Source organism: Aedes albopictus, chromosome 1, assembly GCF_035046485.1.
Source record: "Aedes albopictus strain Foshan chromosome 1, AalbF5, whole genome shotgun sequence".
Classification (NCBI taxonomy): Eukaryota; Metazoa; Arthropoda; class Insecta; order Diptera; family Culicidae; genus Aedes; species Aedes albopictus.
This window is the reverse complement of record NC_085136.1, coordinates 77,255,075-77,371,431: the sequence shown is the minus strand read 5'-3', so window position 1 is coordinate 77,371,431 and position 116,357 is coordinate 77,255,075. Positions and strand designations below refer to the sequence as shown.

General features: G+C 42.9%; 1 protein-coding gene and 1 long non-coding RNA gene across 2 annotated transcripts; both read right to left on the bottom strand.

Moving 5' to 3' along the window:
* Window positions 1-6,174: 6,174 nt before the first annotated feature.
* LOC109422027 (DDB1- and CUL4-associated factor 10 homolog) lies at window positions 6,175-105,212 on the bottom strand. Its single transcript, XM_029855901.2, has 6 exons — window positions 104,680-105,212; window positions 52,313-52,426; window positions 36,396-36,765; window positions 35,856-36,011; window positions 16,013-16,072; window positions 6,175-7,363 (listed from the first exon to the last, which is right to left on the bottom strand). Exons 1-6 carry the CDS (start codon window positions 104,862-104,864, stop codon window positions 6,590-6,592), a joined length of 1,659 nt encoding a protein of 552 aa, XP_029711761.1. The 5' UTR covers window positions 104,865-105,212; the 3' UTR covers window positions 6,175-6,589.
* Window positions 105,213-110,752: 5,540 nt separating this feature from the next.
* LOC109404707 (uncharacterized) lies at window positions 110,753-111,425 on the bottom strand. Its single transcript, XR_003892828.2, has 2 exons — window positions 110,981-111,425; window positions 110,753-110,920 (listed from the first exon to the last, which is right to left on the bottom strand). It is a non-coding gene; the product is annotated as an uncharacterized LOC109404707 (long non-coding RNA).
* Window positions 111,426-116,357: the final 4,932 nt, after the last annotated feature.

The window sequence follows — 116,357 nt, the reverse complement described above, 5'->3', positions numbered from 1 at the left end:
CTTGGATCACGCAACCAATCAAGCAAGCAGTATCCTTGAAAAATCTCGCCTTTAAGCTCTACTCCCGTAATCCAAACAAGAGAAGAGGCGATAACAATTGGAACGACTACACTCGGAAGCGAGACCAGGCCAACTCGCTGATTTTTGCTGCCAAAAAGCGTTATGCAGAACTACACTTCGGGCATGATCTTCCAGCAAAGAAATTGTGGTGCAACCTTAGGACGAAGGCATCCACAACTCATCGAAGCGAAACTCAACAACAAACGAAGTCAACGCAGAAGAGCTGAATCATTTCTTTTGCGAAGGTCATTGTGAGCTGGGAACTGTGGGAGAGCTCAACTCGTCCAGCGAACCGAACCACAGATCAACCGTTGATCATGGTGCGGATGAATTCAACTTTCGCCCCACAAATGTTGATGAAGTCTGCCGAAAAATCTTTGAGGTCCATACAAATGCTACCGGTTCCGATGGCATCCCGATTTCTTTTATCAAATCACTGTGCCCCTTCATTCTGGAACCACTCTCCTATCTGTTCAACGCCATCATCGAATCTCGAACTTTTCCATCCCAATGGAAATCGGCCATCATCACACCGATTCCAAAAATAAGCAACCCTACTCTACCGAAAGACGATCGTCCCATCAGTGTTCTGCCTGCTGTCTCGAAGGTGTTAGAGAAGATCATGCTGAGTCAGATCACCGACCATCTAGATAATCCAAACTCTCGTCTCTTGGATCAATATCAATCGGGATATAGGAAGGGTTTCGGAACTACGACGGCCCTGGCAAAAGTGGTTCACGATGTCTATGGCAACTTTGACAGCAACCGCTGTACCGTCCTGGTGTTGGTGGATTTCTGGCTGGCATTCAATTGCGTAAACCATCGTCTACTGGAAAACAAGCTGAATGAGGAGTTTAAGTTCTCTGAATCTGCTTGTAGACTAGTATCATCGTTCCTCCGACAGAGATATCAAGCCGTTCGCCACGGAAACGAAACAACGATCGAGCGTGAAATCATGGACGGCACTCCCCAAGGTTCTTGTCTAAGTGCACTTTTATTCAGCCTGTACATCAACAGCCTACCTACTGCTCTAAAATGCTCTTATCAGTTGTACGCGGATGATCTACAGGTATATGTCTCAGGACCAATAGCTGAGATCGAAGAGCTGATCCACAACATCAATGATGACCTCGACTCAATAACGCGCTGGGCTGCCGGGAATAACTTACATCCGAACCCGAAGAAAACTATCATCACAAGCTATCATCTTCAGTAAAAGCGAAACATTTGCCCCACAAACCTACATCGTCTTCAACGGAGAAGTTGTGCCACTGTCAGAAAAAGTCACTAATCTCGGTCTAGAAATGGACGAACACATGACTTGGACTCACCAAATCAATAATGTGACACAAAAGGTATATAAGGCCGTTACAAATATTTATTTCACTTTTTGTCCCACCACTCTTTGAACGGTCGAGGGGGGGGGGTAAATATAAAAAAGCATTTAATTTGAAAAATATTAAAAACTCATCGGATTTGTTAAAGAATTTTAAGCAAGACCCGAAATTTTGATAAATATTTTTTTTATCTGCCCCCTCAAAATGCAAAATCCATCCAAAAATTTTTGAAGGGGGGGGGGAGACAAAAAGTCAAAATAAAATTTTTATCAGCCTAATATCTTAAGAACATTCCGCCGATTTGCTTCAGTTCTCTCTACGCGAACACGCCGGAAGCTCGTTTAGGCCGTGATTATGCCTTTATTCACATACTGTGATATAGTGTATTATCACGGTCTTTCTGGAGCGCTTAAGGAACAGCTTCATCGGTGTTTCAAATCGGCTGTACGGTTTGTCTACGGTCTGCGACGTCGGGATACTACAGCTGCCGTCCGAAACACCATTCTGGGCCACGACCTACCGACCAACTACCATCTACGTACCTGCAGCTTCATAAAATGGGGGTATGATGGCAGCCTGCCCGATTACCTCCAGAATCACCTAGCTCATGGGCAGCAGCAACGAACACGGTCGTTCATCATCCCCAGACATACGACAGCGAGTGGTAAGAGCTTGATGATTGCCGGCAGGGGCGTACAATTTCGTTTCAATGATACACTTTCATGCAACATTTGAATGAGTCACTTCAAGTGTTTCATACATTTTTCTAATGACTCGGTCGTTAAAAAAAACTTTTCCACTCATCGTAGCACTCGGTAGTCTCCCACCCGGTCGCATTGCTTGTGCTTCACCCGTCAGAGCATTAGTGTCTCACTGGTGCGCGCTAGTCTCTCAATGGTTACGGGTGCCGGTTAATTGGATTTAAGTGGTCGAATTTGTTATCCTCTTTAATAAAACATAATTATCATTCTATTGGCGTGCACCACTATTTAAAAATGTGGTTTAAATAGTGTTTTTAGCATGTTGAAGTATTTCAATGACTCATAAATGAAACGAAAATCCAAGTGTATCATCCCATGTTTCATACACACTTGTTTCTGTAGCAGCAACGAACGAGTGTGTTGCTGGGTGAGAGATGAAGCATCACAGCAGTCTGTTCGCATGGGAAACGATTTGCTACAGTCGTCGTACGTCATGTTTTCCTTTCGAAATTGCACGACCCTGATTCCCGGAGCTTCCTGCTGGAACGGTCTACCTCTGGAAGTGAAGCTGAAGCCAACTCTAGCTGCTTTCAAAGCGGCGATCGTAAGATTAAATTAGAAGCGTAAACTCATTTACAAAATCAGACTTTTAGATATGTGTATTAACTTATTGTTAGTCAATTTGTTAGGTTTGTTTCTGGATCCTATGTATATTTTCCCATATCTGTTTCCTTGACCTGATACATGGTTTGTAAAACTAATAGGCTAACGTACCCAATAAACAACAAATTACAAATTACAAATTACTGTTGTCTGAGCCAATAACCTGTTGAATCCAACAGGTGAGATTTGGATTCCTCGTTGAACAAGTTACGAAGTGATCTTTTCATTTGTGCAACTCGCTATGACAGATCGATGGTAAACACTAACATAATTGTATTGTCCACTGAACGAATTTATGCTGGCCTGCTTACTCTCACAGAAAATTTGACGTTTGAGCGGTGCCGTTTGAGCGGAGCTCTTGCCAGGATTCTTCTAGGAGGTTCTCCCGAGATTCTTCCAGAGATTTTTCTTGTGGGATTTCTCCACCAGGAATTCCATCCTAAATTCTCCTAACAGTTTCTTTTAGAATGTCTTCAGATTTTTTTTTTCGCTTCCAGAAGGTATTCCTGAGAATTCCAGCAATTTTACGTGGGATTTTTTTCGGGATTCCTCCAAGCGTTCTCTCGGGGATTGCTTCAGGAATTTGTTCCAAGAAAATTCTCCAGAAAATGCTTCCAGAATTCCGTCCGCGATTCCTTCCAGGAATTCTATGCGAGATTGCTCCCGGAGTTCCTTCTGGGATTTCATCAGGAACTCTTTCTGAGATCTTTCTAGCAATCCTACAAGAACTGAGATTGCTTAAAAAACTCCTTCGAGGATTTCATCGGGAAGTCCTTCCAGGATTTCTTTCGGAACTCTTTCTGGGATTCCTCTTGGAACTCATTCCGGGAAATTCTTCTGGAATTCATTCAGATCCACTACTTCCAGGATTTCTCCAGGAAATCTTTCCAGGATTTATCTAGAATGTCATTTCTAGATTCCTTCAAGAGCATCGTGGTGAATTCCTATTCCTTCTGGAATTCCTTTGGAAGTTGATTATGGAATTCTAACGGATGTTTCTAATGTAAAACTAAAAAAAGGGAATATTTTGAGAAATATATCCTGCATTTTTTGTTTATGGATTTCCTCATAAAGTTCCTGCAGGGTTTTCTTGGAGAAATACTCCAGCAAGTTCATTCTGTTTTTTTTTGTTTTGTTTTATTAACGTGTATTTTAACACTAAGCTAAATCTACACTAGGTTCCTTCTGGTTTTCAACAGAAGTTATTTGAAGAATCTCGGATGGAATTCATGGAGGATCTCCGGAAGCCCATGAGAAATCCCTTGAAGTCCCAGAAGGAATTTCAAAAGAAATTCTGGCAGGAGTTCCTGAGATGGAACCCGTTAGGAATCTCAGAAGATACTTCTGGAAGGGCCCCCAGAGGCGTGCCCAGAGGTAACTTCAGAAGGATCCCCCAAAAAGAATCTCAGATATAGTTCCCTGAGGAATCACAGAACGAAATTCTAGAGATATCCTGTGGTAATCTTGGAAGAAGTAATCCTAGAGGGATCTCGGAAGTGATTTCTAGAGAAATTTCGGAAGGAATTAAAAAAAAAATCCAGGAATTCCTGAAATCCTTTTGCCAGCACGTCCCACAACTGCAACTATCTCAGAAAGTATTCCTCAATAAAACTTACTTACTTTCAGTTCTGGGCACCCACGGTGATGCAGAGGGCGAATTGAAAGATTTCCATCCTGGGCGAATGCCAGCCATCGCCTTGACCTGTGGCCAGGTCAAATTGCTTGATTTCGTCGTTGAGGCTGCGCCTCCATGAACCTCTGGGTCTGCCTCTGCTGCGATGTCCTGCTGGGTTCCAATGTAACGCTTGCTTGCAGATTTCGTTTCCACCCCTGAGTAGAGTGTGGCCGACCCACCTCCACTTTCGCTCCCGAATTTCTGTCGCTATCGGCTTTTTATTACATCGACGATGGAGTTCCACGCTGGAGATCCAATTGTGAAGCCACCATGCACGAATTATATACCGCAGGCTGCAGGCATCTATTGATGAGGACCTGCAGTCGTTAAGTGTTCTCCACTGATGCACACCAGGTTTCACTGACGTATAGCAGCACAGATTTCACGTTCGAGTTGTGTAGCAGGCGATATAAGGACAACACGACTTATCTGTTTTAACGTTTATTACAGAATGATGTAAATGTTCCCTACGTCAATCTATAAAAGTCAATGACTACTGTGTTTAGTGTAATGTTGGGAGTGGCTTAGTGACATACTTAACATACTTAATTACTACAAGTTGAAAATTCGGATTTTATTGCGTCGACTAATCTGATTGTTTTTCCATACATTTCTTAAACTCGCAAAAGCAGCCCTCGCCTTCTTGATTAGCGCACCTATGTCGATCTTGGTGCTGCCATCGGCCGCCGGGGCTACCAAGATATTGGAAGCTTTCAACATTCTCCACTGGTTGCCCATGTTTAGCTGGTTGACCGTGTTTACATCCAACGATTTGGTCTTGTTGACGTTGATGGTAAGACCTGTCGCTGAGGAGCGATTGGCAAGATCATCGAGCTTGCTCTGCATATCAGAGCGCCGTTGAGCTAGGAAAGCAACGTCATCAGTCAGTTTGAAGTCATTTAGGTGCTCCATGGTAATGGGTTGCCACAGCAATCCACGATTTGGCTCACGGTTAATCGCACCAACCAGGATCTCTTCGATTACGATGAGGAACAGTAGCGGTGATGGTATACATCCTTGCCTCACCCCAGCAACGATCCGGATGGGAACGGACAAAATACCGTTGTGCAGTACTCTGCACGAGAATGCCCCTGTACTGTGCTTCAATGAGGTCGATGATTTTAACGAAAGCTTTTTCGTAATCAAGGAACACCAGGTAGAGAGACTCTTAGAATTCATTGATTTGCTCCAGAATAATACGAAGCGTGACAATATGGTCCACACAGGATCGTCCGGCACGGAATCCTGCTTGCTGCCGTCGGAGAGTTGCGTCAATCTTCTCCTGTATCCGGTTAAGGATCACTTTGCAGAGGACTTTGAGAACGATACACAGTAACATGATGCCCCGCCAATAATTATCGCATACAGTCAGTCAAGTCACCCTTTTTGGGTACCTTTTTACTAAGACGCCTTGCATCCAGTCGGCCGGAAATGTCGCGGTTTGGCTGTCTCTATCTCCTGCACTGATGGAGCTTCAGTGTTGACACGGCTTAGGCAGTAGCTGGTATTTTGGGCACCTTTTTCGCTATAACTAAGTGAATTTCAAACCAAAATAGAAGCCCTGTCGAGAAGGTTTTACTTCCCTGTTGAAATAAATAATAAATCTAAGCTGTTTTAAAACAGAAAATTGTAATCACTGCAACTAAAATCTCTTCCGGTGGAAATCAAATCCTGAGGTATCGTCGGGACAGACTATCAATGATGGAATTTCTTTCTAAAAGTAAACTGAACTGGGTACTCTACCTGAACATATTACGGTATGTAACTTATCGTGTTATCTTTAATTCAATCCATTCAATTTTTACAAAGTTCGAAGTTGTGATGGTTTAAGTTTTTCACTTGCTTCTATTCTAAATGCCTATAATATATGTACTGTGGTTTATCTCTATCAAAAGGTAGATGAGGAGTATCTTACCGCGAGAGAATCCATGTCGCGATTCTCTTCTGAGTGGTTCCTGCATACGTAGTAAATCTTCGTCTAATAAACATCAACTCGAGCCTTAAGTCACTTCCCCGTCGTTTGCATAAGTACATCCAGGGATGGTTCTCAATGAAAGAATCTGCACTCTGCACTCACATCCGATCACACACACCCAGTCTCATATACTCTCGGTCGGCGGAACACGTTTTCTCAGCCCCCTCCCACAGAAAATTTACAGCACCGGTTGGTGCCACACGATTTTGCCCCTCAGACAGCCGGATACCAGCAGAGGAAACTTGGGGCTAAACTTACTGCTAATTACCACGTCCGAGTGGCAGTGCTTGGTTTTGATCTCGTGGAACGGCTTCGGGACGCAACCTTCCCGATTTCCCGCTATGAATGGCAACTCGTTGCAGTGCTCGTTGAACGCCAACAGCCGGATGCCGTAGCCGTGGGGAGAACAAATGACTCGTCCATCGGCTGAGAAGCATGGTTCCTTGATGAAACCTTTGCCCTTGTTGGGTTCCTCGACGTAGTACAGCATGCGGTTCACGTTGACCGTTATGGTCTGTTCGAACTTGGCCTGATGCTCTGCCGGTGTCAGGGGAATCAATCCACTGGTGATGCCGTACACATTGGCCATGTTCAACGACCGGGTGTTCTCCACCCGAAGATTCCTGTTCCGGAGGGATACTTCCGCTGCCCAAATGTCCGAGCTTGGCGCGTGGAACTCCTGGTTGTTGTTGTTGATGTTGTGAGGACCGATCAGGCTCGGTTGAGCGGGTTCCCCAACGGCTGCGTTGACAATAGCTGCCGCAGCCACCGTAGCAGGTGATATATTATCTTCCGGGGCTTCCTCTTCGGGAGCTTCACCACCGCCGCCTTCGCCGGCAGTGGATGTGTCTTGATTTTGCTCGGCAGCTTCGGATTTCGAAATGTCATCCTCGCTGTCGCTGTCCAGGTCCCCGTCCAGCGAGATTTCCTGAATGTCGTGCACGCAGCTCCACTGGAATGATAAAAATATGACAACATTAAACGAAAAATACAAACATACTATGGATGATTCTATAACATTCCCCAGAAAAAAAAATATCACATGTTCACTTCTTGTTGAGCCTGTTAAGAATTAAGGTATTACGTCGCAGCGTGTCGGTATGTAAACTAATTTGCCTGAGCAATACTTGATAAGTACTTTCCAGCTTATCACGGTAGCTATCGGTACTCAGCGCCGTGCTCCAAGCCGGACCGCCATACCTTAGTATGGACGAGGCGACACTAACCAGAAGCTTGCCATTGTAGTGCATAAATTAGTTGAGTTGCATATTGCCAACAGATGTGGCACAGCAACAATAATTCCCATCATCAAGGTCTTGCAACGTGGGCAAGAACACCCAAGTGCAATAGCCCATGTTGCAACCGCCAACGATGCTCTTTTCCCAAGCTCAATACTCCCAGGCTAAATGATTCTCGAATTTCACTTATCGACGGGTTGTCAACTGCAATATAATTTTAACGCATATCGATGTTACCATGCGCCTCCTATTTACCGATTCTCTCATTCTCTCGATTTGTCTCTGTGAAACCAATTATGTAGCTTAGAATTAAGGCTCAATAGATTTCTAAGACTTGAATAAAATACATTCGTATCGCAACCACGGAGTTGAACACTTCGGATGACCTCCTCGATAACATAGTTAGTACACCATACATCGCAGCGTTATCGGTCATCATCCGGGATAGTGCCGCTGTAGCTGTTTAGGCTCTCTTGCAAGCACAATCAACATGGCTACCGAAAGGAAGGTTATCGTCGGTCATCACTCCTGTTTGACGGAGCGCTTTGAAGTGATCTATACTATCCTAGGTATACATACACACTACACTACTGATCAGTTTTGTGGTGAGCCAATTCCAGTGTCCTGGATCTCATCCACTCCTCCACAACCGCGTTCGAGTGGGCAAAAGTCAAATCTACATTTTCGATCGAATCACCGTAGAACTCAAGGACAATGCCGTCAGCGAAACCAACGATTGCCACTCCCACTGGAAACTTTAACCTCAACACCTCATTGTACATGACATTCCACAACATCAGACCCAGGATGGAACCTTGCGGAACTCCTAAGATCATGTGAACCAACTTCCGACTGACCTATGTATTCTAAATTAGTACTCTATTCTGAAAGTAACTTCCGAGAATCTTGTGTAGATATCCCAGTATCCCCAGACGCAGGAGTGCATCGGCAATAGCCGGCTAACTGGCGTTATTGAACGCGTTGTTCCTTACATCCAGAGTCATTACTACACAGCAGCGTATCCCCCTTCTCTTACGCTGGAGCGCTATCTCGGCGATCTTTGTAACCGAGTGCTCGAGAGACCACTTACACTCTCGGTGTGTTTTAACAGTCTGTTGAGGATGATCTTCTCCGGCTTCTTCCCCGCCCCGTCGATCAAGCATATTGGTCTATGCCGATGGATTCCGAACTCCCTCGTCCAGGCATTTCTACCTAGCAGATATGAACATCTCGGAAGCCTCTACAATAGCAATTTTTCGGAACTCCGTCAGGACCTAGGGTCTTACCTACCAACCTAAGGAACTTTGCTATCCCCGCAAGTTCCACATCGGTGACCCTCTCTTCATCGCCAGCTCCAGTCCCCGGCTGACCTAAGAAAGGAGGCCAAGGACTAGGATCATTACGCGGAAAAAGCTGCTCTGTAGGAGCTATTACACCTCTTGTTTGGTCATCACGATCCTGTGGGCATCACCTCTTGGATTCGCACTGGCACTATATAATATACCCTCAAAGCAGGCCTTTTTGCTTGTCCTTATCTCGGTCTTAAGCGGGACTATAGCAACGGCGAACATCACCCGCCGTTTGCTTGCTGTCCCTCAGTTTGTGCTCGCTGCATCCGGTGCCTAGCCTGCAGGCAGGCACGACGCCGGTCCGCAATCCCTGGAGATCCCTATAGATACTCTTGGTACCGACATGAGCCAAGTCGACATCTAAGATGGCCAGTGTTTCTAGCAGGATCTGACCACTGCTGCAGTCTTCACGAGCCTTTCGTGATCTTGATTGTCACCGTCCATCGACTTACGAAGTTGCAACAGGGCCGTTTTAAGGTCCTTCCTTATGTTGGACTTCGTGGACGCAAAGTCGATGATCTTGCCAAGCTGCTGCTCAGCCACCTCCATTACAGATAGCTCCATCCAATATCTTCACCGGTAGGCTAGCCGGGGATTCGATCGAAGCTCCCACGTTGGATTTGCGTGCGCAGCTTCCTGCTCCTGACTCTTTACGACCCCGTAACGGAGACGAAGCAAATCCACTTCTTGCAAAGGGGTTAGCCTCGCCACTACCACTTCCTCCTGTTTGATGTAGGTTTTTTTTTTTTGTATTGTTCTTCATGCATGAGTAGCACGGGATGGGAGGTCCACCACGCCAGAGTCCTGCAATAACGCGGTAATGGACGAAATAAAGTTGGCGGTGCCCAGGTACCCCACAGGCTCCGTTAACGATCGAGCATCTTTTTAGCCCCCTCGATCACTCATTCTTCGGCACGGGTCGCTTGACACCTTGAATTGGGGTTAGTAGCCCTATTCTGCCTGCTAGTTGATTGGATAGTCTCATTTGTCCTCTTTTCAAGAAAGGGCATCGACTGGAGTGCGCGCATTACAGAGGAATAACACTCCTCAATTCAGCGTACAAATTTTTGTCCGGAGTTCTGTTCCACAGGCTGAAGCCGATTGAGGAGTCCTTCGTCGGCGAATATCAGGCAGGATTTCGTAAGGGCCGATCAACGACGGACCAGATGTTCACCTTGCGGCAGATTCTCGATAAATTTTGGGCGTAACCTGTTTATTGATTTCAAGGCGGCGTACGATTCAGTGAAGAGAAACGAGTTATGGCAGATTATGATCGAACATGGATTTCCGGCGAAGCTGATTAGACTCATTCGTGCGACGCTTGACGGATCAAAATCAAGTGTACGGGTTGCGGATGAAATTTCGTCATCGTTCGTAACCTTTGACGGACTGAACCAGGGCGATGCTCTTTCGAACTTACTGTTCAACATAGCACTGGAAGGAGCGGTAAGGAGAGCTGGTGTGCACAGGAGTGGAACCATTGTCATGAAGTCGCATATGCTCCTGAGCTTCGCGGACGATATCGACATCATCGGAATCGACCGTCGAGCCGTGGAAGAGGCGTTCGTACCTTTTAAGAGGGAGACTGCACCACAAAGACTAATTACATGATTGCTGGTGTTCAACGTCGGTCCGGCCGTGGTAGTGGTGACAAAGTGGTGCTAGGTGGGGAAAAGTTTGAAGTTGTGGATGAATTTGTTTATCTTGGTACTCTAGTGACGTGCGATAATGATGTTACCCGCGAGATGAAAAGACGGATTGCGGCTGAAAATCGGGCCTTTTTCGATCTGCGAAACCAGCTGAGGTCCCGCAGGCTGCAAACGAATACAAAACTCGCGTTGTACAAGTCTCTGATTCTCCCAGTCGCTTTATACGGTCATGAACATGGACGTTGAAAGAAGTTGATCGGAGAGCCTTTGGAGTCTTCGAACGTAAAGAGCTGCGGACAATACTCGGTGGTAAACTGGAGGACGGCTTCTGGCGGCGTCGCATGAACTACGAATTGTACCAGGTATAAAAAGATATGGATATAGTGAAGCGAATACAACACCGCAGGCTGCGGTGGGCTGGACACGTAGCTCGTATGCCGGAGGAACGACAAGCTAAAATTATATTCAGCAGAGAATCAGGAAGGGGTCGTCGGCTTCGTGGAAGGCCACGCACACGTTGGCTTTTTGCAGCTGGTCCTAAGGACTCTAAACGTTCAGGGCGACTGGAAGCGAATGGCCCAGGACCGAGGCCAGTGGAGGCGGATACTTCATTCGGCGTAGACTCACCGCTACGAGTTGTAGCCCGTCAAGAAAAGAAGCTCTATTCTTAGCCGGCGACTACGCGGCTGACTCGCAAGCAGGGAGGTTCGTCAGGCCACGGGGCTATAATACCTGCTGCCCCAACAGGCAAGGATCTGCTTCCGTCGGTATGTATTCCAAACTCCGGAGCACTACTGTAATTTTCCGGTTCCATATCCGTCCTGCTTGCTTCAGTCCATATGAACTTTTCTGCAGCAGAAACACATCGCTCTTGGCACCGGTTTGGAATCCAGTCGGCTGCCTCATATAGATGTTTTCTTTCAACTCGCCGTATAGGTATGCCGATTTAATGTCCACGTGCGTCACTTGCAGCTTCCTTCTGGCGGCGATCGACAGCAGTATGCGGACAGTCATCTGCTTCGCAACGGGGGTAAACACTTCGTCGTAGTCCGTCCCGTTTCTCTGACTGAATCCATGGGCGACCAGCCTGGTCTTATATTCGATGACATTGTCATCACCGTCCATCTTCCTCTTGTACACCCACATGCAGCCTAGTACGGTTTTGCGGTCCTTGGGCAAGAGAACGACTTCCCAAGACGCATTCTCGAGGACTGAATCTCCTCCTTCATTGCGCGTTTCCAGAAGTCCCTGTCAGGGCACTTCATAGCTTCTCCGAACGAACGGGGCTCGCAGTACTTCTGGACAGTCTCATAAACCTCTGTGGTGCGATCTCTTTGGGCTGAATACGGTGTGTATTGTTTTGTACGTAGGCGCACGAACCAAATATCTTGAGGTGGCTGAGATCAGGCTTTTCTCCAGTCCAGATCTCGTACGGGGATGACGGTATAGGCTTTGTTGCCAAACGGTTTGAACGTATGTGGCCGTATCCACTCCTTCGGCCCAGTACTTGTTCGATACCTGTGTGCGTCCAGTATCATACAGCGGGCCATCTCCACTAGTGAGCGATTCTTACGCTCCGAAACTTCGTTCTGTGGCGGGGTGTACGCTGTGGTGAACTGCTGGGTGATTTCTTCTTGACGACAGTAACGATCTAGAGTTTCGTTCTACAAGACGGTTTACCGGGAATGGTCATCAATCATCGTTACGAAGTAACCCCCTAGTGTCGGCGTCTGCATCGGTCCACAAACTTCCGTGTGGATAATGGCCAGAGCAGAGGTTGCTTGGATTTCTTCCTCGATCTCTTTGAAAATGGTAGACTCACAACCTTAAACTCCAAGCAGCATTTGCAAGTTACGTAGTGCCCACAGTCTTAGATTCCAGTGGCTAGCGCTTTCCTCTTTAGAACCTGAATCGCATCCGGCTCACAATGTCCAAGGATACGATGCCAAATATGCAAGCAATCAGGATTGTGGTTTGTCTCACTCACCTGCAAAGCTGCTTGAGCTGTCCGCAATTTGTACAGCCCTCCCAACATGATCGAGTCAGCTATCATGTTGTCGTCCTTGAGGATACAGGACCCAACACGATCCTGGCACCCTTGCCTTGGTGGCGAGTCTCTTCACAGAAATAAGGTTGGATTTAAACTATGGAACGTACATCACATCTGACAGAAGAACATCACTACGTTCCCCCTTCTGGAGAATCCCAGACCATCATGCAGGAACCTACCTACTCCTTCTGTGGTGATCTTTTTGCCATCTGCAAGGAACAAGCTCGGCTTCACGCTTCTGTCCAACGTCACGATATACAGTCAACTTTCGCTCTTTGCACTAAGCTCTTAGCCCAGTTAGTGAAAGACTTTCACTAGGTGGGCTGAGTTTTCAGCTGTCAAATATTCTCTAACAATAGAAATTCAGGGTTACCAACCTAGACAAATCGTGTTTCACGTCAAAAAGTGACGTTTGATTTCGTTTTAACTGGGCTATGGCCCACCTAACGGGCGCCCAGTTAAAACGAAGCCCACCTAAACGTAGCCCAACGAACGAAAGTTGACTAGTCCAAACTGACATACATGTGGGACGTAGCGCCAGAGTCGATGCTTCTCTCGCAAACCTTCGGCAACGTTAAGAACGAAAATTCCTGTTCCTTGGAATCTTGATAGTCCGTCCTTTCTTCCGGAGTTTCTGCATAGTGGCTCCGAAGAGCATTCCATATCTGCTCTGCCGTTCTTGAGTTTTTAATGAGGTTCGATTGGTCGTGTTCCAAAAGCAGCCCGATAGTGGCACGGGCCTTCTGGTCACCATTGCATTGTCCCAAGCTTCCACCGTAGCGCTTGATCATGATTGATTTAGGCTTCAATCTTGATGTAGCTTGTACACTTTCAATGCCTTGGTAGAACTTCCGTATTTCTTGAGAACGGCACAGTAGTTCCATGTCCTCGCAACTGGGTTCTTCCAGGCGGCGTTTTTTCTCCAGAAAGAGTCTGGTCTACTGTTATTGCTTGTTTGTATCGTTTTACATTCTGCCGAGTTCCATGCTGCAGCGTTACCGCCCTCACTAACTTCTTCTCCTCCAAAATCGCTCTGTACTCCTCGTCGAACCATTCGTTCCGTCGATCCTGATCCATGTACCGTGGCCGCGCCTAATTCCAATCAGCTCCTAATTCCGTTCACATGTATCAAAACGAAGAGTATTAGCCGAAATTGTCGCAAATCTGTTGCAAATTATTTTTAAAGTTTTGTTCTGTCAGTTTTCGCCCAAGGAAGGTTTATGAGGCCAAAAACATGGGATAATTGAGAGTTTTTGGAAATCGGGGTTTCACACACGCGCTTGGCTAGGGACTTGAAACGTCAAAAAACAAAGTAGGCAAGACAAAGTTTGCCGGGGACAGCTAGTTGTTTTTAAAATTTTCAATAATTATGTTCACGCCAGACTATAATTAAAAACAGATTTTTCATATTTTTTGTAGTGAACAAATCAACCCTTACAAGATTGCGTATTAAATGTTTATGTGTTAGTGTTCCCTCAAAAAAGTTGGAAAATATTTCATCCAATATTCTTAGAAATATAGAGTATTGAAATTTTGTTTAATAAACCATCAAACTTTACTAAAAGTTCTATAATTTCCTGAAAATTTATTCAATCTCGCAGAAAATTGTACCAATGAAGCTTCAATATATGGTTGGTCAAAATTTCAGCGTTTTTGATTGACGTACAAAAAAATTATGAACATTTGAATAAAAATATAATTTGACGAAAAATTTACTGTACGGACAATTGTTTGATACACTGTATGTTCTTGTTCTTGTACAGGCTCATTCCAATGTGTAAACCTCAAGCTGTCCTCATAAGACCGATGCGAATATTATTTACCGTTTATGTCAAAGGGCGAATATTTATCGCAATGCATGTAATCCGAAGGACCTTAAAATGTTGAATTTTTGGTATAATTCGGTCCTAATCTCTCGTATGAATTGGATTGTCTAAAAACGGGATTATATTCTTTAGAGTTTTATCGTTGTATTAATTGACCAAAAATTAATAAAATTCGGAAAAGTCAAATGCGTTCCGAAAACTAGCTTTTCGGAAGCACTTGGTTTGGTGCTCAAAAGGTTTAATCGCGTCAGCCTTGATATTAATGACGAACATGATTGTTTGTTGACATCCGTGATAGGGGGAAGCCAAGGCAATTTACTAGTAATATGCGCTAATTCCCGTCATATCAGATGGAAAACAGCGAATAATTACAGATATTACAACTTACATTTGCCAATGACTTATTAGATGGAAGCAAAACGATGTAGACTATCAATCACCAGCATAACTACATCACTGTAAATAAAATAATTACGGAAAATTAACGTTTCAAATTCACTCCACTTACGACTTTACATTTTTTTTCTCGTTTTGCCTATGCCGAAGGCAACCGCACCAAAACAGCACCAAGCCGTTCTCCATCACCGTTCAATTTTCACTTCGCCAGATTCTGACCTTTAATTCACACCCCACGAAAGCTATGTGAAATAAATTGTTTTTTTCCGTCGGTAAATTGTAAACAAACAGTTGGCTTTCGGGCAAGATGCAGGCAAATGTGTGCGTGGATTTTCTGCATACGAAACATCGTGTTTCACAACCACAGAGAACGATTTCTTCGTTGCACTGTGATGGCGTTTTATGATCTGATGGGAAAAAATAATAACCGGAGTATTTTAGTCTTAGCTACATCTCAATTGAAAAGCTTTCTGTTTAATAGTACTTTGAAACATGAGTTGATTTGGATTGCGAAGAATTTGACCGACTTTTCGAATAGGGTGCCTGTACCAGTTATCGCACCACCTAAAAAAACTATTTCTACAAAAATAAGAAGAAGACCGGCGAATGTAAACAATAAGTCAAATGATTGATTAGTTTTCATACTTTACAGGAAAATATAAAAACGGAGCCAAAACAACTTTTAGTATTTATTAGGGAACGTCCATAAATTACGTCACGCAAAAATCGACCATTTGTTTTAAAACATTTCGAAATCAATATAAAGTCAATACAGCATTGTCCAGTCCACCAAAACAGTGAAAAAATATAAGCTACGACGTATATATTATGCAGCGAAACGATTTTGGATAAAAAATTTACATTTATTTCTCGTTTCGCTAAATTCACGGTTTCGTTTATATCACGGTAAAATTTTTTTTGACCGTGATAAAACCGAAAAACCACTGTATTAGTCTTTGAAACCAAACTGGCCATGAGACATTGGGCAAGAATAAGCCCGATCGTTATTGGTCGGTGCTTAGTATGGCGGGAATTAGTAAAAAAAACCCTACTTACAAAACTTAAAGTCAAGCCTAATATCCAGATTACTCACCTCAGAACTTTCATCGTAGCTGATGTTCCTGCTGAGTGCGCACCAGCCTTGGGGGTGAATCTGCAATAAGGAAGTTTCGAGTTAGTAACGTTCGTTTCAATGGTTCTCGTGACCGGTCTTCACAATCACTCTAATCATAAACTTCCACCCAACACCGCCACCAACCATTGCTGCTGCTGCTGTTGCTGCTGATTGACACATTCTAGGAAGAAGCAGAACCATCCAATTGCATATCTTACTACAACAACCGCTACGATCTGGCTGGCTGGCGGGTAGCCAGCAAGACTCCGCAACTCAATTAGTGGCTGTGCACCTATGACGACGCCGACGACGACACAGTAAACGGCGCAATTGCCAGCCAAACCCACAAACAGCGCAGCGACTAGGCAAGCGATGATCGATCACCACCATCGTGCGCGGCAGAATTATACCGAACCAGAAGTTGTAAATCCGTGACAAATTACGATTAAAGCCGAAAAATTCCGCCTTCCACCAGAAGCTTGGTGGGTTCATTACCGGTGATGTAGCTAGGAGGAGATGGGGTGGGTATAGTGCACACAATAATGGGAAAGGTCGATATTTGTTAGTATTCAAAACTATTTGCCTAGATTAATATTTTTGCCTCAGCATTCAATGGAATTCGGGCAAGTACGTATTGAGTTCAATGAAAGTATAAGGTCATCCACAAACTCACTGGTCTTTGAGTCTTCATATCTACAGAAGACAAAAGAATCTATCTTTAAAATTACACTGAGAAAACTGATCTTATGAAGGGCATAAGTTTGTCTTATGAAATTTCGACATAAGAAAATGTTTTGATTTCCATAAAAATTCTTATGATATCATTTCATAAGACATCTTATGAAATATTTTTGCGCAATATAAAACAAAATCGCTACCTGGAATCGAACCAGGGACGTCGAGATCGGAGAACGCGTGCTTTACTCACGCGCCCATCGACGCTTCGAAAGTCGAACGATTGGAGTGCAATAAAAAGTTTGGCTTTTCGGGATCAACGTTTCATAAGAACATTCTTATGAGATTTTTCATAAGACCGCTGCACACTGTTGCGGATGGCATAAAAACGTGATCGAAATTGTTTTGACCATGAAAACATGATTTTTGATCTTTGGTGTCTTCAGCAAAGTTTTTCTATAAAATAAGCCCTAATTTATAGAAATATCAGTTTTGTGATCAATCCCCCTAAGAGTGAGAAACGGTTTCTAACTTTTTTATTTGTAAACTAAAAAAATATGTTTGTTCAGAGAAGTTGTAGGCAATTTTACTAGAAACAACTTTGCCGAACATACAAAATTTCTATCTTTTGATTTGTATGCACATTTGAGGCGTTTTTTATGAAGCACCCCTAAAAATCAGTTTTTTGCTTATAACTTTTTCTATGAATTTTTCACGATTTCCAAATGTTCTAGCAAATGTTTTGCCTTATTAAAACGCGTAACTTTTGCGAAGAAAGTATATATCTATCTCTCATATTTATCATGTTATTGGAAATTTCACTTTAAAAAATGCTTATGTTTGACATACCCATTTGTTAAATTTCGCACGTTTTCGCAGACCAGGATTTTCACATTTGAAAATATGGAACGAGTTTTATCTATTGCAAATATAGCCAGTTTTAGCCTGATTTCGCCTGCATATTTAAATTCACATACTAGAAATGACTATCACTATAAAATGTGTTATTGTAAAATGATCAACATGTCAATAAATGTACTCAGTGCTTTTCTTATATTATTTTTCCACAAGAACACGCAAAAACGTTTTCACAGGATAACTTGGAACTGCATCAGATGACTTTCCCATAAAATTTAAGTTTTTTTTTTCAGATAAACAGTGACTCTCATAGTAGTACGATAAGTCTCTTCCACAAAATAAACGATATTGTTGAATGATCTTGCTAATGCTCATAAAATTTTTCGAGTTCATGTACACTTTGCAGATATGTAAATTTTCAGAATGTTTAAATAACAGCATCTAATGATTCGATTAAAATTGGTTTTCAATTTGTTTACTTGAAAATTATTACATATCTGTTATTATTAACGCAATGATATGCAGCAATGATTAACGTCATCACTTATTTCATTGCTTCCAGTTACTATCTCGTCATATGTTTAGAGCAAAAGGTTGTTCGCATGCTACGTTTATGGTGCTCTAGTTTTTTTTAGAAAATAGTCCAATATTCCTTATTATGGGATCAGATGTTTCAAGCAGACGATGTAGGAGATCTGTGTTAGTTTAGATTTTTGGAAACTTACGTCTATGATCCTCTCTGTAATTCCTGGTGTCTTTGTTGCGTGACTCTTGTGCTTCGTCGGACTGAAAAACATACATACAGTAACTGGAAGCAATGCATTTAATGATGAGAGTAATCAATGATATATATGTGTTAATATTAACAGATAAGTTTCATTTTTCAAGTAAACAAATTAAAAATCAATATTGATCGAAACATCAGTTGTTGTTATTTAAACCTTCTGCAAATTAACATTTTCGCAAAGTGTACATGAACACGAAAAATTTTATGAGCATTAGCAAGAGCATTTGAAAATATCGATTATTTTGTGGAAGAGACTACTATCGTACTACTATGAGAGCCACAGTTTATCTGAAAAAAAAACTTAAATTTTATGGGAAAGTCATCTGATGCAGTTCCAAGTTATTCTGTGAAAACGTTTTTGCGTGTTCATGTGGAAAAATAATGTAAGAAAAGCACGAAGTACATTTTTTTGATATCTTGATCATTTTACAATAACACATTTTATAATGATAGTCATTTCTAGTATGTAAATTTAAATATGCAGGCGAAATCAGGCTAAAACTGGCTATATTTGCAATAGATAAAACTCGTTCCATATTTTCAAATGTGAAAATCCTGGTCTGCGAAAACGTGCGAAAGTTAACAAATGGGTATGTCAAACATAAGCATTTTTTAAAGTGAAATTTCCAATAACATGATAGATATGAGAGATAGATATATACTTTCTTCGCAAAAGTTACGCGTTTTAATAAGGCAAAACATTTGCTAGAACATTTGGAAATCGTGAAAAATTCATAGAAAAAGTTATAAGCAAAAAACTGATTTTTAGGGGTGCTTCATAAAAAACGCCTCAAATGTACATACAAATCAAAAGATAGAAATTTTGTATGTTCGGCAAAGTTGTTTCTAGTAAAATTGCCTACAACTTCTCTGAACAAACATATTTTTTTAGTTTACAAATAAAAAAGTTAGAAACCGTTTCTCACTTTTAGGGGGATTGATCACAAAACTGGTATTTCCATAAATTAGGGCTTATTTTATAGAAAAACTTTGCCGAAGACACCAAAGATCAAAAATCATGTTTTCATGGTCAAAACAATTTCGATCACGTTTTTGGGCCTTCCGCAACAGTGTGCGCTGTAATGAATTTCTTAAGACATTTTTGCCTCAGTGTACATGAAAAATTCATAGAACATTTAAAATTCTATGAGTTTTTCATGTACTGACGAGGTTCATAAGGCCGAATACTATGAATAAGAACTGAGTGAAACGGACATTCAAAATCAACCCGGAACTCCTTTAAAAATAAGCTTTATATCTTCAGCCAGTGCAGTGGCACGGTAATAGCTGGGTATTGCATAATTCAGATTCCATCGCAATCAGTAGCCTCTGCCCAGCAACTCTTATCCCGACATCGGTGTCAGGCCAGAGTCTCCTATCTCCACGTAGTACCGGCCGTTGGCCAAACGCCATCTGCCTGAAAGGGTCGTGTGGCCGAATGCCGTTTGTGCGAAATGAATTCTGAGGTGAGGATGAATTCCGGGTAACATTCTAGCTGATCATCAGATACATTTCCTTCTTTTAATCATAGGCTATTCTTTCTAATTTCATCATTGAGGGATCAGTTGGTGTTGAGATTGCGGTTTTCTTTTGTCAAATTGTTTTGCGTCTCCGAGTTATAGGGGAGACTGAGGAGACTTGATCCCTGGGGAGACTTGTTCCCCCCATATTTTCTCGGAATCAAAAACAGTTTTCTTCTAGCATATTTTTTCCAAAACGACATCTGGACAGACGACAATGTTTTGGCTAAAATTGATTTTAATTGTGTATTGCATTATTTTTTAATGGCTGATGGTTTGTTTTCAGTCTTTCAGAAATCTTTTAGGCGATTCCGAAAAATCTCAATAACTTTGTGAAAATTGAACCAAATTGTGTCAAAATTTCACAGCACATAGTATAAATAAAGTACTATCAAACGTATTTATTCAAATAAGGCTGTTATATAAATATTTCAATTAATGTAGCTTAGTGTATACAACAGTAACATGGGGAGACTTGATCCCTCGAGGATTACACACACATTGTACGTGTGAAAAATAAAATTCAATTTGGAAGCCTCTATTTACTCGGAATTCTAGTATATTCAATGATAAAACGTTTCAGATAATTATTATTTTAGTACAAACCATGAAAAGGGGGATCAAGTCTCCCCAATTTCAAGATACGGCATATCCTTAACAATTTAAGGAAATCTTATAATTTCAAATACACCGTATGCATCAAAAATGCAAGAAAACTTGAAAAGAAAATGAATAGGAAGCTTCTGGAGTTATTTTCCCTTTAAATTAATCATGTGCTCAAAAGGGGATCAATTTTGACCCATTTTTGAAAAATACATCATAAGACATGCCTCCATAAAAACACAGTTTTGAAAACATTAACAATAATTTAAAGTCCTTCTGTTTTGTATAAACTTGCAATAGATGTTTATCTGCTATTCTGTACGAAAAATGGATCTAGTTTTGTGATTTTTCTTAAAGTTACAGGCAAATTAAGAAAAAGGGATCAAGTCTCCCCAGTCTCCCCTACTGATGTGGAGAACAGTGACAGGCTCCCTTGAATTCATCATGCATTTTCAGCCAAATAGCGTTCGCTCAAACGGCATTCGACCAAATGACTCGAGACACCTAGGATCGATCGGGTGAACAACCCCGTTGGAAACTGAGTTGTATGCTGACAAAGGCGTTACAAGGGGTTCCTAGGCATTTCAGAGTTTCAGAGGGTATCAGGAACGTTTTAAGGGCGTTCCTAGAGGATTTGGGAGCGTTGGATAGCATTTCAGATGCGTTTCAAGACGTATCAGGTGCGTTTCAAGGGGTTTCTGGAACCTTTCAAAGGCGTTCCAAGGGGTTTTAGAGGCATTTCAAATTGATTATGATGATAATGAGATTACGAAGATTTCAGGAGCGATTCGATGCATTTTAAGTCAGGGTCATTGTTGGATATCATATCCTCTTATCTCTGGCAATCATCGATCCACGACCATCGTGGTCACTCATCGCGTGACGATCAACCATCGATCGGTCAGTGCACACATTGACCGGCCAGACCTACGTGTGTAAGGCACCGTTTGCTGTGCGATATCATCCACATCTACTTCAACTTTGACCGACAGAGACGAGAGAGGGATTATTATGATCTATATCTACAGCGTTGACTACAGATAGAAACACTGGCCGAAGCAGTGTTTATCGAGCCATCACCGCGATCGGGCGCGTACCAATTTCTCCTCACGGCAACAATCTACGTCGCCGTCGTCAATCTGTGTAGTAAACGTCCTGCGTAATTAACTGTGTTGTGTATTAGTTAAGAATAAATTAAATAGAACTAAGTTAATTTAATAAAGTGCGAGGTCGAGTTTGTAGTGATTTGCTCCCGAAATTAGTTGTACAAGTGTAGTTCGCATTTGGGAAGCAACATAAAAGCCCCAGAACCGAAAAAGAACAATTTAGAACCAGAACAACCACTACGATTGAGGAAGGTTCCAAACAGTCATAATGGGGGGTTCCGGGGTATTTCAAATGGATACAAAAATCAGGGGTATTTCAATGGGATTATGAAGGTTTCAGGGGTGTTTCAAGGCATTACATTACGGATTTTAAGGGTTTTTTGCAAAAGGGTTTCTGAAAATCCTCTGAAACTTCCTGAAATGCCTCATAAATCTCACTAGCTCCCCCATGTAACGCACCTCAGACCCTATGAAACCGCTGAAAAAGTCCCCGTAACGCCTATGAAACCCACAAAAAAAACTCTAAGACTTCCTGAAATACTTCTGAAATCCTCCCAAAACCTCATGGGCCCCATGTAACACACCTGGGACTTTCCGAAACCCCGAAAACGCCATCGTAGCGCATGTGCAACCCACCGAAAATGCTCTTAAACTTTCTTTCCGAAATTCCCCTAAAATCTCCTCAGACCCCCTCAGTCCCCCTGAGACCCTCTGAAACCCTCGAAATGCGCTCAAATAATCATGGTCTCATTTGCTGTATTCAAGTCAAACAACATTTATGCATCGAATGAAGCATGAATGTAGTGTGTGACGACGGCAGTATGCAACATTACGTAAAAACATTACGACGACCTCTTGAAACCCCCAACTCGCCTACTGTTATAGGCTAGTTGCTAACGTGCTTGCTACACATATCCAACACTCCTCCTCAAGATCGGAAGCATACCACAGTTTATACATATCAAGCACTAAAACTATTCCGAATTCATGCAATATAGCTTTCCCTACTTTTTTTCTACTAGAACAACTTCTCCATTCTTCATGATATAACAATCGTTCGCTACAAAACCTTGATCAGTAATTACCGGAACTGAAACAAGATTTGCTGACAATCCTGGAACAACAATCACGTTTTTCAATGACACTGTTACATAACCATTTTGTCCAATATTTGCCAACCAGAGTTTGAAATTTTCATTTTCAATGAATGCAATTCAACATGAATTTTGAAAATTCTCAACTGAGGGATCAAAATAAAATTTATTTTGGCGAATGAAATTTTTCACCTATTCATTCATTTTTCTGTCACTGACAATTTTCACTGAGAAATAAAACTAAACCGTAAGTCTCGATTATACTTCCAATCACCTCAAAACTTGTGTATAGTAGTTAATTAAAATATTAATTATGCTCTCTATTTGTCCATTAAGCCGGATTGTGCGTCTGTTAACAGAAATTAGACATTTTACGACGTGCGAAAAAGTATTCGTGACAGAGAATTGAATGAAAAAAGAGAGGCATTCAGCTGACAATGAATGTGGCCGAACACGAATGAAAAAATGAGAATGTCAATCTTCACTTTTAATCGTCGAATTTTTTACTCTCTGGATGGTAGCATAACCCTTCGTGTCACAATGAATCATTTTTCCATTTGCCAGTAGAACATTTCGCTTCTTTATCTTCATTTCCAGCAAATCCACTCGATTGGTCATATGACTTGATGCTCTCCAGGAACCAAGCTTCGCTGATCTCCTCATCAAACGCTGCGAAACACACATTACCCCGGTACTCCTTCTCTTCCTCAATCATCACCGCTGAACGCACCTTCGGCATTACAAATTTGGATGACTGATTCCGAACTTTCTTCAAATATTCACAGTCGCGCATCAAAGGATGGGAACTGCCACAAGCATGACAAACACGTTTATCGTTCGACCGATTCATCTGCTTATTGGTCACCTTGGCGGCTAAAGGCTTTCCTATCCACAAATTATTCAGCTTTGTCATGTAGTCGTTTGATTTCTTCCAACAGCTTAGTTTTTACAAAAGTTATGGAAAATACATTCACTCTTCCTTGAATCGAAGACACGATACTGTCATACAATTGGGATAAGCTTCCCAAGATGAATGCTGCTTTCATGTCCTCGTCCATTTTACATCCAACGTTCTCCATTTTCTCGAATATTCCATCGAACTCGACCAGATGCTGTCGCATATCACCACTTTCCACCAGTTCTAGTTTGGATAGCTTCTTAACCAACGAAACTTTACATTTTCGTGGAATACTGGTGGAAGGTGGTGACGAGTCCTTCACGTAGTATTCCTTAAACAGCATCCATGCTTACCTTGCCGTTCCATCATCGCTAATGATTCTCAATTGCGTATCTTCCACCATAAAACCCTATCGTTTGAAGCACTAGCTCGTCCTTTGTAATCCATTCCTTCGTCCGATTATCTCCCGGAGCTTCAGTGGAAACATAACTCCACAAATTATCTCGTGTCAGCACATGACGAGTCCGGATCGTCCACGTCTCATAGTTGTAGTTCGACAACCGCCTGATCCCCAGCTTCGAGAAATCCATACGGTCTACTGAATCCGGCAATCCGAGATCCTACAAAACTCTGTCGCTGGGCCCATAACCTGTTGAACCGGAAGCAGTGAAACAGCAGGTTTACTGGAATCCCCTGGAATGACCTTGAGACCCGCTGAATCTGCCCTGGAGCTGGAACCCTCTGAGATCAACGGAAGCGCCCATGAGGCCTCCTGGGAACTCTTTGAGACCTCCTGAAACGCTCCTGTGACACCCTGAAGTGTATGCACCTACGAGTTATGCAATCAAGCGAACTGTGCCGCATTATATTCGCCTGGCATCCACGCACCAATGTGTGAACCCATTGTCAACCATATCCCACCAACACTCCGACATCCGCATGATTTTTTGCAGACGCTGAGGTATATTCGGTCTGCTGTGGATACAAACGATTGCAATCATCACTTCCTCCCCCTCACCTACATTGACCTGAAAACTGACGTGGCGGGCGCCATATTGTCTCCAAAAAATAGAAGATCACCAACACTCACACACTGAATATGCCTGCTAGTCCCCGCCAGATATCTCATTAACTCCTTGTGTGAGTGTAGCTGGTCTGGCGATAGGGAAGTGGAACCATCAATTTTGAACCAATAAGACACGTTCGGTATAGTACTAGATTTGTAATAATGAGCTGAATTTTTGTATGGTGAGAAGATCAATTCTCCGTTTCTGCAATGAAAAGGTACAAAAAGCGTAGGTATAATGCTTTTTCGGCTAATTTGATGCTGTTGTCGCTGACAAGCAAACACACAAATTAAAGCGACAACCGTTCGCTGCTGAGTGGCTTTCAATGTGGAAGAGTGCACCATCGGGTATGTGAAACGGAGTAAACGGAATAACTAGTTTGTTTATAAGTGTAGAGCAATTTTGGAGGAGAGTAATGCAGAACGGACGATAATGCTGCAGTATTGAACCCGGCAGAAAGTGAAATTATTCAAACAGCACAGACCTGCAACTTTCCGGAGAAAAAAACAGCACCTGGAATAAGAGGACTACGACGCAACTGCTGTGCCGTTCCAAAGAATATAGATCTATCAGAAGTTCAACGCATCCCGTAACGAAGTTGTGCCGTGAGCGGAAATCAGAAGGGATAAGGGTGGGAACCTCAGGACAAACGTACCTATGGCGATCGAAAGGTGGAAGAAGCACTTCCACGAGTACCTGAATTGTGGGGAGGATGTAGGCAAGGAGGACCACAGCAGCTGAGGAAACAACAGGAACGAAACAAATCTCGTGCTGAGTGAAGTTGAGGATGTCATCAACTAGCACAAATACAACAAAACATCTGGTATCTGGTATTGCAACAAAACTCATCAAGATATGTGCAGAAAAGTTACCACCTGTGTGTATCGGTTCGTTATCAAATCTGGGAAACCAAACAGATGTCGGAGGAGTGAAAGGAAGGGATAATCTGCCCCATCCACAAGTTAATGTGTGTGAACTTTCGTGGTCACCATTTTGACTGCCCCTTTCAAAGCGGTATACGGCAATATAGACCGCACAGAGCTATGGAAAATCATTGACGAAGACAGCTTTCCCGGGAAGCTTACCACACTGATAAAAGCAATGATGGACTGTGTAAGAATTTCGGGTAAACCATCCAGTTTATTCGAATCTTAACGAAGACTGCAGCAAGGTGATGAACTTCCAGGCCTGCTATTCAACATTGCCTTGGAAGGTGTAATGCGAATGCGACGAACCGGGCTCAACAGCCAAAGTACGATCTTCAAGAAATCCACCCAATTTGTCTGGTTAGCGGATGTCAAAGAAATTACTTGAACATTTGCAACGATAGCAAACCTGTACACTCGCCTGGAACGTGGAGCAGCAAAAGTCGGGTTAGTGGTGGATGCGGCTAAAACAAGGTACATGCTGGCAATTGGAACTGAGCGAGACAGAACAAGCCATGACAGCAATGTTACGATAAAGAGGCATTACTTTCAAGGTGGTAAAATAATTCGTCTAACTCGGTTCCTTGCTTACAGCTGCCAATAACGTGAGCCGTGAAATACGAAGACGCTTCATCAGCGGGAATCGGGCCTACTATGGGTTTCAGAAAAAAATACGATCCACAAAGATTCATCCGCACGAAATGTACCATGTACGGTCATGAGACTTAGACCATGCTCGAGAAGGATTTGCAAGCACATTGAACGTTCGACCGACGAGTGCTGATGATGAGCTTTGGCAATGTGCAAGAGAACGGTGTGTGGCGGCGAAAGAACTACGAGCTCTCTGCACTGTACGGCGACCCCAGCGTCCAGAAGATTGCCTAAGGCGGAAGAATACGGTGGGCAGGTCATGTGGCAAGGATGCCGGATAACAAACTGGCTGAAACGGATTCAGTCTAATCTACACTACCCATCATAAGTAAAGACTCACAAAAAGTATCGTAACAATAGTGCATCACCCTGACTTACCTACCTCAATATCTCGAAAATGAGAACACCTACGAAAGTCCCGCCTTCAGAAAAGTTGTTGCTTTTAGGCTTCTGAATAAATTTGCTGAAGACAGCATCTTTTTAAGTCCTCAGGTTTTGGGGATATCGAGGTGAATCAATGTGATGCAATGCTGTTGCAATACTTTTTTGTGAGTCTATACTTATGACGGATAGTGTATGTAAATATGTTGAACTGAATAAATGACATTAAATCAAGCATGAAATTAAAGAATGCCACAAATAATAACATGTGTCTTACGTTCCGTGTATGAGTGCCAAAGATCACTTCAAAAACCGACAAACCTGACTACCACACTGACTTAGCTAGAAGCACTGGATCACAATTCACAACCAACCAAGTTGAGGTTCTATCGGCGATGGTGGACGACGATTGGTTGGGTCATTATCCTAGAGCCTCCTCTAGCAATGTGATGGAAGCAAATTTAATTGGCCATATAAAAGCCGTTGCGAATGGTGAGCGAGCTTTTCACACACCTACTCATTATCCAGCAAACCGCCGCCGCCGTTTTTTTTTTCTTTTCAAAGGAGCTACAGCGGCCGGCGGCGATGGTTCCTAAATTCGAACCATCACCGGACCGACCGATTCATGCTTGTTTATTATGCAACGAAAAATCAACGAACCGTACAATCTGAACCCTCGCCGCGTCGTCGGTTTATGGTCGGACTTTTCGCGAAAAGCCACGGCGTCGTCATCGATCGGGTAGGCTAGAAGATGACGCCGTCAAGTGACCAAACGACGGCTCGATAGTCCAATTCAAAGTCAAGGACACCAACAGCAACGGTACGCGCGCGCACCGCACTTAAATACCGCCGTGCCACGATCACCGGGCGATGGATAAGCTCCACATGACGGCTTATGCGAGTTAAGTAGCAACAAGCGGTTTTTAGGCAGTAGTTAGGTACCTGCTGAGCGCAGGTGAACCGTAAAGAGTCAATACCCTTTTAGCCCAACAGTGGGCCTCAAATCATCATAGCAGTAGCACACCGAGCGATTAGAAGTCAATCGCAACTTCGTGATGATTTTTTTGTTATTTTTTTACTATACTACTATGAGCTTAGCGTGTGAATAACGGTGCCAGCCGTTCAAGCGTATTGTAAGCCACGGAGTGTGGGTTCGATTCCCACTCCAGTCGAAGGAATATTTTCATCTAGTGTAAGCAATGTTTAGGGACCATCTTCTACACCGGTATGACCTACGTAGCCGACTCCGAACCCTTGTATCACCTCTTTATAGCGTCTGAACTAGCCATTCTCCGAGTCCACGCGCCACCTCCTCTGTAGCTCCAAGACAATGAAACGAAATTCCAGCCAAACTCGTCATCACACATCCTCTGGACAAAATTGCCCGGAGTTGTGTCCCCAGAAGCAGGAGCGCACTGGCAATAGTCAACCAACTGGCGCTATTGAACGCTGTCCTGACAGCCAGAGTCACTACTGCAATGTAGCGAATCTACCATCTCTTACGTTGGAGCGCTATCCCGGCGGTCTTTGTAACCGACATGATAGCGTGTATAGTCGACCTCCACTCCCAGTAGTCAAACAGGCTACTAGAGAAACCATCTACACCCTCGGTGTACCTCAACAGTCTGTTGAGGATGATCCTTCTCCGCTATTCTCCACTTTTGGCAATAGAACCAGGCTCTGCCGCTTCAAACCCTTAGGAAAACTCCATTGTCTAGGCATTTCTGCATAGCAGACCTGAACATTCCGGGAGCCTCTGTAATAACTACTTTCAAGGCCAGATTCGGAGCTCCGTCTGCACCTGGGGCCTTACCCTATGCTTAGGAACTTTGCAATCCCAGCAAGTTCCTCATCGGTGATCCTCTGCTCATCGCTATCCTTAGTCCCCAGCTGACCCACGAAAGGAGGTCAAGGACTAGGATCATGACACGGAAGAAGCCCCTCGATAATCTCCTTCAACATTTCTTGAGGCTGCTCTGTATTACCGCCACTCGCATAACAGAACCATCCTTGCTGGGTTTCCTATTCATATGGGACTGTTTTGCGAGTGGGGGCAGTGTAGGAGCCATCACATCCATTGTCTCGGCCATCACGATCTGTAGGCATCGCCCCATTGATTCGCATTGCCGTTCTGACAGAGACCTAAAAGCAGGCCTTTTTGCTTCCCCCTATCTCGGTCTTCAGCGCGACTTTGGCAGCGGCGAGCACCACCCGTCTTTCATTTTGCTCTTCCTCAAACCGTGCTCGGTGCATCCGTCGCCTATCCCGTAGGCAGGCGCGGGCGCAGGTTCACAATCGCTTGAGACCACCCGTAAGCCAGTGGTCTCCCATTTCTAGGGCACCGCTACCAGCTCGTCATGGCTTAAACCGAGCAGGAGAGCGCCTCCCTAAATATTTTGTCGTTGAAGTATGATGTCTTCCACCTACGAGGGCTTGGCCTTGACATAGCCGCCTCTTCCTCTACCCGCTGCCTGCTTGTTCTAGTTGTCCATACTGTAGCGAACCGCCAGGTGTTCACTGTGAGTGTAGCTATCATCTACCTTCCAGTTCGAACTACTTGTTAGGCCAGGGCTACAAAAAGTAACGTTAATAATCGACTCCGCACCATTCCGACTAAATGTGCTTTTGGTACCGACATAAGCCAGGTCAACATCTAGCATGACCAGTGTCTCTAGCAGGATCTGACTCCGCTGGTTCATAAAACGGCTACCTCATTCCACGGCGCAGGCATTGAAGTCACCTGATATTATAACCACAATTCCCCCTGACGATTTGTAATATATCATGTCCAGTTAGTCTTCTGAAAGTTCAATAGACAGTATCAGAACAATCGGGATATCTTAGGTCATCCAAACTATTGTTGAGTACAGATACTTAAGTCTACGCATGTAACGCCTTCCAGGTAGCATTGTTCTTCCTCTACAAGTGGTTGGGGAAGCGGTGCCTGTACGATAGGCAGTTTCAAACAATAAACAAATCGCTTTCGCTCTTCGTACATATGTACAACAGAGATGGTTATATTTGCGGTTTAGGGGAAGATGATATAGATCGATGAGATTAGAATTGAACCTTATGACAAATAAGTTGCCGGGTCATTAATTGGCTCGGTAGCTTAGTTGCTAAAGCACTTGTCTAGCGAATAAGGGTCGTGAGTTCAAATCTCACCTGAGCTGTGGATTTTTTCCCAATTTAATCAATAATTTACCCATCTGTACATATGTACGTTGAGTTATTTGAAATTCATAACAAAAACAACCTAAATTGATTTACCGTATACGTTTTAACCAAAGAGAAAATCGATGAACAGAAATAGATCATTGTAGATACGCCTGTACAGGGTGCGGCAGGAAAAAATGCGAAAAGTTCAAGGCACTATTACACGCTAAATATGGGATATGTATGACAATTTTTTCATGACAGTATATCAGTCAATGTCTATATTCTAGCACTGAAAAAATAAAAATGAACACATTTGATGTTTAACATGTGATAATGTAGGCCTAATTAGCGGATATCAATAAGCTGCGCGCCCAATGGTCATTAAACAAAATGACTATAACAGTAACAAAATTAGCTCAAATTCGATGAACAACCAGACCACACTGATCCAGAGCCATGTAGTTTCACATAGCAGATGAAATAAGTACATATATTTGATGATATTGTAGAGAAAATCAAAAATTTTGTTTTATCAGATGCGAAATTTAGCGACCTGTGCAATTTTCTGCAGTTTGAAAATTCTGGTTGTCTTCATTTTCAGGCGCCGCCCTGTAAAGGTTAGTGACCAAAATGGGAAATCTTTTAATTAACTTTTCAGAAAACTAGCCTATTATAGATCATGGAACGTTGAAACATAGATTGGTTAATGTCAAATGGACGAAAATGAGGTTTGAAGTTGAAAAACACTTTCGCATTTTTTCCTGCCGCATACTGTATGCTACTAGGCGCGAGATTTCTTCAAGAAATTTATTTTACCAATTGTTGGCTATTGTTTCAATTGGGTTTGCCAGAATTACCACCAAAGGTTTCTACTGAAGTTTAAACAAGATATTTCTCATCACTTGATCTGAATAAAAACAAATGTCAGTAATCATTAGCCAAACCTTTGACAGAGAGGAATTCATGAACGAAATTATTCAAGAATCTCTGGAGGATTTCTTGAAGAAGTATACGGAGAACTACCTGATGAAAATCTGGGAGGTATTTCGGCAAAAATTTCCAGTGGAATTCATGGAGTAATTCTTGCAGGAGAACCACTAGAAGAAGTTTGAAAGAAGGTTTTTTGAAGGTGTAAGATCCTACTAATCCCACTCGCTTAACTGCTCCACAGCTCTTCCGGAATCTCCCGATAATACCCAGCCGTGAATCGTTCATACACTCAGTAGCAAAAAAAAAGCCGAGCTGATTTTTTCTCCTAAAATCCGTCATGTTCAATCTACTGCAACTTTGGCAATTACCAATATTTTTGGCTGAAAATTTTACCACTTCATCATCAATATATTGACAATGTATGGTCAAAATTTCAAATTGATAGAAATTATATATTTTGAGTTATAACTACTTCAATGAAAAAATCCATTCTTGGACATACTTTTTATAAAAATCCGTATTTCAGTGAAAAATTTAAGTAGCTTCATAAAAATTTCACTGCAGCGTCAGTAAATATAGGAAATGTTGTGGTCAAAATTTGAATTGTTTTCATCCAGCGGTTTGGGCCACAGACATCGTCAAAGTTGAAGTACCAGTGTGGGTGCCTACAGTTTTCGATCCATATTGACCGTGCTGAAACAGCGGAGCAGAAAAAAAGCCGAGGTCAAATCGTTCCATTAATGTTTAGATCTAAGTTTTAATATACAATCCATATTGTATGACACATTTTTTTATAAATTTTCGTGAGCTATGCTAGTTATTTTGGACATTCCACACGTAACACATAGTGCGTTACGTGGTACACGTAATGCATTACAAACATACATATGTTAGTGAATATGAAGTAGTTTGTATAATTTACAAATTTTGGCTGCTTTAAAATATTATTATAAGCAAACAAGTTGAGGAGTATAATTTAGAACCACAAAGTATGATATAGTAAGGCATGTAACATCACTTGTTTGCTTATGATAAGGTTTTTACAGTAGTAAAAATTTGTAAATTATACAAACTACTTGTATATTAACTAACATATGTATGTTTGTAACGCATAATGTGTAACGCGTAACGCATAATGTGTTACGTGTGGAATGTCCAAAATAACTAGCATAACACACGAAAACTTATAAAAAAAATGTGTCATACAATATGGATTGTTTATTAAAACTTAGATCTAAACGTTAATGGAACGAATTGACCTCGGCTTTTTAACTGCACCGCCGTTTCAGCACGGTCAATATGGAGTGAAAACTGTAGGCTCCCGCACTGGTACTTCAACTTTGACGATTTCTGTGGCCCAAACCGCTGGATGAAAACTGGATGAAAGCTGTACTGCAGGCCGCGCCCCACATTTGCCCTCAGATTTGTGCTCGAGATCTTCACCTTAGCTCGAAGTTCTTAGTTATAGGGAAGTTTAGTTATCCTGAAATACCTACTATTCTTTAGAATATTAGTGTAGCAGGCTAGCATTGCAAGTGTAGATATGTATAAAGTTTTAAAACAAAATCACCTCACATTACAGTGGTTGTTTTCATCAACTACGCTCCATAACAGTTAGGATAGCCCACAATATCCCAAAAATATATAGCAACGCTCATTGTTCCTTAAACTACTTTGGTAAATACAGTGGATATGACACTACTTAATGTACTGGCAAAAGCTATTGACACAAGTATATATCTGAAGCTATGGTATCCGAAGTAGTTTGGTTGTTCAGGATATTTTCAAAAATATCTTGGAATAACTCATGAAATGCCAGGGGTATTACAGATTACAGTTGGATGTGTAATGTTACAGGACATTGTGAGAGTAACTACTGTTACTGTTAGTTTGGACGACCCTTAATTTCCCAAAGATTTATAATAATATATAGTAGATTTCAGGTTGGTCCAGTAACCGCGATTGATTATGCAACGTTACTCAGTATAGCAGGTATGACTGCTGTTACGAATGTAGACCTAAAGTTCGAAACTCCAAGGTAGTTTGGCTGACAGCGCTTGAAAATTGAAGCGTTTTACCTCAGAAGAATCAAAATTTGCTCTTCTTTGACCGGCGCTTTTCAACCCAAAGCGGTAGCAATATGCCTTCATTGGCTAACATGCTTCAGAAGCAAGTGGGAGCGGGAGCAATAAAAAATATGAGTGAGAGTGAGGAACGACGATTCAGCGCCGTGCGGCTCTCTGAATCTCTCTCTTCGCCGGTGTATACGGCAATGAATATACTTGATTTTTATCTCGTTATTACAGTGCAAATGACATAAACTCGAATTAAATCGATTATAATAGTCACATCCATCATTCTCTTATGGATAAAATGATTATTTTTACAAGTTTTGAGCAAAAAATAAATCCACTGAATCATTTACGCATCTTCAGCCTCACCGCAGCAAGCGAGAAATAATGGTTTCCAGTCAGTATGCTTCACCAGCCAACCGACCGATGAGGAATAGTGGTCGCAGTTGGTTCGGTTTCTCTTTGCTCCATGTGCGTGTTCGTTCGTAGTGATGGATGGCGCTGATGACTGATCGTACCATTCATATTCACTCAATTTCAAGCACTGTTGGCTGACCTGGATTATACCAGAAGTGTCTCTAAATGATATTGGAGATTTCAGGAGCTTTACGGATTCAGCAGATTACGCAATGCTATTTTTATGGCGAAAATACATAAATTTATTCTTGTAGATTTGAAGAACTATAGGACAGTTTGGACGACCTTGAATGTCCCAAAGGTTTATAATAATATCAAGTAGACTTCAGATTGATCCAGTAACCGTGGTTGATTATGCAACGTTGCTCAGTATAACAGATATGGCTACGGCTACGAGTGTAGACCTGAAGTTCTGAACTCCAAGATAGTTTGGTAGACCTGGAATATCCCTATAGTGTACATAAATGACATTTTAGATTTCAAGAGCTGCATGGATCCCAGTAGATTATGTAATGCTATGGCGAAAACACACAAAATTATTCTTGTAGATTTGAAGGACTTTCCTACAGGACAGTTTGGAACACCTACAACATCCCAGAATATAAAACACCTTTTGATATTCTTGACGAAGGTTAAATGAATACATATGAACGTAACCCAAAGCCAAATTCAGAACAACTGGTATGTGAACTATTTTGCTTCTCAAAACTTTATGGTGTTCCGGATGTTCTAGGTTGTCAGTGAAGTCTCAAATACAAATATACCCATTTTTCCTTAATAGAGGACTAAATTTGCAACAACTTTACCGAACAGTATTCTGTTTTATTGAATGTGTGAATTTATACAGCCGTTTCTTGAGGTCATATATGACCCCTACGGCTCCAAAGGGTCAATGGGCTTATTCTCGTCCACCACAGGTAGCTGTACCATGGCTACCTGTGTCTCTGCTGGGCCCTTCCATAGCCGAACGGCCTTGGTGACCACCTGCAGGTCGTTGCCGCAGTGCCGTGACGATCTCTTCCGCTTCGGTGATCTTCGTCTTCACCGTCAGAGTCGCATCTGCTGTAAGAGCCCTCACCTCGGACCAAGGACCTCTTCCGCAAGACTTTTGTAGGCGGCGAGTGCAATTGTGGCACTTCCGCTTCACATTTGTCCAAGGGGGGGTCCTCTTTGTTGTTCTGAGGGCTTAACTATGGTCGCAACGTCCTGTTCCCTTCAATTCGGGATGAGCCAGCCTTTTCAGGCCCACCCTTCCCAACTTTTCGGGACGCCTGGCTTGGGTCCGACTTACCGGCATTACTGTCGGCCTTCGGGGTAAGTAACTGCCTAGCCTTGCGGGCACCGCCAGGCAGCTCAGCTCCTTACCTGACGGCTGCCACACCCGCTTCTGCGAGTGCTCATCAAAAGCAGTCGCATCCGCCGCACCATTTGGGCTACCTGCGAAAGTGAAGGCAAAGGCATCCGTCTGGGTAGACGTCGTAATCTTTGCTTTCACCGGTTCTGCCGCTGCTGTAGTTTCCACAAGTTTCTCGTGGTTTTGCTAGGCATCGTCCATGGACTGACGAAGTCGCAATAGGGCCGTTTTCATGTTCTTACTTATGTTGGACGCAAACTCGATGATCTTGCCAAGCTGCTGCTCAGCCACCTATATCGCAGACAGCCCGTATCAACCACGCTCCGTCCAATACCTCCCTCGGCAGGCTAGCCGGGGAATGAATCGGAGCACGTACGCTGGAGCTGCATGCGCAGCTTCCGGCTCCTGACTCCTCTCCTTAATGGAGACCTCGCCGACCCGCCCTTGGGGTTAACCTCGCCACTGCCACTATCTCCTGTTTGATTTGTTTGAATTTGTCTTCATAGCTAATCACACGAGCTGCACGGAGAGGTCCACCATGCCAGAGCCTTGCAATGACGTGGTAAGGAGCGAAATACTGTGGGGGAGGAGGGGGAAGGGGGTTGTAAAGGTGTCCAGGTACCCCACAAGCTCCGTTGACGATCGAGCATCTTTTTCACCCAATCGATCATCCATTCCTCGGCACGGGTCCCTTGACACCTTGAATTGGGGTTAGTAGTCCTATTCCGCGACAAGATCGAATATCCATGGGGAGGGAAACCTGTTGAACTCAAAGTTGGCTTCGAATTTTTCCACCCACTGAATTATACGACCAAGTTTCAGGCAATTTGGCCGACACAAACCCCTCATGGCGAAGAGAACAAACCTGCCGATAATACCCACTCCTGATCCCCCGCCCTCTTAAATCACCCTTAAAACCCCCTGAAACGTCCCTGAAACCCCTATGATACTAAAACCGTTTTTTTTGCAATTTGTGATAGGTATTAGGGGTAAAATACTATGCTGAAAGTGACGAGGATGAAGACGTTTGAGAAGCACTGCGCTCTTTAAACTTAAGTCAAAACAACGCTACAATTCGTTGCTGCTGCTGGGCATTTACAATGGTGATTGTCCATTCATGTCGGGTAATAAATTCGCGTTGTGGCACGCAGCATGAGTAAACGGTATTTTTCTGTTTAGATTTGCATACTCTTGGTCAGTGGCATCACCACCACCATCAACCAAGTGGAGATGGGTGATGGAGTGTGTTGATCGTACAAGTGGCTCGCCTGAAAACCTGCCTACTACCTACCCCACACCATACCACACCAACACCGGAACTTACCTGTAGGGAACTGATGACTTCCGCGTCGTTACCTTCCGGGAAGTCGCTGACCAGCTCGACTCGGTTGTACTTTTGCTTGCGGGAGAAAGCCTGATCGTAGCGGGCCGCATTCGGGATGAACTGGTGGCGCAGCTGCATCAGGCGGTACAAGTTGGGCTGTGAAAAAAGGGCAAAATGTTATTAGTTACTAATATGAATAGAATTTTCAATGGATTCCCTGCTAGGCAAAATCAAGCAAAAATTTAATCGAAAGCTTTATGAGAAACTTTTCCAGTAATTTGTCTACAGATTTTCAAAAAGGTGATCAAAATAACAACAATCCTCTGAAGGATTGACCAGCAATTACTAAAAACGTCTTCTAGAATTGAGATTCTGATATGATCCCTTTCTGGCTACGTCAAGGATCATACGCGTGCACTCAAAAAATAAATGTGTCTGCAATCTTTGAATTCTGTAGTAAGCTTACTCTTAAGTATAAATTCCAAATTTGTACCACTCTAGCGAGATCTATGTCACCCTCCTCCAAACCCAAAAACTTACCCGGAACCCGCGCAGGTCCTTCGCCAGCGAGGCCAAATTGAGATTGTGAATGATGATCAGGTAGCCGCCAGTGGTGCAAATGACCAACCGGTTCTCGTCCGGCGCCAGCCGACACCGCATCAAACCGGGCGTGTGGAAAACCTTCTGGTAGACGAAACCCTGCTCGGTGTAGCTGTTGATGTCCCAGGTGAAAATCGACCCGTCGAAACCGGACGTTACCAGCAGGCAGTCTTTCTTGCAGTACTCTATGTTCTTCACCCAATTGGAGTGACCTTGGAGGCTGCGGATTTTCGATTTGAGATTTCGGGTATCCCACAGGGCAACGGTGCTGTCGTCCGAGCAGGTGGCGAACATGCGATTGTCGAGGAACCTGAAGCGAGAACAGAACAGATGTGTGCGTGTTCTTAATGTGAGAACTTTGACGGGAGCAAGAATAAATATGTAGACAGATGAATGGGTGGTAATATCATGAAGGATCGCGAATAAAAACCGGTTTGCGAGATTTACTTTTCTTAACTTGAATCAGGCTGTCGGCTTTGACACATATCACGAATGCAAAAAGCAGACCAGCTGAATTCTCATTATGTCGTCTATAATGAAGCGGACGCAGGCATTCGATACTGAACATCTGGGCAGCTATATACAGTTGAGTCTCCTATAACACATCACCACTCACTTTACATCCACTTCAAATTCTCGGCTATCCACGGCATCCTCTAAAGCTGATTTTTAGATGTGGTCATGGTGTAATGATAGTAATTATGGTAGGTGTAAAGTGGGTGACAGCGCGTCACAAAAGACTGAACTGTACAAGTTGACAATTTTGCGGTTTGAGATCGAATTCCTTGTGCCGTTGCGTGTTGCACTTTTTGCATCATATGATCTATCCAGAACTCGGTGACCATGATCAGTGTGTGCATGTGGGTTGTTTTTGCCAAGAAGAAAATGCTAATCTGCTTAATGCAAAACATTGTTCCGGGTGCTACGAATCTAGAATAAAGAATCCATTACGTATCATAAGAAGTTGTCATGTTGCGGTTGGGAAACTGTTTGGCATTTTGAGTAAAGAGAAATATCTCTGGATTTGGCTAATTTCGGGTTTACCGTGTCCTGGGATATTGTTTTGGAGACCCCTAAAATCGAAGAATTCCCCAGAAAAATGCAATTTATAGCTCACATTTTAAATCATCAAAGCACAGTTTTAACTGATCATTAAAAAATTTCAGGACAGGCCCCGTAACGTGGGTAGATCACCTTAGAATGGTGCGTTGCGGCGTAAGATCTACCACCAGATCAAATTTCGATCTTGTTAATGTTTTCATGCCTAAAGTGGCCGGTCAGTGGTGAGCAGACATTCCAGGATCGAGATTTGGTGTGCTTTTTTAATGTTTTGTTGCTAATCCACATTTTATTTCAGGAGTAATCAGGTAAATGTCTTGTTCATAAATGCTTATTAACAAGGGTGCGACCATTCATTTGCAAAGATTTACATTCATTTGCTATTATCTCAGTTCAGAAGCATGGTATCGAAAAACAATGTATGGATGAATCGTATACCAAAATCGTGAGCGAGCTGTGAAGGCAACTCTCCACGCGGTGAATGTAAATTACATTCACGCTGTGGAAAGTTGCCTTCACAGCTCGCTCACGACTTTGGTATGCGTGTGCGACCTCAATGTTATTCGGAAAACTTTCAGATAAAACTACAAGGTTAAATTCATCCATACATTGTTTTTCGATAGCATGCTTCTGAACTGAGATAATAGCAAATGAATGTAAATCTTTGCAAATGAATGGTCGCAACCTTGCTTATTAATCATGATTATGATCGTTTTTCAAACAAAACATACACAACACACACTGACATACATTACATATACATATCTCATCATATATTGGGAAAGGGAGGGACCATCAGGGCACCCGATTGAAACGATTTGGACAGGAGCTTGGAACTGCCTCCTCCTTGTTGTTAACATTTCGTGGATTGAGGCCGGGCTCTTCGACCCCATCTATTGGGAGTATTCTGTCAATCGAGGGCTTGATTTTGCAGTTGTTCGTGAGAACTTTCTTCTGGAAGGGGATTCTTTTCCCCTGACGCGGATTTCGCGCAAGTGTCTCTGCTTGCGGGTCCGCACAACCCTTTTTGGCCCTTCATACAGGAGAATGACTGACCACTAACAACAGCACAATCTTGATCAAATCGCTTTTCAGATTATTCCAGTGCTATAGGCAGCTGCCTTGCTACAATAGATGGTAGAACAATATCATCATCATCATCATTAAAAAATTTCAGGACAGTTACAAATTTTCCAAAATTACATCCGGGATCACTAGTAAGCCTAGTGGTTGAGGCTATGGATCGCCAATCCGGAGACGGCGAGTTCGATTCCCGTTCCGGTCGGGAAAATTTTCTCGACTCCCTGGGCATAGTGTATCATTGTACTTGCCTCACAATATACTGATTCATGCAATGGCAGGCAAAGAAAGCCATTCAATTAATAATTGTGGAAGTGCACAGAGAACACTAAGTTGAAGCGAGGCAGGCCAAGTCCCAGTGGGGACGTCGAGCCATAAAGAAGAAGAAGATATAATTGTGTACCACTCTAATCTATAAGCATTAAGTAATTATGTGAAGCACTGCGAACAAAGTTCATGCTTACCCAGGTTAAGTTGATAGGTCAATGATTATAAAGGGTCTTCAAGAGCTTTCTTGAGTATGGGCCAGTCTTGTTAGAGATCACAGTCAATTGAACCTTTTCGTCGATATTTGACCTCCTTTGTCTCCGACATTCGCCACACAAGCTATCAAACTACTATACGCAACAAAAATGTCAAACGAATGCACTTCACCACGATAGCGTCTTCAGGAGACGGTTCGGCTTTTGTTGTTCCTGTCTTCTCCCATAATGAGAGCTGTGTTGGCCAAGTGTGTGTCGCATCCAATGCAACATGCAAGAATAAACTAATACTAACATTCATAATCGGAATTGGCTGAAAATGTATGCGAAAAGCTAGAATAAGACAAATATCATCGTGTTAGACGACACGATTCTTGTGTTTATTGAACTTTGTTATACCGCTCGTGTTGTGTGTAAGAAGTAACGGTAGCGCACGAATGTAACAAATCAAGCTGCGCCCGACTGCGGCAACGAAATGAAGGTAGTGAAAACTGTCGAATGTTTACAAAACTGGTATGGGCCATAGAATTTAAAGCGAAGCTAGTAATCTCTCGCTGTATTACGAATAAAGCTTGCACCCACATGGGCTCATACATATATGTTATATCTATTTCCCAATGAAACCCCCTGAAACTCCCCCGAAACGTCTCAAAACCCCTTGAAACGCTCTAATACATATCGAAAGCCCCCCGAGATCCCCGTACACGTTTCTTAAACAATCATGAAGCTCGCTGAATCCCTTTGACACCCATGAGACTACCCGACTTCCCTATAGAACCCCATTATATCTCAACAAACTTCTTTAAAACCTTCAAAAATACTCCTGCAATTCCCAGGAAGCCCACTAAAGTCTTATAAAACCTTTTGAATCAAACTGGACCATCTTGAAACGCCTTAAACCCATTTGAAATCATTCTGGAATTTTCCTACAGCCTCGGAATTTGTTTTTTTAATTCTTCTGAGCCCGCTGAAACCGGAAACCTTACACAGCGTAACAAAAAATAACTTTTTGTCTGTCTCAAGAGCAAACTTATGTTTCTCCGAAGGATTTTGGGCCGCTGAATCCGAATCCGGGCTCAGATTTGTTCTAACACGTCACAATTTTGAGCTATACCTCAATTCATAGTGCAAAATATGCAATTTTGGGCTTTTTTGACTGCAAGCCATTAAGCAAGGAAATATTTTTTTTAAGCAATCAAAAGGTTAATTGGTCAATTAACATCTTAATTAACGACTCATGCAAAATATTTCGTTTTACCAAATCGAATTTGATAGTTTTAAGCGATTTATGTGAGGTACGATATTTCCCATACAAGTCACCCTCCAAAAGTTGCATGCAAGTTTTCATACTAACATAAAATGCTTAAATCTATCAAATTTGATTAGGTAAAACGAAATATTTTGCATGAGTCATTAACTTAGATGTTAATTGACCAATTAACCTTTTGATTGCTTAAAAAAAATATTCCCTTGCTTAATGGCTTGCAGTCAAAAAAGCCCAAAATCGCATATTTTGCCCTATAAATTGGGGTATAGCTCAAAATTGTGACGTGTTAGAACAAATCTGAGCCCGGATTCGGATTCAGCGGCCCAAAGTCCTTCGGAGACACATAAGTTTGCTCTTGAGACAAAAAAATGTTGCGCTGTGTTATGAATCTCTAGCTTAAAACTACTTTTAAGTTCTTTTAAACCCAATGCCTCTTGAATGCATTGAAACTTATTCAAAACTCCGGTAACTTCTCTTTAACCCTCGGGAACCAGTCCCAAGAACATAGTACGCTCATTTTTCGCTCCCCTAAAGTTAGCTTCAAGCAAACATCGCTTGGTATTCGATTCCAACAGCACGATAATTGAAAAGGAACTATTTACTGTATGGGTTAACAGTATCTCTATCGTTATATTTTTTTTAATCTTTACAAAGCATGTAGTCTTACTGACTAATTTTACAACATAAAATGTATATATTGCATTAAAATATAGTTTCGATTAAGTGCAAGATTAAAATTGGTTCAAATCATGATTACGATAGTCTAAATTAAGATTAAAATCATTCTTCAGAAATATTCGAACTTGTCAAAGGAATTTAGTGCAAATACAAACTTTTTGCCACTTTACAATAATTTAATACCCTTTGGCTTTCATGTACCGTAAAACGGGGTCAAATTGATCTCCGGGTCGAAATTGATCAGACGATTTTCCGTTAGATAAATCATACTTCAAATAGTTTCCAAGCAAATATCGTTTAGTATCGGTTCCCAACTGCACGATAGTTGAAAGGAAATTATTTGAAATATGCTAAACCTAACCGAAAAACGCGTGATCAATTTCGACCCGAAGATCAATTTGACCCCGGTTTACGGTACATGAGATTTTACCCTAGTAAATTATTTTCATGTGGAGGAAAATATCGGTCAAATTTTCCGCAGCTTCAGAAAGCCGCAATTTGGTTCAATTCATGATTACCTACCCTGCCTATACTGGCCTACGATGCGAACAGGCTCCTAAACACCGTGGATATGTTTTCCTGCTCACCAGCGCTCACGCCTACGCTGCGCTTATGAAGAGGCAAACTATGAATGGGAGGATAATTGTTGCCAGATTCAGAACATGGGTTCGAACCCTTACCATGATCCAACGCCAACCAATGTTGCCGAATTGCAAGACGAGGAGAACTTTTACAATCAACTGAATCCTGTCGTGCAATGCACAAGATTTCAATAGGTAATTAAGATCCTCATGGGCGACTTCAACGCGAAGCTTGGTTCCGACAACTCGAACTATGAGCACGTCATGGGACGCCGTGGTTTCGGAGAAATGAGCGAAAACGGAGAGCTGTTTGCAGAGTTTTGTGGCAACAATGATATGATGATTGGGGGATCGCTCTTTCCTCATTGACCAGTGCACAAAGTGACATGGGTTTCCCGTGATGACGTCACGGAAAGACGCTGCCTGCGGTGAAAAAACACTTCGTCGAGCAGTTAGAGAACCGTGCTGCGGATATTCCAGAAGGTGGAAGCGTAGAAGATCAATAGAGCGCCATCGAGACCGCCTTCATAGCCACAGGCGAGAATAATTTGGGTGAGCTACGCACCCGAAGACAGCATGATCCGCCAAGGGTTCGACGCATTACCCGTGTCAACATCGAAGCTCCATCAGTGCAGGAGATAGAAACAGCCATCCGTAGCATGAAATCGAACAGGGCCCCAGGGGTCGATCGCATATCAGCTGAGATGCTCAAAGCTACAACTACGTACAACTACTGCATCAATTATTCTGCCGACCTGACTGTATGCGATAATGGATCATTGTAACCAACTTTTTCGCTACTCACCGCATCAAAACAAAAGCGCCACCGTATATGGACTGTAACACAGTGACAGCAGTCGAGTTACGTCAAACACACAAAGCTACGGTGGCGCTATCTGTTCTTTTCATAGCGGCCGTTTTATTTATTTTAATGATCCATTGGGGGGGGGGGGGGCACCATGTTACTGTGTATCGTTCTCGAAGTCCTCTGCAAAGTGATCCTTAACCGGATACAGGAGAAGATTGACGCAACTCTCCGACGGCTGCAAGCAGGATTCGGTGCCGGAACGATCCTGTGTGGACCATATTGTCACGCTCCGTATCATTCAGGAGCAAATCAATTCATTCCATCTGGTGTTCGTTGATTATGAAAAAGCTTTCGACAGTCTCAATCACGAAAATATGTGGGAAGCTCTTAGGCGTAAGGCTGTCGCTGAGAAAATCGTCGGCCTCATTGAAGCACAGAGTGAGTCAAGGATGTATACTATCACCGCTACTATTCCTCATCGTAATCGACTAGATTCTGGTAGTTGCGATTGACCGTGAAGCAAATCGTGAATTGCTGTGGCAACCCATGGAGCACCTTCGAGCTGGCTGATGACGTTGCTCTCCTAACTCAACGGCGCTCTGATATGCAGAGCAAGCTCAATGATTTTGCCAATCGCTCCTCAGTGGCAGGTCTTACCATCAACGTCAATAAGACCAAATCGTTGGATGTAAACACGGTCAACACTTCCTGCTTAACGGTAGCTGGGCAATTAGTGGAGAATATTGATAGCTTCCAATATCTTGGTAGCCAAATGGCTGGCGGCCGATGGCGGCACCAAGATCGACATGAACGGTCTATACTCAGTTTGTGCTACACTCGCGAATGTAGCAGTTCGTGAAGCAATGTGCTCGGGAACGCTTCCTGAAATACTACTCATTCTCTTTCCCAGTTCGATACGAGAGCGCAATCAAGAGAGAGGAAACTCGGCCACGTTAATGAAAGCGAAGCATTCGGCAACAATGTTTTTTGTCAGAATAGTGTCCTAACTCTTTATTTTCATGGCAACTCAACCTGCAACATCCTTAATAAAGTTAAATTAAATGGTATGTTACGTTTTGAGAGCTCAAATGCGATAATTAATGATAAAAATAACGAATGTTCACAGTTGTTCCAAGCCAACGATGAGAGAGCTTCAGTAAGTGTTACACTTATGCCGTTATTCTTTTTTAACCTGGGTTGGAACTGGATTGACGGAAAATTTGTAAAAAAAAAACAACGTCAAACAAACTTTAGTACAAGCGAAACCGAAGTCGGGTTGGGGTTGAAACTGGATCACAAAGAAAAACGGCATTAGTGATGACCGTTCCTCGAAGCAGCTTTTGTATATCGGAGCATCTTCTTTGTATTCCTTCGTGAACCATAGAACTCGACGAGAGAACAAATTCGCGCGTGGCAATTGAAGCAGAACCAACAGAAGGGAAGAAAAACTGCCGAGTGGTTCATTTATCTCTTCGGCGTCCAAACACTGGGTGCACGGATCAAGAAGGCGAGGGCTGCTTTTGCGAGTTTAAGAAATGTATGGAAAAACAGACGGATTAGTCGACGCACCAAAATCCGTCAGCTCGAACGTGAAATCTGTGCTGCTATACGCCGGTGAAACCTGGTGTGTTTCAGTGGAGAACACGCAACGGCTGCAGGTCTTCATCAATAGATGCCTGCGGTATATAATTCGTGCATGGTGGCCTCACAATTGGATCTCCAACGTGGAACACCATCGTCGATGTCATCAAAAGCCGATAGTGACAGAAATTCGGGAGCGAAAGTGGAGGTGGGTCGGCCACACTCTACGCAGAGGCTCATGGATGGAGATCTTTTAATTCGGCCCTCTGCAATACCGTGGGTGCCCAGAACTGAAAGTAAGTAGTAGTAGAACAAAAAGGACTTGCCATTGGAAACCCGGTACGTGGAACTGCCGTAGGACAGGCGCATGGTCGGTTGGTGACCGATCGACGAAATAATGTGCAGGTTGAGGATCTATGGTCGACAGTCGACATCAGCATAATAACGTGCACAGCCTTTATTCCGTTTCCGTAAGCACTGATGATTACAAGGATGCATTCCACGCGCAGATCGAATGCGAAAACGAAAGCTGCACAAGCCACGACGTCTAGGCGACCAAGTGGAAGAATTCAAACTGATGGTTAGAAGAAAGGAGTAGACAAAACGAATGGTTCGACGAGGAGTGTAGAGTGATTTTGGAAGAGAAGAACGCTGCGAAGGCGGTCATGCTGCAGCACGGGACTCGGCAGAGCCAAGAACGTGGAACGATATAAAATAACGCAAAAATAGCAGACTCACCTCTTCCGGGAGAAACAGTGTCGCATAGAAGAAGTGGAATGCAAACTGGAACTGCTGTGCCACTCACAAGAAACACGGAAGTTCTACCAGTAGCTCTACGCAAAGGCTTCGTGCCGCGAGTCGAAATGTGCAGGGATAAGAACGGGAGCATCTTGACAGACGGATGTGAGGTAATCGAAAGATGGAAGCCGCACTATGACGAACACCACAATGGTGCGGGGAACGTAGTCATGGATGCTCAAGGCAGCGGAAGAATTGACTACGTCAGTATAACAGGGAGCAATAACGAGCCAAATCCCACGTTGAGGGAAGCTAAAAATGCTATCCAGCAGCTCAAGCACAATAATTAAGCTTGTAAGGATGGTATCGAGGCGGAACTCGGCTACCTGCCTGCAGGGATGGCATGTCACGCAGAAACTGTGCCCATTTACGCTCATCTTTCACTGAACTTCTCACTTTCATTTTTCTTACATAAGAGAAAGAGAAAAAACGCACAATAAAATGTACATAATTTCTCTCACGCAGAGTTTTTGTGCGGGTGATTAGAGTGCTGCGCGAGAGCAATGAGAGCCCGCAGATCATAATCCCAGTGCGCAATTTCTGCGCGCACGCAGAAAAAACAGAACTCAGTGCACACGCAGTGTGTTCAAAGGGGTCAGTGTTGATTGAGCATTTGGTGAACCGAAAGCATGCCAGTGAGTCCAAAACCAGGGGTATCAAATCTTGTGATATCAGAGACAAGCATACGTCTTAAGCTGGTCAAGAACTTACAGTTGATGGATATTTTGGTTCCAAATTCCACCAAAAGGCTGTGCTAGTGAGCTAACAAATTTTGTTTTTCAAATATATCAGGAAAATTTGCAAAAAAATTGCAACGAAATTTCAATCTCATATATCTCATGATCCTGATTACTTAGAGAGTTGGTGTCTTCGGCAAAGTTGTTTGGCTGGTCAAGGACTGGCCGATAATAAAACTTAAGATTCAAAATTCCACCGCTAGGCGGTGCTAGTGAGTTAGCAAATTTTGTTTTTCATATATATCAGGAAAATTTGCAAAAAAATGCAACTAGCGCCGCCTAGCTGCAAAAACTTGAACCAAACGGTAATTATTCTGAAAGCCCTTGATATACCAAACAATTTTGCCGAAGACACCATCATTCTAAAGAATCAGAGTACTGAGATATGTGAAATGTAAAATTTGTACGCTCTCTTGCGCCGCCTAGCGGTGAAATCACGAATCATACGGCCCATATTGTGAAAGCCCATGACCAGCTGAACTACTTTGCCGAAGAAACCAACTCTCTAAGTAATCAGGATCCTGAGATATATTGGATGGGAATTTTGTCAGTGTTGCATCTGCTTGTCTAAGATATGACATAAATCACAGACAAATGGATATGTGACACTAACGAAATTTCAATCTCATATATCTCATGATCCTGATTACTTAGAGAGTTGGTGTCTTCGGCAAAGTTGTTTGGCTGGTCAAGGACTAACCGATAATAAGGCTTGAGATTCAAAATTCTACCGCTAGGCGGCGCTAGAGAGCAAACAAATTTTAAATTTCGCATATCTCAGCATCCTGATTTTGTAGAAAGCTGGTGTCTTCGGCAATATTGTTTAGTAGATCATGGGCTTTCAGAATAATTACCGTTTGGTTCAAGTTTCTGCAACTAGGCGGCGCTAGTTGCAGTTTTTTGCAAATTTTCCTGATATATATGAAAAATAAAATTTGTTAACTCACTAGCACCGCCTAGCGGTGGAATTTTGAATCTTAAGTTTTATTATCGGTTAGTCCTTGACCAGCCAAACAACTATGCCGAAGACACCAACTCTCTAAGTAATCAGGATCATGAGATATATGAGATTGAAATTTCGTTAGTGTCACATATCTATTTGTCTGTGATTTATGTGATATCTTAGACAAGCAGATGCATTTGCTACTAGACGGCGTAATAGTACTTTCATACTCCCTGTGGTACACACAGTATTGCACTGGAAGCACGACTGAGTGCGCACTCAACGAATTTTTGTGTGCACATTTTCTGTGCGCACAAAATGTGCACGCAGAAACTGAAAAACATACTTGTTCTATCATTTGTTTGAGCACTCATTTTGAGTGTGCCGCTGATGGATGCCAGAGAGTGAGCGGCTGGTTTGTGTGTGAAAAAAGTTGCGTAGTTCACCCTCGCTCTCGTTGAAAGTCGTGTGTAGAGTGTATGTTTTCTCTTCTCACGTTTCGCACTGAGGAGCATGCCATCTCTGCCTGCCTGCACCGGCTAATAGTCCGAATCTGGGAGACTAAACAGCTACCACAGGAGTGGAAGGAAGGGGTCATATGCCCCATCTACAAGAAAGGTGACAAGTTGGAGTGTGATAACTTCGGAGTGATCACAATTTTGAATGTCGCTTAAGTTCTATCCCAGATCATTTTCCGCCCTCTTTTACATAAAGTGAATGAGTTTGTGGGAAGTTATCAAGCCGACTTCGCTAAACTATTCTTGAGGGTCGATAAAGCGCGGTGGCTTAAGCGCCACTCTCAGAGAGAGACCACCGGTCGTGTTGAAGTATGCCCGACTATGCTAGAGACTATTCCTTTCAGGGATGGTTTTCGAACGGTTCATCGAAAAACGGCAGAATTGCTTCGAAAAACGCAAGATTAAGTTCTACTCTTTCGCAGGCTAACAGAACCTTAGGGAGAGCCGAAGGGATGCTTACTCAATCGAGCAGAATAACGGAACGAAACGTAACTAAAGGTAGTGAGTATGTTTATTCAAAAGAAGCAACGTAAAACGTAATGTAACTGAACTAAATTTCAAAAATTTAACCGTTTATTTCTAGGCGACTCATTCGTGTTGGACGGAAATTTCAATACGGAATGGAAAGAGCAAACATGGCCATGTAAAAGAAAAGCTCTCGACGTACCTGCGCAGGTTTTTTGACGACGATCGATGGCGGGGCGACGACGAAGCTCGACGACTCGATGATGGCGTCCTTCGGTTATCGAGGATGGCGGTACCTGGCGTGTTGGTGCTGCGTTTTGGCGCGCAGCGACGACGAGGAGACCCGTGTGCGTTATGGCCGTATTATCGTTGCGGAGGGAGTGGCGGCTGGACGGAAGCTTCCGGTTTATCTCGACGAGAGTATGCGGCGGATGCCGTACGATTCCCGGGACGGTCCCTCACCAGTCGATAGGAGAGCTACAGAGCCCAGCGACCCGGCTTCGCGTACTTAGGTTCCAACTATGACCGAGCGGGGAATGCCACTACTCCTATGTACCTGGATTGTGACCGGGTTCGCGGCGTGCAATTGACGACACGCTGCACGCGAACCAAAACTCTCGTTCCCTGGTCCACGGGGTTAGACGAAATTGGACCTACCTTCGGTTTTTGGCTACCGAGGGGAATTACTCGCTATGGAAAATAGCTTAGCGACTTCACTCCACTCCGTTTGGCTACCTTTGAAGGCGGGCCTTAGCTGGGCACACGGGTCGCGTTCAACGGACGAAAGGGCGGTTCACTCCGCCAATAACACCCCGATTCGGCGATGACGATCGCCAAAATAGCACGGAAATCCAGCCGTACGAAAAAAGCGCTGCTGGGCGCTACACGTCCAACAGGAATTAGTTTTAGCGAATTAGTTTCAATAAGCACTTTTTAGATTCAATTAAATTAATTGCCTTTTTTCGTAGTTTCTGCAACTGAATAAAATTATCAGCAGAATTCGCGGATTCTATGGACCTCGGTCCACTATACAAGAAAGAAAACCACAAAAACGTTTTACATTACTTAGAAACACTTAAACTCACTCACTACTCAATTACCTTCAACTTTAGAAACAACTTTCACGAAAACTCAAACTTAACTTTAAATAACTTTCTACTTCTGACTCAACTAAACGTAATTTGGAGCTATCACTCGAAACTATACTCGCGCACTTCTGCTTTCCAGCCGATTGTGTAGCGAAATGAACGAGTAGAAAATTGTCTTGCGCCTCGAAACCGTGCCTCTTTTCGAAAAGTCCGACTACACAGCGCAACATTTTTTTGTCTCAAGAGCAAACTTATGTGTCTCCGAAGGATTTTGGGCCGCTGAATCCGAATCCGGGCTCAGATTTGCTCTAACACGTCACAATTTTGAGCTATACCTCAATTTATAGGGCAAAATATGCGATTTTGGGCTCTTTTGACAGCAAGCCATTAGGCAAGGAAATATTTTTTTTAAGCAATCAAAAGATTAATTGGTCAATTAACATCTAAATTAACGACTCATGCAAAATATTTCGTTTTACCTAATCAAATTTGATAGATTTTAGCATTTTATGTTAGTATGAAAACTTGCATGCAACTTGTGGAGGGTGACTTGTATGGGAAATATCGTACCTAACATAAATCGCTTAAAACTATCAAATTTGATTAGGTAAAACGAAATATTTTGTATGAGTCGTTAATTTAGATGTTAATTGACCAATTAATCTTTTGATTGCTTAAAAAAAATATTTCCTTGCTTAATGACTTGCTGTCAAAAAAGCCCAAAATCGCATATTTTGCCCTATAAATTGAGGTATAGCTCAAAATTGTGACGTGTTAGAGCAAATCTGAGCCCGGATTCGGATTCAGCGGCCCAAAATCCTTCGGAGACACATAAGTTTGCTCTTGAGACAGACAAAAGGTAATTTTTTGTTACGCTGTGCTATTGAACCATTACTCTATTATTAATAATCGCGCCAACTATTTTAGCATGGCGAATATTATGCATGGCGACAAATTTGCATCGCGCCTGTAATCCGGTATGTAAGGTACATACCAAAAGGTATGTAAGCGTCATGCGTATCATGCTATAAAAGCGCTACTATCTAGGAAGCTTTAACAAACACTATGACAAATAAATTCCACAAGAGCGTAAGTAACAGGCACGGACCGATTTTACAAACATAAACGAAATATTTCAAAATTGATAACTAACATACAAACATTAACGAAAAATCAAGTTTATTTTTATTCTTATCTACTTTTTTAATAAAAAAAAACGCAAAACGTTACAATGGCCGCTCGACAACGGACCAGGTTTTCAACGTGCGGCAAATGTCGCGAATATCAGATCCCAACGTACCCACCTGTTCATCGGTTTCAAGGCGGCGTACGGCAGTGTGTATACTTACGATAAAGAAGAACAGTAAAAGATTTTAAGCATTGGCGTCACTTGGTGAAATTCCTAGAGGGGGCTACAGTGTCATTTTCAATATCCAAATAAGCTATACAATGTAATTTGAAGATTTTCTAGGGAGGGCTTCTGTGTTTCTAGGGGGGTCTAAGCCCCCTCTAGCCACCCCTTATTTACGCCAATGATTTTAAGTAAGACAAACATTATTATCGAGACCGAGAAATTCTACATCTGCATCTAGGATCTAGGAGTCACCTATGGGTATTTTAAGCAGGAATTGTTCATCGAAGGGAAGCGATAAAATGAAAGTAAGTAAAACTCTACCAAACCCTACACAAAAAGTTTTTTTACCCGAAAGGCAGGTTCTATTTCAAGCTCTCCATAAAAAAACAACGCGCGTCTACTGTAATGAACAACCTCTTACCCATTGCGTAGGAGGACGCTGGATGCCATCCACTTATCCGCACTCCCTTCATCGACATGGCTAATTGCTCTATCTACATTGTTAGATCACAAGTGGCAAGATCACGGCTACTACACTTTATTACGCGAGTTGTCGTTCGTCGAACGCCTTCGCGCCGTAGGAAACAACCATGCGCCTTATCTAACCATCTCTAAACTATTCTGTCACGAGACATGTCACTCAACGTGTGCCACGTGTTTGTTGCTGCGAAAATTATTAATTACTTCTAATAGGCGGTGCGGTAGTGACAATAATTGCTCTATGCAAACTAACGACTCGCAGTACCCGCAAAATGATAGTAATCCCTGTCGCTGCCCTGATGGTCGTTCGGTGGCATATTTATAACGAAGAAGGTGTTGGAGGAAATAACTTAATATGTGGTATTATTGAATTAATTGATACTTCTTCGTATTGACCTAACGTTTCAATTGGAACAGAGCCTGCTTCAAAGCTTTTCTGAACACTTTTACAGCTATTAAATGAGCGCTTTTCTTTTGACCATTTTTGCATTCGTATATCGTGTGCTCGAACATCGGACCCAGACACTTTTAGCACAGTTTTGTTGAATAATCGCAGCACGTTTGTTAGCTGATTCGACTACGAGTTTGATTGATTATAAGGCAGATTATAATATAAATCATCATCCGTGCCATAGAAAATCGATATAGTTGTGTTATGTTTGGACCATAGCGTACCGATCTAATACGTACTACAGTATTAGCAACTTCTCCAACAATTCCACCAGTCTCACTAGGAATTGCAGAAAAAATCTGCTGTCATATTGAAAGTTTCCAAGTAATTAATGGAATTAAGCTGGAAATTATGCAGCAAACTTTTCAAAATTATGAAATTCCAGAACTGTCTTGAATGTTTCAGAAATATCCAAAGAAAATTATAGCATGATGTAACTTATTAGATATTGAAAATAAATTAAAAAATCCACATATTATCTTGAAAGTAACAGTCGGTCAGACAGTATCATTCAGTTAGTCAGTCAAGTCAGTCAAGTCAGTCAAGTCAGTCAAGTCAGTCAAGTCAGTCAAGTCAGTCAAGTCAGTCAAGTCAGTCAAGTCAGTCAAGTCAGTCAAGTCAGTCAAGTCAGTCAAGTCAGTCAAGTCAGTTAAGTCAGTCAAGTCAGTCAAGTCAGTCAAGTCAGTCAAGTCAGTCAAGTCAGTCAAGTCAGTCAAGTCAGTCAAGTTAGTCAAGTCAGTCAAGTCAGTCAAGTCAGTCAAGTCAGTCAAGTCAGTCAAGTCAGTCAAGTCAGTCAAGTCAGTCAAGTCAGTCAAGTCAGTCAAGTCAGTCAAGTCAGTCAAGTCAGTCAAGTCAGTCAAGTCAGTCAAGTCAGTCAAGTCAGTCAAGTCAGTCAAGTCAGTCAAGTCAGTCAAGTCAGTCAAGTCAGTCAAGTCAGTTAAGTCAGTCAAGTCAGTTAAGTCAGTCGAGTCAGCCAAGTCAGTCAAGTCAGTCGAGTCAGTCGAGTCAGTCGAGCCAGTCATGTCAGTTCAAGTCAGTCAAGTCAGTCAAGTCAGTCGAGTCAGTCAAGTCAGTTGAAGTCAGTTAAAGTCAGTTCAAGTCAGTTCTAGTCAGTTCTAGTCAGTTCAAGTCAGTTCTAGTCAGTCAAGTCAGTCAAGTCAGTCAAGTCAGCCAAGTCAGTCAAGTCAGTCAAGTCAGTTCAAATCAGTTCAAATCAGTTCAAGTCAGTTCAAGTCAGTTCAAGTCAGTCAAGTCAGTCAAGTCAGTCAAGTCAGTCAAGTCAGTTTAAGACAGTTCAAGATAGTTCACGTCGGTCAAGTCAATCAGCCAGTCAGAAACTTGGAGAAGTACCTAGATTGCAAAATTACAATTTTAGCAAAATTCATGACAAAAAGTTATCATATACCTATAAGTTTTGTACCAAATCATAAATGAATCACTGAAGATGATTATAAGGTCCGAGGATGATATAAGGTAGCTCTACTTACTTGACACAGTTTACACTGTCGCTGTGGGCATTCTTGATGGTACACATTTGCTTCTCGGTGATCGGATCAAACAGCACGATCGTTTTCTTTTCGCAGGCAGCCACCAGGATCGTTCTATGAAGAAAAAGGATAAGAAACAAAGAACAACAATTACCAAAATATGCTAATTCCACTGGAACCAGATTTCAATTTTCAACGATCATTAATTACATGGGGTATTGTTGGCCATTTCTGGTATCAACCGACAGGATCACGGAAGAATGGCGAACATGCATCGCGCGCGCCAGTACCTACGTTTTGAAAGGAATACTCGCGCCCCCATGCTGGGAATGGTCGGCAAATGCTGCCTGGCACATCAATCAACTAAAATTAAGTGCCTGTCTAGCGAACTGAAAAGCTTCTTTACAAGTTAAATCGAGACGGAGACGTGGCCAAAGTAATGCAGGGGTTGTTCTTGCATTCAAATATTGAAAAGAATCAACTTTAGGAGATTGAAGGCTCCCTCAAGATTATTCCACATTCTGTTACAGTTAAACAAAAAATATGTACCTAAATAAAGATGATGTGATACAATAAATAAGGTATTTTATGAGGTGCCATTAAGTTCACCGTTTATGGTTTATGGAAGGAATAAACTGCTATAAAACGTCTACATTGAATAATTTGTGTATATAGCGCCATTCTAACTTTTCGAGTTTTTTTTTTTTTGAAAGGTCAAATGCAATTGGTATACGCACTACGCAGCCGAACAATAATAGATTGTGTGTTCACGACAATGTTGAAGCACAGCTTGATGTTACAGTGAAAGATAATACAGACACTGACCCACGTAGACACCCGTCTGGATGTGATTCACTGCGAACTGATGCAGACAGCCTGGTACCAATCAACCGGAACCCATTACAACACCCTACATTGAATTAATCATGTGAATATGAACTAGGTAAAGGTAGTTATCTACAATTTATGCGATGAATTCGTTTAATAGGGTTCCATAAATCAACTGCCGCTGGTCAATTGAGTTGTAAAAGATACCCGTGTAACTGATTTTATGGTGGTGATTTTGGTTGAGTTGCTGGTTATTGTGAGTTATGGTGAATAATGAGGAGATCTATGTTTGGGCACCAACATTCCAAAAGGGCGTAACTGCTTTGGAAACATTAGCTTTTCTCAAAGTTGTGGATCGTATTTTATATTTCCCACGTAATTCACAGACACTAATAGGCAAAGAAATAGCTCATCCTCCCTATGGTTGCGGTGCGGTGAATTCTGTGAGTACGATGAAAGCGATCCAAAACGGTGAGTCGATAAGGAGAGCGTCCAATATAGCTCTGGTCCTCACAAGTTCCTACCTCATGCTTCCACGGGTCAAGCGATGACAAAGACCGCCAGCTAAGAGTTGTGTGCTTAGCTGGTAGTGCAGCCTGGGCACTGTTGTCCTTCTGACTTCAGCTAGATTGAGGAGGTACGATCCGAGTGTCTGTTCACCAAGGAGGTGCGGCTCAAACAGCGTCTGTTCTGGCATCCAGCGGCTGAGTAAGAAACGCTGCACCACGCCCAGCTAGATCCAAGGTGGTAGCCCCATCAGCGTGGTCGTCCCAGTGTTGGTTGGGACGTTAAACAGAACTGGCACGATGGCCCTCCGGCGAGACAGGAGTGTTGGCGTAGGCCCAATAAGCCACCCGTAAAAATCCCCATTGCGAATAACATAGGAGAAAATACGACTCGATACAATCGGCAAAGACCCACGCGACGAAATAAGGACTACGATTGGAAACTTGGAACATGGAATTGCAAGTCACTAGGTTTCGCAGGATGTGACAGGATAATCTACGACGAACTACATCCCCGCAACTTCGACATCGTGGCGTTGCAGGAACTTTGTTGGACTGGACAGAAAGTGTGGAAAAGCGGGCATCGAGCGGCTACCTTCTAGCAAAGCTGTGGCACCACCAATGAACTGGGAACAGGTTTTATAGTGTTGGGCAAGATGCGACAACGTGTGATCGGGTGGCAGCCGATCAACGCAAGAATGTGCATGTTGAGAGTTAAGGGCCGTTTCTTCAACTACAGCATCATCAACGTCCACTGCCCACACGAAGGGAGACCTGATGACGAGAAAGAAGCGTTCTACGCGCAGTTAGAGCAAACATACGATGGTTGCTCGCCGCGTGACGTGAAAATCGTTGTCGGCAACATGAACGCGCAGGTAGGAAGGGAGGAAATGTACAGACCGGTAATCGGGCGAAACAGCCTGCACGCCGTATCGAATGATAACGGCCAGCGATGCGTAAACTTTGCAGCCTCCCGTGGTATGGTAGTTCGAAGCACCTTCTTCCCCCGCAAAGATATCCACAAAGCCACCTGGAGATCACCCGACCATCAAACAGAAAACCAAATCGACCACGTTCTAATCGACGGTAAATTCTTCTCAGATATAACCAACGTCCGCACATACCGCAGTGCGAATATAGATTCGGATCACTACTTAGTCGCTGTATGCATGCGCTCAAAACTTTCGACAGTTATCACCACGCGTCGAAGTCGAACGCCGCGGCTCAACATCGAGCAACTTCGTAACGTAGAAGTGGCTCAAGACTACGCGCAGCAGTTAGCAGTGGCCCTACCAACGGAAGAGCAGCTTGGCGCAGCTACACTTGAAGATGGCTGGAGGGACATCCGATCCGCCATAGGTAGTACCTCGGCTACAGCACTAGGCTTCGCGACTCCGAATCACAGAAACGACTGGTACGACGGCGAATGTGAACAGTTGAAAAACGAGAAGAATGCAGCATGGGCGAGAATGCTGCAACACCGTACGAGAGCGAATGAGGCACGTTACAAACAGGCGCGGAACAGGCAGAACTCAGTCTTCCGGATGAAGAAGCGCCAGCAGGAAGAACGAGATCGCGAAGCGATGGAAGAGCTGTACCGCGCTAAGGACACACGAAAGTTCTACGAGAAGCTGAACCGCTCGCGCAGAGGCTTTGTGCCACAAGCCGACATGTGCCGAGATAATCACGGGAATATTCTCACGAGCGAGCGTGAGGTGGTCGAGAGGTGGCGGCAGCATTACGATGAGCACCTCAATGGCGACGTTGCAAGTACCGAAGGTGGCGTGGTAACAGATCTAGGAGTATGTGCACAGGACGAAAGACTTCCGGCCCCTGACCTTCAAGAGATTGAGGAGGAGGTTGGCCGGTTGAAAAACAACAAAGCCGCTGGAGCAGATCAACTACCAAGCGAGCTTCTAAAATACGGTGGAGAAGCACTGGTGAGAGCACTACACTGGGTCATTACCAAGATTTGGGAGGAGGAAGTATTACCGGAGGAATGGATGGAAGGTATCGTGTGTCCCATCTACAAAAAGGGCGACAAGTTGGATTGCGGGAACTACCGCGCGATCACACTACTGAGCGCTGCCTACAAGATACTCTCTCAAATTTTATGCCGCCGTCTATCACCGATTGCAAGAGAGTTCGTGGGGCAATATCAGGCTGGATTTATGGGTGAACGCGCTACAACGGACCAGATGTTCGCCATCCGCCAGGTGTTGCAGAAATGCCGCGAATACAACGTGCCCACACATCACTTGTTCATCGATTTCAAATCGGCGTATGATACAATCGATCGAGAACAGCTATGGCAGATTATGCACGAATACGGATTCCCGGATAAACTGATACGGTTGATCAAGGCGACGATGGATCGAGTGATGTGCGTAGTTCGAGTATCAGGGACACTCTCGAGTCCCTTCGAATCTCGCAGAGGGTTACGGCAAGGTGATGGTCTTTCGTGCTTGCTGTTCAACATTGCTTTGGAGGGTGTAATAAGAAGAGCGGGGATAAACACGAGTGGGACGATTTTCACGAAGTCCGTTCAGCTGCTTGGTTTCGCCGATGATATTGATATTATTGCTCGTAAATTTGAGACGATGGCGGAAACGTACATCCGACTAAAGAGTGAAGCCAGGCGAATCGGATTAGTCTTCAATGTGTCGAAGACAAAGTACATGATGGCAAAGGGCTCCAGGGAGGAATCACCGCGCCCGCCACCCCGAATTCATATCGACGGTGATGAAATCGAGGCGGTTGAAGAATTCGTGTACTTGGGCTCACTGGTGACCGACGACAACGACACCAGCAGAGAAATTCAGAGGCGCATTGTGGCAGGAAATCGTGCCTACTTTGGACTCCGCAGAACTCTACGATCGAATAAAGTTCGCCGTAACACGAAGTTAACCATCTACAAAACGTTGATTAGACCGGTCGTCCTCTATGGGCACGAAACATGGACTCTACGTGCAGAGGACCAACGCGCCCTTGGAGTTTTCGAACGGAAGGTGTTGCGTACCATCTACGGCGGAGTGCAGATGGAAGACGGGACTTGGAGAAGGCGAATGAACCACGAGCTGCATCAGCTGCTGAGAGAACCAACCATCGTCCATACCGCGAAAATCGGGAGGCTACGGTGGGCGGGTCACGTCATCAGGATGTCGGATAGCAACCCGACTAAAATGGTTCTCGAGAGTCATCCGACCGATACAAGAAGACGTGGTGCGCAGCGAGCTAGGTGGGTCGACCAAGTGGAGGACGATCTGCGGACCCTACGCAGAGTGCGGAACTGGAGGCAAACAGCCATGGACCGAGTGGAATGGAGGCGGCTACTATGTACAGCAGAGGCCACCCCGGCCTTAGCCTGACCGGTAAGGTAAGGTAAGGTAAGATGAAAGCGATCCACAGCTATGGAAGAAGATGTTGTTAGGGCCTGTCCATAAACTAGGTAGACTTTTAGGGGGGGACGGGGGGGTTTGGCCAAAGTCTACGCTCCATACAAATTTCGAAAATGTTGTATGAACAAAAGTCTACGAGGGGGGAGGGGGGGGGTCTGAGATGGCCGAAAAAAAGTCTACGTAGTTTATGGACAGCGCCTTATGAAAATCAGTAACACCCTTTTGAAATGTTGATAGAGACTGAACTTCTAGTTATCGGTAGCACTACATTTGTGCAGTCTTAGGCTGCAATATTGTTATGAGCACTTTTACAAGCAACAAGAGTGAATTTTGTCTTTTGTGTAAACCAGGGGTTCTCAAACATTTAAAAATCGTGACTCACTTTGGGCACTTAGGTTTTCCTGGCTAAAATACAGTCAATACATGCCTTTTAGCATACACAACTTCATGAATGTATGTGTGAAGAATTAGCATTAGTTAAAATTTACGAATAAAAAGAAACAAAACCAAATTCATGGATTTACAAAACAATTTAAAATTTGTACACTTCGGGTATTTTTTATGCCGTTGCTGAAATTCCGGAATCTTCCGGCCATCTGGTTCTCCCGGGGAAGTAGCTAATTTACGAACAGTTGTGAACCCTGTCTTGCGACATGTTCAACATCATTCATTTACGAGGCTAGATTATTGAAGGATATTACGAGCAGTTTTGGTTACATTACGAAATATTCAGGCCACCTTGTTCCCCTGGGAAGTGGCCAATTTTCAATCAAGTGTAATGCCTGCCTTGCGACATGTCGAACTTCATAAATTTACGATCAAATTTATTGAAAGAAGGCTTTTTTCAAGTGGTTTTGATCACATTGGCCGTATTCCAGGATCCTACGGTCACCTGGTTTCCCCTGGGAAGTGACCTGTTTTCGATCAGTTTTCAAACTTGCTTCACGACATGCCAAACTTCGTGATCTTACGAAACATATTTCTTGAAGACTATTTCGAGCGGCCACCTGGTTTACCTAACTTGTGACATTTCAAATTTCATTCATTTACAGGATGTTTCAGGAGGGTTTAGAGGCGTTCCAGAGTGTTCCAGGGAGTTCCAGAGAGCAAGGATGTTTTCGATCACATGGCAATCATTTGACTCATTTATCTACAGCTCAGTTCAGAAGCATAATATTGTAATGAGGTGTTCGGCAAACTTGTAGAAAAGTGTTTTTCCTACAATCATTACCAAGAACGCCATATCCTAACTCTCATATATACGGCGTGAGAGCGCTAGTACCACCTACTCATACTAAACGATCGAAAAATCCGATCGTTTAGTATGAGTAGGTGGTACTAACACTTTTACGCAGTAAATATAAGAGTTAGAATATGGTGTCCTCGATGATAATTGTAGGAAAAACAATAATCTACAAGTTTGTCGAACATCACATATTAATATTAGGCGTCTGAACTGAGCTGTGGATAAATGAGTCAAATGATTGCCATATGATCATCGAAAACATCCTTGCAGGAGAGTTTAAAGAGTATTACAGAGGGTTTCAGAGGGTCCCGGGGGCATTCCAGAAGTGTTGAAGAAGTAACAGGGAATTCAGGGGCGTTCCATGAGGGTTCACGTGGTTTTAGAAGCGTTTAGAGGCGATCCAGGAGATTCCAGGCGGGTTCCAGGGGCTTTCCAAGGGGTTTCAGGGTGCTTTAGGGGCGATCCATAGGGATGGGGATGCATGGACGTTCCAGGTTGTTCCAGCGGGTTTCAGGAGCTTTTCAAGGGGTTTCAGGAACATTACAGGGATATTTAAGAAGTATTCCAGTGGGTTTCGGGAGCGTTCTATGGGGTTTTAGGGACGTTCCAGGGAGTTTTTGAAGGTTTACGCGGAATTCTAGAAGGTTTCATTGTGCTTTAAGGGAGTTCCATGAGGTTTCAGGGATGTTCCAAGGTTTTAGCGGTTTCAGCGTTTCAGCGGTTTTCATGTAATTTCAAGAGCGTTTCAGGGGACATACCATAGATATCCCCTGAAACGCTGAAATGCCTTGAAATATCTCTGAAAACCCATGAAACTTTCTCGAAACCCCCCTAAACTCTCCATGAATCCCCCGGATACTCTCCGAAACCCTCTGCAAATCCTTGAAACTCTTCTGAAATATCCCTGAAGCCCTCTTAGAAGCCCTAAGGAACCCCCGTGTCCCCCGAAAACCCCTTTGAAACTCTTCTGAAACTCCCATTGAACTTTAAAATGAAAAGCTGATAAATTTGTAACAAATAAATCGCAAATAAATCGGGTCTCCAGTTAGCCTAGTGGTTAAGGCTATGGATCGCCGATCCGGAGACGGCGGGTTCGATTCCCGTTCCAGTCGGGAAAATTTTCTCGACTCCCTGGGCATAGTGTACTTGCATCACAATATACAAATTCATGCAATGGCAGGTAATTAATAACTGTGGAAGTGCTAAAAGAACACTAAGTTGAAGCGAGGCAGGCCAAGTCCCAGTGAGAACGTAGAACCATAAAGAAGAAGAAGCAAAAGAAGAAATCGCAATTTAGACTACCGAAGCGAACCGTTCAACAAGCGAGAATCGATCAACATTAGAATCATCCAGCTTAAGCATACGTTCAGCATTTGGGTTCCAGACATCCGATACAAATGTTCCATTTTTCCTTAGAAAATTTAATTCAAGAAAAATCAAATTCAATGCCAAGCTTGATAGCAAGTGTAATTAATCACTGGATATTTCAAACAATCGTGGAGTTATGCATGGAAAAACAAATAATAACAAAAATTGCAGTGTTGAACGGTTACAACAATTGGCAAATTACCTTAGGAGAATATTTCGACCAATTTTTCGCCTCACCTCCCCTTCAGTATCTATACCACGTTTTTGTATGAAAATCATAAAACTTAACGCTCGGCCATAGTCCTCCTCCCCTTAAAGCGCTACGTAATTTGTGGCCGGCGCCTTATTCTGGTATTCCTGGATTTAGTTTTGTTTTTTTTTGTTCAAGAATTGGTTCTGAGATTCCTCAAGTTTTTTTCAGGATTCAGGCATACCATAGAAATAGGGTTTGTGTTCCATCAGTAATCTCACGCTCCCAATTTCATCCTATTCGAAAACAAGCGATTACGGCACCGATTGATTCCGTTCTTTTTGTTTTCATGCGTGCTCACTCCCAACAAAAAATACAAAAATAAGAAACAAAACAAACAGTGCCTCATTCCTTTGTTTTTCGTAGGATGAAAATGGGAGCCACATGCTTAATAAGGGAACCAATACCCTACATAAGAGTTTGCAGTTCCTTTAGTGATTTTCATAAATTCCCTCTGGGATTCCTTCAAATATCTTTTCTGTGATCTCCAGAAAATATTTCTTAGGTACTATAAAGATTTTTTCTGGGGTGGGTTTTCTTCTAGTATAACTCCAGAACCTCATTCTGTTTTTTTTACAGATATTTCTTCTGAGACTCCTCCGGACGATCTGTCTGAAATTCCTCGAGGTATTTTATATGGAACTGCTTCCGGGATTTTTCTTAGGAATTCCTTCTGGGATTTCTCCAGAAGGCCGCTCTTACTATCTTTGATGGTTTTAAATATAAATTTAAAATGTTCCTTAACGGAGATTTTCATAGGAGTGTATTCTATATTTGGAGTTCCGTCTGGAATTCTCAAGTAGGCCCCGTTTGGCTTTCTTCCTGATCTTGCTTCTGTTTCTTTGAGGAATTCCTTCTAAGTCTCCCGAGGATATTTCTTCTGGGATTTCTCCAAATGTTTTGGTTGACATTTCTTAATCAGTTATCTCTGAGATTTCTTAAGGCTAGGCTTTTGCTTTTTCTTCACGTATTTCATCTGGCATTCTTTCAGAAAATCCTTTTCTCTGGAGGAATTTATTTCTTAAGGAGATCATTCTTGGCTTTCCACTGGTTTCGCTTCTGGGCTTTCTCCTAAACTTTCTTCTGGAATTCCTCCAAGATTCTTTTGACATTCCAAAAATAACTTGAGAAATATCTGCAATCACGACTGTAGGAATTTCAAAAGAAGCTTAACGAAAAATCCCAAAATAAACTTCTTGTGGAATCCTTACCAGAGATGGCATTTCACCATAGCGATTCAATAGAGAAGCCAGTTTCTCTCGTCTTGGGTGATGAGTCAACCAAGTGATGGAGTGTGCCGGTGCTCGTTTGCCTTGGATCGAGTGTGGCTCACTCTTTCGAGCGCATCGCTCTCACACGCTCTCCCGTGCGTGAGTGGTGTATTTGCCTATTCTCTTTGTTACACTGAGTATACGGATGGACATCTCTGCCCTAAACAAATTCATAAAGGAATCCCAACATATTATAAGGAATTCCTGAGAATTTCCCAGAAGACACTTAGGAGGGCTTTCTAAAATTTGGCCTGGACTTTCCTATTCCCTAATGGAGTTCCTTACTGGGTAGAGATCAAGTACTAACGATCAAAATGTGAAATTGGTTTGATTGAGATAAGAGGTAAAAGTACTGAGAATAATAGTAAAAATTTGTTCTTGAACCATCTAACCAATAGCAAAATTTGATATTTGAAGATCCATCAAATAGCTCACTGTTATTGGTTAGATCTTACCAAGAGCTAAATGTGCTATGGTGTCGATATTCCAGGAGTAAATTTGAGATATTGTTTTCAGTACTTTTACCTCTTATCAAACAAATATCACTTTTTGATCTCCGTTTCAAAATATTATTGAGCTTTTTTTCTTTTGAAAATATATGAAAAATCCCAGCCATATATTTTAATTAGATAAAAACAAATGGGTGAACAATAAAACGGTCCCATGGGGTTTCATGGATGTTCCAAGGTATTCCAGTGGGTTTCAGGGGTTTTCATTGGGTTCTGAAAATCCTAAAAAATGATGAATGATGGTGTTCCTGGGGTTTTCCAGGGATGTCGCAAAAGATTTTCGATGTATATCAAGGCGTTTTAGGGGGCTTTCAATATAGTTGGGCGAGTTTCAGAGGGTGTTTCAAGGCATTTTAAGTGGATTTAAGAGGGGCATTAGTGGGTTCCGCTAAGGTCTACCAGAGGTACCAGAGGAGTTTCAAGGCATTTCAGGGTGCTTTAGTGAGTTTGAGGAGCCTCGTGGCCGTGCGGTTAGCGTCTCTGAGCGTATAAGCGTACCATGCCATGGGGTGAGGGTTCAATTCCCGCTCAGAATGATGAAACTTTACGCAAGAACTATTTCTTCCTCGTATACACTGGTGCTCGTCATGTGTGTCGTGTCCTTTGTCTAGTGTAAAGTTTCGTTCAGTCTGTACCTCCTCTGGCTGAAGACGGTGGCCGTATCTTTGGGAGTGGTATCTGGGTGCTTCCAAGGAAGTTTCAGAGATGTTTCAAATGGATTTCCAGACGTGTCAGACTTTGAGCTTAAGTGATTAAAAACCTTATTCAAAATACCGCAAAAGATCACTAGTTACAATTGTAGATCCGATGACTAAAATCTGTTTTGAATCCATGCTACTGATATATTGCATTCATATTTGGTACTTCTACCCAAGGCAGGGCCGGATCTAGGGGGGGGGGGGGCGTGTGAGTCAAAATTCTCAATCATATTTGCACTGAACAATTCCTAGTTATAATTACTCATAGTTCTTACTATCCAGCCATGAAAATGTGTAAATTTGAGACAGCAACGATGGAGCTGTTCAACTTTGGCGCAAAATGCGTTAATTGTACACTCTTTTGTATACATTTTTCTAAGCGTGTTCTCGTTCATTCTCCCCTAAGTGAGTGAGTGCCTGAGAGAGGGCAATAAAGAGCGAGATAACACTCACGGTCACCAATAAAAGCATGTTTTCCAAAGAAATAGCCAAATACTGCTTGCCAACAAGTAAGGAACGGGAAGATTTCAGGAGTTGACTTCTAGTGCACCGTATCCAGTTCATTAGAGTGCAGTACAGGATTGCGAGAGCAGAAGAACAGAAGATAATCCACCAAAGCCAGAAACAACAGCACGGAGAGAGTGTGAGAGGAAAGCATGAAGCAGATCGGCATGCGGAGGTTTTATGCAACAGTGAATAGTACATGGCACAAAACGGCGCCAGTGACCACCATGTCGAAGAAGCCGGGAAAGAAGTTTGCTGACAGACAAAACAATGCTTACGTAAAAAATTGTAATTATAAGGCACAGAATGTTGCTAATTGACAAATTGAGAGATGAATTTGTGAAAAAAAGGAATGTTCATGGTTTGGGCTCGGGTTCAGTTTAGCTTTCTATTCCAAAGAATCATTACCTGTTCTGTGGCTTAGTTGGTTAAAGCGTTGGTCTAGAGAATACGACCTGCATTCGATTTTTTTTTTTCACAAATTGATCTCTCAATTTGTCAATTAGCAACATTCTGTGCCTTCTAATTAATTACATTTTTTTTCCGTATGTTCCAGAGATACCAGCAAATCTGGTAAATGCCAGTAAAAGGGCAATATATAGCATTGTTCAAAACAATATTATGGTGGCAGCCAGATGGAAGGAGAATGTATGTTGAAAAATATCAATGAATATGCATCGAACAACGCATCTTGCAGTATCAGCCAGGAGCAGTATCAGCCAGATGCTTTGGCGTTCAGAGAAATGGCACTATCATCAGATGGTCGCAAAAGCTCCTGAAATGTTAGAGTAGACTAGACCACTATTTAAAAAAAAAAAAGACATTCTGATTCTAATAACTCGATCCCCACATTTGCGGTTTTGCCAATCTTTAAACGATCTTAAAATTTGTATGATCTCATTATAAATTATTTCCGTTTTTTTACATGTGCGCTCTGCTACACGGCCCGGCCAGAATCCTGTTTTCGTCCGACTGAAAAGCATCGGAGATTGCACGATGACGTTAACCTGAACGAAGGTCGTTGGCTGTTGGCTGTACTGCCGATTTGGCATCAGTGGCACAGAACTGGTTTATTCTTCACCATCGCACCATATTCCTACTTTAAACCCTATCATAAGACATCGGCATGAGCTTGCGTAATACGTTCCCGGTTCTCGCGGGAAGAGATCGTTTTAAGCTGTTCGTTCACTGACTGCAAGAACCAACGAAGACTTTAACTCGATCGCCAGCAGCAGAGAGTAATCCTATTATCGTCTTCTTGGTTCATAGAACCCTTCTGTTCGAATGTGCATAGAACGCGGAAAAAAACCCAAGTCTGCTGGAATACCACAATCCGTCGTCGGGTCGTGACGAGAAGGCGGATCTACAGCCGCCGCCGTCATCATCGTCACTGGCTTGCCCTCTAATTCGATTATCCTCGCCTTTTCGATTCGTGGAGTTAAGCGTGCGATTACATGCACTATTGTTAGGATCCAACAATCAGGAGATCGTCGTCGGTGACTTGCAAACATCGTCCGCCAACAATTGCCATACACACATGTGCTGCAGCTCACAATCAGCCGAAGCCAGCCATCATCAGTGAGGCGTTTAACCCAATTTGTTGTTTGCATAACTTGAAAAAAATCCAATTTGAGATTCCAATGATTCAGTCAATAAGCAAGCCATGTCGATTGTGGAATGATAGTCGCCGCAAAGACATGCAAACCATTATTAAGGTTATCATATTTAAAGGCTCCATACCAGGTTCGTACCTGTAGCGTCGATCCTCGCGTGGACGTCCTCCTACGATCGATCATCTATCGCAAGTTGTTCCTGGCTCCACGTGGCGCTGCTAGACGGCTAGACTGCTGCTGCTCCTTCGGCTGCGTTCAAAAATCTGAACCCTGATCAAAACAATATTCACACGCGGATTGTGGTGGCAGCGCGGCGCCTCGACCGATGATGATGTGAGGTAGATTCAGCTTCGCGTGTTTGATACGGTTGGTTGAGTGCATGGAGCAGCCGACGAGACGCCGCCGCGCCGCCGCCGTCCGGTGCTCGTCATGCTTATCAGTTGTTTCCGAGTTTTATCGTCTGGCTGGGCTTCGTGCAAGCCGTTTAACGTCATCACCAGCGCAAGCAGCGCCGGCTGTCAATACTGTTGTCTGTGATGTGCATGTGCATGATGGTTCAATGATATTTCTAACTGAAGCTTGGTACCGAATAATTGGATATATTGTATTCATCAGTAATTGGAAAAGCTCCACTGCGATATCATTTACGCTTTATTATTGACACAGTATCAGTACTAGGGTAAATGTACCAATAGTGGTGCAATTAGTAGCTCCTTGTAGGAAAATAATTGAATAAAATTGATAATACCACAAAATAAAAAGTCTAAAAACGTTAATCGGTAGTTTTTCACTTAAATTGGCTATGAAAAATGTAAAAACCACCGTTAATTTCAGTTTTTGCTGATAAATCACTTGCACCAACTATTGGTACACGGTTCCTGTTATGGTGGTAAAATTTAACTTTGGTTCCTATAGTGGCGCATCCCATTGAATTCTTATGGGACCCACCACTATAGGAACACTACCACCACTATAGGTGCAAAGGAGCAAAAAAATTAAGGTTTTTCGATAAATCCTAAATTCAAAACTTAATTAGTGTTATTAATTAAGTATAATGCATCTATTAAAAATGTAATTTGAGAGCTTTTTGGTAGAAAAAGTACTGAATTGCCACTACCACCACTATTGGTACTACCTCCACTAAGGGAGCTTTTACCCTACACGCAGAACTCGATGTACAGCGCAACGAGTAACTTTCACGCAGCGACCGAAAAGACAAAAGAATTTTCACGCAGATTTGTGTAACACTGGATCAACACAAATAATGTGCTGATCCGGTGTTACACAAATCTGCGTGAAAATTCTTTTGTCTTTTCGGTCGCTGCGTGAAAGTTACTCGTGTGCTGTGTTGTTTCATTTAAGGGTGTATGAAGAGTATTGTCCATTACAAGTATAAGTGATCAGTGCACTGATAAGGTTATAAATGTTGAGTCGTCAAAAGGTCCTAACTCAAAGATCTTCAACCTAGGTGGCTACTCACTTTATCCTAAGTCAAACTCCTATAGACTTCCTTTATTATTTTCTTATTGAGGCCTCCTGTCCTGCCGGATTACAATCCAACGCTTGCTTGCAGATTTGGGGCAGGAAAACCAATCCCCAGCCAGCCAATCCCAAGAAGAGTGGCGGCCAACCAGACCAAGGGAAGGAGAACCCTTGGATTACGGTTGGAAAGAGAAATAAGTTGTGAAAAGGGAAACCAGCCCGCAAGCGTGAACGGAGCGACGCGCTGGTCTTCAAAACCGAGGCGGACACATACGCCGAGGTGCTGAAGGCCATGCGTCTCTCACCGCTGGGCGCGGATGTAAAAAGCATCTGACTCTCCAGGACTGAAGAGTAGTGCTGAAGAAGGATGCGCCCAAGAAAGGTGCATGCTACTAAGCACTGGCCCAGGAAGTACTTGGAGAAAAAGTACAGGTAAGAGCTCTAACAGCGAAGGCAACTCTCCAGTGTAAAAACCTGGACGAAATCACCGACGCAGAAGAGCTCGCAGCCGTACTCAATCAGCAGTGCGAGATAGATGTACCAAGTGCATCGATCCACCTGCGAAATGGCCCGGCTGGTAAATACGCAGATTGCCACGTTCAAGCTCCCCGTATAGAGACGCGAACAAGGCGACAGCAGTCGGCAAGATCAAGGTAGCTTGATCAGTGTGTCCGCTCAGCATATACGAGCCGCCAGTGGCGTGCTTCAAGTGCTTTGAGCAAGGACATAAGTCCTGGGCATACAAAGGCCCTGATCGGAGTAAACTCTGCAGGAAGTGCGGAGTAGAAGGCCATTTCGCCAGGGAGTGCAGCTCGGCACCAAAACGCTTGATTTGCACGGCGAACAAGGGCCACACGATGGGCGGGCCTGAATGCCCAGGCACGCAAGGAGGCCGAAGTGCTAAACGATAAACCTGAACCAAACTCGAAGCCATGGCAAGACTGAATGGATGTCGCGAACGTAGGTGAAAAAATGACCTACAGTAGGAATGGTGCAGAGTTCATCATTGACGTGACCTCCTGAATACCAGGTTTAAACCCAAGCTCAGACTGGAGGGTTGACGATGGTTGACAGTGACTACCTGGCGGTACGATATAGGGTGTAACATGGTGGAAGAAGGACGCAGCCGAAGGTCATCGACAGCCATCGAGGATGGCTGACCTCGCGCTTCGATAAGGCGCCATTCGTTGAAAGACTGCTAATGGAGACTAACACCGACGATCTGTCCAGTGAAGATCTAGTCGGATCTCTAAGCCGTGCGTGCAATGCCGCGATACCTAGGCGTGCGCTACCCAAAAATGGACGGAAACCAGTATACTGGTGGTGTCCTGAAATCGCAGGGCTCAGAGCGTCCTGCCTAAGAGCGAGGAGGAGGATGCAAAGAGCTCGTACCGATGAGGGTAGAGCGGAAAGAGGTGAGGCCTATAGGGCGGCTAAGCTGGTAATGAACAAAGAGATTAAGACACGAGGGGTCTCCAGTTAGCCTAGTGGTTAAGGCTATGGATCGACAATCCGGAGACGGCGGGTTCGATTCCCGTTCCGGTCGGGAAAATTTTCTCGACTCCCTGGGCACAGTGTATCATTGTACTTGCCTCACAATATACAAATTCATGCAATGGCAGGCAAAGAAAGCCCTTCAACTAATAACTGTGGAAGTGCTCAAAGAACACTAAGTTAAAGCGCGGGGACGTAGAGCCACAAAGAAGAAGAAGAAAACAAGCGTGTTTCGAAAATCTCTTCAGGAAGCCAACACGACACCCTGGGGTGACTACAGAGTAGTCATGGCCAAAACGAAAGGAGCGTCATCGCCCTCGGAACGCTCACCCCACGCTGTAGAAGATCGTGGAAACGCTGTATCCCGACGGTAGCCATCAAGTAGGCCATCGAGGCATGCCCTGATATGTTCAGAATGGCTATGCAGACGTGCCTGGACAGAGGCGAATTTACGGAGAGGTGGAAAAGACTAAGATTGGTTCTGTTGCCCAAACACGGGAAGTCACCCGGCGACCCGTCGGCATACAGACCTACCTGCTTTCTGGACACCTCCGGGAACTGTTAGAGCGAATCATTCTGTCGAGGCTAATTGTCTATACCGAGAAACCAGACGACTCTGGGCTCTCGGATAACCAGTTTGGCTTCCGGAAAGGTCGATCGACGGTGGGCGCCATTAACCCTCTAATACCCAAATTTTTTATTTTGATCTAAGTATCATTTTTCGTCATCTAAAATCGATTTAAACATGTTTTGGAAGATGATTCTTTTTAATTCTCGATTTAGTGAATTTCAGTTGTTGATTTTTCTAATTTTTATTTTTGAACATCCCCACACTTTTATATTTTTCCTGGAAGCCAATTTGGGGAACGGATTTTTTGAGATGAAAACATTTTGAGATTTTATGATTATTGTTGAAATATTATTATTTTAATTTTTTTTAACAGAGAATTTTATTTGCCGTGTTATTTTAAGGAAAATAATTTTAGAGTGTATTCGATTCCCTTAAACTATTAAACAAGGATAGAATGATTTGGGAAAAATTTAAAATATGTTAATTGTAGCGATTCAATACAAAATAAACAATGACTTATAAAAGGTGACTAAAACATCAATTTTTCAATGATTTTCAAAAAATGTAAATACGTTTTATAATACACCAAAAACCATTTTGAGATATACAAAACAGTCCTAAATATCAGCCAAAAATATAAAAATTTTGATTTTCCACGAAACAAAAATTACAAAAATGATCAAACTATACCCCGTCTAAAGGCGGGATTGGGAATTAGAGGGTTAAGGCCGTAACCAAAAAGGCCGAGATTGCGCTCCAGAAAAAAGCGTAGAGGAATTCGTTACTGCGCGGTAGTCACGTTGGATGTAAAGAATGCATTCAATAGCGTCAGTTGAGCAGCCATTGAATGCGCCATTCAAAACCTAGGAGTCCCGGATAGCTTACGCCGGATGCTGGAGAGCTATTTCCAGAATACGGTGCTACTCCATGACACGGACGAGGGCGAAAAGAGGTACAACATCACCGCGGGAGTACCACAAGGGTCAATCTTGGGCCCGGTACTATGGAACGCGGCATACGATGGCGTATTGAGGCTCACACTTCCACCGGACGTAAAGCTGGTCGGCTTAGCCGTTGACATTACCTCTGTGACATTACTCTCACGGTATACGGCGAGTCGATAGAGGAAGTAGAACTGACAGCGGCGCATACAATTGGCATAATCGAAGATTGGATGAGGTCTCGTCAGCTGGCACCCGCACACCACAAGACGGAAGTGGTGGTGGTGAACAACTGCAAGTCCGAACAACATGCGGTGGTCACCACAGGCGGGTGCGCGATCAACTCCAAGCGCTCATTGAAGCAACTCGGAGTCATGATTGATGATAAGCTGAACTTTGGCAGCCACGTGGAATATGCTTGCCATAGGGCAGGCATTGCGATTACGGCAATATCGAAGATAATGTCAAATAGCTCAGCAATAGTCTCGGGTAAGCGTAGACTTCTCGCGACAGTAGCGGTCTCCATACTACGGTATGGCGCTGCTGCATGGTCGAGCGCGCTAGTGGTTAAGCGAAACGTAGAGCGGCTCGAAAGTACGCACAGGTTGATGGCCATTAGGGTCATCAGCGCATACCGTACGGTGTCAAAAGACGCGGCATGCGTGCACTTGTGGTGTCAGAGGATGAGGAGTGCTTCGCGAGACGCGGCACAAGAGGCGCGAGACAGATTGCCAGAACATCGTCGATGTTGAAATGGCAGACACTGAAAAAAGGGACATGGTAATTCTGACTGTATCGAGGGTTAAAATAAAACACTTTTACTACTTGATTTTGGTAGACCATGATTCCTGCTTGAAATTACAATGGAAGGAGTTGAATTTACCATGCCGCTTAATGTTTACATTTCATGGTATTTTTGAATAGGGTTTCATAGTTTATTTTACTATGCGCGCATGGTAAAAAACATGCAAAAGCATAGTACGTTTAACCATCGTGAAATGGTTTCAGTTACTATGTATGTGGTTCGGTTCATGGTACTGTCATCTCTTTTATTTACATTAAAAAATGCTTATGAATAAATTCAATTACTTTATTGGTTTTCAAGAAATAAATAACATATGAATAAGCACAATTGTAATGCATAAACACAATATTTTCCGTTCGGAAAAGAAAGAACGAAACTTAAAATGAGCAACTCGGAGGGTCAGTACTGGTCAGGGGGAATTCCTCCATGGGGAACCGGATTTCGCTAGCGGTTGTCGTCGTCGTATTTGGTGCTGCAGTCCACGAAGTGGTGTAGTTGCGGCAAAGGTTATCTGAAAGGATAGTTCAGGCGGTTCAGAATGGGTTTGGGGGATCTAGATTGAGTTTAAATAAGGGCGAAAGTAACATGAGCGAGTTCTCTTCATCGACTCTCTCTTCTTCAAATTAAAGACCAAGAGACCAATTCCTGTTTCAACTGTTCTAACTTACCTCTTGCTGTTTAAATACGGATACCGATGAAATGGCCAACAGAACAGTTACTCCGGATCGCGAGTGACGATTTAACATTTCCTCAGCACAAGAGGCCACTGTTGTTTTTTCGGCACTTTCCCGGTCTGCGTAAGAAAGCTAACTTTGGGCCTTCTGGATCCATTTGCCGCGTTTAAGACTAAAGCAAAAAAAAACTATCCGTAGATTTGCACACAATTAGAATCTTTAATCCGCTGTTCCGGGGGCTTAAACTAAAAATTATTCCGGTCTCGAATCCGGAAAGTTTTCAGAAATTTGTCAAGATGGCGAACGGAGGAGTAATTGACACAACAATCTGGAAACTAAATATAGCATTTAAATATTTACAACAACTATGCTGCGTTGTGAGCTCGAACATGTTGAAAGTTTAGGCAAACATGTCTGGAGTCAATATTACTATGTTTGCACGGTGAATGGTAAAAATCAAATAGTACTGCAGAATGTGTATATTGTTAGCCTCACCATGTTACAATTACCATGTAGCATAGTAAATTTTATTGATTTGTGGTAGGTGTGAATAATATTTTGGTTGTGTTTACGATATTTGGGAATAGTAAAATTAAGCACAATGTCGTGGTTCACAGTACTATGCTTTTTTTCTCAGTGGAGGGATTGGTCATCCTCCAACAAGGGTAGATGGACACACAGTATCATACCGAGCGTGTTCAAGTGAACGAGCAGGCCCCATGGCGAAGTGAATTTTTAGTTGACATAATTTCTGTCAGGTCATGGGTGCTTTACGTGGTATCTGCACAGATTCGGACACGCAGGCTCTTCTACGTGTCCGGAGTGTGCAGACTGCGACCGGACCGCGAAGCGTGTGCTCTTGGAATGCCCGCTTCGTGGAGCAAAGGTCGTATTTGCAGGAGATATGTGGTAGAGATATCACTGCAGACAACATTGTTGAAAGGATGTGTACGAGGGCGGACAAGTGGGATTCCGTTATTTGCACGGTATCCAGAATCGTACTTAAACTACAGAGAAAATGGCGAGCCGACCACCAGCAGGTTGAGTTGGCCACCGCTCTCCATCCGGGTGCTTGAGTTCAACGGGTAGTCTATAGTACTAGCCAGGACCCAATCTTCCAGGGAAGAGAGGCCAACTTAAGGCGGTAACTGGTGGAACGCTTACCAATACAAAGTACTCATGCACGCCCCCCTTTTCAAAGTCATTCCTAACGGGCATACCACGAAGGTAGGGAAGAGAGAGAATAAGGTTTTAGTGAGTCGACCCCCAAATCACCCGAGGATCCACCTCTTGGGTATCTAATCAACACATGTCCCCATTCTATAAAAAAAATAGCGGATCCTGGAGTGGCATCTGCGATATCCTGTTCCAAAAGTAGTTTTCTAGGATCCGGCAAATTAAGTCTCTCCGGGTCTCCTAGCTGATGTATAGCGCTTGCGATGGTGGTCTAGCTTACACTGTTGAACGTGTTCTTCACGTCTAGCGTGATAACAGCGCAGTAACGGATTTCGCTTCACTCAGTTTGGAACGCTATCTAGGCCGGTTTAGTCACTGACCTGATAGCACTCATTGTCGGACGTCCTTTCCGAAAGCCGAACTGGTTTTATTCGAGAGCCCACTACTGTCATCTGACCTCACGGTTAACTTCGTCAACTTCGACGAATAATCTGCTACAGTTGCTTCCTGACGATGTCTAGCAGGTAAATCAATACGCCAATGGGTCTTCAGGTGGCTTCTGACGCACGCATCACCCGGAGCTATGACCGCCTTGTTAACCCTCCCTACTGGGAACTTTTTTTTTTTCGCGGTTAAGAAGGTATTGCTTCAGAGAGGGGCTAGTGCACATCGCACCCTCAAGGTTAGCTGCGTAGCCTAGCAGCAACGAATATCGATGACTCGCTCTGGAGAGTCCATCACGGTAACATGCTGGCGCTTAGCCAGTTTCCCGAGTGGTCCTCGCCTACTGGGAACTTAACCGCGACGGTCTGAGTACCTGCCGGACCTTTTCGCAGGCGATGCACATGGTACATGGATCACGCACTGCTGTTTGAGGGTGGCTGCGAGATCCTTGGCGTCGATTATCTGATTCAGGTCTTCTGCAGAGTCGCCTTTGCCGCCAGGGCTAGTGCCTTATAAGTTGTGCCTTTCTGCATAGGATGCACTCCTAGCCACAAGAGCCGATTTGCAGAATCGCTTAGCCGATGGATGGTAGCTTGTTTTCTCTAAAGTTAGTAACGATGTGTTAGGATTCGAAGGCTGCGTGTGGGTGGCCTAAGGTCTCCTATTCACCGTGGTGGGGAATCAGATATAGCTTCCTATGAAGGAGCATTTCATCTTCTCTGGATGCCAGAACAGGTGCAACCAATTTAAGCCTTACCTCCTTGGCTCCTATGCATCGTACATCGGTCTTTTTGGAGCACAGTACGAGGTATTTCGTGCAGAGTACTGTTCAACGATGCCTAATCCAATTCCATACGGATTGCCGGTGAAGTGAGCCAAGAATGTCTACTATCACCGCTATTTTTCCTGATCGTGTTAACCAAAATCATGGTACCTAAGTGCGATTGATCATGAACCAAATCGTGGATCGTGATGTGGCACCCGATTACTTTAGGTCTAGATAATCTAATCATCTGTTCAAAACTTCCAAAAAGACAGCAAAGATTAGCAAAAGGGCGGCTCATTGTAATACCAAGATTGACATAGATATACGGATCAATAAGGCGAGGGCTGCTTTTTCTGAGTTGAATATATATGGAAACACAATCACATTTCTCGACGCAACAAAAAATATTCAAGTCAAATGTGAAGTCCGTACTGATGTACGCCAGTGAAACCTGCTGTGTATCAGTAAAAAACGTAAAGAACGTTGAACAGGATCAGGTCTTCAGCAACAGATGCCTTAAGTTTATAGTGGAACGAAACCCATCTTAAGCATAGTGCTCCCATTTTCATCCTACTTGAAACGAAGCTATTGAGAGCTAGGTATTTGTTTTGTTTTCTATTTTAGTGTTTTTAGGAGTGAGCAATAGGATGAACATGGGGCAGTGTTGCTCAAACTGCGGCTCGCGGGCCGCATGCGGCCCTCGAAGCTCCTGAATGCGGTCCGCGACTTTGACGCGAAATCTGAATTTGGCCCGCAGTATGCTTAAACCTGAGCACCACTGACATAGGGGCATGAGATGAAGAAAGGTATCCAAACCCTGATTTCGTTTAGTAGTACACAGAAAAAAATAATCATGTAAAATTCAGCGAGAAATCATGCACATAAAGGGAATGCTAGAGTTAGTGCATATTTACATGAGATATCATGCAAAATTGCGTTACAATCGTGTAAATTTCCGCTAATAGTCACGTAACCGGTTAGAGGCCATGATGGTTTACGCGATGGTTGGCGGAAATTTACACGATGGTAATGTAATTTTACATTATATCTCATGTAAAAGTGCACTAACTCAAGCATTCCCTTTATGTGCATGATTTCTCGCTGAATTTTAATTACATATTTTTTTCTGTGTAGTAGTCTCAAACTGTTTCTCGAACGCTGAGCTCTATCGTTGATGTCAGCAAAAACCACCAGCAACAGAAATTAGGAAGCGAAAGTGGTAGTAGTGGCTCGTCCACACTGACTGGAATCCAAGAGGACATCGCAGCAGAGGTAAGCCAAAAATGTCTTCTAATTGACGGTACGATAAATCATAAATAAACACCTTTCTGAATGACAAAAAGCAGTGAAAATTATTTTCCTCGACAGATTGTTAGCTGTCTTGTTTCAAGTGACTGCGAACTAAATTCTGAGTTCGTAACACTGAGTGAATCACCACCGGCCACCGACCGACACGAAGAAATGCTCGTAAACAAAAACGTTTTACAACCACCCGGTTCCATCATCGTCGAACATGCGCGTCGATGTACTTACATACATCCGCACACAGACGGATCATTACGCTTGGATGAGCTAGGGGTATACGAACATTATGCATGCAAAAGTCCACCGCCTCCGCCGGTGGGCAAAAGACGCGCTGCCGCCGCCGCCGACGCCGATAATTGCCATTTACAAGCTATCGAACACCTGATCTGATGGTCGGTTAACGGCTCATCAGCTGATTTGAATGGCGGTAGCGTCGTCGGCGGTAGCCAGACCAGACCAGACAATGCATCTCCGCATAAACAGCCAGTTGCCGCCGGATATAAATAATGTCCTTTTACCCCGGGAGCTCACCAGCCACAGCGGGGAAGTTCGGAAGTCGTTACGCTTGGATTCGGATCAGGACGATTAGCATCTTCTGAACATCAATAACAATGCGGCGCTAAATTTGCATCTGCGAAGGTGTAATTAAGTTGTCCAACTAATAATTGGTATAATTTGAACACTATTATTTTTTCGATTAAACGCTACCGCACTTTGAAAATACCGGCGCAAATCATGTGGGATCAATTTCCAATTATAAGATCAATAAGCAAAATGATTCGCGTTATACAGATCCCACTATTGAGATCACTACTAGTGATTCACTTGACTCTTCCCAGCAACTGCTATTTCTACCTCTGCGTGGCACCGGTCGGCTGACCTGGAAGGAGCGGTTTGCTGCTGCAGCGGCTCACAACAGCGTCTGATCCTCATATATTGGGCGGCTGATCGACGTCCGAGTGCCAGAGAAGGATTCTAAGCTCAACTGTGCACTTCTTACCTTACCTTAACGATCAGGCTAAGGCCGGGGTGGCTTCTGCTGTACATAGTAGCCGTCACCATTCCACTCGGTCCATAGCTGTTTGTCTCCAGTTCCGCACTCTGCGTAGGGTTCGCAGATCGTCCACCACTTGGTCGACCCACCTAGCTCGCTGCGCATCGCGTCTTCTTGTACCGGTCGGATGACTCTCGAGAACCATTTTAGTCGGTTTGCTATCCGACTTCCTGATGACGTGACCCGCCCACCGTAGCCTCCCGATTTTCGCGGTGTGGACGATGGTTGGTTCTCTCAGCAGTTGATGCAGCTCAGGGTTCATTCGCCTTCTCCAAGTCCCGTCTTTCATCTGCACTCCACCGTAGATGGTACGCAACACCTTCCCGAAAACTCCAAGGGCGCGTTGGTCCTCTGCACGTAGGGTTAATGTTTCGTGCCCATAGAGGACTACCGGTCTAATCAGCGTTTTGTAGATAGTTGACTTCGTGTTACGGCGAACTTTATTCGATCGTAGAGTTCTGCGGAGTCCAAAGTAAGCACGATTTCCTACCACAATGCGCCTCTGCTGGTGTCGTTGCCGGCGGTCACCAGTGAGCCAAAGTACACGAATTCTTCAACCGCCTTAATTTCATCACCGTCGATATAAATTCGGGATTGCGGACGCTGTGATTCCTCTCTGGAGCCCTTTGCCATCATGTACTTTGTCTTCATCACAATAATGACTAATCCTATTCGCCTGGCTACACTCTTTAGTCGGATGTACGTTCCCGCCATCGTCTCAAATTTACGAGCTATAATATCTATATCATCAGCAAAACCAAGCAGCTGAACGGATTTCGTGAAAATCGTTCCACTCGTGTTTATCCCCGCTCTCCTTTTTATACCCTCTAAAGCAATGTTGAACAGCAAGCACGAGAGACCTGCGGTAACCCTATGCGAGATTCGAAGGGACTCGAGAATGTCCTTAATACTCGAACTACGCACATCACTCGATCCATCGTCGCCTTTATCCGGGAATCCGTATTCGTGCATGATCAGCAGATCATTGCATCATACGCCGATTTGAAATCGATGAAGAAGTGATGTGTGGGCACGTTGTATTCGCGGCATTTCTGCAACACCTGGCGGATGGCGAACATCTGGTCCATTGTAGCGCGTTCACCCATGAATCCAGCCTGTCCCACGAACTCTCTTGCAATCGGTGATAGACGGTGGCATGAAATTTGAGAGAGTATCTTGTAGGCAGCGCTCAGTAGTGTGATCGCGCGATAGTTCCCGCAATCCAATTTGTCGTCCTTTTTGAAGTTGACATACGATACCTTCCATCCTTTCCTTCGGTAATACTTCCTCCTCCCAAACCTTGGTAACGACCCAGTGCAGTGCTCTCACCAGTGCTTCTCCGCCGTATTTTAGGAGTTCGCTTGGTAGTTGATCTGCTCCAGCGGCTTTGTTGATTTTCAATCGGCAGACCTCCTCCTCAAACTCTTTTAGGTTAGGGGCAGGAAAACTTTCGTCCTGCGCACGTATTCCTAGATCTGTTACCACGCCACCTTCGGTGCTTGTAACGTCGCCATTGAGGTGCTCGTCGTAATGCTGCCGCCACCTCTCGACAACCTCACGCTCGCTCGTGAGAAGATTCCCGTGATTGGCTCGGCACATGTCGGCTTGAGACATGAAGCCTCTGCGCAAGCGGTTCTTCTCGTAGAACTTTCGTGTGTCCTTAGCGCGATACAGCTCTTCCATCGCTACGCGATGTCGTTCTTTCTGCTGGCTCTTCTTGCTCCGGAAAACTGAGTTCTGCATGTTCCGCGCCGGTCTATAACGAGCCTCATTTGCCCTCGTACGGTGTTGCAACATTCTCGCCTATGCTGCATTCTTCTCGTTTTTCATCTGTTCACATTCGCTGTCGTACCAGTCTTTTCTGTGATTCGGAGTCACGAAGCCTAGTGCTGCAGCCGAGGTACTACCTATGTCGGATCGGAAGTCCCTCCAGCCATCTTCAAGTGTAGCTGCGCCAAGCGGAATCGAACCGGTAGCCGCTGCGTGAGACCTCCTTCGCTCTACCACAATTCCATTACTACGATGAAGTGCACAACGGGTGGAATCTGACTTGAAATTAATTCTCTCATGGCGGCTAAGTTTGCACACTTGTACATCAGTGAAGTAAACTTGGCGTTTGTCAAATACATATCTACGGCAGCGCAGCGGTAAGTCAGCAGGCCATAACGCAGAAGGAGCCGGTTCAAATCTACAAAGGAGCGTCGTATGTTGTAATCGTAGCAATTTCGAGTACGATTCACGCAATCTCAGCAGATTGTGATAAATGCGAACATACAATTTTGTTTCTACATTAATTTTGAGAAAATTCCGTCAGAAGCTGCTTAGAAGGCTATCTGACTACCTTATGTGAACTTTCATGTTCCAAGATTACTTAAAAATGAAACTAACGACCAAACTCTAACAAGCTGCGTAGCTCATAAGGTACACTCTAATCTGAACTTTTGATTACTTGGGATTGCAGGTTTCGTATGGCCGTCCGGAGCAGGTCATTTACTCGCTCCTCATGACAGTTCTGGATGCAGGGTGGCCACTCAACTCAGTAAAATAAATTCCCGGTTATTTCCCGGTTTTCCCGGTACCTAAAAATTTTTTCCCGGTTTTCTAGAAATTGATTTATATGGTTAAATCGGAACGCTGATATAGGCTAATCCAGATTACCCCCAATTGTAGAGGCGCTTGGTGAGATAAAGAGAAAATCGTTTGTTTACATAAAAAGGTGATTTTTTTGTCGTTAAATTTTACTCATTTTGTGCTCTAGAAGTTACTATTTTCCATTTGTAATGGCTTCCATTATCATCATTCTTGATGCCCACGCCGGCAGATACCAAGAGCTCCTCAAATTAATCACATAAATTGTTCGTAAGTACCTACCGGATCTAAGCGCATATGAAAGAGAATTAAATTTTCTTTCCAAAAAGTGCTCGTTTGTTTCTCTACGATGCGGAATTCGATACGAAAAAGTGAAAAAAGTGCACTTTGCCTATTGTGCGCCATGGCAATTTTTGGCAGAGTCACGTTTTTCGTAGGGTTCTCATTCCTGCCACCATATGCGGAGGCATCGTTAGCTTCCGTCAGATTTGCCTATTGCTATTTTCTATTTTCTCACTTATCTGATTTTGTAAACAGTTTAACCTTACTGGAAGCAAGTCAAAGGTCTCACAATGTCAAAAAATATCATTCATCATAAACAGCCCAAGTGAAGTAGACTTTTGGCTTAATTGATCGCGTTCTAGGAGGTTGACAATTTATGGCGGCTTTAATAAATTTTACATTTATAAATTTTTGAATTTCCCAACAACATAATACCATAACTGTTCAATTTTATGTTTTGAGCTTGAACTGTTTAACGCTCAAAATTACATAAAAATACTTGATTTTTTGTACCAGAAGTTCTTCTGTTATGTGCAAGTTATCAACATTCAAGATTCAGGAAACGTTAGTAAAATCTTGAACAAAGCGAAAACTAAATCATGCCTAACAATTAGAAGCGAATGAGCCCTGCTATTAGAGCATCTTTGGTGGAAAAACAAAATCCAATAGAGGCCACATTTAGTAAGAAGCCTCTCTAGTCTTAAAAACTTAAAATATTTCTCAAGAAAGTATTTTCGGAATTTTATACATATTAGATATGCTTTATTCAAAGTTAGGGTAGAGATTTCTAATAGAAATGCCAAATGAAATTTTTGAAAAAAAAAACTCAAATCGATTTCTCGAGAATCTACTGGAGCAATCCCTGGGAGATTATTCGAAAAATCTCTTGAAGAAACTTGTAAATGTAATCTGGAATGTAAAAACTGTTTGTGGAATCTCTGGAATAATTATTAAAGGATTCCTTGATAATGTTCACTGTTGAGATGCTTGACAGTATACTAATGAAAGAGGGACTCCTGAAGAAATCCATGGGAGGATTCAAGTAGGTAAAATATAGTTGGAATTCCCAAATAAATTACTCCAAAAGTATTTGACGAAAAGCATGTAAAATCTTTAAGAACGTCTTTAGAAATTATATATAATTTTATCAATAATTTTCTTGAAAAAAAAAAGGAAATTATTTGTGAAACTGCTTGATATGGTTGAATTGTTTTGGAAAAGTTACTTGTAAGACGTTTCAAGAAATCTGCGAAGAAAACCTTGGTTTATCATCAAGAGAAATGTTAGGCAACCTGGAATAAACGATTGTATACTATCTAAAGAACATGTCCAACATGGAATACTGGAAAAAATGTTATGAAATTCTTGAAGACGATCGATTCAACAGAATTTCTAAAATCATACACATTTGTAATTGTAAAGGAACACTGCGGTAAAATAAGGTATTTTTTTAATATGGCAATATTTTTTTTTTGTAATGATACAATGCACTGACTGTCCTACCCAAGACACATTATTTAAAATTTTCCATTTATACCTTAGTATTTTTAAAAACAATTGTAGTTCTCTACAACAGTTCCATTAAAAAAGTCCAAGATTTAAAATCAAAATTTCAGAAAAATCTAAACAAATCTTATGATTAAGTTTTGAACTCTGCATCTAGTATCTGCGATATAGTATCTTTAGATTACAAAAATATTGATCATGTTTAAGAAAAAATAATGATTCTCATGTAGATGCAATAGAAATTATTATCCTGGACCTTTAATTTTAAGGGTGGTTTATGTTCTAAGCAAATTCCCGGTTTTTTCCCGGTTTTTCCCGGTTGTTTGCGATTCCCGGGTAATTCCCGGTTTTCCCGGAATTCCCGGTTGAGTGGCCACCCTGTGGATGTTCCTGATTTGAAAGCCGATAACCTCAAGATGTTTGTGACGTACGGCATGACAGTGCAGACTACCCAGTAGCAGCGAGACAAGTGGTTCACCTTTCGAATACCGTACTCGACAAGCTCCCAGCGCATCTCAAGCTGAACTGAAGGGTGTAAAATGGCAGTTCTTACTGATGGATCCCCAACTGTTCGGTGCATACATGGTGAATTCAGTATCAGCGGTGGCCGACATGATTCTAACGTTGGATTTGACTTCTGTGAAAGCTTCTAGCCCAAATATGGTGCAGGGATACCTCAACGTTCATTTCTCCTCATCGACAGCAAGTCAGCAGACAGTGAAGCCGACATCGGAGGAACCGAAATACGTTTTTTGTCAGAATACGACATTAGTTTGTGAAACATTTGAAATGGACTGCTGACGAGCTCGATGTCAAGGGATTCATTCAAGAGTGGCTCTGTTTGAACTGGACCGTCAACGTCAGCCGCAACGAGGATGACTCACATCACATAGCGATCGAGATAGCATAAAGTGAAGCTGATCGTCGTTATAAGTTGGATGAAGTTCGTACCGTTCAATCTTTGGCGTTGCTGAAGCAATCGATCCATCATAATGAGCTAACTGAGCGCTATCAACACCTCCAGAAATTACCAGTCAAGGATTGCGAATCGGTGACTCCTGGAATCCTGTCGCAGCAAGAACTCGACTTTGATAGGCGCTGTATGGACCGATTCAGCAAAGAATGCCAAAACGCAGCTTTCACGAAGACTACGGCAAGCTCAGCGTCCTGAGCATGAAGTGGTGTTCGCGCCCATCGGACGCTCCGGTGGAAAATGTGCCCCATATTCCCCTACGAGATTGATCAGCGTCACTCAAGTTTCCACAAACGTAAACACGGCGGCGACAGCGAGCCCAGTGCGGGACCACTCACCACCGACGATGATTGCGATGATGATTGGTGATGACAGCTGAGAGCGAGCGCGCGTCATCGCGGCGGCACCCAGTTAGACGTACGTGTGCAAGCCGCGCGTGTGTGACTCGTGAGTGACTTTCACCAGGCAGTGCACCCAGATGAGTAGAATATTCTGGAATGATTTATTCGTGAAAGTTGGAGAACATTCTAGATGCACGTTGAGGTGCTATATAAGGAGAGCACCAATCCCGACAGTCAAAATAGTCTGATTTGACCCAGCAAACGGTCAAGTAGTGATAAGTGTAATTCGAAGTGTACAAGCGTTCGCGTGGCTTCGACAACGCGAAGTAGAAGTGTATAAGCGTTTGCGTGGCTTCAACAACGCAAAGTTTGAAGTAGAATAAAGTGCTTTATTGTAAAGTACTTCCCGTGTGTTTTTCTTTCTGCGGAAGGAAAAATCCCCGTTTGAGGCACTGCGGAGCCCCAAACATTTTGGTCCTTCGAACCGGATCAACGGAGGATCCCTGTGTTCCGTGGCATCCCGAGGTCTTGCGAGACATTTTCCCGCCCGGAATACCGAAGGAGTCCAACGCTACCCGCTTGAGGCATTGTGGCGCCTCAACAAGTGGGGCGGGCTGAATCTCTGAGAATCAGCTTCACCTTGGTCCTTGATGAAGGGTCTAGTCACTAGACTCTAGTGGAAGGGTTCTGGCACCATTGGATTAAGAAGTATATGTCGATCATTGCCTTACGTTCGAGGTGAATTAAAGACCCCAGAGATTTGCAAGTGAGTGAGCCTGTGATGTTGTCGTGGATTAAACTACCAGGAATGGAGGGCAACGTGGATGCGTGTTATCAGTGATTGAAGGCCGGGAAAGACGAGTCCGACAGGTCTACATTAAGACACAGACAAACAGACGTAACACCTTGAACGATTTTCATGGAAATTCATCGCCCAGTTCACACTATCATCACCTGGTGGAAAAGTTGCACGAATCACTATGTTGTACAATATCGTCAACAGAAGGCGCTAGTGTGAAACGTCAAACGCATAGAAAAATGATGCGCGCGCCTCTGGTTGTGAAAGCCACAACTATGAAAATTTAAAATGATCGTTAAATGCGTGGTCGATGGAAATTTCGCAAGTGTTACGTCTGTTTGTCTGTGATTAAGACCTCTACAAGAAACCTGCGCAGACCAGCATCGATGATTGCGGCATTGGAGTTCTAAAACAGTTGCCAATGGGACTTAGAGACGGAGTCCTCTGACCAGCGTTACGGGTCGGGGGAAGTTGGGGATACTACGCCAATGTTCACCGATACTTAGAACGCTATGACAGATCAATGAGAGCTTAATTATCATGCAACGGTCTCAACTGATAATCCAATCTCAAATATTTTTTTGCAAGTCACAAAGAAGGTAGAGTTAAGTAAATCTACACTCAGATAGAATTGTAAAGCATTTATTCATCGAGATAATTGTTAGCTGGTTGAAACAGTATCAATATTGTATGAAGTCCCAAACCATTGCATTTCCTATGAACTAAACATTTAATTCAGAACTAAATTTCAACTGTCAGAAAAAATGAATGATGAATTCGTTATGTCTATTTTTGAGTGAGTGTAAGATCACGACGATCGAATTGCAATAGAGATCGGAACTCAGTTTGCAGCAAGAATTAGAAAATTGCCAAAGAGGTCACCGACTTATTCAAAGCCAGGAGACCAGCGAGCAGTTAAGACATAGCATTGTAATTTGATTACCACCCTACTACGAAAAGCAAACAGAACACCCTCCATGGTAGGTACTCGCAATCGCACCACGCAAATTAGAAAAGAATGGTACCACTATCACAGTCTCCATAAGAGAAAGCATAGAAAGATAAAAGGTCGTAAAAGCTCAAATGCACCCATTCCGAGCGAACGCACCGAGCCGAAGAGATTCTATCTCCGTATAGATGCAGGGTAGGGATCAATTTGACTCACGCACAAATGCGAACAAACCCGTCCCGATAGAATGCAAGGGCGACCGCACCCCCTTATTGAATGCATCGTTATGCAAGCCGACAGACTAGAAAAGAAATCCCCTATCCATGTATTTAGAACGTCATATCCGTCACAGCCAAGATAAACCAAGTAATAAAAACCAAAATTGATTGAAGCCACACACGAGACGCGTATGCACTTCAGCATACGCACCAATAAGCTAAGCAGTACAATTTGGAACAGGATAGGGAAACAAACGGGACCAGCCCAAATAAACTAAATAAAAATTCCTTATCCTTTTCACATTAGAAATAAATGATAGAATTAAGCGGGAGTTCATTACTCACAATCTGAAATGAAATCTCCCTAAGTTTTCAGGAATAAGCATAACTGTAGTGAAAATTCGGCTATATAAGCCACCCGTTTGGAAAATACAAGACACTTACGTCCTACATCTCTACCGGCGAGGTCATTTTGAAAGAATCCCTAGTTCCCGAGTAACTCGAACATCGTGCCGTTTCCTTCGATTGTGGATCACCCACCTAGTGGAGTGTCATTTCGACGAAACGAAACGCTATTCGTAAGGACAGTGTACCGGCCGCCCGAACCTTCCACCGTCAGGTACTAGGTAGTCTAGCCTGCCAGTCTGAAGGCGAGGACGGAGGGTGCGAGTCCTCTTCGGACCAACTCCTCAAGCAGAACAAATACCGTGTCGCTTCCTTCGATTGTGGATCACCCACCTAGTGGCGTGTCATTTCGACGAAACGAGACGTTACTCGTAAGGACACCGTGCCGATCCCCGGACCTTCCACCGTCAGGTACTAGATATTCTAGCCTGCCCGTCTGAAGGCGAGGTGAAAGGGACGAATCCTCTACAGACTAACTTTCCTAAGCGCAGTGAATACCGTGTCGTTCCCTTCGATTGCTGATCACCCACCTAGTGGCGTGTCATTTCGACGAAACGAGGCGTTATTCGTGAAGACACGCGCCTATCGCCTAACCTTCCACCGCCAGGTACTAGATAATCTAGCCTGCCAGTCTGAAGGCGAGAGCAAGGGCACAGGTCTTAGCGTTTACAACACCGCCGGTACGCAGTAAGTATTGTGACTGGACACGATTGGTCCCCGAGATCACCGCGCGAATCCCGCGGACTTTAAACGGTCGTGCGCCCGTTACATGGTGCCCCGAGTGAGGAATTCACAACAATCGCGCGGTCAGTCAGTTGTGAATACAGAGAGCGTGGTTGACGCCTTAAGATCAACCTAGCTAGTGAAGGTGAAAGTGGAAGGTCCGGGACGTTATTCCTAAGGACCGCAGAATCCACGCAGGTTAAAACGCGACCCCTGCGGAAGTGATCGGCAACCCAACGTTCGTTAGGAACAGGGAATCCACGCAGGTTAAAACGCGACCCCTGCGGAAAAATTGGGTTTACCTCAACGGTCGTTGGGACCACGACATCCACGCAGGTTAAAACGCGACCCCTGCGGAGGTAAGTAGCGCCACCCAACGTTCGTAAGGACCACGGAATCCACGCAGGTTAAAACGCGACCCCTGCGGAAGTGATCGGCAAACCAACGTTCGTAAGGACCACGGAATCCACGCAGGTTAAAACGCGACCCCTGCGGAAGTGATCGGCAAACCAACGTTCGTAAGGACCACGGAATCCACGCAGGTTAAAACGCGACCCCTGCGGAAGTGATCGGCAACCCAACGTTCGTTAGGAACAGGGAATCCACGCAGGTTAAAACGCGACCCCTGCGGAAGTGATCGGCAACCCAACGTTCGTTAGGAACAGGGAATCTACGCAGGTTAAAACGCGACCCCTGCGGAGGAAATCCAGGCGACCCAATCGCCATGAGGACAAAACTTGGATGGATAGTCTATGGCAGACTATCCGCTAACAACGAAGAGAATTACTCGATGATAGTCGAAGACAAGGTTCAAAAGGAGGACGCCCTTCGAAATATCATGGACAACTACTTTTCAGTAGAAGATTTCGGAGTGAAACATGTCGAAGTATTACCGCAGTCATCCGAAGAGAAAAGAGCAAACGAGATCATCAAAAAAACACTAAGATACAGCAACGGGAGATATGAAGTTGGGCTACTATGGAGACATGACAACCACGAGTTCCCACAAAGTTACAACGTAGCGAAAAATAGACTCGCCGAGCTAGAAAAAACTCTCGAGAAAGACCAACCTCTTAAAACATGGGCAAGAGAAACCTTTAAGGCCTACGTGGATAAGGGGTACGTAAGACAACTAAAGCCCAATGAGATACTGCAAGATACGAAACACTCATATTACCTGCCGCATTTTATAGTAGTGAACGAGAATAAACACCCGCCTAAGCCCAGGGTTGTTTTTGATGCGGCAGCAAAGATACAAGGACAATCATTGAACACAGCCCTGATATCTGGACCAGATTCGACTACGTCACTACTCGGAATACTGATCAGATTCCGCGAAGGAAGGTATGCAGTGTGCGGAGACATCAAAGAGATGTTCCACCAGATAAAAATACGTAAGGAGGACCAAAACGCGCAACGATTTCTATGGCGTGACTGTAACGCAAAACAGACTAACCCGGACGTATACGTCATGCAGGTAATGACGTTCGGGTCAACATGCTCACCATCGTGCGCACAAACGGTGAAAAACCACAACGCAGAACGACTGAAGTATAAGTACCCGTTAGCGCTGTCTCCAATCGTCAACCAACACTACGTTGACGACTACAACGACAGTTTTAACTCCATGGAAGACGCCAAGAACACCATTGAGCAAGTCATTAAGGCTCATGAAGAAGGGGGTTTCTACATCACGAAATTCTGCACCAACGACAAAACGTTGCTAAAATCAATACCGGAGGATCGTAGAGACGCCGAAATAAAAAAGTACCTCAACGACAAGGATGACGAAACTTCTAAGATCCTTGGAGTATATTGGAACACAAACAAGGATTCAATCGGTTACCAAGTGGACTTGCAAAAACTCCCAAAGGAAGTACTCTGTAAGATCAGACGCCCCAGTAAACGCGAAGTACTCTCTTTGGTCATGAGCGTCTTCGACCCACTGGGATTAATTTCTAATGTGACGATCCAAGGCAAAATCCTTATTCAAGAGCTACACAAAGAGACAAGCGATTGGGACACATCAATATCGGAGAGAGCGCAGAAAATATGGGACTCATGGCTAGAAAAGGTACATAGTGCAAGAAATATACGAATTCCACGATGGATAATGGCAGAAACTGGAACGCATATTGAATTGCACACCTTCGTCGACGCATCCGATAAGGCCTTTGCGGCCGTCGTCTACTGCAGAACTAACACGAAAGGTATACCATGTATAAGAATCATTACAGCTAAATCCAGAGTAGCTCCCATCAAGCCGTTATCGATTCCACGATTGGAACTTCAAGCCGCCTTGCTGGGAGTAAGACTAACAGATACGGTCAAAAAGGAAACACGACTGAAGGTTATAAAATCCACGTTTTGGTCAGACTCCAAAACAGTATTGTCGTGGATCAATTCAGAACATCGTAAATATAAACCATTTGTCGCGCACCGTATTGGCGAAATACTGGACTCAACTACAATGGACCAATGGAGATGGGTACCAACAACGGAGAATCCCGCTGACGAAGGCACCAAACCTGGTCATACAAAATCTATCTGGGTCTCAGGACCTCAATTCCTAATGCTGCCTAGCGAAAGCTGGCCTAAAACAGAAATTACAGAAACAACGGTAGAAGCAAACTTCGTAGGTGTGCATGATGCCAAGGAGGATTATATAAACGAAAACCATTTTTCCAACTGGTGGAAACTAGTGTTCCGCCTTTGCATGATATTCAAGATTATCGAATTTGGACTCAAACGCTCCAAGTTTAGCAGGGCTTTCACTATGAAGGACAGAGAAAGAGCTGAAAACGTACTTTATCGAAAGGCTCAAAACGATTCTTTTCCCGACGAAGTTAGAGATCTAAAGGAAAATAAGGAACTGTCGACTATCGGTCCTCTGTCGAGTCTCACACCTATCTTAGACGAAAACGGAGTTATGCGTTTTCGCAGCAGGTTGGAATATGCCCAAAAACTAGCCAAAGCAGCCAGAGTACCGATAATATTACCGAAACATCATCATATAACGCACCTTATAATACAATGGTATCATGAGATGTTCAACCATCAGGCAGATAAGGCAGTACTAGCGGCTCTACAGCAAAAGTTTTTCATCGTTAGACTAAACTCTACTTTCCAGTACGTCAAATCACGTTGCCAACACTGCATGAATTTAAAGGTCAACCCGAGACCCCCAATGATGGCCGCCCTACCAGCTTGCCGAACAGATACGAATGTCTATCCATTTACGCATACTGGAGTAGATTACTTCGGGCCCTTTGAAGTAGCTGTCAATCGGTCTAGAGACAAGCGATGGGGCGCAATCTTCACCTGCATGACGACCAGGGCAGTACACATCGAGCTAGCAGCGAAACTGAATACAGACGCCTTTCTCCTTTGCCTCGCGAACTTCCAAAATCGTCGAGGCAAGGTATCCCACCTGTACAGTGATAACGGAACAAATTTCGTAGGGGCGGAGAGAGAACTACGAAACCTCGTAGACCAAATAAACGCAAGGATGGAAGCGGGACAAGCTATAAAACTGGAGCTGACATGGCATTTCAACCCTCCGAAGGCACCACATTTTGGCGGGGCATGGGAAAGGCTGATAAGGATAATAAAGAACAGCCTAATGGAGATGATAGGCGCACGCAAGGACCACGCAGCACCAAATGTCGAGATACTGCGAGGCGCGCTAATTCAAGCTGAATATTTTCTAAATTCGCGCCCATTAACTCACATACCTTTAGACAGCGCCGAAGATGAGGTTCTTACTCCATTCCACATATTGATAGGAAGAGCAGGTTCCTACTCTATGCCATTCATGTTCGACAGTCACAAACTCGAACATAAGCACTGGCGATTAGCGCAATATTACGGAAAATACTTCTGGGACAGGTGGAGAAAGGAGTATCTTCCACTCATAGCCCAAAGACCAAAATGGCAAACAAAAGCCGAGCCGATAAAAATTAACGACATTGTTGTTATAGTCGACGCGGAAGCCAACAGAAACCAATGGCTCAAGGGACGCGTCATAGAGGTCAAGGAGTCCAGGGACAAACAAGTGCGATCACTGAGGATAAAGACAGCCAACGGAATTTTTCATAGACCCGCAACGAGCGTCGCAGTACTCGACGTATACCATGAAGATAGAAATGAAGAACACGGTGGAGAAAACGGTATGGAAAAAGATGATCAACAAGAATCCTGTATGCTGACAAATGAATATGGCTTATCAGAAACCACCGAAGTACACGACGAAGATACATCGGAAGATGACGATGACATTGAAATTTCAATCGACGAAGATATTAGAGTGATGGCACTAGCAATCGAAAGGAATATATCGGAAGACAGCGAATCCAGCTCATCAGCGGTAGCCGAGACGGAAAACAACGAGATCGACGCAACAACAACAGTGGCAACGCCAATCGACAACAACGAGCCCAGAAAAATAACAGTAGCAGCGACGAAGAATAACAAAATAGATGCAACAACGGCAACTGCGATGGAGATCAATGATATTACCACAGCAGTAGCTGTAATGGAACCATGTCGGTACGTTAGCCCAACCGTGCAAGTAAAAGCCTCCAAGAGTTTTACAAGCCCAGCGACAAGGCGCAAGGGAAAATCCAGAAAGAGAATTGCGCCATGCACATGGGCCTCTAGCGGATTAACAGCATCTACGAAATACGTCAAGGTATCGACGGATAAGGACATGAAAAGAGTTCTGACAGAGAATAAATCCCATAGCCAAACACGCAAACTCATAGAAATTAACATGTGGACCGTGGCTGTAACGATGCTTCTACTATGTATCGGACAAGTCTTCGGCAGCGAATTAAAGGGCTTAATAGCCTACGATTGCGCGAATAATGACTTAAATATAACCAGTTACTCACTAGTAGATGTAGCGTCTTGCGTCCCTCCATCAAAAAACATCACCACTACCGAAACTCGAATTCAGGTCCTTCAGAGAAGCCCGAAGGTGCTGCTAAAGGTACACCAATGTAAAGTGATTATAAAACGCTCAATTAGACATTGCGGCGCGTTTTCACATACATCAGATTACCAATACGGATATGCGTACATCGTAAAGGAATTTACACCCGACGAATGTAGGCTAGCACAATTATTAGGATCGGTAGCCTTAGCGGAGGGACATAAAATAAGAGAGCTTCGAAGAAACAGTACAACGAGAGGAGAAACTCTAATCGTCGGAAGCCTCAAAGGAACCTCCTGCAACGGAGGTGTCTACAGAACGGCTGATTACACTTGGGAAGGAGCGCTTGTATTTTATGAGTATGAAATCAGCATGTATGATTACATCGCAACAGCGGACATCGAGAACGACCAAGTCATATTAAGGAACGGAATTATATGCACCTACTCGACGGGATGGTGCTTAGATTCAGAATTTGGCTACATGACATGGGAAGTCAACCTCAGAAGACAATGCGAAGAAACAGAATTCGAAGTCATTTATCAAGGAACGGTAAACAAAACCTTCGATCATGACGACATAAAGCTACGATCGAAAGCTATATACACACTGATATCTGATACGCACATGTTTTCAATAAGAGCAAGAGAAAAGACACAAATATGTGGTTTCGACGGATATATAACCGACCACCCCAGAATATTCATCTTGGAATCTAACGGATACAAGTCACCATTTACACACCAAGTAAGTCATGCAAAAAATCACGATCTTTTCACATATTTTAACTCAAAAATCACGCTGGTAGAGAACTACCTGGGACAAAAGTTAAACGAAGTTTACACGTGTGTAATGACGGAAATGTGCAAGATAGATAAAGCACTAATGGAAACCAAACTCACACTTGCTCGCGTGAATCCTAGCGAATTCGTCTCGAACATTGTCAAACGTCCTGGATATACAGCAATCGTGGCAGCCGAGGTACTCTACATCATCGAATGCAAACCAGTCTACGTTACGTACGAAAGCAAGGAGGATTGCTATCAAGAGATACCGGTAAAATATAATAATCATTCGATGTTCATGGCTCCGGTTACCCGTATATTGCAATTGAGAGGAACAGAAATAGACTGTACACCACTGCTCCCGGCTAAATTCACCATAGGAGGACGATGGTTTACGACGGATCAAAGACTAAGGGAAACAACGCCGCCAATAAGATTGACCACAGACGTAATAACAAGTTGGACATATACATCGCTCCCAAGCTTAATGCAAAGCGGCGTATACGATGCAGACAGCCTTGAAAAGATGAAGAATATGGTGTATGAGCAAGGAGACAGGAAAATCGCATCTTCGGTACTACATAAAGCAATGTCCGGACGGCACCCTAACCTACAAGGATTCTCATTCGACGCTCTGATATCCGAGAAAATCATCGACAATGCATTCAACAAATATTGGTCCAAACTCATCTCATGGTCGACCTGGCTAGGAAACGTAACGTCAACAGCAATAGGAATCTACATGCTGGCCCGTCTAGTAAAATTCACCATCGATACCTTGATACACGGAAGGATTCTCTACGATATCTATGGCCTTGGATGGCAGCTGTTAGCATCCTTTTGGGATTCTTTAACGAACCTACTAACGCATCGAAATGTGATGAAGCAGTACCAGGAAAAGGACGAAGCCGCAGAACGCATTACCCTTGGTACGCACTCGAACGATGGGCAAGAAATACATCTAGAAGGCGATTCACACCACCGATTCGCAGGCTGCATTCACCCCAGGCCAAACAATGTTGTAGGTCATAGAGTTTAAAACGTCAATATAGGCAAATTAATTCATACATTTTACTAATCAACTTCCTACTAATTAAGATTGAAAGAGTCAACGAAACTAAACAAAAAACAAAAACTAATAAAATATAAGGCATCGTGTTAAAAAAAAAAAAAAAGAGTGAAAATATTCATGCAACATATTTGATCTACACAATATATTCTAGATAAAACCATGTATTCTCAACCCGGACATAAATACTTACAAAAACTTACGACAATTATCGCAATATATTAAATAACATAAAATTTATAATGTGACATAATCGTCGCGACCACTTATTTTGTAAAACTAGATTTTACGAAGGGCGGTGTAAGATCACGACGATCGAATTGCAATAGAGATCGGAACTCAGTTTGCAGCAAGAATTAGAAAATTGCCAAAGAGGTCACCGACTTATTCAAAGCCAGGAGACCAGCGAGCAGTTAAGACATAGCATTGTAATTTGATTACCACCCTACTACGAAAAGCAAACAGAACACCCTCCATGGTAGGTACTCGCAATCGCACCACGCAAATTAGAAAAGAATGGTACCACTATCACAGTCTCCATAAGAGAAAGCATAGAAAGATAAAAGGTCGTAAAAGCTCAAATGCACCCATTCCGAGCGAACGCACCGAGCCGAAGAGATTCTATCTCCGTATAGATGCAGGGTAGGGATCAATTTGACTCACGCACAAATGCGAACAAACCCGTCCCGATAGAATGCAAGGGCGACCGCACCCCCTTATTGAATGCATCGTTATGCAAGCCGACAGACTAGAAAAGAAATCCCCTATCCATGTATTTAGAACGTCATATCCGTCACAGCCAAGATAAACCAAGTAATAAAAACCAAAATTGATTGAAGCCACACACGAGACGCGTATGCACTTCAGCATACGCACCAATAAGCTAAGCAGTACAATTTGGAACAGGATAGGGAAACAAACGGGACCAGCCCAAATAAACTAAATAAAAATTCCTTATCCTTTTCACATTAGAAATAAATGATAGAATTAAGCGGGAGTTCATTACTCACAATCTGAAATGAAATCTCCCTAAGTTTTCAGGAATAAGCATAACTGTAGTGAAAATTCGGCTATATAAGCCACCCGTTTGGAAAATACAAGACACTTACGTCCTACATCTCTACCGGCGAGGTCATTTTGAAAGAATCCCTAGTTCCCGAGTAACTCGAACATCGTGCCGTTTCCTTCGATTGTGGATCACCCACCTAGTGGAGTGTCATTTCGACGAAACGAAACGCTATTCGTAAGGACAGTGTACCGGCCGCCCGAACCTTCCACCGTCAGGTACTAGGTAGTCTAGCCTGCCAGTCTGAAGGCGAGGACGGAGGGTGCGAGTCCTCTTCGGACCAACTCCTCAAGCAGAACAAATACCGTGTCGCTTCCTTCGATTGTGGATCACCCACCTAGTGGCGTGTCATTTCGACGAAACGAGACGTTACTCGTAAGGACACCGTGCCGATCCCCGGACCTTCCACCGTCAGGTACTAGATATTCTAGCCTGCCCGTCTGAAGGCGAGGTGAAAGGGACGAATCCTCTACAGACTAACTTTCCTAAGCGCAGTGAATACCGTGTCGTTCCCTTCGATTGCTGATCACCCACCTAGTGGCGTGTCATTTCGACGAAACGAGGCGTTATTCGTGAAGACACGCGCCTATCGCCTAACCTTCCACCGCCAGGTACTAGATAATCTAGCCTGCCAGTCTGAAGGCGAGAGCAAGGGCACAGGTCTTAGCGTTTACAACACCGCCGGTACGCAGTAAGTATTGTGACTGGACACGATTGGTCCCCGAGATCACCGCGCGAATCCCGCGGACTTTAAACGGTCGTGCGCCCGTTACAGTGAGTGTAATAAGTCTTGTACCATTTAATTCGGCCCTCTTTTGCTTATCCTTTGACAGATACGCGTATTTCGACTACCACTTGTAATCTTTCTCAGTAATCCGTTAGGTCTCTTTAGTTATTAACATGGTTATTACTTTTCTTATAAACTGGAAGCATTATTGATTGCTTCCGAATCCCAGGAAAATGTCGCTGCTCAAACGATTTGTTGAAATTTTGGCACATATGCAGAAAAATAGCATTGCAACAAGACGGCAGAGATTTGACCAGGTCCAGGTGAATACGAATTTTCCGCGCGAAAGCGAAGGTGAAATCGAAAAAGAATCCATATCAACGATATCCGATGGAACTGCATTCAGTTGTACCACACATGTCCTTCAGTAGCAAAATCCCATACTGGTAAGCCTTCAATCGCCACCCATATTCACACCATAACACTTCCATACGAGATGATCATATTGCATTGCAGGTTGCACGTATCATACCTCGAAACATTGACACTGCAAACAACTCGAATCGTTAATGCATACATTTGTCTTCACGCACAACTTATGATGAATGAAAAAGACCATGAAGGTTCTGGTCCTAGAGAAATTTGATCAAGAAAAACAACACTGCTTCGGCAAACATTTTAATATCTGAATATTTTAGTTTAGTTGGTTCGTGCAACCAAAAATACATCACCCTTATCCATACCCCTCCCCTGCACCAATGAATGTTTGTCTCGTATCTCGGTGCATTCCTTACACCACCCGAGGCACATTACAGACAGGTCCGATCTCCGATCCCCGGTACCGGTCGATCTTGAAACCAATTTCGAGCGATTGCGATCGACTCGACACGTTCGTTCGTGAGTTGAAGTTCAAGTTGAAGATAAACTTCTATCGCGACACGGAGTCGCGTCACCCCGCGCAACGACTAGGTACTACCTAATCCTAATGCATAAGGTTGAACGAGTTGCGAGATACTTCTTGCCTTACAAGTTACAAGTCAAGATCCCTTTCGTTGATCAATGAATCACACGCCACACACGCCTGCGCTATCCACACTCGGTCGGCGTTTGTCGTTGATCACCACTGGGGTAGAGGTGGACAAGTGCAAAAAAAATGTTAGAAGAGGTTTTCGTTCTGCTTGGTTTGTTGGTGCGACGACGTCGTGTAGGTCGGTTAGATCATTTGCAGCACACCACAACGTTTGGCTGTTTTTACTATCGTCGTCTAGCCTAGAGGTACCTAATACTACGAGCTAGGGTACATAATTACTAAAAATGCATGCTTATACGGTTTGGCGGTGAGTGAGTACTTAAGGCAATTACCATTGCACCGGACTTACGGTGACCGGTCCGGTATGCCTTCGGAAGAAATGATCGTTCAAGTTCAAGTTCAAACAAGGCCGTCGGATTTTACTAGGTATGCATGGGTCAATAATTCTTCGGCGATCAGCGATTCCAACAACAACCGCGACGAATCAACAACATCATGCGAATATGCAGTTTAACTAGTGGATATGAGAGATGGCAACGATAGTGAGGAAAGAAACTCTGTTTTTTCCTGAAAGAGAAATTCATATGATCATGGTGAGATTGCAAAATTTGGCCCCAGCAACCCATCCCGAAGCTTAAAGAAGACCCAAGAAGACGCCAATGTTTTTATGTTATTCCCTCTTGGCCTGGTTTATCCTGACTACAAAAGAAGAGGGCCTGTTCCAGAAAAGAGAATACTTCAAAGAACCTGTGTGCTTCAATCTTGGGGCAGTCATAAAAATGAGCTAGTCAGCATGACCTATAAAAATTGAGGCAAGAGATATGTGCTCTGTGCCTTGTATGTATTGTTCTTGGACTTACGTGATTGATTGAAGGTTCAATTTCAAGCTATGATTCTTACATTCTTACTCATATTAATACGAAGCGTATCTGCTACGAGATTCCACAAAACCTGTGACAAGCTCCCCCTTGGGGGCATTCACAAACACTCAAGCTCCTAATCGCTGCCTGACGCAATGTTTAGAAGAGATGTCGAATTTTGAGCATTTGGTGCATCCAATTGGAAATCATTGGAGATATACCATGAACCCATGCTGCTTCCAATATGGCATCGAAAGGCACATTGGCAAAGGCACCCTCGATATCTAAGAAAGCACCCAAGCAGGATTGCTTTCGAGCAAATGCCTTGTCGATATCGTAAACAACCTTATATAAAAGAGTCACAGACACAGTGGACTTACAAGATTGGTAGGCATGTTGGTTGACATCATGAAGAGGCACGTTGGCCAGATGAACATCACGGATATGATGATCGACAATGCGTTCTAAGCATATCAGAAGAAAAGAGGTTAAACTGATGGGTCTAAAACTCTTTGGTCCTTTATACGACGCACGACCCACTTTCAATATACCCTGTAGCACAATCGCAGACAATTTTTTTTTCAAAACATGTTTGAAATAATCAAATCCTTTCTGAAGCAAAACAGAATAAATCCCATCTGCTCCAGGAGATTTGAAAGGAGCAAAGCTATTAAGTTCTCATTCAATCGATTCTATAGTTACAATACTCCGCGCTGAAGCCAGATAATCAGAAGGCCGGCCCAGAGGCACGATAATCATAACTGCAAGAAAATACATCAGGTCCATCCGAAGATGTAATATCCACACATCCGGAGAAGTGTGTGCTGAATAAGCATTCGTAAACTTCCTCATCAGATGAAGTGTAATCGCCATTTAGCAAACGAAGTTTGTTCACATGGAAATCCTCAGATTTCGCAAAGATTTTATTTAACCGACTGACTTCACTAAAACTGGAAACATTTGTACAAAGCTTTTTTCCAGCCGGATCGTTTAGCACACCGGAGAGCTTTTTTGTAGGCCTTGCGAGCCAACTTGAAAGCCTTCAAACCAGCCGAACGTCGTCTGTTCCAACTCTTTCTACATTGTTTTCTGAGCTTGACCAGATCAGAGTTCCATCAAGGGGTTCCTTTTGTGGTCTTCACAGACCGTGGAGGATACGCTTCTTCAAAAGCATCCATGATGAAGATCGTTGTAGTATCAACGGCCGGCATCATCTAAATCACTTGGAGAGCCAATGAGTGTCCATGAAATTTGACCGCAACCAGATCAGTAAAGAGATCCGGGTTGGTTGCTCGGTAATTCCTGAAACGCAAAGTTTGCGAAGTAGCATTTACATGTTCAACAAAGATTTAGCGATGGTCAGATAAAGATTCTTTATCTGACACATGCCAATTGGTCAGCTAGTGACTAATTCTACTAGAGCAAAGTGTTATGTCTAACACTTCCTCTCTAGCAGATACCATGAAGGTTGAGCGGTTGCCTATGTTGAGAAATCCATGATCTGCGCTACATTTTTTTCATCCAGTTCATTTATTTGGGGCTCAATCGCGTATAACGCTTTGCGGAGCCGAAGTTCTTTTTTTGAACTTAATAGTAAACATTATACAGGGTAATAACTTTTTCATGATATCTGTTAGTAATGGGTGGAAGCCAGGGTACTCGTGGCAGCTCGAGGTTAGAAGGTCACATTTTGAGGGATGGACAGGGTAAGGATTGGATCAAAGGTTTCACTGCAGCTCATCCGGGGGAGAGTCGCCTCTTGCTAGCGTATTCGGTGCCTTGTGGTGTTGTTGGATCTGCACTACTTAAGTACTCCATAAAACTGAAGCCTCTCAAGATAATGTCTTAGCTGCTTCAGATGATATGGTAAGCATTAGTATCACTGCCAACAATTAGCGGATAACCTTTTGAAGTGCAGGATGCGATAACTCCGCAGGGAATGATTCATCATGCGGTAAATAAATCGAACAATGGACGTATTTTCTGTTGATGTTTTCGGATACTTAATTGTGACAGCACAAACATCTCTGGTGGTTAATTCAGAGACTAGTGTAGCAACGATTGTGTTGTTGACAAGCACACAGGCTCGAGGCATGACACGCGAGTTTGCCATTTGAACGTAGCAAATTGAACGTAGCAAAAAAACGGGTTCACAAGCTTTCCTAGATAGAAATTCCCCTTGCGAAAGTAAAGTTCTTGGACTAATGTCACTTGGGCTGTACCATTTTGCATAAGTCTGAAAGATTGATCGTTGCTGTTCTTTTATGCTGATGATTGATCTGAGCTATCCTAGTCGTAGCCACTTCCCAAATAAGACAAGATTAAACTCTTAACAATCACAGCACAAAAAAGAACAGCAACAAATTTCAAGTTATGATCATTGAAATATGCAGATTTTTTGAGCTGTGCGATGATGATTGAGTAGTAGTTCACTACGTTCTACATCATATCTCAAATATGATATCTGTAACATTATAGTTCACTACGTTCTACATCATATCTGTATTCTACAACTTTTTTACTTTGTCAGCTTAAATCAGTAATTTAGAACTACCCGCAAATTGTGACGAAAACCTCTGATTGATCCCGCGCTTCACCGACCTTGAAATGTTATTGCACCAGGAGGCAAAATCCACATTAAACCAGTCTCTTTCAGCGACTGACATCGTACCACGGTCAGCAGCGATAATCCACGATTTATTCTAAGACAATCCATAGCAGCTCGTTCGTCGCTTCTTTCACCTCACCACACACGCAACAACACTTCCCGGTCCAATACCTTACCATCCTCCGTTTTCCTCCATTTTTTTTTCATTTATATTGCTAAATACATCCACGAAACAATTGCCGAATTGATAACTAGCCGGTCGATGTCTGCGCAGGTAGGTATGTGAATTGCTCAATCCACTATTAACCGGTTGCTTTGCTCAAGCGAGCGGATTATGAATGGTGATTCTGAGCGCCACAGAACGACACAGCCAAATAGGTCCTGGCTTCATTACCCAGTTTTCAATGTGTAATCATAGAATGACCACATCAACATCGTAACAATTTTCATTTGTTAGTTCTAGTAACTTCTTACTTATACATTATACCTCGTTTCTAAGCAAGCAATCTGATTGTGAAAACTAAAACATGACATCATCATCATTAACCATTTTGTACGTTCCTAGGTGAATAACCCAAATGTGCATAGTCAATACCAAATCAACTGCAATTTGACACCTTCAACCGGTGGTGCAGCATTGCGGGTGTTTATAAATTCGGCAGATGTTCGAGGAAGTGGCCCGGGCTATCGTGTGAGCAAGCGATGCAAGAGGTAATGGATATCGATTACTGTATTTAGAACGTAATGCATATTGGGTTTGATGTTGGAAGTGGTCATGGTAGGAAGGAGCAGATGCAGATCGGAATTATAATCTTTGCGTTACCATGAGTTGTAACGATCAGCAGGGTAATATATGTCTTCAATTTGACTGATAAACCCAGACTTCGAAGCAAAAACATGAATAACGGGTAATTCTCGCTGAAACCTTTTTTTTTTTTTTTTAAACCTAGTGGAAGTGGACCCTGCGGGGACCACTATAGTATAATTTGAGCCAGATTTAAAATCATTATTTTATGAGAAATACCTATAGGTTATTTGTGTATGATTTTTGGGTCGACCTTCATTTGAAGTTGAAAAAGTTCTGGCGATTATTTTGTTTTGGATTGAGCCGCTATTTTGAATTTATCATTGCATCGTGCTTTTCGCAAAATTTGCAAACTTCGATTTCTTGGAATCTGAACTCTTTAAGCTGAAAGGCTCATCTTTCATGCCCATATACGGTAGCTCCTTTGTTTTGGTACGGCAACAGTCAGAAAAGTTAGCTTCAGTGGTCCATTGGTATGCCACCTTCGGAAGTGCTTGTACGGATTGAAACAGAGCTCGCGACCATACCTCAACAAACAAAACTAGCTGCATAACAGCATATGAAGCAAACGCTTTTGGAAGAAAGTGCTCTTAAGCTCTTATACAGCAAACATGTTAGTTGGGACAGGCTTTCGACGGCTCAATTTTTGTCATTTATCGTCACTGTGATGCTTTTAGTATAAAAATGTATCAATGATGATCTCGATCTTTCCAAGCCATAGCAGAACCTCAATTGTGTTACCTTTATGTTTTTTTTCTGCAACGTAAGTAGGCTGTCGACAAAAATAAACTTATTGATATGTGATGGCTGCGGCAATTTGTATAGAATAATGAATGAATGATCATTATGGTCCATTTGAGTGATCTCCAGAGAAACCCAAATTGTGTTATTGCAACATAAATAGACATTTAGCAGTTGACATGTAACATGCTAAAAGGGCTAAGTAAATTTGAGTTCTAGTCCAACTCCAACTTGAGCCCTTTTACATCGATTTAGGCCCAAAAGGAACTATGGAACCCCAAATGGGTTTCTGGAGTAGGTAAGGAAGCGTAATGTGATGGGCCCTTATCACATGTCAGGCTAGATTTGTTGTTTTGTGATTAAAGAAGTGATCATAGGTTAATTCCGTACTTTAGAAAATAAAGTTATACTGAGAATTCCTCCAGGAATTTCACCAAATATTTCTCCAGAAGTTTGCTCGGGAATTTTCGTTGGATTGAAACCGGGAATCCCTCCTAGAGAGATTCATCGATAAATCATCCAAAATCTCCGCGGAGAATTCCTCCAAGAGTTTACCGGAGAAGCTATTGAAGAAATTGTAGGTCGATCTCCTTCGGAATTGCTGGAAAATTAATGGAAAAAATCCAGGAGGAACTCTTGAAGAAATTTCCGGACGATCGCCCGAAGAAATTTACTGAGAGAAACTGAAATTGAAAGATTTTTTTAAGATCTACTGAAGACATTTTTGCTAGAGAAATTCTTGGTAGAAACCTGAGAAAATTGTACAGTAGAGATAATTTCCGGTGGAGCTCTAAGAGGAATTAATGGTTTAATGCCTCGTGAAACTTCTACAGGACTTCCCGGTGAAGCTCCTTGAAGATTTTCTGTAGGAAATCTTAGAGGGTTGAAAATCCTAGAAAAAAGGGATTGCATGTGGAGCATCCATGGAAACTCGTGCTGGGACTTCTGGAAGATTTTTAGTGGAACTTTTGAGGATTTCCCGGTGAAATTCCTCGGGGTCTACCTACTGTAAATTCTAGAGGAATTGCCGACGGAACTCCCTACAATTGTACCCCTGAAGCAGCTCTTGGAAGAAGTCCCAGTGAATCTCCCAGGAAGAGCAATATTCTGTGCAATTTCTATTGGGAGGAATTCCACGGAGTCATGTCAGTCGATCCTGAGCGACCATTTCAAAAATATCTGAAACTTTGCACAGTTTTTCAATTTCATATAAATCGCCATTTTTTGATATTAAACCTTCATATTCACTCACGACTAACTTTTCAAAAGGGTGTATGCGAAAATAGTTCTAAAATATTCTAAAAGCTGTACAGCAAAAACGGATTGTTCGATTGTTATAAATTTTTCAGCAAAGTTAGATAACTAAATGATGATTCCTTAGAAAATATACACTGTAAAAAATTTCTTTTTCTACTTTGAAAAAATATGATATTTGTCACAAAAACTCAAATATCTCAAAACCCTATCTTTTTACCAACTTAAATTTTTTAGGGGAAATGGCCCATTATATCAGCTATCTACCATAAAATTTTGGTGATGGTAAACTGATAAACAAAAAAGTTATGACATTTCAAACATTTCACAATTTTTACATTTAGTAACACAAAAAAAAAATTTTTCTGTGTAAATTATTTCGAGAATTATATTTTGATGCTGATTTTATTGTAAAGGCTACCGCCTGAATTAAACAAGTTGTTTTCATGATACTTTAGTTTGATTATTCGTAATTACTATAGTATCTATTTGAAACTTAGACGCGATCCAGTGTTGTAATCAAAAATATTGAGATTGTCATACTTTTTATTGTACGTGACTGGTGAAAAAATCCCTTGATAGTGTTGAAAAGCTGTTGATTATAAGAAAAATGGAATTGAATTTATTTTTAAGACAAAAGCTGTATAATAAAAGTTTTTTTATACGCGTATACGTCTAGTTTATCCGCAAAAAAATCCCTCTTACACACTTATTTCTGAATTGCCTGTTCGGTACTTTTTTGACGAGATTATAACAGCAGTACGATCTCGGTAGTTTCGGTAATCGATTTTACTGAGGCTCAGTAAAACAACTGTCAAAATCGTATGGAAAAGGAAAACAATGCATTTTTGCTGAACGAGTTCGGTGCTCAGCAGTTTTAATCTCGTCAAAAAATTACCGAACTCGGTACACGGCGTGTGTATGGGAAAGGTTTATAACAAAAAATTGGGCATCGCCAAATTTTTCGCTATTCAAAAATAGAGACTTCCAGCTTTCATTTGCACGGTCCCTCAAAAAAATCCACCGAGGGATCTCGAACAACTTTTTCAGAATACTGTTTTTCCCCATACAAAATGAACGGTTCCAAATTAATCCCTATTTCCACTTAACAAACATACCCAATTTTTGTATGAAAAAGTTCCCCCGATGGAATATTTCGATGTTGGGCTTGAATGAAAGCTAGTAGCGTCAACTTTCACGTAACGTAAAAATTAGCGATGCCTATTTTTTTGTAATAAATTTCTTATACCAGACACACCGTGCGGTAATCAAAATTAAGTGTGTAGAGAACAGACTTTATGATCGGAAGAATGCGAGTAATTTCAACAACAACAAATGCATAAGAGGTACATACCACAGACAAACAGACGAAACGCCTAGAACAATTTTAGTGAAAATTCATCGCCCAGTTCACACTATCACCACCTGGTGGAAATGTTTCACGAAACACTGCGTTGTGCAATATCGTCATCAGAAGGCGCTAGTGTGAAACGTCAAACGCAAAGAAAAACGATGGGCGCTCTTCTTGTTATGAAAGCCCCAACCAAGATTCAAAATGATCGTTGAAGGCGTGGTCAATGAAAATTTCGCCAGTGTTACGTTTGTTTGTCTGTATACATACCTGACAATGCTCACGAAAAAAACAAAAAAATACTACCGCTATGAATATTAAAAATTGTATAGTATTTTTTTTTCTTCAGCCACCAACACCAAACAAGTAAGTTAAAATTAATAAGTGATTTTGTTTATTATAATCTAACGAACAAGATGAACAGTCGCTTTCTCAAAGGTCTTCAACTCAACGCTCTCTTGTAGACCGTTTGATGAAAAAAAATGTTCAAAAGAGTTACGAAATCTCACCGAAAGCACCATAGATAAACTGAAAGAGACTGGTTATGCCCAAATGTCCACATTGTGTACAAAATTACGCATTTGCACGTCCTGCCGTCTAGAATTTGACAAACGAGCCATCTGTATATCATCGGTAAAGCAGGGCGCAGGAAGTTCGAAAACGACAACAACTGAGAAATTGCCATCAGCGACATCTGTTTAAACAATTTAATTACGCCCCTTTTCAAAAATGCCCTGTAATATTCTTCAACATCTATACCCATTTCAATATTTTTAACGTTGCAAAACACGCTTTCAACATTCATCTTGAAGAAGAGGGAAAACACTTGTCCTCAAATGTAACAGCAAATTAATGAATAAACGACTAATGCGCGGAGGGCGTGATAAAATCGGAACATTACGGTACATAGTATATTATATTATATGTATATATAATATATAATAAAAACAACTTGTTTTACTCACGCAAGGCCATTAACAATAAAATCAGCATCAAACTTCAATTTCCGGCCGAAATAATTTACACTAAAAAAAATTATTACTAAATGTGAAAATTGTGAAATGTTTGAATTGTCATAACTTTTTTGTTTATTTTCATGGTAGATTGCTAATACAATGGACCGTTTTCTCTAAAAAATTACGTTGGTAAAAAGATAGGGTTTTGAGATATTTGAGTTTTTGTGACAAAAATGATATTTTTTAATGTTAAAAAAGATTTTTTTCACAGTGTATATTTTCTTAGGAATCGCCATTTAGTTATCTAACTTTGCTGAACAATAAAATCAGCATCAAATCGCGATTCCCGGCCGAAATAATTTACACAGAAAAAAATATTTACCAAATGTGAAAATTGTGAAATTTTTGAAATGTTATAACTTTTTTGTTTATTAGTTTACCATCACCAAATTTTTATGGTAGATTGCTAATACAATGGACCGTTTTCCCTAAAAAATTCAAGTTGGTAAAAAGATAGGGTTTTGAGATATTTGAGTTTTTGTGACAAAAATGATGTTTTTCAATGATAAAATAGATTTTTTTTCACAGTGTATATTTTCTTAGAAATCACCATTTAGCTATCTAACTTTGCTGAAAAATTCATAACAATCGAACAATCCGTTTTTGCTGTGCATATTTTTGAATATTTTTGAACCATTTTCACATACACCCTTTTGAAAAGTTAGTCGTGGCTCTAAATAAAAATTTGATATCGAAAAATGGCGATTTAGATGGAACTGAAAAACTGTGCAAAGTTTCAGTTCAATAGAAAATCATGAATTAAAAATTTTCCTTAATTTTGATGCTGTTGCTTGGAATCGCTCTTGGAACTCCTAAGTGAAACTTTTAAAAAAGTTTCCGGTGGAACTCCTACACTAATTTCCGGTAGATCTCCTAGAGAAATTCCAGGTACTTCTGCGGGAATTAACGGTGCAACTCGGGTGGAACTTCTAATGAAATTGTCGTTGCCATTCTAGAAAGAAAATGCGGATGAACTGCAAAGGGAATTTACGGTGGAACTCTTAGAGGAATTCTCGGTAGAATATTGTAACAGATAAATACATTGGAATCTTATAAATACCAGGGGGCCAGCAAAAGACAAAATCCCCGTAGCTCACAACAAAAACACGTTCAAAATTGTTTGTGCTGAAAACTGATGCGTTACACAATTTCTTACTGATTTATTTGCTATCTTCGCGTTGTCGTGTAATTTCGAACGATTGCACGCCAAAATTTTCGTAACCTTTTGCTAGTTTTACACGTTTTACTTAAGTAATAACTTATGGTAATGACTAATTCGCAGATGTCGTGCACTTCCCAGATCTGTCAGAGTGCCCAAAAGTGTCAATTTCCCAAACATGTCAAATTCATGTGGGCTACGGCACATCTATTCGTGGTTGACGTCCGCGCTACCCCGCTGATAAACTTCTAGACGATGGAACTTCTAGAGGAATTTTCAATGGTACCCTTAGAGGAGTTTCCGGAGGAACTGCTACAAGAATTTCTGGTGAAATATGCGAAAGAATTCCCGCTAAAACTGCGAGAAGAACTCCCAGTAGAATTCCCATTCCTGGCGGAACTTTTTAATTGGAATTTCCTAAGAGACTCCGGTAAAAATGTCTCTATTGTGGTGGTTTATCACAGAGTTATAACCTGTTTCAATTTTGAAATCCCCAGGTTTTTTTAGGAATCTCTCGAATACTATCGTACACTTGGAACTGATAATTTTATGCTATTTTGCCGTATTTCTACAGAATGACATATGTTACATTGACAATTTTGGCCCCTTTTTAATTATCATTCACCCATTATCTATAATCAAAGTCCGCGTGAATACCTTACCAACGATTTTTGAACGATTACTTGTTTGGTTGCAAAGTTATAGCTTGCCAACGTTGGGGTCTCTTAAGCGCCATTTTTGAGTTGAAGCAGGCTCCCGCTGGCCCCAGTAGCCAAGGGTTTCTCCTATGGTTTTCAAAACTAGGCATGTGTCCATTTAATTTGAGCCAAAGAGATCCAAAATCGGACAAGCCGCTGATTTTTGTGAGCTGTCCAAAATTTGGGGTCAAAAACGACCCCAGAGTCTTATTTGTAACTTTCTTTTTAGGAACTATGGGAGGTTAATGTCAAAAACTTTGATCCGAAAGACATCAACATTTTTTTTTATAAATTGAATTTCAAATATTTGTATTTATTCAGTTGTAATTGTATTTTTTATTGAACATAAATACGTAAACCTGTAGGCAGTACTCTTTTTTCAGGTCAAGGAAGTTTAACGTTAGCCTATAGTAACAAACTTTTAATTAGGTCAAGGAAGCATAAATTTTAATTGTAATTGTTTTATTTATTCATAACGATAACCTATTGGATGTAACATATTTAAGGTCAAGGAATTGCAGTTTGGATATTAAAACATAGTGACAGAGTACCTTTGCATATTTGCTTAGAAACTTACCCATCCGGTGAAAACTCCAGATTGTACGCCCCTCCGTACTCGCAGCTGTTACATGCATTCGGAGGATCGTTCCAGCTTTTCTTCGGCTCCAGTGAGTAGTAGATGGCCCGGTGCACCGCATCGGCATCGCCGAACCGCACCGGGAAGCCACTTTCTCGTCGCCGCAGCCACGAGTGCAGTGTCATTTCTGCTTATTGTTGTTGACTGTTTACGGGCGGCGAGCTTGCTGTTTACACGCGAAAATGCACTCGCGAAACCACACAACGCGACTACCGGGGAGAAAGTCCTCCGGAGCACCGATGCTTACAACTACCTACTGCGGTAGCGGTACAACACAAACACCCGACTCCTGCGGAGTGCTGAGACGACGGTGAGCTGAGAAGCGCACTCAAGCGAGCAACCACAAAGTGCAGATGTCGTGCACTTCCCAGATCTGTCAGAGTGCCCAAAAGTGTCAATTTCCCAAACATGTCAAATTCATGTGGGCTACGGCACATCTATTCGTGGTTGACGTCCGCGCTACCCCGCTGATAAATACGTAATGCCCCACGTTGGGCGCCAATGTAACGGAAAACAAGTTTTGCGGAACACTACAAATGCATTGTGCTCACGATGGGTACCACAATGTAGACAACTGCTAACATAACCCTACAAATGCGCATTTTATTTTCCGCATCGAGCCCCACATTTTGAAACTAGTGGGATACGAAAAGTAAAATGGGACATTATAAATGCACTAACCACAAACATGCAACACATAACATATATTGTGCCCAGTCATCCATATGGATAACGAAGTCCGAATCCAGGATGACGAGGTTTCATTATTGTTCTTGATCCATCAGTCAATCCTGTGATCGTATTTCTTCTGGCGGATTGCCTTGTTGTTTGCAACATAGCTTGTGTTTGGTCTAGGAATTTCTAATTCTAACAACTTCTAGAAGAATTCCCATTGAAACTCGTACAGGAATTCCCACTGGAATTCACACAAATTCATGGTGGTCCTGATAGAATTCCTGATCTCCGTTTATAGGATGCCTTCCAAAAATTACGTAACGCTCTAGGGTGAGGGGGAGTACAGGCGAGTGTTACAGCCCATGCAAAAAATTAGAATTTTCATACAAAAACATACAGCACGGAGAAGGGAGTGCAGGGTCATAAAATTAAGATTTAAGTTTTACGTAATAAATGGATGTTGCCTAGAGAAATTTGCAATGGAACTCCTAGAATACTTTCCCCTGAATTTCCTGCGGAAATTTTAGAGCAGTATTTGGTGAAACCTAAAGATAGATTCCCGATGGAACTCCTGCGGGAATTACTGACGAAACTTTAAAAAAAAATATTTGTGCAACTCATAAAATATTTTTCGGACGAACTTCTAGTGGAATAGAGAAATTCTTTTTGGATCTCCTAAGGGAATTCCTGGTGGAACTGCTAGAGGATTTTCGATAGAACTCCTAGAGGATTTTCCGATGGTACTTTAAAAATAATTTTCAACTAAATTTCCACAAGTATTTTCGCGGCGGCACTCCTGTTAAGAATTTCCAGTGGAACTGCAACATGATTTTACGTTAGAATTTCGAGAAGGATCCCCAGTGAATTAAGCTTTAAGATGAATTCCTGACGCAGCTTCTCTAGGGATAAAAACTGTATCTTGTAGAGAAAATTTGCGGTAGAACTCTTAAAGAATTTCCCAGTGGAACACATAGAAAAGTAATCTGAGGAATTCTTGTAAAATTATCTTTAGAGCTCTGAAGAATTTCTGAAGAGATTTCCAGTGGAACTTCGAGAACAAATCCCAGTGGGATTCCCACAAAAATTCCCGGTAAAACTACGAGGAATAATCAGTTCCTCATCTAGATGAATTATATTTGGAACTCCTAGACGCATCCCTAAAGGAATTCTTAGCGAGATTCTTGCTGTAACTCCTAGGCTATCCTCTACAGGAATTCTCGGTGGAGGTCTTAGAGGACTTCCTAGTAGATATACTGGAGGAATTCACGGTGGATTTGCTGGACGGATTCACGGTGGATCTACCTACTACTACAATTTCTGGATGTTAGCGAAGGAGGCCCCACAGGTATTCACAGAGGATCTTCGATAGCACCTCCCGGTGTAATTGGAAGAACTCTCGTTGAAAATTTTAAGCAGAATTCCCAGTGAAAGTGTGACAGAAGCTCCTAGTGGAATTCCCAGTGAATCTCCTAGAGTAAAAGATGGTGGAAGTGGAACATTTAGTGAAACTCTTAGAGAAACTCTACTTGGAACTCTAAGGAGAATTCGTAACGGAACTCGTAGAGAAAACGCTAGAGGCCTGAGAAACTCCTAGAGGTATTCCCGTTGTAACTTCGGAAACATTACTGGCGAGAGAATTTCCGGAACAACCTCTATTTCTATTCTTCTATTTCTGGTGGAACTCCTAGAAGAATTTCTTTTGGCACTTCTAGAGGAATTCTCGGTGGAACTACTAGAGGATTGGACTTCTAACGCCTATAAGAAATCCAACTGAAGTTTCGAACAGAACTCCTGGAATTACTGGTGGGATTCCATGACAATTTCTCGTTGCATTTGCTGGGCAATTCTTTGTGGAACTCCTTGAGGGCTTCGCAATGGAAAATCTAGAGGAATTCTTACTGAAACTTCCGATGGCTCCTGCGAGCACTTATAGACGAATAAAAATTGAGTTCCTTGAAAATTATTGTTTGCACTCCGCGAGGGATTCCTGGTGGAAATTCTGGAAGAACTCCCAGAGGTTTTTTTCCGTTAGAACTCCTGTCGGAATTCTCTGTGGAACTCCTAGGGAACTTTTTTTTTTTTGGGAATTTGTAGAAGAATTTCCGTTTGCTTTTCTTGTGGAATTCCCACAAAAAATATCGACGGAACACCTGTGGGAATTCTTAGTGGAACTTCTTTAGAAGTTTTTGGTGGAACTTATAGAGGGATCTCTGATAAAATTCTTAGAGGAATTTTACGTGGTGTTTCTAAAGAAACTTCCGGTGGAACTACTTGAAGAACTTCTTCTTCTTCTTCTTTTTGGCTCTACGGCCCCACTGGGACTTGGCCTGCCTCGCTTCAACTTAGTGTTCTTTGAGCACTTCCACAGTTATGAAATTGAAGGGCTTTCTTTGCCTGCCATTGCATGAATTGTATCTTATGAGGCAAGCACAATGATACACTAGGGAGTTGAGAAAATTTTCCCGACCGGAACGGGAATCGAACCCGCCGTCTCCGGATTGGCGATCCATAGCTTTAACCACTATAGGGCCCATATAGCCGAGGCGGTAAACGCACGGGTATTCAGCATGACCATGCTGAGGGTGACGGGTTCGATTCCCGGTCGGTCCAGGATCTTTTCGTAAAGGAAATTTCCTTGACTTCCTTGGGCATAGAGTATCTTCGTGCCTGCCACACGATATACACATGCAAAATGGTCATTGGCAGAGGAAGCTCTCAGTTAATAACTGTGGAAGTGCTCATAGAACACTAAGCTGAGAAGCAGGCTTTGTCCCAGTGAGGACGTTACGCCAAGAAGAGGAGAGGAGAGGAGAGGAGCTTTAACCACTGGGCTAACTGGAGACTCATACTTGAAGAACTTTAGGTAGATTTTTTAAGGGATTCCCGTTGGAACTTTGAGCATAATTTCTGTAAAATTGTTTCGAAAATTCGCGGCGGAAATACTACGGGAATTCTCGATGGAACTTCTAGAGGAATTTTCAATGGTACCCTTAGAGGAGTTTCCGGAGGAACTGCTACAAGAATTTCTGGTGAAATATGCGAAAGAATTCCCGCTAAAACTGCGAGAAGAACTCCCAGTAGAATTCCCATTCCTGGCGGAACTTTTTAATTGGAATTTCCTAAGAGACTCCGGTAAAAATGTCTCTATTGTGGTGGTTTATCACAGAGTTATAACCTGTTTCAATTTTGAAATCCCCAGGTTTTTTTAGGAATCTCTCGAATACTATCGTACACTTGGAACTGATAATTTTATGCTATTTTGCCGTATTTCTACAGAATGACATATGTTACATTGACAATTTTGGCCCCTTTTTAATTATCATTCACCCATTATCTATAATCAAAGTCCGCGTGAATACCTTACCAACGATTTTTGAACGATTACTTGTTTGGTTGCAAAGTTATAGCTTGCCAACGTTGGGGTCTCTTAAGCGCCATTTTTGAGTTGAAGCAGGCTCCCGCTGGCCCCAGTAGCCAAGGGTTTCTCCTATGGTTTTCAAAACTAGGCATGTGTCCATTTAATTTGAGCCAAAGAGATCCAAAATCGGACAAGCCGCTGATTTTTGTGAGCTGTCCAAAATTTGGGGTCAAAAACGACCCCAGAGTCTTATTTGTAACTTTCTTTTTAGGAACTATGGGAGGTTAATGTCAAAAACTTTGATCCGAAAGACATCAACATTTTTTTTTATAAATTGAATTTCAAATATTTGTATTTATTCAGTTGTAATTGTATTTTTTATTGAACATAAATACGTAAACCTGTAGGCAGTACTCTTTTTTCAGGTCAAGGAAGTTTAACGTTAGCCTATAGTAACAAACTTTTAATTAGGTCAAGGAAGCATAAATTTTAATTGTAATTGTTTTATTTATTCATAACGATAACCTATTGGATGTAACATATTTAAGGTCAAGGAATTGCAGTTTGGATATTAAAACATAGTGACAGAGTACCTTTGCATATTTGCTTAGAAACTTACCCATCCGGTGAAAACTCCAGATTGTACGCCCCTCCGTACTCGCAGCTGTTACATGCATTCGGAGGATCGTTCCAGCTTTTCTTCGGCTCCAGTGAGTAGTAGATGGCCCGGTGCACCGCATCGGCATCGCCGAACCGCACCGGGAAGCCACTTTCTCGTCGCCGCAGCCACGAGTGCAGTGTCATTTCTGCTTATTGTTGTTGACTGTTTACGGGCGGCGAGCTTGCTGTTTACACGCGAAAATGCACTCGCGAAACCACACAACGCGACTACCGGGGAGAAAGTCCTCCGGAGCACCGATGCTTACAACTACCTACTGCGGTAGCGGTACAACACAAACACCCGACTCCTGCGGAGTGCTGAGACGACGGTGAGCTGAGAAGCGCACTCAAGCGAGCAACCACAAAGTGCAAATTAGGTAGCAGCACTTTGCACCCCGATACGTATCGGCTTTTCTTCTGTACCAATCACTGAAAAACTTCCTGCATTCACTGCACTCGCGGACGTATGTCACCGAATCGTTGGTATTTCCCGGGAAATACGGAGAAAACCCGTTCCAATTTCTCCCAAATCCGAAGCGAAGAAAATTTTTATCGACTACTTTTTTGACAGGCGACAGCTACTTTTTCTTCCTGATGATGACGACGACGACGGTCTGCTGATGGTGTGTTGCGGCTTGCTTCAAACCCCAACCCAACCATGCAACAACATTCCCCGTCGGTGGCACAATTTTTTTTTTCACAAAATCTCTTACTAGCCGGATTGAAATAGGATTTATCCGCGAATCTGAACCGCGATCACGTTGAACTAAACTGCCCACACTCTACGCGAATTTAATTTGCTTCGAATTTGAAATAAAACGCGAGCAATTTTACGAAACGATGCTTCCAGCTTCGCGACTTCAACGTTTCTGATTTTTCTGCTGCGCGTGTGGCTGACTGGCTGACTGGCGACGTTTAATGTTGCAGCCGTTGCAGCAGTCCGTTGATATTGCTGTGTGCGTTCAAGATGCAAACGGTGCCCAAATGCGCTTCAAACGCGGTAACACATGTTACCAAAGGCAACGTAGCAACCATAGCCAATTACAGTCACTATACACGGGGAAACGAAACTACTCAAAATTAGGTCTTTTTCACTCAGCTTGACAGCTAAGTACAACCAGTCAAAATTGAGTTATTTCGATATAACTCAAATTTGAGTTATTTCACTAGAACATAAGTTTGGATGAATTTAAGTGTTTCGGGACTACTTAATATTGGTTTAAAATTACTCACAATCAAGTCCTGTGCTGAAGCTGTTTTTTCGTGAAAATTTCATGATTTTGTTAGGGTTTTCGATCATTTTACAATTTATGAAATGCATACAATAACAAAATTATTCATTTTATTTCGAATCCAAATACAATTCAATAAATACAATCACATTTCACTTGCCACAAATTAAACACTTAATTGTTCCGATCTCGCACGGTGCTCCTCCAAGCCCAAGGTACTTCCGTTGTTTCCAGAATCGGTATCGGGAATGCTGTTCTGGTGAGAAATCAAGCAGTCAGAAACGCATCGTTAGAAGCACATACTTTTATTACTTACCAATTGAAAATGTTGTAATCCGAGCGACGGCAACAGCATACTGAAATCCATGCACACGTTTCCATCGGTGCCGCCGGTTCTGTCGGGTGTTCTGAAAAATATTGTTGGCGTTATCAGTGGACATAGTTAAAAAGGAGAAAATTGAAAAACTTACCCGGAATGCACGCATCAATTTGATCCAATATGGCGTACGTGTTAAATTTTCAGCCAAAGCTGAGTACTGCATCAACACTCCCTTTTGGATACTTTGCGAAAATGGGAAGCAAAACAAAAGGCGCTGATGCGTTCAAGTTCCGTTTTACTCAAAAGCGAGTAGTTTTGACGTACTTCAACTTTGAGTGAAAAGTATTGAGGACTGAGAACAAAATAGTATCCAAAACAGTAGTGATAGAAGAGTACCTAATTTTGAGTTCTTTTTATGTCAATTTTGGCTAGTTTCGTTTCCCCGTGTATACACAGTCTGGCGGACTGTCACTTTCGACCGGAGCCAATCGAGCATGACGTCATAGTGTCCACACCGATAAATGCTACACCGTGACGTCATGCTCGATTGGCTCCGGTCGAAAGTGACAGTCCGCCAGACTGTGTATATAGTGACTGTATAGCCAATATCACCGCCACCCTTGGATTCGAAAGCTCCCAGTGACATCGGGTTACTTGTTAGAAAATCTTACCGCATTTGGTGCTCCCGCATTTGATATTTGCATTTTGAATGCACACAGCAATACATGCAACACAACGCCGTTTTGTGTCGCGCGTCAAGGCAGAAACGTTGCATCATCATTAGCACGTCACATAAAGGGTAACAGGGCCGTTCTTCGTCATGCATCCTGATAGAATATTGGTAATTTGATATTGCATGAAGAAGAAGAAGAAGAACGATGGTGTTTTGAAAAAATCCTATCCCTATAACATAGGGGAAGATTTTAAAATGCCTCTATAAAATCTAAAACAAAATCTAATTAAAAACGGTTTCATGTATACACTCAGATTAAATAGCATATTAAATTTAAAACTTTTGCACTTAGATTGTGACCAGTTGCTTTTACACTTGAAAAGTATGTGCAACGCTATCAAATCTTTGCCCATTCAATCATGATAGAATTTATGTGCGCCGCATATGGATTTCAATCGTACAGTGCATAGTTTACATTGGACCGAATAATAAACCCATTTTCGGGGGGATTGCCCAAGGAATTGGCTACAAAATATAAACATGTGCAAAATTGGAAAAAACTACGTTCAATCTGATTTTATTTGTTCAACAAAGCACTAGGTACAATATTAGGCAAGGATCGGTAAATTCGCCTCACTCCATTCATATTCACTCCTCTTTGCTGAAGCGAATCGAGAAAGATGCAGCAAACGGATAGTCGTGATCAAACACGCAACCCCATCACCAGTGAGAATCGATGCGCAAGCTGGTTGACATGGATATTCGTGGCCGATCGTCGTAGTTTGGATCGCAAGCGAATGAATGAATGGCGAATGGTGACGAATGCTGGTGAGCGATCGAAGCGGCTAATATCATAACTAGAAGAGAATTTCTGCATGTAATGCATGCGTTTTTAGTGTATTGTTGTTGAAATGCTAGATTAGCAAAGAAAATAATAAACATTTTTTGAAAACTTCAAATATTCGTACGGGCAATTCACTCACGAATTGCATCACCTCTCCATCGCTTGCGATGCGAATGTGGACGAATATTTAAATGCCATGTTTGGCTTCCCACTGTTCGCCGGTGTTTGCTGTCGCCGCTGACAAGCAAACACACAAACTAAAGCGACAACCGTTCGCTGCTGACTGTATTCGAGTGTGGAAGAAGATGAAAAGTGGAAATCAGGAACCCTGATATTAGGTACTAAATCTATTGTAAAGGAAGAGGATAGAGTGATCCCGTCGCGTCCTCGGTCGCGTCGCCGTCTTTGCTAGTTCCTTCAGCACTTGGAGGAACCTCTCATTGGCCGTATATTTATGCTGGCACATTAAAAATAACTATATATGTACTTACCTTTGAAACTTTCCAATATACCGACCGGCAACATCAATTTTCAACAGCACATTTTAATGCAAAACAGCCGTCTCCTTGCTCGCCATTATGTTTTCTTCCGTTAATGTTTGCTGTTAAATTTTATGAGCGCAAGTCTTGAGGATTTCCCGTTTCCCGATACCCAAGGGGTTGGAAACTCTGACACCTTGAATTGTGTCGAATGGTGTTCGTCGGGTGTTTTTGGGTGTTTTTTGGTGTTTCTGTGTGTTTGACAGCGACTTTGACATATCTACGTAAGACGTCAAATTTGTTCATCTTTTCCAATATTTCTGGCAACACCGCTAAATTGTTTTGTTTATCCTTGCAAAAAATAGGAATCCAGCAGTGAAATCACCACAAAAATATATTTTCAGAACTACTGAAAATGAAAATTATCGCGGATTATGAACGAGTGGCTATTTCCGAGTCTATTTCATCAGACGCACATGACTTGGAAGTGGGTTTTTCTAGGCTTATGAGTGGAAATTCTGGGCCAAGGATCGCACGGTGGAATGACGTTTACAAAAGGTAAGATTCCAGTTGAAATGATTCGATGTATACATTCTGATTTTTCCCATATCTGTATTCGGCTCGACCAGATTCGGAAGGAGATTCGGAGTTACATGGCGGGGGCGATAGTAATGGAAGACTGAAGACCATGCACCAAATATCCATCCACCGTCCACGTCCACAGCAAAATACTCGTTGAAGTCGAGGATTTTGAACCGCCTGAACAGAATACTCCGATAATCAAGACAGAGGAGGAAGCGGAGGCAACATAAAGGATAGCAAAGACTTCATCTCAAACAACCGTGATTTTTACCGAAAGATGCAGGCCACTCTGTGCAACACGCCGCCAGAGGCGAGAAGAGCTGCTTAACTATAGTTGCAGTGGCACTGCTTAGGCCACTGTTTATTGGAGGAAGAAACAAGGTTTTTGTTTAAATTTAATTTAGTCCGAGATAAAATAGCGACATGAGCAGCTAAAAAAATAATAATAAAACTTGTGGTCAGTATTGTTCATACTATCTTAGACGCTTAGTTCTTAATTTTCATTATTATCCGTATTGCTTCGCTCAATTCGAGGTTTCATCCCCTGGCGGCTGTGATTTCGAGTTTTCTCGTCGTATTCCTTCTCACTCCAGAAATTGTTAATCGTCGAGCTTGTCGTTGAGATAGTGCTCCTGACTGCAGAACGACTTCTTGCAAACCTCACAAAAACTAGGGCAAAAACAGCAGATTCTCGATGGGAAAAGCGTTTCCGACTGTTCCAGAATTCCATCACCGATTGCCGTGAATTGGTTTCGGTCGTCTTACAGCGGAATGGTTCCTCCGATGTTCTCGGAACATTCTCGGAGGAACATCTAAGTAGGTTCTCATCTATCTTCGATGTATCCTTATCTCTTTCTGAATGTTTGCTTTTTTGAGCAAGGGCGAAAATTATCCCAACATGGTGCAATGGATCCATTAAGTGTTTTATTGAAGTATTGGTTTGGGGGTGTCTTCGGGTTCGGTTTCAGGGGTGGTGTTCTTCCCGATGAAGGATTGTTTTTTTTTAGCTGGTTCTCTTCGGAGGTGTTCGAGATTTCGATCGATTCTTGAACGAACAAGCATTGGCTGGAGGCGGAAGAGCTTGGTCCAGAGATGGCTGATGGTGACGAATACATTCAGAAGTGATTCAGGCGATTCAGGAGGAGGAAGTGCCGTACGTTGAATAATACGACGGTGGGATGACACCATCGACGGGGCATGCGGTATCGGGTTGATTGAACCTTAAATCACACGCCATCATCACGCCGCACTGCGAGAAGAGCTATAGTTTGTGTCAGTGGTGCTATCTACTTGTAGTTGGGTGTGATAACCGGGTCTTCAATCGGAGTGAAATCCAGCAGGATTGTCGATTGTTCCAAAGGTTTCTTTTTTGATTATGGCCAATGGAAAAAAAAACCATGAACATGGTGGAGGTGTTCCTTGTCCTTTAGAGATTTTAATGGCGATAGCCTGGGCGACAATTGTCAAATTGGAGGTCGAATCCACTTTGAACCGGTTTAAGTGTCGTTAAGATTACCATTGGGCAACTGAAGCAATCCGTTTCTAAAAATATAAATGCTTTTTTTTTTTAATTTCACTTTCATAATCAAAATCCCGAAACTTACCCGACTTTCACGCCCAGTTTGGCATCGTCCACTTCGCTGTTGCTTCTGGTAGTCCTTCGTTTAAGCACCCCTTTTAACACCAAATCCATACCGGTTCCACATCGATGATTGCCCCTCCGTTCCACGCTGGTAGTCGCGGCTGGTCAGGGTCTTTCTGATTGCCTATCCTGCTCTTCATTAAAGAGGATCTTTCTGAAAAGTATGTTGCCGGAGCTGAGGATCTGGCCTCGGGTCTGGCAATCGACCTCCTTCATTCCGGCTTCGGGTAGCAATGGTAGCGATAGAGCAGCACCGTGCTGTGAATGATGATGGTTTGTAGGAACCGGAGTAGCCCATGGAGAGTTTCAATGTCGTTATATCCGCTGATTCACCTACAACTTTCCTTTTTTGCTATCCGATCGATGGTAATGTTTGACAGAATTGGTAATTGGACAGAATTTTGTCCATCAAGCTCCGGAGAAAAATGTACTTGGTTCTGAGCTGTTGCTCGTACCCGGTTCCGTTCCGCTACCGGTTCCGTTCCGCACAGCGACGATAAAAGCTGAAAGTGTAAACATAAACATCGGCAGACCAGTGACGCCAGTAAAATAAAAAATAATCATGGTGTTACAACTGAAAGGTGTCGAAAAGGTGTCAAAAGGTGTTTAAGGTGTGTGAAATGGGTGTTTCACACAAGGTGTCAGAGTTTCCAACCCCTTGCAGCGTGCTTAACCGTTATTGCAATATTGAGGCACCAGTTTGGCTAAAGTTTGAAATACATAACAACTCATGAGATAACAACTGTCAAGTTCGATTCAAATATAAGTTAGGTTAAAAAGCGAACCCGCAGATGAACCTATATTAAAAGTCATTTCAGTGTTCAGTCCAGTCCATATGTTAAAGATGGCTCTACGTCAAAAATAAAGTTTGTCAACCGCATTTGATTCGATTGTGGTCGAAGGCAAGTTCACATGAGAGAAGAGGAGAAAACTCCCCTAAATGCAAATACAGAAAGAATAGTGTTGAAGTGTTGAACTCATCTACTGATTTACGGTAATCTGACCTGCATCTTTCCGGGTTGGCCTACATTGCATTAGTATTTCTTTCATCGCACTCTACACACCTAGCCCGCCCTCGAGCCCGCCGTATCTCTTGGACCCCTGCTTGGACCTGCAGTTCTTAGGACATCTGGTTTACCACTGATTTAAACATG

Bases quoted from the DNA above. Each gene is read 5' to 3' on its own strand.
- LOC109422027 (XM_029855901.2), bottom strand. From the start codon at position 104,864: ATGACACTGCACTCGTGGCTGCGGCGACGAGAAAGTGGCTTCCCGGTG. The intron at 36,012-36,395 runs GTAAGTTTTTGG...CTTTTTTCACAG, and splicing joins AGGACCTGCGCGGGTTCCGG to CCCAACTTGTACCGCCTGAT. The intron at 7,364-16,012 runs GTGAGTAATCTG...TTATCATTCCAG, and splicing joins GCTACGATGAAAGTTCTGAG to TGGAGCTGCGTGCACGACAT.